General features: G+C 42.7%; 1 protein-coding gene across 2 annotated transcripts; it reads right to left on the reverse strand.

Annotated features, from left to right (window-relative positions):
* Positions 1 to 8,000: 8,000 nt before the first annotated feature.
* INTS9 (integrator complex subunit 9) lies at positions 8,001 to 83,249 on the reverse strand. Of its 2 annotated transcripts, XM_054383545.1 has the most exons (17): positions 83,241 to 83,249; positions 77,528 to 77,655; positions 71,832 to 71,892; positions 69,276 to 69,338; positions 65,568 to 65,707; positions 63,472 to 63,558; positions 56,760 to 56,880; positions 54,699 to 54,833; positions 50,806 to 50,917; positions 44,572 to 44,752; positions 40,883 to 40,943; positions 31,488 to 31,659; positions 27,524 to 27,648; positions 26,408 to 26,575; positions 12,173 to 12,271; positions 9,623 to 9,760; positions 8,001 to 8,177 (listed from the first exon to the last, which is right to left on the reverse strand). In XM_054383545.1, the coding sequence occupies exons 1-17, from the start codon at positions 83,247 to 83,249 to the stop codon at positions 8,001 to 8,003; spliced, it is 1,977 nt and encodes a 658-aa protein (XP_054239520.1). The 2 variants fall into 2 exon arrangements, with proteins under 2 accessions (XP_054239520.1, XP_054239521.1); XM_054383546.1 differs by lacking the exon at positions 69,276 to 69,338.
* Positions 83,250 to 142,080: the final 58,831 nt, after the last annotated feature.

A 142,080-nucleotide genomic window follows, 5' to 3' on the forward strand; every position in this document is an offset into this window, starting at 1 on the left:
GAAGGTTAAACCACCAAGAGCTTTTCTTCAAGTGAACGTGCAGATGTTTCTGGGATCCATTTCACAGGGCTGCTATTGGAGCTGGTTTCTTGCCCCTCAAAGCCAAACATGGTCATGTCCGTGCAATCGCCTGACCTCCATGCTCGACTCACTCTTCTGCTTCAATTCCAGCCTGTAACAGGAGAGAAGGACACAGGTGGCCTGTTCTTGTGTGACATTCTCCCTCAATGCATCCCAGATGTTTAAGGGCAGCCTGGAGAAGCTCTTGCTGGGCAGACAGAGAGATGAGACTTCTGTGATTCACCTCAGTGTCCCTGGCATTCATGGCCTGACACTGCAGCAGCTTGCAGCTCAGCATCCCAGCAACCTTCAGCAAGGATGTTACCACCTGGTTGTGTCTTTGGTGTGTCCCAAAAGGGGAGCAGGGATGGTCTGTCAGCAGCTTCTGGGCTTGCTTATAAAGTTAGCCTTGTTTGCACTCCTCTCCTGCAGCCTGCACCACTTGTTGGAGTGTTAAGTGGCCACGTTTCAGCCAGTTTTTCATGTCGCTTGTTAGGAAAGGGAGGGGAAGGAGAAGCCCATGCCCCACAGAGCCAATGGCTTGTGCCTTCGCCAGCACTGCAGGCCACAGTGAAACACGGATCAGGGTTATCTGCTCCTCTCTATGTGGTTTTTTTCCTTTCCACTCACTTTTTGTTTTAACATCGGGTGCTTGAGGTGAAGCATGGGAAGGATCACAGTCTCCTGAAAAATGCAACTGGAGGCTCCTGCAAGGCCCTGAAACACCTGGAAGGACATTCCCTGCCCCTGCTCAGAGTGGAAATGTGGCACTCAGAAGCAGCTGCACCAGCTTCAGCATCCCCAAGGGACTTGACAGTCCTCTGCCACTTGGTTTTAATTCTCCCCTCATTAGCAGCAATGCAGTGGCTCATTTACAGCACAGGGGCCTGGAGTCAGCCCAGGGTGGAGGCAGCTCTGCTTTCCTCACCCCTCTGCCTGCACAGCAGGAGGCAGAAAAGAGCAGGAAGGGATCAGGTGTGGATTGCACTTTGTGTAAGCAGAGACGCTGCTCAGCAGCTGATCTTTAACTGAAAGGGAAATTTTATTATTCTGGTGAGAGACTCACACAGGGAGCTTGGAAACCCCCCGGGGACATGATGTGAAGTATTTGCCTTGCTGTTTGTGTCAAGGAGGGCTTGGGGCTTGCTTGAGTTCTTGCTTTGCTGCAGTCAGAGCTGGCAGCATGCCCAAGGTTGTGGGTTTCTCCTTTTCTGTTGGTGTAATTTGGTCGAAGGCCAGTGGAGATAGAGAGATCAGCACTGGAAATCCAAATTGTCCTTCCAGGCTCTTAACATGCTCAACTCATGCCCAAAGGGATATTTTTTGGAGGATCCCTGTGGCTGCTGCATCCAGGGCTCAGGCTCAGAGTGTGATGGTTGATGGGATCAGTGCACACATCATGAGATGGCTTCATTCTTGATGAAATTCCCCAAAGGGGAGGATTTGGGTGCTGTGAGTCACTGGTGGCAGCTGCTCAGGGTGGTGGGGGTAATGCTGGGCAGCATCAATGTCAGGAGGAACAGGATGCCATGAGGAAACTGAATGCCAGCAAGAGCATCTTCTTCCCCACCCACAGGGCTGATGCTGTCCCTCGTGGGTCTCTGCTACTGTAGCTCATTCCCAAATAGGCACCAAAGCCCCTCTGTAGTAGACCTGTGATTCTGACCCCGATTTTCTGCTGCTGAGACATCCCAGGATCTGAGCTGTCTTTATGCTTCCCTCCACCATCAGGGAGGAGAGGGACATTCCTGGAGAGCGGTCTGGCCCCTGCTACTGTCCCAGACACACTCCCTAGCTACCCCTCGCTCTCCCATGACTTTCAGGAGGTCCCAGGGCAACTCCCAAGCTCAGGTTAGGTTGTATGATTCATCCCAGCTCCAGCACAGAGCAGCTTGGGGCACGCAGTCCCGCTACCCCAGCCCTGAGGAGATGGGAAGGTCTCTCAAAGGCTGCACCTTCCCATGGGAAAGGCCTTTTCCCCTTCCCAATGTTTCAGCTGCTTCAGCTAGGCCTGGAGGTTGTAGCCAGTGGGTGCTGGGTGTGGAGCAAGGCCTTTGTTCACTGTAAATAGCATCATCTGCAGGTATCACACAGCTCCTGCCCTCCCCTGCACCATGGTGGTGCCGACTGCTCCGTGAGCACCAGGTTTAAAAACAAAACAAAATCTGAGAGAAACTAAACACTCCTGCAACACGAGCACAATGTTGAGTTCTTTTGTAAAAGAATCCAATAAATGGAGAGTTTAACTTGAGAGTGTCTCAGTGCCTGCTTTAAGGGGGCTGGGAGAGTTGGGATTGCTACAATGAGGATGGTGAGACACTGGCCCAAGTTGCCCAAAGAGGTGGTAGATGCCTCATCCTTGGAAACATTCCAGGTCAGGTTGGACAGGGTTCCGAGTTCTCCCTCCAAGCATCCTTTTCTGCAGGCTAAACAATCCCAGTTCCCTCAGCTGCTCCTCACAAGACTTGTGCTGTAGACCCTTCAACAGCTTCATTGCTATTCCTTGGGCCTGCTCCAGCACCTCATTGTCCTTCTTGGAGTGAGGGGCCCAAAACTGAACCCACTATTTGAGGTGCACCCTCACCAGTGTCCAGTACAGGGGTACAATCCTTGCCCTAGTTCTGCTGGCCACACCATTGTTGATCCAAGCCAGGACGCTCTTGGCCTTCCTGGCCACGCACTGGTTCGTATTTAGCTGGCTGTTAGCCAACATCACCAAGTCCTTTTCTGCCAGGCAGCTTTCCAAGTACTCTGGCCCAAGCCTGGACTGTTCCAGGGGCTTGTTGTGACCCAAATGTAGGACCCTGCGCTTAGCTTTGTTGTACCTTACCCCAACTTGCCCCAGCCTGGCCAGATCCCTCTGCAGAGCCTTCCTACCCTCCCACCCAACTCCCACCTGCAGATTTACTGAGGGTGCCCTCAGTCCCCTCATCCACATCACTGCTAAAGATGACATGAAGCTGTAATGGTATTTGGGAGCTCTGGTGATGACTTCAAAGCCCTGAGTGAAGCAGGATTTTGCCCACAGTGCAACCAAATAGCCACAGAGAGGGTATGGAGGAAATGGGGAAGCAGAACAGGCAGGCAGCACCACCGGGGAGCACCACCTGCAGCCACCCAGCGAAGGGCAGCTGGGCCAGCAGCAGCACTCTGTGGTTTAGAGGCTCAAAGCAGTAAATATTAGAAGTCAGAGGGAAATGAGCAGTTATTAGCCAGGCAATTAACTAAAGACCTGCGCTGTGCTCAGTGCTGTGCCTGCAAGGGAGGGATAATTGTCACTACTCCTTTTAACCTACTAAGTAATTTAATGCAGGGAAATAAAGAAAACAACCCTCAATCAAATGCCACTAGTCCTTGTGACCCCTCCCTGGAGCCCAGTTCGGCCCTGGGCATGTAGCACAGGGGTAGAAACTCAGCAGGTTGGGTTTTTAACTTTACCCTCTTAAAAAAAAAAAAAAGTGAGCTGTAACATAACTTATTTAACATTGCCATCAAAAACCTGGATGAAAGAACAAGGTGAACCATCAGCAAGTTTGCTGATGACAGAAAAGCTTGGAGGAGTAGCTGACACGCTGTCAGGCTGTGCTGCTTTCATCAAGACCTGCACAGGCTGAGTGGAGGGGAACCTCTTGAAGTTCAACAAGGGCAAGTGTAGGGTCTTGCACCTGGGGAGAAAAAACTCCCTGCACAAGTATGGGTAAGGGCTGACCTGCTGGAAAGCAGCTTTGTAGAGAAGGACCTGGTAATGCCAGTGGACAACAAGTTCCTCATGAGCCAGCAATGTGCTCCTGTGGCCAAGCAGGCCAATAGTCTCCCAGGGTGCATTCAGAGGAGCACGGCCAGCACATCAGGGGAGTTTCTCCACCCTCTTGAAAGTGTCACAGAATCATAGAAAGACAGAATTATTTGTGGTTAATTGGGGGAGCTGCAGAGAGGCTGGCAAAGCACAGCAGGGACTGCCGGACTGCCATCTCACACACGGGCATGGGGACTGGGAATGGTCATGGCACAATGGGCATCATGTGGTGGCCAAGGGGATATTTCTTCTCCTTTCTGGAAGGAAAGGAGTGGAGCCAAGTACCTTTGCTGTGTCTGTCTAGTGAAGTCCACATCTCTGGCTAAAATGCATTTGCTGTCCATCGTATTCCACCCCCTCCATCCGCAGCTCTCCTGGGCTGCCATGGTTACCTCAGCAGGACTGACCCAGCCTCCACAAAAGCCATTTAGTTTTCTTCCTCGCTGCAGAATGAACAAATAGCTGGTTTTGCTGGTTTAATTAAGATTTTTTCATTAAAGAATCCCCCCCACACCCCTCACCTCTGCCTGCCACCAGTATGTTTATTTTTCCAGCAGGCACAGCCTTCCCCTGTGTAAGAAATGCATCGGTTTGCCGATGCTGGACCGGAGCAGCAAGGGGAAAACGTGAAAACTTTTAAACTGATTGGTTGGGTTTTAATCTCCATGGGCTTGGAAAAGCCTTTGGAAAGCCATCAGCTTGCAGATGATCTGATAAAACGTCAGCCAGGCTGGAAGGAGTCAGAGCTTTGCATCTTTGGTATGATAGCTCAATCAGAGAGTCATAGAATTGTTTTGGTTGGAAGAGACCTTTATCAAGTTAAACCAACCATTACCCCAGCACTGCCAGCTCACCATTAAACCATGGCCCTCAGCACCACATCTACACGGTTTTTCAATCCCTCCAGGGATGGTGGTTCCACCAGTTCCGTGGGCAGACTCTTCCAGAGTTTGACAACCATTTCAATGAGGAAATTGTGCCTCATGTCCAACCTAAATCTCTCCTAGCACAACCTGAGGCCCTTCACTCTTGTTCTGTCACTTATTCCTTGGGAGAAGAGACTGACACACACACACACACACACACACCCCCCACCTCACTCCAACCTCCTTTCAGGGAGCTGTAGAGAGCAAGAAGGTCTCCTTTCACCTTTCTTTCCTCCAGGCTAAATGATCCCAGTTCCCTCAGCCACTCCTCACAAGACTTGTGCTCTAGATCCTTCAACAGCTTTGTTGTCTCTTTCTGGCCATGCTCCAGCACCTCAATATCCTTCTTGGAGTGAGGGGCCCAACACTGAACCCAGGATTCTGGGTGCAGTTTCAGCAATGCCCAGTCCAGGAGGACAATAACCTGTCTAGTCCTGATGGCTACACTATTGCTGATCAAAGCCAGAATGCTGTTGGCCTGCTTGGCCACCTGGGCACACTGCTGGCTCATCTTCAGCCAGCTGTTGACCAACACCCCAGGAGCTTTTTCACTGGGAAGCTTTCCAGCCACTCTTGCCCAGACCTGGGGCATTTATGGGGTTGTTGCAACTTGGATACAGGACCCAGCATTTGGCTTTGTTGAACCCCAGCCCTTTGATCCAGCCTGCCCAGATCTCTGTTGAGCCTCTCTACCCTACAGCAGATCAACACTCCTGGCCAGTTAGGTCTGTTGTCTTGGTTGCTGCTCATGGCAATCATCCTGACTATAAGTAGGTATACATTTGCTTTTCCCTAGCCAAGGCCTCCTTGACTCTTTGCAGAGAGGCTTTAATGCTACTCACTTCTTGGGTCATGGGAGCTGAGCCCTCGAGAGCCCATTTAACAGCAGGGAATCCAGCTCTGCTCAGTTCTACTCATGGACCTCTAAGAGGGGAAGAGTCATAGGCTGGAGCCCATGCTGACACAAAAGCTTAATGGAGCCAATCTGGGAAGGTCAAGTGTGTTTCAGAAGCTCACCATCACACAGCTACAGTGAAATGCTAATTACTAACTTCCCCTTTTCCAAAAGGTACCAGAAAAAAAAAGAGTAGGGATTTAAGGTTTGTGCTGTGTTTTCACTGTGGAGCCCTGGACCAGACTGCTCAGAGAGGTTGTGGAGTCTCTCTTTCCAGACTTTCAAATCCCACCTGGACATGACTCTCTGCAGCCTCCTCTGAGTGGCCCTGCTTTAGCAGGGGGATTGGACTAGGTATTGCCAGAAGTCCCTTCCAACCCCCACCAGTCTATGATGCTATGAAAATAAGCTCTTTGTGCTGAATTGCTAGAACTGCCAATCACTTCCTGCAAGGTACCCTGTGGCTGCCTCCTGGCAGCACAGTAACTCAGATCTCCCAATGCTCAGCTGCTCAAGCACGTGGCAACTGCTGCCTTCATGGTCTGCCCACCAGCACACCACTCAGACACGATGTATGCACACCAGGCACTAATGCCTAGCCTCAGGTCTGGCTTCTTAAAGTGCAGTCCCTTACAATCATAAATGCAAATGAGTAAACTCACAGAAGGAAAGCTCTGGGGCACTGAAGGTGCTGGGGCTGGCCTAGGTAACAAGTAGAATGATGCTCTCAAGGACCCATGTATCACCAGGCCCACCTTTCCCTCTCCTGCTGGCCCCTCAGCTCAGCTGAGTGTATCACCTGGCCTCTGCCTGTTAAGAGTAATTGTCCTGGAGCTGTAATTCCAAGGTGAAATACATCCAATTCTTTTATTCTATTTTCAAGTGATGATAAAGAAGCTGAGCTACAGCAAATGCTGTGAACCCTTAGGAGGATTAATGCTCCTGCAGCAGGTTGTTTATCACATTAATGACACTGCTTCTCTCATGCCCACAACGTACACGAATCCAAGGTATGGCTGCTGGAGTCTGCACATCCAGTCCTAAGTGTATAGAAATGTGATGTAGGAAATGCAGAAGCAAACAGTTTTTATTGTAGAGCTCTTCTGCCACTGCCTTCATCTCCCCAAAGCTATAAACTGAAGGAGCAGTTGTATTTTACAGATGTGTGTAGACACACAGAGGCATGCAGATGCTCTTATAAACCACAGAAATGTGCTTCCTCCTCGGCAGCCTGACCATGCTTTTTATTTTGAATACCAAATAAATACAAACCAATCCAATAAAAAACAAACAGCAGTGAATCTGAGAAACTGGCCACTTCTAAAAGCAATACTCCTAAGTAAGTTTAGGCCCCTAATAGATGATTTGGGGAGTGAAAACCTCCCCAGGTCTGCAGTGCAGATGGGTTTATATAAATGAGCCAGTATTTCAACCAGGATTTGGGACTGTGTGGGGGCTGAAAGGACAGGCTTTTGGAAGGTAGAAACAAGAGGCACTTCAATTTCAAAGGGGTTTTCTTGACAACTAGGAGTTTTAACTGCTTTATATACTTTTGAAAGCATCTTCCTGAGACACTCCCTGCACTGATGATGAAGGAACCAGTGAAGAGCCTAGAGCTAGGTGGACAAATTGGTCACAACAGGTGAAGATGCACCATCAGTGAACACCTCACATCACTAAAGCACATAGGTTGTTTTTTCCAAATGCCTCTGCTTTTGCAGGGAATGGCCAGGCTCCTGTCCCTCTGAAGCTGTTCTATCTGCCCAGCAGAGTCTCCTTTTTCTGTTTTTGTTTTTACCATCTCCACCTTACCAGCTTTCTCCTTCCTCTTTGTGTCAGTGAAATATATACAATGTAGATGGAGGATGGAGAGAAAATTTGATCTGGTGACCAGGAAGAAGCAGTGATGAGAAAAATGAATCTCCTAATATCTAAGGCTGTTGTTTCAATAATTCCTACAGTTTTCTCAGGTGAAGGACTAGGGCATTCACTGCTGAGAGAGTCACACAGAGCAAGGGCTGTGTCTGCACACTGCCTGTGTAAATATACACTCTGCTTATTTACTCTGTGCTTCAGATCTCCTACAAGATTCCAATTCCCAACTGTATAAAACAGGAACTGCCGCCAAAGTATTCCAAAACTGCTTAACAATAAAATTTTAAAAATAGATAGATATAGAAAATACTTCCTTGCTTCTCCATGAAGGGGAAGGTGGTCTATGGTCTCTTTGAATCAAGAAATGTTCTCTCTCTCCGGGGTCTGGCAAGCTCTTAGCTCTGGTTGTCTGGGGCCTCTCCTTGCAGAGCAGCATGATGTCCACCAGCTAAAACTTCTGCAGGAATTTGAGAACCAGGTCACGCAGTTTCACCCTCAAAGGTTCATCGTTGTCACAGATAATGTGGGTGGAGTCCTCCTCGATCTGGATGAGGGTTTCTGCCTCCTGGAGGAGCACGATGTGGCCCTTGGCTGTGTCCTCCACCTTCACGTCACTGAAACCATGCTAGATGTAGTGTTGGGGAGGGAGTAAAAGAGAGAAATTACTACAGGTCGGGAAAACAGGCAGAGATGAAAGATAAGGGCACAGCAGGGAGGAAAGAGGAGAATGGCCACAAAATATAAATGCCATTGCAGATACACTAGATCTCTGGGGTTTGCAGAGGAAACATGCACAGGCTAAGCTGAAGATGACCCTCACTATATGAATGGATAGGGTATAGAACAAGGCAGCTAAAGCCAGCACTTTCCACTCCACCAGGTCACTGCAGCTGCAAAATCTTGAGAGACAAAGAGGACAAACGGCTCCTTTAACTACAGAAATGACCATCAGTGGATATTACTGAAAGAAGATGATAGTGGAGAGTTATTGAACCTCTGGGCAACCCCATAGACAATCCTGCCCTTTTTCCTTCTAATTTTATCCAAGGAGTCATGCAGGCAAGAACAGGGCTCCACAGCTGCCTGCAAGCTCAGCTACTAAGCCCCCTGTCTGCAGCTTCCCAGAAAGCTTCTCCATCAGTGGAGAAACTTGCAGGAAAACTTTTGAGACCTCTGGCCTGTTGTTCAAATCTATTGGAAATCAGCTGATGAATTTCTTGCTTACATCCAGTCTGAATCTCCTCTCTTCTAGTTTAAAAGCATCACCCCTTTTCATGTCACAACAGGGTCTGAATGAAGGTCTGTCCCCACCTTTCTGATAGAGCCCCTTTAAGTACTGAAAGGCCACAAGGAGGTCTCCCTGGAGCCTTCTCTTCCTGAGACTGAACAACCCCAACTCTCTCAGCCTGTTCTCACAGCAGAGGACTTCCAGCCCTTTGATCATTTCTGCGGCCTCCTCTAGACCTGCTCCAACAGGTACACATCTCTCCTGTGCTGAGGACCCCAGAGCTGCCCAGCACTGCAGGTGGGGTGGGAGCAGAGGGGAGTAGAGGGGCAGAATCTCCTCACTCAATCTTCTGGCCATGCTGCTTTGGGTGCAGCCTGGGATATGGTTGGCTTCTGGGCTGCAAGCTCATATCCAGCTTGTTGGCACATATCCAGCTTGTGATCCACCACTACCTCAAGTCCTTCCCTGCAGGGCTGCTCCCCATCCTATCATCTGCCCTATGCTGAAGATAAGCTTTGACCCAGGTGCAGGACCTTGCACTTGGCGACTGAGTCTATCGGACATCCGGAAGTTCCCCCTCGGCAGGCCTGGATAGCTTTGACCGGGCAGACCTGCACTTGGCCGACTGGAGTCATCGGACATGACTCCAGAGGAAAGTATTCCCTCCATACTCAGAGCAGGGACACACACTCCCACTGAAGTACTCTATGAGCTCATTAGCCCCTTTCCATTTCAAGCCACACTAAAATTATTTATTTCCTCTCTCTCTGCTGGCAAAGCAACACATTTCTGAGATGAGTACAAATCCACTTGAACCTCACTTGCCACCAAAGACTTATTACCTTCTCAAGAGTCTGCACAAACTGGTCCACAGGAATGGAGCCGCTCAGCAGTGGCTTCAGAGGTTTACACTCTGGAACATCATCACTCACTCGCTTTCTCTTCTTGCCAGCAGTGGGTTGTGGAGGTTTTGGAGGGAGCTAATGGATGAGAATGTGCACAGTAATGCAGTGAACCACATCAGCTGACCACAATTTAGTTGGAATATCAAATACACAAGCCAGGAAAAGAGTACTGTTTTCTGTGGCTGAAGGGGAACATTGCAGTGCTGAGGGGGAGAGGAAAAACCCAGCCTTGGGCTGCACTGCAGTTCTGCACACACACAAGCCACTGTTTAGAGAGATAAATTAGCAGCTTTAGCTCAAATCTCCGTCATCTTCAAATTTCTGTCAAATTCCCATCGTCTTGAAAGGCCTGTCTGACTCAACTCCAGACTGCAGCTTTCTATTTTAGCATTGAAGTGCTCTGTACTGTTTCCTAGGAATCATGCCTTGACAATCACACTCTGAAAGATGCCACATGTTGAGAAATGGGCAAATTCAAAGCGAGGAACTGCTCAGGGAATGAAAAAAAAATGAGTAATTCATTTCTCCCTGACCTCAGAAAAGTGAGTCTTTAGGAAGAACTTGAATAGACAGGGAGGTGTGAGAGAAGCTGCAGTGCCTGCAAAATCACTAGAGTGTGATCTGGGTGTAATTTTGCACTGCTTCAGAAAGTGATTTGCCTTAACTCGTCACCGAGAGCCTTCTCCACCAGCAGGGAACAGCAGTAGCTAACCAAGCACCATGAGCTGCTGTGTGTGCAGGCAAGGCGTGGGCTTAACTGAGCACTTCTGGAAGAATCATATACTCATAGAATCGTTAGGGTTGGAAGGGACCTCAAGGATCATTTAGTTCCAACCCCTCTGCCATGGGCAGGGACATCTTACACTAGATCAGGTTGCCCAGAGTCACATCCAGCCTGCCCTTAAAAAAAAAAATCCAGGCATGGGGCTTCTACCACCTCCCTGGGCAACCTGTTCCAGTGTCTCACCACCCTCATTGTGTAAAACTTCTTCCTAACATCCAATCTGAATCTACCCACTTCTAGCTTTGCTCCATTCCCCCCCTAGTCCTCATGGATGTGAAAACCAGGTTCCTATCAAAAGAGCAGAGAGGAAATCGCAGTGTAAAATGTGTCCTGTGCCAGGCTAGTTAGGTTGGGGAAGCATCAGCACTGGTCTTTCCCAGTGAACCAGGAACTTGGTCTCTGAGAAAAAGGTGCTGCAAAATGTCCCCAAACTTTTGGCAAGACCATTTGCCAGAGATGTGTCTGCACCACACACAGGGAATCTGCCTTGTAGTATCCTGTATACTCCAGGTGACAGACTGGGCTCTTCTCAGCTCTGTGTCTTTCCCACCATGTAGCACCATGTCTGAACCTGCTGATGGGATGTCCCTGTGTTTCCTTCCACAGTGTTTTTGATTGTTGAGCGGGAAATGCCACCTGCCCAGGCTCCAGTTCCACAAGCAGGGATGCACTTAAGGCACTTTTAAAATGCCATCATTTCCCCTTTAGCTGGTGGGCCTGTGTGCATGCACTGTGTTATTTGTGCATGAACCACTCACATGGGTCTGTGTTCATGGATTGAGGCTTTGGGGCTTGTCTACACAGAGCTTCTGTAACTCCCAGAGGTCCCAGGTTCAGCCAGTACTGGCAGATACTGTTGTGCTGTCCTACTTCCATCCATTTATGAGGGCTCTGGCATTTTAAGCCTAAGTCTAAGTTTATTTGGCATCAGGAATCAGAGTAGAGAGTAAATGAAAAACACAAAGGAGGAAGCAGCTTCAGACCAACTACACTGCAATATTTACATTTTTTCAGTGTTACCTAGTGATTCAAGGGAACTGACTTGGAAGGAGTCAGGGAGCCTGTCTGCTGTGATTCAGGTGATAGAAATCCTTAACCAATCTTCATGTGCCTGCATTAAAGACAATACTGTACTGGGCTGTCTTCTCAAGTGTAGTGAGCCCAGCTCAGTCTGCTGCCCAGCAGGGGAGGCAGCATCATGCCAAGTGTGCTTTCGCTGTGTTTCCTGCAGTGTCAGCCTGAAGGAGGTGGTCGGGAGACAGTGTACACTTTTACTTTGTACAGGGATTCACAATCCACTTCCTGGGGAAGAAGGCACTTAAAAGAAGACAGTCCCTTTACTTGCCTAATGTCTTAGGTCATCTCTCTCTTCTGACCCTCAGTTTTAAGTCCATGAGAGGCTGGCTGATGCTGATCCTGGTGTATGGTTTATGGAAGACAGCAGTATGATTTGTGGCCTCTCTTCAGGAATAATCTCACTTCCCCTTTTATCTTAGCCAGGCACACAGCCAAGAAAAAGAGAGTAGAGAGATATATTTGCATCCCACTCTCTGCTCTAAGTGTAATTCCTTGCCCACCCATAGCAGGACAAAGCATCTAACAAGGACTCTCTGCTCCAGTGGGGACAGAGTTGTTGGAGGGGTCTCCTCATGAGAACAGCTGGGGTCCCAGATGGCAGGAAACCTTTTCCCATTATACTGTACCTGCAGCACATGCTTGTTGTCTTTAGTATGCAACACAGCAGAAACTGTTGCTAAGGAAATACCAGGCTTAATCTCCAAGGGCACAAGAGAATCTGCAAGCTAAAGGAAAAGGATTTTATTCAGCAAGTGATAATCTCAACATTTGTATGAATCCAGCTGTGATTTAAATTGGCAGCATGGCATTTTTAAACATGGACCAATGAACTGTAAACACAAACCCACTGATACAGTGACACAGCACTCCTCTTACCTGCTTAGCCCTCCTTCCAGCTCTTAAAGCTACTGACTTTCTTATTGTTGTCAGAGCAGCACAAGGTTTACAGTAAGCAGGGCAAGTCTCACAATATATAATTAAAGATAAACCTAACTTTTAAAGACTTCAATAGTAATTTTTATTAGTAAAACTAATAATGTAGCTAGTCATTATTTATTACGTTTGTTATGTCAGTGGCTAACAAAAAAATTAAAGCTAGTTTCCTTTCAGTTCCTTGGTGCTGTGGCATTCTGGCTGCAGAATAGCTGGAAGAAAAGGGTTTGTGCTTAAAAACATTGACACTTTTCCTTACAAGCCTGCAGAGGAACCCTTCTACTGCCTTTTATACAGTTCTTCTCTAAAAGATATAAAATCTAGTCTTGGCTCCAACTTCTAATTCAATGGCAGCCTTCCAAGATCCTCAGCACTAAGGGTGTTGGCAGTGCATGTAGAGTGGGCAGTACTGCACCTGCTGAGACTTGTGGAAGTTGGGAAGCACCTCTTCCAGCCATGTTTCCAAAGGAATGCTGCAGAAAACACTGCTTGTGACCACAGGAAACTATTCCCTTTTTCACAGAATCACAGTCAGAAGCACTGAATTGTTTTGGTTGGAAGAGACCTTTAAGATCATCACATCCAACAACCCAGCCCTGCCAAGTCCACCACTAAACCATTTCCCTCAACATCACATCTACACAAATTTTAAATTCCTCCAGAGATGGTGACTGCACCACTTCCCTGGGCAGCCTGTTCTAGGGCTTGACAATGCTTTGGGGTAAAATCAAAGCAAGTTCTAGATGACAATACACTAGAGTCCTGTCCATGACTTCAGTCAGGATTTAGTCCTAGGTAAACAGGTACCTTCACAGTGCATGGGTGAGCAGCACAGGCAGTTTGTGTGTATCACTCCCATCCAAACACACTCCTGTCCTGTGGTCCTGAAGGGAAGGATATGTGAAGTCTGCACTCTGGCCGTGGTGAAACCTTGCAGGTGACTCAAACAGATAGGATGGGAGGACTTTTCAGTTGGATAGACAACACCTAAAATACAAGTAGCACCTTAGCAGGCTGCCCAAGGAAGTGGTGGAGTCACCATCCCTGTAGGGATTTAAAAGATGGCAGTGACAGGCTTGAGAGCAGCCCTGAAGAAATGGACTTAGGGGTGCTGGTGGATAAGCTCAACATGAGCAACCAGTGTGCACTTGCAACCCAGAAAGCCAATCACATCCTGGGCTGCATCAAGAAAAGCATAGCCAGCAGGGTGAGGGATGTGATTCTCCCCCTCTACTCCACCCTGGTGAGACCCCACCTAGAGCACAGCATCCAGTTCTGGAGCCCCTCTTACAGGAAGGATCTGGACATGCTGGAGTTTGTCAGAGAATAGGACCACGATGATTAGAGGGCTGGAGCTCCTCTGCTGTGAGGATAGAGAGAGTTAGGGGCTATTCAGTCTGGAGAAGAGAAGGCTCTGGGGAGACCTTATTGTGACCTTCCAGTATCTGAAGGGGGCCTACAAGAAAGCTGGGGAGGGACTTTTTAGGGTGTCAGGTTATGATAGGACTATTGGGAATGGAGCAAAACTAGAAATGGGTAGATTCAGATTGGATGTTAGGAAGAAATTCTTCACCATAAGGACAGTGAGACACTGAAACAGGTTGCCCAGGGAGGTGGTAGAAGCCCCATGCCTGCATTTTTTTAAGGCCAGGCTGGATGTGTCTCTGGGCAACCTGATCTAGTGTGACGTGTCCCTGGCATGGGGTTGGAAATAAATGATCCTTGAGGTCCTTCCAACCCTAACAATTCTATGATTATATGATTCTATGTGTAGATATAGTGCTGAGGGACACAGTTCAGTGGTGGACTCAGCAGTGCTGGCTTAAATGGTTGGACTCAATGACCTTAAAGGTATTTTCCAACCTAAATCTTTCTGTGATTCTCTGACCCAGACAAATAGCACCACAGTAGTCTCCTAAATCAAGAGGGATTAATTCCATCCTGAGAGCCAGTGATCTTCCCAAACTCCTGTTTCAACGATTCTGTGGCTGTTTTTCATTACAGTTGTACCAGCAATCCACCTCATGTAGAAAGAGCCTTTACAAGATTATCTTCATCTGAACTCCATTCCCCTTCACCTTCAAACACATGGCACCTGAAGTTGAAGCCATATATCAAGAAGAGCTCAATATCCAGATAAAGAAGTTCTCTTGAAATTTCAGCCATCTACTGTAGTGCTTCCATGGAGCAAAGCCAGCAAAGCCTGGCAATGCCAACTCTCTTCAGCTTGCCAGATGCTCCCGAGCATGAAAAGCAGGAAGAGAAACTGATTTTAGAAAAGCATTCCCATTTTACAGATGGTACACCTGAGTCAAAGAAACATTGAATTCCTTATCAAAGACCATCTAGTGAATTTTCAACAGGATCCAAACCAGGAGTGGGATGGAGCAGAACAACTCAATCCTGCTACTTCTCAAGAAATTTCAGGTACCAAAACTTTATTGTTGAGACTCTGATCAGCTGTAAATTGTGGTTATGTAGGTGATCACTCTACCACTGAAAAGCTCTAATCCTTGTGAACAGAGAAGCAACTGAACCTGACTTCAAAAAGCACTCACTGCTGGCCTAAACCTTTTGCCATCAAAGCACTGAGAAGGCTTTTCTGCTGGCTTCAATGGCAGCAAAGTTCAGCAACTTCTAATAACTTCTGACATACTTACCTACCACTACTAAAGCTGAAGGAGCATTTTGAGAGTACCTCCTTGAATTCAAACAGCTTGATAAATGATTGGGTTGGAAAACCATAGACATTTTAAGACTGCATTCAAACCCCCTATGATTTTACATGCTTTCAGATGTGAATCTTAGAACCCAAAATTTCATGGAGCAATTCAGATTGCTTTCTCTCTGGGAATAGTTAAAGATCTTTTAAGCACACAATTTGAATACAGCCTTGTGTTGAAGACTAAGATAATGAAAATACAGTGATAACCATTGCTTCAGGTCTCCCCTGGGACCTAAAAATAGTAACACCTGCAGGAGTGTGCTGTGCTGCACTTTGCAGTGGTCAAAGGCACCTTCCATTTCTACCACCTTTCAGAGCAGGATCGGTACCAAATGAGCTCTGATGAAGAATATACGGCAAAATGACAAACGCTGTCAAGACAAAGATCCTTAAAAACCAGAATGCTGCTTAGAATCAAAGTCCTCTTCTGCCACTGTAATACTTTGATGTTAATATTTATACAGGCTTTAACCACAAAGTTGGTAAATAGCAACATTTTAATTATTAACAGTTAAAAAGACAGTACAACAGACATTCATTTTTATCTTCTTTGAGATGCTGCTTCATCTCACAGCCCTCTCCATGTTGAGGCAAATCCTTTTCTTATACAAGTTCACTGACCCAAAGCAAAAAGGTCATTTAATCACATCCAGTAACTCACCCACCAAGACCAGACAGCACTGCTTTCAACTGACCTCCTGCACAAACAAATCACAGAACTCTTCCAAAGTGCTAGATTAAAGAAACCTTTTTCAGAGAAACAGCCAACCTTGCCTATACTCCAAGCAGTGGCAACTCCACCATTTTCTCTCACAAGCCATTCCACGCTTTCATTTTCCTTGCAGCTAGGAAATCATGTCTTATTTCAAGGCTAAATTTGCCCAGCTTTCAGTTGCTGGATCTTGTTATGCCTTTGTCTGCAAGACTGAAAAGCCCCCCACGATGCAAGAATAAATGCTTCTTCCTTCCAGTCATTATCACAAGTCTAATGCCTCATGCTGGCATCAGGAAAGTCACGAAAGCAGAGGCACACAGCACTGAGAACTAACCACATTAATCAGTCCTCTGCCTATGAATGAGTGCTTGGACTGCCTTAAGAGAAACTTGTGCGTGTTCCTGTGCTGCTCGTTTCTTTTTTTTCAAATTACATCTGTTAAGGAAAGCTTAAAACAGAAACCAACACAAAAGCATGACTCATTGACTTGCAGTAGTCTGAAACCCCAAGTGTTGGTGTGAACCTTGTAATGGCTGAGGAGACAAGAGTCACCTTGGGGTGTTCTGCTCCCATGAGCAGAGCTGTGTACCTTGCAGAATCACAGAACAGTGAGGGCTGGAAGGAACCTCTGGGGATCATCTAGTCCAACCTCTCTGCCAAAGCGAGGTGACACAGAGTAAGTTGCACAGGATCGTGTCCAGGCAGGATTTGAAAGTCTCCGGAGAAGGAGACTCCACAACCTCTCTGGGCAGCCTGGTCCAGTGCTCTGACACCCTCAAAGGAAAGAAGTTTTTCTTCATGTTCAGATACAACTTCCTGTCTTCTAGTTTCTGCACATTAGAGACATTTTTACCATAAACTGCAGTTGAATCTTTCATGTAGGATTGCATTTTCCACAACAAAATGAAATCTGACACATATTATGTGAGCCCAAACATCACTGTTAGCCAAAATACAGCTGTCTGTAAAGAATAACAAAGAACACAGGTTAGGTCAGTCTGAAATCTCTACTAAAGCTTTCATCAAGAACAACTCTCCCTAGGCTTAAGGTTGCATACTGTCTTCAGTCACCAACCAAAAAATCGTCTTACTGGCAACAAAGAGCTGAGCAATGACTGAGGATGGAATCTGAAACTCTTACAGTAAAGAAAAAAAAAAGGCTGGAGAACCAGTGAACAAAATCAGGAGAGGACCAGAATTGTAACACACATGGTCTTGGTCCTATGGAAGATTTTCCCAGGGACAGACATGCACAGTATTTTTTATTCAAGATACAGCTCTACTGACAGGGGCGACTACCAGTGATTTCTTCCCAGATTTTTGGGACATCTCTCCTTCTTCACCTCCAAGTTTTGTAAGACTTAACACTAGAGAGGGCACAGGAAGACTCTCCCAGCAAGGAAAGGCAAAGTCTGAGGTGAGCTGGCTCCAGGACTGGAGCAAAGGGGAGCAAGCAGGAACACAGATTAACAGTAACTAAAATCCTCTGAAACTGAGTGATGTGTACACTAAATTACAGTATGTATATTTAGAAAGGGACACAGCTGGTTTTTTACATCAACATTAAATGTGTGTCTTCCAGATCTGCAAACTATGCATAACTGAATGAACTCTGTGTTAGAGATAGGTGCCAGAGCTGCAACTCTGGATCAAACCAGAGATATCAAAGACATGAAATGGAACTGTGAAACCACTGGGTGGGACAGACCAGTTATGAACTCAACACACTGCAAGTCCTTAGAAAAAAAAAAGAAATAATAAAGTTGTAAGATAATCCTTGGGGCAGGGAACAGCTCTGTTCAGTGCTTGTGCAGTAAGTAGTGCTCAGAAATCCTACTAAGGAGTCCATTACTCATGGTGCTGTATTGCAGTAATAAAGCAAATGGAAGTGAAATGTTTTAAAAATCATCAAAAGTGGATCAGCTGTGACTAACCCAACAACCTTCTCTGATAAGACAACTGCTGAGGGAATTGGGGCAGCCACAGCCTGTGCTTCATGAAGCACTTGCAAGGTACCACACAGGAAATGGCAAACTATGGGTTTCTACAGCAGTCCTGAGGTGGGGAAAATGCTGGGTTAAACCAAAGATATTCCAAGACAACTACTGGGCTGTTGGGTCAGTCTTGAGCCTACTCCCGTCCTCAGTAAAGAAGGAAGAGAGTCTTCAGAAGGCCCTACTGAAGTTTATAGAGGCAGTCTCATTAGAAAGAAAGTTCAGGCTATCATCCAGGAAGAACTAGACGACCTCAACAGCTGGAGTGAGAAAAACAAGATGAAATTCACAAAAGCATGAAGTGCAAGGCCAGAGACTGGGCTAACACTGAGCGTTTCTGCTGAGAGCTGGCAGCTGCTGAAATGACAGAGGTGAAAGGTCCAGATTTATTAGTCCATCCCATAAGAACTGAGAGTCACAAATGGGACATGGCCACAAAAACGCTATATGCAACTAAGTCCTTAAAATATCAGGTAATTCCAGCAGAGATGAGCCGTTGCTATTATATTGGGCCTAGCAGAGCTCATCTGAATTAGTTGTAAATTGTGGGTAATTTAAGTTCAAGTAAGAAATTCTGAAGGGTCAGGGCTGAAGGAGCTGTCTTGTAAGAGGAAACTAAACATCTTGGCTTGTTTATATTCTACATAAACACCACAGGGAAAATACCAACAAAAGGGAAAATCTAGTTATGCTAAAACATGATGTTAAGACTAAGTATGTGCAGGCCAGCCATGAATATGTGTAGGCTGGAAATTAGGATGTTTCTAGCCAGCAGAGACAGTGGGGGTTTGCAGGGCATTCTAGCAGGAACAGCAGGGGCAAAAGTCTTCACAACTTGAAGCTGGTGCCTTACACGTTTAAATGAGGCATATTATAAACACTAACTGCAGCTGGGTTTTGCTCATGTAACCCATGAGGACACTTCCATTTCTAGGGGGAAATGATTGTTTACAGCCTTGGAGCTTGACTGCTACAAAGAGATTCCCACCCAGATCTTACTCTCTAAAAAAGGATGCAATTTCTATGCAACAGAAAAATATCCTCTTCCCATTATTAGAGAAACCCAAAGGTCTTAAGATTTGCCTGCCCTCAGAGTGACTCCACCAGGCCCTGCTGATCACAGTTTCACAGAGGTTTTTATATTAAATAGTCCTCAGGAAAATCTGAATGGAGAACAACCTGCACCATCTCCATCTCTCCATTCACCCAGCTCCTCAAACACATCAAATTCAGTTTCTGGACACAGAAAACCATCTTCCCAGTGTAGTTTTTAGCAGGAAAAGCGTGTCCAAATTTTCTACATGCTTAAGAGCTGTGAAACAGCCCTTTCACAGGCAGGGATGATCTGGAGCATTTCCCCTGTGAGGAAAGGCTGAGATACCTGAAGCTGTTAAACCTGGAGAAGAGCAGACTGGGAGGGGATCTCATCAATGATGATCAATATCTAATGGGTGAGTGTCAAGAGGATGGGACCAGACTCTTTTCAGTGACAGGGCAAGGGGCAATGGGCCCAGACTAGAACAAAGGAAGCCCCTCCTGAACATGAGCAAGAACTTCTTCCTTGTGAGGGTGCTGGAGCCCTAGAACAGGCTGCTCGGAGAGGTTGCGGCGTCTCCTTCTCTGGAGACTTTCAAAACCTGCCTGGGCACAATCCTGCTCTGGGTAGCCCTGCCTTAGCAGGGGGGTAGAGTAGATGATCTCCACAGGTCCTTTCCAACCCCCACCATTCTCTAATTGTGTGATTCTGTACAGTCAGTTTTGTAGACAGAAATAAAATCATGGGTTTCATCCTGTCACTTATATTTGGATGGCTATGTTTGGAAAGGAAGACAATTTATCTCACATTCCACCTCCCAGCCTCTTCTTAATCCTTCACTATTTAAGTACCAGAAGCTCTGTTGTTGAGCTTCCAATACAACACAGAAATGTCCCAGGAATTATAGTGTGGGCAGAGGTCTCAAACAGATTCAACCTTGGTTTTATACCACCTGCTAAATCAGGCAGAATCTGGGTGCAAGAAGTCTGCAAGTATCAGATCCTGCAGAGGAAACAAAAAGATAGGTGATCTAACACATGTTCCAAAGGGGAAAGGTCTAAAGATTACAATATGCCTGTGGAGTAAGCATTCATGACCAGCAAGTATATTAAAGGCACAAGTAGCTGCAGAACATTATGCAGTAGAATGGAAATTGAGGAATCTTTCTATTGAAGCTTTTTAAGAAGAAAATACTGATTGCATTGAACACTGATGACATAAATCAGGAAGACAGCAAACTACAGTGGGACTGGCTTTATCTAAGAAAGAGTTGGTAAAAGCTGAGACAAGAGTATCTTTGGTGCAATGAAAACAGGCAAAGTCAAACTCAGAGAGGGCCTGTGCTAGTTCAACAGAACGACTCCAGGCAATTTTATAGACAGTGGATTCAGTGAGCCTGGAGCTGAAGGAAGGAATGACAGAAGCAGAAGCAAGCAGGCTGGTTTTATTAATTTACTTTATGGTAAGTGAGACTGCAGCATCTTTACAAGGGGAACAGTCAGGGAAAAGCAACAGAGAGATCAAGAGATTGGATAATGAGGAGTCACCAAAAATAAGTTGAGGGTTAGAAGAAACAGAAATTAAAACTCTTTAGTCCCTGAAACACAGAAGGAAGTTGGAGAGGTAAGGCAAAAGACATGTTTTGCCTTTCTTTCTCTCAAAAAATGAACTGTCAAGATTCTATGTGGAAAGAAAAGTCAAGACAGGAAAAGGGGAGGGTGGAGATGAGATTTACATAACTATAATTGTCTGCCAAGGAGCTGTTTTCCTAATTCTTCTCCGCAATACTTCCTTGTAATTTCACTTCATGTCGGGCTGTGCATTGCACATTCACATCCTCCTATGCTGGCCTGTGTCCTGAAGAACTTGCAAATAGAGCATTTAAAACTGCAGAGCCCTCACTGAAGTCAGTCTGCTGCTGAAATCAAGTGATCCGCACCATTGTTCAGCTGTAATTAAACTTCAGGCACATTACTTACTCAAACACTGCTGTTTAATTTATCTGTTTGCTCCAGGAGGTGTTTTCCATTTCCCCATCATTCTTATGTGAATAGACAATGCCTAACCAATTTCCAGGAAGCAGTCTTATTTTTTTTTTTTAAATCATTGTTTAAAGTAAAAGGCAGATGCAGAGGAGAACAAGTTAGTTGAAGTGTAAAGGTTTCCACAACACCTCTGAGAGCCATTCCAGCTTGGTGCCTTGGGACTATTAAAATCTCTCTGTAAACAAAGGCTGCTCTAAGTGTAAATCTCATTAACATACAATAGTCCTGCTTGACCTGACTTTGCTCTTCAGTGAAGTGATTGAAATGTAGACAAACTCCAGCAGTACATTTACATTAGTCTGAAAGGCCAGAATCTGAGCCACTGAGACAGTTTTGGAAAGGAAATTTCATGCTACTCATATTGTCTGATGACTGAAACCACACTGAGCCAACTGTTTGGTTTTCAAAAGATTTAAGAATCCAGACTGAAGTTTGAGCACATGTCCATTTCTGAGAAAGGGTTGTGGATATCAGGAGAGGGCCCTGAGCAGGACATAACTGTAGCAGACATTCTCTTAGGAGACTCTTAACTATACTTTAGACACAAGTCCTAGCCCTGCAGCAGATTGAGCAATTACTATTTTTTTCCAGGGTGGATTTCATCATTCCATTTTTGGCTGGCATGGTTTTGACAAATAACAAACCTTCATAAGGTTTGCTGGCAGCTATACCCTTTCCAATGGCCACTTGAGCCTTCACAGAACCCCAGAGCTGGCACTAGCCTGTATGAAGCAAATGCACTTTCCCTGCAATATAGAAATTCCTACATATTCAGGCACCATTAAAGACTGTTCCTGGATGAAACTACTGAAAAGGGGACATGAAGCAGCAACTACTCCCCACCAGGGAGCTCATCTATCATATTTACAATCCTGTCTTGCAAAACCCACCCAGTAGAAGGGAAAGTTATGGACATTTTTTTGCCACCACTGCAAAAACCCTGCCTGAAACCAACAGGCCATCTGCATCAGCCTCTGCAAACCAACATCCTAATGACCTCCCTGCTCAATGGGACAGACAGGGCTCTTCTGCTGGGAGAGGGAAGGAAGCAACCCAGGCAGATGGCACATAAACATTATTAGGGAGGTAAGGTGCTTATTTAGTGAGTTAGCATGAAAGGAAATACAGGCACCAGAATGAGACAGTCTTTTCCTCCTTCTCTCATTTATTTGAAAACCAAACAATATCCTTTGGGATTGACTGTTATGAATGATTATACAGAGCTGGAGAGATCACACTGCTACACATCTCAGCAGTTATCAGTTTAGGCTGCTATTACTCAAAGACCAAAGTCAGAGAAGGTGGGAGACAATGCCTTATCACCACTTTGCAGGTCAAGATCTAAGCAAAAACTAGCCTCAAATGATGGTATTATAAAGACATACTGAAACAGAGATTGTCCAGCAGAGATGGTCTGTGATCATTACAAGTTGGCATTTTATTCCTTAAAAAGAATGAGCACCTAATTTTTGTATCCTTATTAAAAAATCTTTTCAAAAGCATTGTTATACACCAAGTAGCTTTTTGCAAGAAGCACAGCTTTGGAATCAGGGAGCATACCTGGATATGGAAAATCACAGGAGATGTTTCTTCTCCCTGAGAACAGATAGCTTTGAAGTTACAATTCCTGTGTGAATATAATTTGATGTCATTTCACAGAATCACAGAATTAACTAGGTTGGAAAAGACCTCTGAGATCATCGAGTCCAACCTTCAACTAAACCACGGCACTAAGTGCCACATCCAGTTTATTTTTAAACACTTCCAGGGACAGTGAAACCACCACCTCCCTGGGGGCACCCTTTACCAATGGCAAATCACTCTTTCTGCGAAGAATTTTTTCCTAATATCCAGCCTGAACTTCCCTTGCACAGCTTGAGACTCTGCCCTCTCATTCTGTCACTGGTTGCCTAGGAGAAGAGACCAACCCCCTCCTGGCTACAACCTCCTTTCAGGTAGTTGTAGGGAGCAATAAGGTGTCCCCTGAGCCTCCTCTTCTCCAGGCTAAACAACCCCAGCTCCTTCAGCAGCTCCCCACAGGGCTTGTGCTCCAGACCCCTCACCAGCCTTGTTGCCCTTCTCTGGATACGTTTGAGGAAAAAAAAAAGGAAAAGGCCATTTCTCTGCAATAGTCCTGTCTGTGCAGCTTTCTGCTCCAACTCTCCAAGTTAAAGTGAATGCAACAGAAACCAGCTCTCATTTTCTACATGCTTCTTTGATCCCCATTCCCAGGCTGGTGAATAAGTACCATACTGTCTACAGCACATCCTCCCTCCTGCATCCCTGCAGTTTTGGGAAGTGCTTCTACTTTTATGCACTGTTTTTACCTATTGGTGCAAGAAAAATCACTTCAGTGACAGCACCTAGAAACCACACAGGATTTGGATTTGAGAAAGGAAGAGCATTTTCACATTAGTGGTTGCCAATGAGACTGAATCCACAAGGCCTCTTGAGCCTCAAGTGTACAGGATCTTGCTGCCAACCACCAAGCTAACAAGAGAAACACTGACCTGTTTTTTTATGCAATGCCTTTGGACTGATAAGCTCTGCTAGTGAACTCTGCAGTCCTCAGTGTCCTTTCCCATGTGAGCTGCATTTTGTATTTTAGACTTGTGCTGATCACAGAATCATAGTCATTTAGGCTGGAAGACTTTTAAAACCATCAAGTCCAACCTGTAACTGACACTACCAAGTCTGCCACTAAACCATGTCCCTCAGCACCACATCTACATATCTGTATGTTCAGGGATGGTATCTTCACCACTTCCCTGGGCAGCCTGTTCCAGTGTCTGGCAACCCTTCTGGGGAAGACATTTTTCCTAATGTCCAACCTAAATCTCCTCTGGTGCAATCTCAGACACTTTCCTCTCATCCTGTCACATATACTACTTGGCAGAACAGACCAACACCAACCTCCTTTCAATGAGTTGTAGAGAACAAGGTCTCCCTTCATCCTCATTTTCTTCAGACTAAATAACCCCACTTCCCTCAGCTGCTCCTCACAAGACTTGTGCTCCTAGACCCTTCACCAGCTTTGCTGCTCTTCTTTGGACACACTTCAGTACCTCAATGTCCCTCTTGTAGTGGGAGGCCCAAAACTGAACCCAGTATTTGAGATGTGGCCTCACTGGTGGCCAGCACAGGGGGACAATCACCTCTCTAGCCCTTCTGGCCATATTATTTCTGCTACAGGCCAGGATGCCACTTGGGCACACAGAGGCTCATCTTCAGCCAGCTGCCATCATATAAAAAGGTTCAGCGAGATCAAAAAAACTGAACCTGTAACTCCTACAGACCAGCTGAGCTTTCAGACAACCCTCCCCCTTGATAGGAACTTCAAAATGTGTGAGGGTTAGTGAATATTCATCTGTAGCATCTGTGCTAATTTGCATTCTATTTGCAGGGAAAGCTGGTATCCACCCTCTTCACAGGGCTGACACAAAGGATAGGCTCACATACAAAGGCTTGCTTACGCCTCACAGTTTATAGAGGAAAATCCAAAGCTTCAGTGGAATCTAAATAATGGGTAAGCCATGTGCTGTCTTTCTGCACTCAGTGTTAAGATTTGGTTTGGTCGTGCTGGTGAATGGAAGCCAGGTTTTACTAGTATTTGGTTTAGCAGAATCGAATAAATATGCAAGTTTCCAAATCAATTAAATACACATGCCACAATGGAGCTGCACCAAGTCCATTTGCTAATTAAAAACTCTCTCCATATCTCTGGCAGTCCTCTAAGCAGTGAGTTGGGCAGGTTCCTGGCAGAGATGATGCACAAAGTAGACATACATGAAGTGGTAAGGATGAGTGTTGTGGACTGGCTGAGGGATTTTGTTACACAGCTACCAGTTCTGTACTTCATGTTTGGCTCAACTAAGGGTACTTCCTCCCTCTACTCTCTGATGAAAAGCAGACTCACATATTCCACAGTTCCTAAAGGGCAGTAATGCCTGCTTGTAAAAAGCCACTGGCACCTTTGAACCAATGACACATTTGTGCTGATTGGATTGTCAAAAAAGTATTTTAAGATCATCTCTGCTAGAATATGGGTCACCCTTTGTATTGTGGGTACATTTATATTTGATTTGTGGGGTTAATAAATTATTCATAGATCTGGGCATTAATAGATATTGTGGGCACAAGCAGTCTACATTATAGATGGCTACAAGCAGCCCATTAACCTGCTGGACTTTGGCAATCTGAAGGAATGAACTATTTAATGAAACTGATATAGCACAAATGAGCCTTTTCCCTACTACACCTTTGGTAATAGAGCAGATACAACACTCCCCCTCCTCAGGGAAAAGGGTGTCTCATGGCAGGTACAGCTGGGGAAGGAGAAAGATGACTCTTGGCTGGCGACCAGCTCTCAGATTCTTTGGATCCTTTCCATGGTTCTTGGCCACCAATTCAAACTGCATTCACAGAATCATAGAGTAGTAAGGGTTGGAAGGGACCTCTGAAGATCATCAGTGCCTCAGCTTACATTTAAACTGAAGATGACTGGCTTGCCTCACAGGTGGCTAGCAGAGATTGCCCTTTGGCCTCTGTTATGAGATGCAATATATCCTTGCAAAGGACAAATAACATGAACATATTTTGTTGCCCACAGTGCTTTTTTTTGACTCCCATCAGTTTATACAGTGCAATTCTCTCTCAGAAATGCTTCTTTCTTAGCCCTCCATTTGATAGAAAGTGTTTTCATAGAATCACAGAATGGCTTAGGTTGGAAGGGACCTCAGAGATCATCTACTCCAACCTCCCCACCACGGGCAGGGACGCCTCTCAACTAGACTCAGCTGCTCAAGGCCTCATCCAACCTGGCCTTCAACACTTCCAGGGAGGAGGCATCCACAACCTCCCTGGGCAGCCCATTCCAGAGTCTCACCACCTTCATACTGAAGCTTCTTCCTAAGATCCAGTCCAAAACTACTCTCCCTCAGCTTTAAACCATTCCCCCTTGTCCTATCACTAGACAGCCTTACAAAAAGTCCCGCTCCAGCCTTCCTGTACGATCTCTTAAGGTATTGGAAGGCAGCTATAAGTTTCCCCACCGGAGTCTTCTCTTCTCTACAACCCCAACTTCCTCAGCCTATGCTTATAGCAGAAGATCCAGCCCTTGGATCATCTTTATGGCCCTCCTCTGGACTTGCTCCATCAGCTGTGTGTCCTTCTTAGGATGGAGACACTGGAACTGGACACAGTATTTGAGGTAGGGTCTAACAAGAGCAGAGTAAAGGGGCAGAATCATCTCTCTTGACCTACTGGCCACACTCCTCTTGATATAGCCTACATGATCATAGCCAACAGTAAATCACGGTCACAAGGCATCTTTCAAGGTGCTACTGAAGCAGTAGCTTAGATTTGGTGCTGTGAGCAAGAGGCCACTGTCCTTCTCCCCACCTCTGTTACTCACTTCTGGCATGATTTCGATCTTCTCGTAGCGCCGCTTGTAGGGCAGAGTCAGCACCTCTGCTCTGCGGTAGGACATTGGAGGAGGCTGGCAGTCTATCATCAAATCTGTGCGATGAGACTGGGTGGGTGGTGGCTGAGTGTACTGCTCTGGGCAAACTACGTGGAGAGGCTGGAAAACAAGAGTGTGGTGACTTATTACAACGTGCAGTTGCTTCGGTGCGCTGCCCTACAACAGTAATCATTGCCATAAGGAGGCTTGCAGCAAGCTGATTTATTTGTATGGAGACAACATCTGAAACGCAATCCAGAAGATCCAGTCAGTAGTGCAACAAACTGCTCCAGGAGCAGGCAGTCTTTGCTTTGTATACAACAGTGCCTTGTGGAAAAAGGCCTAAACTGGTGTCTTCAATCACCACTTCAATATCAGCAGCCATCTGCGTGGCTTTTAAAGATCTTCAGGGGCTCTGCCGCTTTCTTGAGCAGACTCTTCCAGGACTCAACAACACTTCTGGGGAAGAAATTGTTCATAATGTCCGGCCTAAACCTTCCCTGGCACAACTTGAGGCCTTTTCCTCTCGTGCTATAGCTTGTTACTTGAGAGAAGATACTGATCCCCACCTCACTATAACCCCCTTTCAGGGAGTTGTAAGAGTGAGGAGGTCTCCTCTCAGCCTCCTATTCTCCAGACTAAACAACCCCAGTTCTCCCAGCTGCCCCTCACAAGACTTGTGCTCTAGACCCTTCACCACCTTTGCTGCTCCAGCAGCTCAGTATCCTTCTTGGAGTGAGGGGCCCAAATCTGAACTCAGTGTCCAAGGTGTGGCCTCACCAGTGCTCAGTACAGAGGGGTGATCACTGCCCTTGTCCTGCTGGCCACACTATTGATGATCTACACAAGCCAGGATGTTGCTGGCCTCCTTTATGTAGGAAGGAGTTTTACAAAGAGCAATGAAGACTCTAGGAGCAGTAAGTGTGTGGTTCAGTGAAGTTGTGTTGGTTTTAATATTTGTAGTTCAATAGCTTATTGGACTGCAGTTACACAAAAATGCAAATAACATCAGCAAAAATGACATTCTGTTTTTTACAGCATAAGAAAAAACAACAGCAAATTTGTTACCTGGACTTCTTTAAGTAATTTAGACACCTGAATAAAATTCAGTCTTGTGTCGATGGGACAGTAAACACATTTCATTGCTAAAGGTTGATAAGGAGCCAGAGCATCCAGATAAGAGAAATCAGGTTCTGAAAAGAGAAATGTTGAAATCACTGAATGCTTGTTAAGAACAAAGATAGTCCAGTTCCCCTTTGATGCCACATTCTAGTCTAGACAAGTTGTTGTTCAGCAATGTCAATTCTGTTACAGATTTCTCTTCCTTTCTTCCTTCCCCCACCTGTTATTTTCAGTTAATTTGATGAAAATTAGGCCCACAATTAGTCTTACCTTAATCAAGCAACACAGCAACATGACTTCATTTGAACACATTATTGCATGACTTTTATAACAAATTTAATCAAGACAAAAAACATCATCTCTTACTTTTAATCAGATCCTCTAAGAGAAGGCAAGATATATATCTATATCTGTATATATTTATATATCTATACATCTATATATATATATATATCTGGTATCATAAGGTAACCCACACATCACCTTGCTTTCCACTATGGCAAAAGTCCAGCACAAAGATTGTATCTTCATAAACATGTACCTATGTCCTCTGTTGCAGACACATCAGCTCCCTACTCCTCTTTTTCCTTACAGTATATGCACTTTTTAAAAAAAATCTAACTTCCAGGTTTAGGCTGGTAGAAAAACAAAGGTCTAGTAGGAGTGCCCCCCATGGCAGGGAGACTGGAACTAGATGATCTTTAAGGACCTTTTCAACTCAAACCATCCCATCATTCTATGACATACAGCAATAGCTGTTTTGAATGGACCAAAAAAACAGAAGTCACCTGCCTGGTGGAAAACAATGCTTGTCAAGGATAGATATTGACTTTTTCTGACAGAATTCCAGGTCTTTAGCTGTTCCCCCAAGATGCCTGATTTACTACTGTGTGACACTGAGTTATAAAATTTTCCACTGTATAGCACTAACGTGACATGCATGAGCTGTTTTTAAGATCTCCTAGGGAGCTAGTTTTTAAAGCATTGTTGTTACCAGAGACAGAGCAAGAAACAGACTTCTCTCTGCCTTGATTTCTTCTAGAATTTCTTTGTGGCTCAGTGGTATTCAATATTTTTAATCAATAATCTATTCAATACCTCTTCAGTGGTCACATTTTCAGATGACCCAAGCAAGCAGAGCAGCACTGCAGCTCACTTACAGCTGGTATCCTGTCCTTTGGTTAGAGTTGCTGTTCTAGTCTGTGTTCTCTTGTTGTTTATTACAGATTGGAAGGGTGGAGCAGTGTCATCATTAACAATACTGCATGGTTTAAAGGCCCTCATTACTAGAAACTAGGAGTCTTTCCCAGGAAAAGCTATAACACCATCCACCATCACAGGACCAAATGCAACGGGCCAAATTTCTTTCACAACTACAGGGAATTTTATCTTAAAACCAGAGAAGTTAAATAATTATACAATAAAAATCCCAGGCATTGATGGAAATACTTCAGATTTCCACTGGGTTTACTAAGAATTAAAATAATTCAATCTGCTAGGAATTTCTGTAGACAAAGGTGTCTTTGTTCCAGCTGAAACAGTTGTAAGGAAGTAGGGTCATCCTGCAGACAAAGTCCAAAAGCCATGGATAGATAAATTTAGGAAACCACCACAAGCACCTGGAATCACTGGGCACTCCAAGGTCATCACAACCAAAGCAGATCTCAACTGAAGTTTCATATGAAGAATAAACTGGGAATGAATTTCAAAGATCATGACCCAGTGTACCCACAGGTTGTTAACGACTGCCATTCAGATGCCTTAACAACCTGCCACGGCTGCATTCTAAAAAAGGAATCTGCTTTATTTTCTCACTTCACAGAAGGATCCCATTTTAATATCGAAAGGGCAATTACCTCTCCCTACAAGAAGACACAGAATAAGAGTTCTTTCCACTAAAGGCCAATTTCTGACCCCCTCGCTGATGGTGGGTAGCACATTCTGAACATGATTAATGCCACTGACTTCCTAGGGATTCATGAAATAGACAACCCAGCAAAGCATGTACATGCTCTGGTTTTAATTGAAGTCCCAACTGGAGCAGAATTCACTGTTTCCAAGACAATCCATATCTATATTGCAGTTTTACTGTAATTAGGGTGTATCTCCTGAAACTACCTCAAAGGTCAGGAGTGATGGGTACTGTAATAGCTATGACGTTAGTGCTATGGTACCATGCATCAATTCCCAGCATAAGCACAGCCTAGATTGAAGTTTCTTAGCAGGAAGCCCCTTGTATCTATCTTTCCTCCCCTTGAGGGTGGGCTAATTACACTCTTCTTTAAATCCTTCCAATATTGTCATATACTTTTTGGTGTCAACATTGTGAAAGAGTCAAAGGGATTTGCTCATCAAGTCTACAGTTAAAGAACAAAGATGGAAATAACCCTTTACCTAGTCCTCTTTGCTTTAGGTTATGTGCTTTCCTGCAGTTCCATTCACCAAAAAGAGGAGGAAAATGAGCTCAACACTGGGACTACATTACACCTTTTCTAATCACTTTGTCTTAGTCAAAATCCATACCTTTTTTATCTGGTTGAGTTCTATAGAACATAACTCCTAAGCATAGCAGAGCTCATTCTATATAACATCAGTAGAAAAGGCTTAAAGGGTGATTTCCCTTCTCACATCTGAAGAGTGCCCACTGTAGAGTTCTGTTTGGATAATGCATCAGGCATAAAGAGGAGGCACCTGGACAGAACATCAATCAATTGGAGGGAAAGCCTTGAAGTTTTTTAACAGATCACACTCTGAAAGATAGCCCACTCACTACATTTCACAAAAGCTTCAGGGTGAGGATCACAGAATTAGGGCATGTTACAGGTTAGAAGGAACCTCTCGAGATCATCTAGTCCAACCTTTCTGCTAAAGCAGCTTCATCTAGAAGAGGTTGCATAGGAACAAGTCCAGGCAGGTTTTGAAAGTCTCCAGAGAAGGAGACTCCACAAACTTTCTGTTGGAGAGAAAATGCACATGCAGGGTCTCAGGACATAGCACATCCTTAGGTGGATAGAACTTGATTACTTAAATCCATTAACACTGAAAGCAGACTGATAGAAGTGGAGGCATTTAAAAGACCTGTTGTGACCCTGTCATTCTGAATCATTGAGAAAGGTGATAGCTCTGCCTTCCAGCCCAGACCATTCTATGATTCTGTGATCTATACTTAGCAATATCTAAAGGCTGGGTGTTAAGAGGATAAGACCAGACTCTTTTCAGTGATGCCCAGTGATAAAACAAGGAGTAATGGGCACAAACTAGAACACAGGAAGTTCCACCTAAACATAAGGAAAATCTTCTTTCCTGTGAGGTGCTGGAGCACTGGGAGGTGGTGGAGTCTGGACGTAATTCTATACAACATGGAAGTTTACTTGTCTGGGTGACTGGTTTAGCAGAGGGGTTGGACTAGATGATCTCCAGAGGTCCCTTCCAAGCCCAACTACACTGTGATTCTTTGATTCTATGATTCTATGACAACAACATCTTTAGAAACATGATGAAAGGGCACAAGGGACGCGTAAAGGTTTGTAATTCTAACAGAATACAGAGAAGAAGCATTTTTCCTTTCTGACCAGTATCAGTTAGGTCTTGCCTGCATTTAACTTGCAGCCAGATCTGCTTTTAATCAAAAAATTAATTTCCTGTAGGCATTTTATTGCTGTGCATAACAAAGATTTTGCTTTGAAATGGCAGGAACGAACTCTGCATTGACAAAGGTTGACTCTGCAGGGCTAAAAAGAATGAAATGTCACAATAATTACTTTTGTCCTTCCAGGCAGTCTTGGGGTCTTAATTTAGATGAGCTTCTTACTGAAGTCAGAAACTTCTGCCCCAGAATAAATTAGTAAAGCCCATAGGATATGGCCACAATCTATTGTCAATTTGATAATTCTACCTGCATTTTCCTTACCTGTGAAGATAACAGTGTTCAGGCTAGATTTTCCCCATAACTCCATGAAATGAACCACATCCCCAAATCTAAGGGACGGATGTCCAGTGAACACGACACATGGCTGCTTGAAGTCATTGCTGAATTCTCCATGGATGCTAGGATAATGTTTCAACTTGTTTGTCTGAATGAGCTGAAATAAAAATAAAAATCCAGACATTACAAACTTTTCATACCTCTGTGCTTCAGTGCATTTATTTACAAGAGATTATAAATATTCTACAGTTTATTTCTATTTCATCAGAGTCCCTTCCTGCAAATCCCCTAGGTTTTCCAAGAGATTTAATCATGACTGTCCTAAATGTTTGTGAAAATGAAGCCAGAATATAGGGCCAGGTGCCTCCAAGTCCTTGCTCTCATTTCTTTGGTACCAGCTGTGTGGTAACTGAGAGGAAACTCTCCAAACACTCCCAACTTAGAGTTTCCTGGAGTGAACATAGTGCTCAGCTGTCAAATTAAAAACAAGCTACTTTTTCCTATTTGCCATGTCTAGAAAGAGCTCTGGGCTCTGGCGTTTAACCTGGTTTCCTTGCATCATAGTATTACCAGGCAATTTTGCCTTCAGCAGCATGTTGCTATGAGTTTCATTAGTATAATGAGTTCATCCAAGGTCAAGTTTTCTGAAACAACACAGGAAAGAGCAACCTGACTTGTCCTTCCTTAACTGTCACAGACATCAGCTATAACAATGAACTAAGAGCAGTAAGTTTTTGGCACTACAGCTGGCAACCAGAGTATCATCAACTATGCATGTGGAACAAATCTTCTTACTAAATGGGGTAGTTTATTTATCAAGGCTCTTTTTGAAGAGTAGTTTTGCTTTATTTCACCTGCCACTGTTTTCTAATCTGCAAAGCAAGGTTCAATTTAAAAAGCAATTTCATGGACTAGTCTGCTAAGCACTTCTGTGCAATATATTGCAAGTATTTTCTTGGCAGGTATATGCTTCCATCCCCAGCCTGAAAATATCTGTAAATACAGTTTTCTTATAAAGTATGCAATTTAACACAATGAAATCACACACTGAACAGCTAAGAACACACAAGGAAATAAAGAGTGTGAAACAGGGGAATGGTACTCCCTTTGTCAGCCTTACTTTGCTGTCTCCTGTCAGGCGTGGCAACACTGCTCAAGAAATAGAATTCCCATATGCAGGGTTCACATGGGAACTGTTGTGCTGTGGAACCCCAAAGGATATGACTAATTAGCAAACAGCATGCTCTTCACTACTTGTCATCCTATGATGTGTGCATCATGCTTTTCTAGCAGAAAACCCTGCCATGCAAGATGCTTTTCTTCACTGTAGCATATTTCATTTATTATCATTTGATTTTCAAAACAACAAAGAAAGAACACTGCAACAAGCAACAATTCTGGTCTCTCCAAGCAGTAATTCATCTTTCCAGATTCTCTTTTATTTCTTACTGTTTACCATGGCGGATCTAACTCAAGATAATGTGCCTACACGGAAATGAACAGAAAGCTCAGAATTCTGATGCTTCTTAAAGCCTCTTAGCAACTCATGCACAACAAAGCACTTCAGAATTCAGGGTTATTACACAATTAGGTTCTTAATTGAATTTAGCATCACTGAACAAAAGTATCAACCCTACTCAACTTCAAGCTGTCGGCACCTAAAGATATGCTTTGGAGCTAGAACAGACAACGTACAAACTTACCCTCAATACCCTTGCAATTACAGAAAGTTGGATACACAAAGGTGCCAATATTTATATCTTTCTCTTTTGCTTCCTCCAGTCTGGTCGCCTTCAAGTTCCTAACAGCAAATATTTACTGCTTCCCACACATTCTGTTTATAACTTCTGTGTAATGGAATCACAGAATGTTTTAATTTGGAAAGGACCTTTAATGGTCATCTAGTCCATATCCCTTACAGTAAGCAGGGACATCTTCAGCTTGATTGGGTTGTTCAGATCCCCATCCAAACTGACCTGGACAGAGCACCTACCATGTCTCTGGACAGCCTAGGACAGTGTTTCACCACTTCCACTGAAAAAAAAATATTTCTTCCTTGTATCTGGTATAAATCTCCCCTCTTTTTAGTTTAAAATCATCACCCTTTGCCCTGTCACAAACAGGGCCTGCTAAGAAGTCTGTCCCCATCTTTCCTACAGGTCCCTTTAAGTAGTGAAAGGCTGCAATAAGGTCCCTTCACAGCCTAAATGACTGGACTGCAATGGGACTGGGATCATTCCTTCCGGGGTTGACATACATGGGAAGCTGTAAGTGGACACAGTGTGTTATTTCCACATGGATCCTTAGATCATGGAGGAAGTAGCTAGGGAATTACACTTTGTGTAGCTTACTAGTAATACCATATTTCTATTTTGTCTTCAAGAGGGAAACTTGGAAATAACATCCTGTATCTGCTCTGGCAGTTAATATGCACTGAATCTTGAAAGCATTTCTGCAATTAAAACTGGTAAAGCTTTCTGATTAACACATCTGGAGTGCAATATTCAGAATCTAAACTTAGCTTCAGTAATAAAAACTGCAGTTTAGCAGACAATGGGCAAAACAAATTTGATCCCATAAAATAGCAGCATTTAAATGAATGGGTAAGAAATGGCCCCATGAAAGCTTTTCCTCTTTTTTCTGGGGGAAGCCAAAAACCTCAAAATTGAGGTTGCAAAAGCAGTTTCAATTGACTAAACTGGAAGAACAGGGCAATTTCTTCTTCAAATATTAAATGAGATACAGAATCATAGAATTGTTTAGGTTGGAAAAGCCATTTATGATCGAGTCCAAATATTAACCCAGCACTGCCAGATCACTACTAAACCATGTCCCTATGCTTGCAAGGACCTGCAGATAGCTAAATGAGATATTTCTACACCCAGCATTTATGTAACACGTGTTCTTCCAGCATCCCATTTCACGGGTTCCTTAGGATTATGTATATGCTTATACAGCATTCAAATCTCTGCTAAGATGTGAGCAGTACTCTATGTGCAAAAGCATTCTGAGCAGCCTCTTTCACTGCTATACCCATACAAATGTTCACTGTTTATGAACATAAAAGCTGTATTCTCTTCAAAGCATTATGGAAGATTCAAATCCCTTCTGATTACTTTGCAGTGAGACACAGGATCTCTAATCCAGTTTTCAGGACCTTGAGCTTTGTCTGTGCCATTCTGTTTATTTTATTTTCAGCAACAAAACATCTAGCATGACTCTGGGGTGCACTGATTCGAACTGGGATGCTAACTCATGAGGGAAAAGGGACATGCACTGAATCCTCAGCACCATGTCCTGAGGTGTGGCTGATTTTTTTTTTTTCCTCTTCTACCTTGGAAGACCTTTTCTGGTAACTAGAAGCAACACAGAGCATCTTTTCAACTGAAAGCTTAGGAAATAGAGGATGGTAAAGCACTGAACCGAGACAGAGGAGAGTGAGAGAGAGGTGTTTTTAAATCCCAAATGGTTATGCTGCCCTTTAAAGCAGTAGACTTGATTTACAGGGTCAGCAACTGCTGCTATAAACAGGATAAATCTCCAGAGCCTTTGTGTACCCTTTACTGAAGTGAGCCAAAATACACCTCTATTTACTTTGTGTGTGTGTGTGTGTGCGTTTTCTACATCTAGGATTTTGAGCAGATGTGGTTCTTATCAGTGAATTAGTGATGCATTTATTACTGCACCTTCCTCACTCCCTTCATAAGATCAACACTAATAAGAGTCTAATTCTATATATTGCTGTAACATAAAACACATTCACCTGGTTCTAGGTATTTATTGCTTTGAGTGTGTGACACAGGGACTAGTATATGGAGGAGGGTATCAAAGATGAAGAAGACAAATGCTGCTATTTAAGACCACAGAATCAATGTTGTTCCACCCCAGCTATTTGAGTCAGAAAAAGATGGTTTCGGTAGCCATTACTCTTAGATACTGCTAACAGAATCCTTAATAAGAGGACAGTAAATCTAAATTCTTCCTCTGTTAGCAAATACTGATCGGTATAAATTATCTCTCAAATTTTTCCGTGGCAGACATTTAGAGAAGTCTGGACTCACTTATCTTGCAGCTTCAAATTGTCTATCTAAAGATCAGGCAAAAAGGAAAGGGAGTGAAAGCTTCTCATTTTACCTTGCTATAACAATTCAACCATTCATTGTGGATACCTCCACAAAAGGGAGGTATCCATGGCTCTCTACTGAAATGGTTGGGGAAAGGGTTTATTCTTCAGTTGTGGTTCTGTTAGGAGGGACGTTTCCATATGGTCAAGGAATTTGGTGAAACAAGTTGGTTCTGGAATTAACTAAGCAAATTACTTATTTAAGCTCTGCAGCATTTCACCTAGGCATTGTGGAGTTTCAATCTAGGCCTCTTTAGACAGCTGATCCTAGAATACAACTGATGCAGTGCCTTGGAAGTGAAAGCGACCAACTCCCTCAGCCAGCCTGCTGTATTCACAAACAGCTCCAGTTTTTAACTTTGCAGAAGCTTCCAGTGTTATGTCACTTGCAGCTTTTCCTCTCTTTCCCATCACAGTAAATGCTGGCAAAAATTGAATCACCACTTTTGTTTAAGTTTTGGGAACACAGCCATTCACAGAAGGAACCATCCCTTTCCTAACTGTTTCTCCACTCCAATTTCCCAGTTTTCCTCCAGACAAATCACTGGCTGGAATGTAGAGTAGTCCATCTCCAGATCCTAACTCCCTCTAACAGAGTAACATCAACTCTTACCTCAGTGATCACAGAGAAATGGCTTTAAAAAGAAGCTCTTTTAGCTTGTGCACAGCTAAAAGGCTGTAGATAAGACTTCAAAAGCTTGTGCAAGAATCTGCATATTCACTTTAGTTGGAACTTATGTCCTAATCCATTCCTACAAGCCTGAAGCACTTTAGACCATATTTCTTATTTATAACAGAGGGAAAGTATATTCCCTCTTCACTGGGAGTGGCTGTTAGGAAACAAATTGCCACCCTAAAAAACTGTACAGAGTGATTGTGTGGGAGGAGATATGATGAACACCTACTACTATGGTAAAGCAGAAGTAATGAGGAGGGAGTATATTTGGGCTCTCTGCAGAGTTTAACAGTATATCTGGTTTTATTCAGTGCAGCAGAAAAAGGCACAAGTTCAAAACAGGTAACATAAATCATAAACGTGAAAAATTTCCATGGAAAGAAAATGAAAAAGGCTTCAAACAACTTAGTACAGAGGGAAGAGTAAGACAAAGTACAATTCATAACTGTAGAGAAGATGGAGATACTTTTATTTATCCTCTTTTAACAAGGGATATAATGAAGTGAAATGCAAAGTACAATCACAAGTGATTAAAGGAAGCAAATGCTCTTCTATACGATGCATCAGGCATTCCTGGAACTCATTGTGCTGCAAGAGACAACATCAACAACTTGGGGGAATTTTTACCTTTCTTGTTTTTAAATCTTGATGTTTCTACAGCTAAGAGCAGTATTGAATTTCAGGACCAGGCAGCGTGCTGGGCTGGACTTGCTCTGCAGATAATTAGGAGCTTATTTCCTGGCCTGTCCCTTTCTGATGTACCATGCCAGGCTTGAAATTAATGCTTGCTAAGAACTAAGAGCCAACTCTGAGTAATTCCCTATTTTCTTCTAACAACTGAGCAGCTAAGCTCATCTTTTCATGATGGGTAATTTCTGTACAGGTTACACTGCACAAGCCTACTATTACTTTGACAAAAGTAAAGCAATTCTCTGCAAACAACCTATCCAATAGAAATAATCATTCAGTGTCTGTTTCTCATGCTCATAAAAAACACCCTTAAGTGCTAGTAAGCAGAGTTCCTGATTGTAAGGCTGTGTAATCACCTATGTAGGAAAAGACTGTTCACCTAAGACAAAAAGGCTCTAACTTAGTAACTGGAAGCCTTGAGTAGAAGCCTTTGCTCTCCCTTAGACTGATGGTATGGCCATGGACAGGTTGTTCAGACTAAGTCTGCATTAAGGCCATTTTTCTTGGTAGAACTACACCAAAACGTCCTAGCAGCTGAGCCTACTGTGGATACTCTTTGCAAAGGCATAACAGAGCCAGGGAATAAATAACACATTTATTAGAGATTGTACTGTAGAGATTATATAGCTGTTTCACATATATGAGTTACATATATGGTGTCAGCTACAAGATTTTGTCTCTATACTGTTCACACTGTTCCAACTCTGTATTTCATAGAAGAAAAAGAAACCCAGATCCTCTCCCATGCCTGAAAAATGGTATGACATTAAACCATAACCAGCTGTAGGTGCCACTGAAACTGGAACACGGCCCAAGGCAGATGAGAATTACAGAAGTAAAAGGATAAAACCACGGAGTTGTTTATGGTTGAAACAGGCCTTTAAGATCATCTAGTCCACAGCAGCTGGAAATGACAATGCCTCAGAAGACAGCAACAAGGAACAAAAACACATGCTGAGCACTGGGTACCTGACATGGGCATCTCAGTGCTGTGTTGGCAAGCATGGGTGTCTTACATGTCAGTCGTCTGTATCAATCTCAACATGCTTTGATTGTTTAAAACCAAACGGAACCAAGCCATGCATCTCTTAGAACAACAAGGAGCAACCCGATCTGGCTTTCTCAAATGTGTCTAAACTTCAGTGATTTATGATCTTAGCAAAAGACTAAATGAAACAGCAGCCTCAGCCTTTCTTTGCCAGGGTGTTACTTTGTTTTGGCTTTGCTATTAAGCCAGGCTTTTGAAAGAGTGTTGCTATATGCCTAGGGCATCAGGACTTAGAGACATTCAGTCCATCATGGGGTGAGGGTAGTGCAGGTTACTCTGCTTCCTGGTGTTTACACAGCAGCTCTAGATGAACACCCACACCCACACTCTTACTTGTGTTACACCACTTGCTGTGAAATGTGTAGTGGCAGCTCAGTGCTGAAATGCCCAAAGGTTACAGCCATTTCACAGTCTGAGAGCCACCAGGATGTGCATACACAGCACACTGTGTCATTAGCACATTTAAGGCAATCCTTAGGCAAAATGGCTAAAATGGCTTCCTAGAAATTATACCCTTGGGTCTAGATAAGCTGTTTGTCCATCTCATGATAAAATGTTCCTAGATTTACATGTCATAAACTGTATGACTTGGCCCTGTCAACCAAAGTCTGTGCCTGTGCTACTCCCTCTAAGGAGTTCTAAGGCCACTGATCTGTTCTCCACTGCTGTGAGGTCTTTTGCTACATAATTTCCTTGATCTGCATACAAAGCACAGAAGAATGTCTCGAGAGTTAAACAACAATTTGGCAAAATCTCATTATCAACAAGCCTCTGGGGAATATAAAATGTCCTAAAAATTAAGAGGACACAGTTACTACTCTACGAACACAAAGATCCATCATATAAAATGGGTTAATTAATCCAGTCTTCGACAGCTGCTTGTTTGGCTTCTCATTTTTAGAAGGGCTTTCACTTAAAACTGTCAGCTCTGGTTCATGTTGTGAACTAAAATTTCCAAGCAATGTTTTTGGTAGAATATAGGCTGTCAGTGAAACCAATGACACTGTGGATCAACAAGAACACTCCAGAAATTAGGGATGCAGGGGAAATCAGCTGTATGGCTACAGGGTTTTGTACTCAGAGATCACACTTTTGGATTGATTTATCAGGGTGAATGAATTTTTTGGTTACAAAAAATATGGTGAATAGGTGTCCTGCCTGGCAGCCTACATTGTTCTTGGTAACCGATTATACACAATTCACTGCGTGTCTTGCTTGAAATCCATTCAAGCATCTGAGGGTTTCTGGTCAGATACTTCTTTCAGCAATGCCTTTGAAGTACCTACAGATGGGCAATGACAAATTCCAGCACAAGTCTCTGAATGAGATATCTCAGAGAATAAAACAACCCTCAGTACCCAAAAAAGCATTTAATCTCTGGACTTTTAAACCTGCAACGGCCACTCTACACATCTCATCAGATAGTTCTTGCCACAAGAACTAAAAAAGCCAGTTTTCTGAGACTGCATGGTTCACTGTCTCACAGGAACAGTGTTTAGCCAAAACTATTTCTCAGTTCCATTTCTTCCTTTCCCAGTCTGTCTCTCGTTTACATCAGTGGGAAAGCTACCTGTTCACAGTGGAGAGGGTATGAGATTTCCTTTCTTCATAGAACAATAGAATAGTTTGAGTTGGAAGGGACTTAAAGATCACCTTGTTCCAGTCCCCCTGCCACGGGCAGAGACACCTCCTGCTAGACCAGGTTGCTCAGGGTCCCATCCAACTGAGCTTTGAACACTCCCAGGCTTGGAACCTCCACAACTTCTCTGGGCAATCTGTTCCAGTGCCTCACTACCCTCATATGCTAATATCTAACACAAATTTAACTTCTTGTTTGCAGACATTACCCCTTCTCTTGTCACTACAAGCCTTTGCAAAAAGTCTCACTCCAGCTATCCTGAAGGTCCCCTTCAAATAATGGAAGGCTGCTATAAGGTCTCTCTGGAGCCTTCTCTTCTCCAGGCTGAACAACCCCAACGTCCTTAGCCTGTCTTCACAGAAGAGGTGCTCCAGCCCCCTGATCATCTTCATGGCCCTCTTCTGGACCTGCTCTGACAGGTCCATGTCCTTCTTGTGTTGGGGGCTCCAGAGACTTTCTTGACTAACTCTGTAAGCAGCTCTGAAGAAATTAGTTTACTTAATGTCTGGCTAGCTTAAAGTTCCCTTCAAATTATCATTTTGTCACAGGGAAGATTCCCATAACATATCCTGCAGGGATATCTCCCTCCCAAAGACAGGCACCTTACTCCCCTTTGCTTCATTAAGATGATAACTCAAGTAATTTCTTTTAAAATTGCCAATGACAACACTCAGTGCCACGAACTTTAACTTTTTCATATCAAAGCTCATTGTCAAGAAACCACTTCTTTTGCAGCAGACAACATCGTGTCTGTTTCATCTAGGGAGGTAGCAGTTGGGATGACTAAGCTATCTCTGTTAAACTCTTAGTTTTATAGACTTTCAAATAAACTGCTTGGACAAAGGGAATATTTGTGGTTGCAATCTGATAAGAGCAAACACTCAACCATGTGTATGCCAGATAGCCTTCTGCAGGGGAAGAAGTTAAACAAGCAAGCATATAAGATATATGTTGAAATAAACAGTGATTTTTTGAGTTCAGTGAAACCATCATTCATTCCTCCTCCACAACCCCACACAAATCACAGAAAGCAAAGGAAAAAAGCCACTTGTGTGAATGACACAAAACTATTAACTAGGTGTAGAAGAGTTTACCAGAAAAAAAACCAAAAAACAAAAAAACCACGAACAGCAACACAGGACTGTGATCTAGAAACCTACTTACTCTGTGATCTTAGCAAACAGCAAGACCATGGTTTACTTACCTCAGCATGGGGAAAGGGAGGTTCTGGAAGATAAACCTTTGTTTGTTTGTTGTGACACAACCTTTCAAAGAAAAGGAAAATAAGCTAGGTTAGAGAGGTGGAGAACATCCTCCAGTATCTGCTGCCATCTACTGTTAAACTTTCTCTGGAGAAAGCAATTTCATAGCTGTGGCATCAGGTGCAAAATAATCCATGTTTTACTTCCAGTTTCTCTGTTTAGAGGACCATCAACTGCAGAACACACAACTTAGTCACAGTGAGATCACTTACAGAAGGCACAAGAGAACTGGAAGTGATTTTGTACACGTTATGTAACAGAACTTTGCCACTGAGGACATTTGTAACTCAACATCCACAGCATTTCATTGTCCAGACCTTTCATAATCCAGACCTCAGCAGTTTTTGCAAAGCCAAATTACTTGCCAACAGAAAAATTCTAATTGCCTCATCCCACTCCTCAGCTATGACTTGGTCCTTTTATTTGTTACAGTCTAATTCCCCTGCGTGTTTTATCATTGCAGCTACAATGTCGGTAAACTGCATCTCCCCATGACACAATGCTCCCTGTTACCTTTATTTTACATCAACTGTTTTGTTTCGAAAACACAAATACTAAAAGCTGTTGATTAGCTCTAGCTGGTCTCCTGATTCATCCTATCACAGAAGTTAAAAAAAGAGATATTTGTCAGAGGTCTGTGTGACGTTACAGTTACCTGCAGTGACACTATCCTGGTAGATTTTTCTGGGAAATATTACCTGTCTTGCACTTTCTTCACTTTATTAAAAAGCAATTAAGACTGGGTATTATTAGATGTGATAAAATCTAAGAGAGACTAAGAGCAGGAAATTTCTTTTAGTAACTCCATGCACCAGTATAGGTTAGGAGAAAGGAGCTCTCTGGAGATAGACTGGGAGGGCTGGCAGACAACAGGGTCATTATAAGCCAGCAATGTGCCCCTGTGGACAGGAAGGCAAATCATCCACTGGGGTGCCTTGAGAAGAGTGCGGCCAGCTGGGTCAAAGGAAGTTTTCCTCCCCCTTTTACTCTGCTGTACTGAAGCCACATCTGGAGTATCGTGCTCAGTTCTGGGTTCCCCAGTTCAAGAGAGACAGGGAACTACTGGAGTGAGTACAATAGAGGCTATGAAGGTGTTGAGGGGACTGGAGCATCTCTTTGACTGGCTCAGAGAAAGGCTGAGAGTTCTGGGGCTATTTATCCTGGAGAAGACTTGAGAGGGCATCTTATCAATGCTTATCAAGCAGGTGATAAGAGGATGGGGCTGGACTCTTTTGTGGTCACCAGTGACAGGACAATGGGCAGTGGCCACAAACTGGAACACAGGAGGCTTCATCTGAAAATGAGGAAAAATTTCTGTCCTCTGAGGGTGCCAGAGCACTGGAACAGACTGCCCACAGAGGTTGTGGAGTCTCCTTCTCTGGAGAGATTCCAAACCCACCTGGATGTTGTGATCCTGGGTAATGTGCTGTGGGTGACCCTGCTTTAGCAGGAAGCTGGACCAGGTGATCTGCAGAGGTCCCTACCAGTGTCCACTATTCCATGATACTGTGATTCTGTGATTTATCTGACTAAATAGAAGAACTGAAAGGCTGGAATGCCTGAATTTCAATTCCAGTTCTGACCCCAAACTTCCATTGCACAGTAGTTTAACCTCTTCCTCCATTTGCACATAAGTAAAACACGTTTGGAGATTAGCTAATGTTGGGTTTGACTTTTGAATATAAGCCACTAGAGCAACACCGAATTAAAGAAATGGTGTCTGAACATTTGGGTGTCTCAATTGTGCCAGGCAGATACAGCAGATAAAATGACCCAACTGTCACACATAACATTTCTACTCCTTTGATACAGTATTATTGTTAGCAGCCATCACTTTTGGCTTCTACTGAAATGAAATCACTATGTAAATTCAAAACAAATAATCCTTTAACCATAAACTGTAAGAGTCAACACACCCTAGTGAGTACACAGAATTCTGGCCAGGACATCAAGGACTGGTTTTCCTACTTTTGCTGAAAGTAACATGGTTAAAATTCACCAAATTTCGATCCTCTTTACAATTCTCCTGAGTGATCAATTCACATAAGATTTCCAGGACCTCTCTTTTTTTCCTGAACTCCAGTCTGAGGGGAAGGAAGGAAGGAAAAGCTAAGTTGCTCTATTTAATAATCTAGAACATGTCTCCCATATGCAAGGATTTAGGAACAATTACAACTGGTGGAGTTCTCCTTTCCATGGCTCAGAATTACTGAATGATTGAAGCTGAAAGGGACCTCTTGAGATCACCTAGTCCAACCCTCTGCTCAAGCATTATCAGATAGAACAGGTCATCCAGGACTGTGCCCAGTTGGGTTTTGATGTCTCCACAACTTCTCTACCCAACCTGTTCCAGTGTTTGACCACCCTCACAGTAAAAAAGTGTATTCCTTTTGTTCAGACAGAATTTCATGTGGTTTAATTTCAGCCTCCTGTTCTGTCACTGGACCTTGCTGAGAAGGGTCTGTCTCCCTCATTCTCATTTCTTCCATTCAAGTGTTTCTACACGTTGACAAGACTCCCTCTAGCCTTTTGCTCTCCAGGCTGAAGAGTCCCAGGTCTCCCAGGCTCTTGTCTTTGTGGCCCAGTGCTGATCTCACTTCAGTAAGCCCATACCCTTCTTGTACTGAGGAGCCCAGAAGGAGATGCAGCACTCTCCACATAGCCACACCAGTGCTAAGCAGAGAAGGATAACCTTCCCTGACCTGCTGGCAGTGCTCTGCTTAATGCAGACTAGGATACTGTCAGTCTTTTCCTGTCACAAAAACATGTTGCTGGCTCAGCAAAATTAAGCCTGAACAATCTATTTTGATTACACAAGGAGACTGTGGTGTAGTTTTGGGGGCACTGGATAAGATGTGCAAACAAGCACAGATAAGAAGCACTCAAGTTAGGTACATCAATCATCAGTGCAAGTACCAAAAAGGACCGATCATACAACCGTTTTGGTTGGAAGAGACCTTTTAAGATCAAGTCCAACTGCTAATCCAGCACTGCCAGGTCTCCACTAAACCATGTTTCTCAGCACCACATTTACTCTTTTAAGTCCTTCAGTGATGGTGACTCCACCTCTTCCCTGGGCAGCCTGTTCCAGGGCTTTACAATCCTTTTGTGGAAAATGTTTTCCCTCGTGTTTAACCTACACCTCCCCTGGCACAACTTGAAGATATTTCCTCTTGTCCTATTGTTTGCTACTTGGGAGAAGAGACTGACCCTAACCATGCTACAACTTTTTTTCAGAGTGAGGAGGTCTCCCATCAGCCTCCTTTTCTCTAGATTAAACAACCCCAGTTCCCTCAGTTGTTCCTCACAAGACTTGTGCTCTACACCCTTCACCAGATTTGGACATACTCCAGTACCTCAGTGTACTTCTTGTAAAGAGGGCCCCAATACTGAATTCAAGTCGTGGCCTCACCAATGCTGAGTAGAGAGATAGAGATTATCTGACTTCCTATGTTCTACAGGAAATTATGCTTCCATAATTACAGGACATCTACTTACACACTCTCTTGTGCCTCAAGAAACATGCTTATAATTCTAATCAAGTATATACTAGAATATGTCAAGTAGAGAGAACCTGTATTATATCTATTTACTATAGGTGAAAGTAGGAACTGAGGTTGATGACACCTACCATTCAGCAAATATCTGGGAGAACTCAAGGGAGCTGTTGGCAACAGGTGAGATGAAATAAAAAGGGACATTGGAGAGCCCAGCAGAGTCAATATACTGATACAGGCACTCCAGCAGATCATAGATCACTCCAGAAGGGTAACAGGGAACCAGCACATTTCCTCCATTCCGGACAGTCATAGCTAAGGGAGAGAGAAAGTAATCAATTAACAAGGTTCATACTTAACATTTTAAATAGAATTTATTTAATCCAGATTTTATACTTAATAAATGAGGGTTGAAGCACCTCTTCTGGCTGAGAGAGTCAGGGTTGATCAGTCTTGAGGCCTAATAGCAGCCTTCCAGTATTTGAAGGGGGCCTACAGTATGGCTGTAGAGAGGCTTTTTGCAAAGGCATGTAGGGATACAATGAATGGTAATGGCTTCAAGCTGGAAGCAGCTAGATTTCTTCCCCATGAGAGTGGTGAGACACTGTAACAAGTTGCCCAGAGAAGTAGTGGAGGCTCCAAGCCTGGAAATGTTCAAAGCACAGTCGGATGGGGCCTTGAGTAACCTGGTCTAGTGAGAGGGATCCCTGCGTGTGGAAGAGAAGTTGGAACTAGATGATCTTTAAGGTCCTTTCAAGCCCAAACCACATGGTTCTATGATTCTACATAATGTATAGAAAGAAGCTATTGAGTGAATAGGCAGAACACATTCTGCATAAAATGGGGAGGAACCCTTCTGATCACTAAATATTTTTATTTCCTGCCTTCTTCAGGCTCAGTGGAGCAAATGATTACACAGCATTAGCTGAGGGGTACGTAAGAGCCTGAGCACATGCAAAACTGACACGAGAGGGCGATCTTGCACTGGCACAGGAGGGTAAAGGAGTGATGCAAACGACCTTGCAATCAAATCAGCCCTGCTCCATCTATCAGCTGTCCACCAGAGGGGAAGGACAACAGTTCGCGTGTCTGTCTCAAAGCACTACACATGGTAAACTGTTCTGTACTCAGTTTTCAGTGCTGTAGATGAACAGCCCTCAAAGCTGAAAGGGGGTAAGGGAGTGTTTCTCCTAAAAATCTCTAAATATTTCTGTCCTTTCAATATAGTAAGAACTATTTAAAACCTCAACAAACTGTAGGCAGCATTGGACCAGAGAAAAATGAGGAAAAGAAAACCAGATTTACTCTGTAATTGAGACAGATCCAATTACAACAGTAAAGGCAAGTACAGAGCACGCATTTTGTTCTGAGATTTTGGCAGAACAAATCACAAAAATGCTGTTCCTTATGGGAAAGTGGAAATACTTTGTCCAGGTCACTGAGTGATTGCTGCCTCACTAGGATTTCAGCTGTGGCCTGGTGTAAAACCATCTACTGATGTTAATTGCAGTGCAGCAGCAGTAACATTATGCATTGAGGCATTACACAAAAAGCTGTGAAAGAGCCTGAAAACACATATTACATCCTGCCATAATCACTTCCTTGACTTCAATTTATTGACAAGCCTCAATGGAGTATGGATTTAGCATATTAAGGGTCTTTTTGCCTCCATCTACATGTTCAAGGAAGATTTTTCTGGCTGAATGTTTCAAGGTTTTACCGAGTTTAGGGAAATGCACAACCTCTGTATTAGGATTTTTCACCTTGAAGAACATTTTCCTGCAGGAGGAAGAGCTTTCATCTGGTTAAAGAATTTCAGGCCATTAAACAAATGTGAGTTTCATTCCTAAGCCTTAGAGTTTGAATTCACAGCTCTCCTTTCTCCACAATCATTGGTTCACTATGGGAACCTCCAGCCTCTTCTGTTCAAAAGAACCAGAAATTCAAGATTCCTGGGGCCAGAGAGAACGTAATGGAGGGCAAGGTCTTGAAGCAGACATCAGCTTGAGTTTCTGTTCCCAGGAAAACTAAGGAGCTGGTTACCAATAGCTAATACAAAATCACAGTCCAGGCAGTGGAGCACTCTTCCAGCCAGCTACTCTACCCACAAGGCCAAGGATCCAGGGCTGCTGTCCCTTTGAATCTCTTAGTGGCACAGTGATGCACCTTTGTAACCAGACTGTGACTACTCCTAATTCCCAGGACAGGCACATGGCTATGACACCTCTGGCAAGGCTCTGAATGACAAATGTTTGGTTTAGTATACACTACTCAGTTCCTTGGTGCATATTTATTTGTATGTGCTGTGCTCAGGACAGTTGGGCTCAACTTCTTAAGAGTGCTCCTAAGTGGTTCCATAAAGGGACAAAAATTACCTCGCAGCTTCTGCAGAACAGGGATGAAAAGCTTTACAAGCATATTGCTTTCCAAGCAAGAAGCAAGTCCAATCTGGCTCACTGCACCACTACAGCAACTTTCCACAGTTGTCAGTATGAGGACACGTATATTTGAAAGCCATTTAAAGCCCAATTTATCTCTGTGACTGACGGATGCACTCTCTTGATAAAAGTTGTATAATAATGTTGGCATTTCAAATTTAGTCTCCTTCAGCAGCTCCATAACAAGTTGTTCAATTTACAACTCACAATGAGATACTTGCTTTTCCAGCAGCTGCTACCACAAGGTCAAGTTTGCACCTAAAAGTCGAGCTGTGCTTTTTTGTGCTTTATATAAACACAGGGACACACAGACACAGAGGCATGACTGCACACACACACAAAAAATATCACAAACTGTCCCTACAGACTGTCTGGCAATTTTGCTGATGATGCCCAAGGCAATGTAAAAATACAATTCCTTTTCTCAAGCTGCAGAGTGCTGGTGTTGTGGTGCTGAGCACAGGAAAAAGGAGTTCAGGCTGAACTGAGAAGAACTTGTAGAGGTGACAGAGCATGATTCCAGTGCTGCACACACAATGTGGGGAGGAAATCATGCACATGACTTGGTAATAATGGGAACCATCATCTACAACTCTACATGCTGGGATGAAAACAGAGATTGAGGTGAAATCTTCCTACTTCCATTGCTGTGCTTCACAACACTTACTCACAAACAGACCTTTACCTCATGATACACATTTTTGGTACATTTCCAGTGTCTGCTTTAGAGATTTTATCTAGTGTATTCTCAGCTTCTTGTGAAATCCCCTGAACATTTTGAAAATAGGAAAAATATATTAAAACTATTGTGTATGGCTTGCTTACTCTATTGCTTTTCCCAGTAACAAATTGCATTTTGGACTTTTTTTTACGCACTTGACAGGAAATTGATTCCCTGTTTTCTTCTCCTGATATTGTGGGAAGTGTGTAAACATTGCCGGTGTTCCGTAAGAGACAGCCCCAGCATGACATTACTCACATAATTATTTAATTTTTTTCAGGTCGCTGTGTGTTTTGGCACTGAAACCCCAGATTCTTACAATGGCATCATTTCAAGCATATATCTTCCTTTGGGCTTTTAATAATTTTCTAATTTCTCTGAGTTGGTCTCATTCAGAATAAAAGCTGGCTTGAAGTTCACCAGCAAAGCCCTCAAATCAGTTTAGAATGTTTCTGGAAGCCAGAACAACTTGTGCAGGCAAACACCCACCTGTACCTACGCATCTAACATATTTATTTATGCACATTCATCTTTTGCTTGGCCCAAGCTACATCTCTAAGACTTTGTTTAATTTTTAAATGCATTTTAATTAACTATAGTCTCACTCTTGTTTACTCATCGTACAGCTGTCTCAATTCAAGACACATGTGACCACCAAGGTTCTTGCTAGAGCACATTTTACAGTAGAGCTGGAAGCAAGGCAACATGTATCATGCTTTGGTTTCTCCAGTACAAAGTCTCACCTCGAATACTGTCTTCAGTGGCCTCAAGTTGTGCCAGAGGAGGTATAGGTTGGACATTAAGAAAAATTTCATCCCCTAAAAGGTTATCAAGCCCTGGAACAGAGCTTCCTTCTACCCAGGGAAGCAGTGGAGCCATAATCCCCAGAGGGATTTAAAAGTTGTGTAGATGTGTTGCTGGTGGATGACATGGCAGTACTGGGTTAATTGGTTGGACTCAATGATCTTAAAGGTCTCTTCCAGTCAAAACAATTCTGTGATCCTATGATTCTGTTTCAGCTCAGACTTGATTCCTTGGTGGTTTAAGGCAAGATAATTGGATGTGATCACACTACCATCTGTCAGGGGGACAGTAACCTCCATTAAGGTCCAGAAGGAACAGAGAAGGGAAGTACAGCTGGATCTAGCACAACAAGGTCACCAAAGCTTATCTGTGACAGCTCATAGGGTAATAAAATTAACAACACTTAAGAACAATGAAAACACAGACTGCAAGACACACACACAGACACACACACACCGCTTAGGAAAGGAGGTCACAGGTGTTAAGAACTAACACAGCTTCAGGCAGCAGTTGAACAAGTTCCTGGAAGAGACATCCACTGAACATTGCAAACTAGACAAAAGCCATATCTGATTCAGGAAATTCCTGAAATAAAAGTACTTGAAGGCTATGAGATTATACGGAGAAAGTATTATATAGTCTAGTCCTGTTCTTCTGCTCTTCTCTAGACATCTGCTGGAGCCAGTATGTTGGCAGAGAGGATCTTTGCTATAATCCAAGACTATAATTCTTATGAAATGCCAAAACACACTCTACTAAGAGGTAATACTACAAGGAGTCATCCTGACATCTTATTTTCATAAAATATAAACTAAACTCATAATTTTGCCTTTCACATCCCACAACAGCACCTATGGTTCCTGTTTGAACTGAAACTTGTCCTAAACAGGGATATCTGGTTTTGATGTAGAGACAGTATTTGATGGAGGAATCTACCACATCTCTTTTATTATTTGCCTTCCACTGTCTCATACTGGCACTGTGAGACAGTACAGAGATATTCAGCAGCTGTGAATATGCACAACAATTTTAAAATGGGGAAAAATACCCAAAGTATTACGTGCTTTTTTCTTCTCCATGCGTACATTCACATGGAATCATAGACTTATTTTGGTTGGAAGAGGCCTTTAAGATCATGAAGTCCAACCATTAACCCAGCACTGTCAGGTCACCACTAAACCATGTCTCTCAGCACCACATCTACACTGCTTTTAAATGCCTCCAGGAACAGTGATTCCACCATTTCCCTGGGCAGCCTGTTCCAGAACTTGATAACCCTTTTGGGGAACCTCATGTCCAACCTAAACCTCCTCTGGTGCAACTTGAGGCTACTTCTTGTTCTACTGCTTGTTACCTGCGAAAAGAAACTGATCCCCAACACGCTGTAGGGTGTAGCTGTAGCTGTAGAGAGTGAGAAAAGTAAAACAAAGAATTATCTGGTCCTCATTTCTGTTCTTGGAATTATTCTGCAACCTTGAATGAGCCACCTGAATACCACAACTCAAATTTCTCCCAGGTGTGCAATGGAGACCAGAATACTTGCTTATAGCAAGCATTCCCTGATTTAGACTTCCAGTGTCTTTTGATAACCTTTGTAACATTCCTCCTATCACAAACTTCGTAGTCTCATTTGTAAAAAGTAGTTAGTTTAAAACAAAGAGAAGATTTCTCATAAAAGAACAAGCAACATACAGGACAGACATGAGAAAGTTGTTTGGTGACATAAGGGTGAGTACACAGAGGAACTGAGGTGGGGGAAGGGGAAAAAAAGGAGAGAACAGCACTGGATGTGACATTCCAAAGTGGCTGGAAAATGCTGTCATTCACATTGATATCACAGCTTTGCAATTATCAGCTTTTCCAGCTGTGAAAGCGTCTGATTAGGTTTTATATTTCTGGGGTCTATAAATATATCTTGATTATTTATTTTTTTAAACAGATTGTGCTGTTTGCTTTTGATATATTTAAAAATCAGGTGTAAGAAGGGAAGCAGATGTGCTTGTTTTCAAAACTGAAAGTCATAAAAAAAAAGCATGTAAAGATTTTACACTGGCTGATACACAGGAAGGAAATGGTAATATTTCAACTGGGAACAATATCCAAACCCCAGGCAACACGTAGTCTGTTGGCAGCTGAGCAATGTACTTAGCAAACCAAGAGCAGCAGATGATTAAATCTCATTATACCTGTTCCATTCCAAAACGTTTTAGGTACAACTTGTGTCTCTCCAAGCACTTACTGTATTAATGACATCAGGAGCACATCATAAAATCTAAACAGCTAGTTTTATGCCAGAAGCTATAGCTGGACAACTTACTCAATTCCAGGAATCTCAAAAGTTATTTCCCACCCAAAGCAATGAATAAGATGATAAAACAGGCAGAAGGTTTCTTTCAAAGACCTACCCAAGTTGCTGCAGAACTCTCCTACCATGCCATCTGGGTTAGCTGTAGGGATTTGTGTAAGACCTGTCAGGATAAGAACGTCACTGTTTTTCAGAGAAGCTTGGTCCATGGGCTGAAACAGAGCACAGGGATATAAAATGAGTAAAGCAAGAGATTTAACACAAGTTCCTCTGTTCTCTACCAACAAGACTGCAAGAGCAAGAAGGAGAACACATGGAACACTTGAAATTTAACATTCCTCCATCTGTGGAACCTAACTGGAGCCAATAAAAGCACCTACAACTGTTTACCTGCATACTACAGCCCAAAACAAACACTGGAACTGTAAGCAGATCCATCTCAAAGTGGTCTCCTTGGACTAATCATTTCATGGCCTCGGGAGCTGATCACGAAAGGGCAGCAATTTGCTGAGGATGTAGCAGTACACTCAGGAAGGGTTTGACATTTGCATTCCTATCTCTGGCTGCACTAGTTTCCAACTCAGCTGCACTTTGCAAATCAAAGGTGTCAGCTTTGATTTCCAGGGCTCACTGTCTACAGAGGGCAGTACCATCCACCATTTTCCTCAACCATTCAGTGGATTTTCCTTGGAAGAGGTGAGATTTGGGACACCTTTTTAGCAGGACCTGTTGTGAAAGCACAAGTGGTGATGGTTTTAAACTAAAAGAGAGGAGATTCAGACTAGATAAAGGAAGACTGTTTTTACACTGAGGGTGGTGAGACACTGACCAGGTTGTCCAGCAAGGTGGTAGATGCCCCATCCATGGAAACATTCCAGGTCAGGTTGGATAGGGCTCTGAGCAATCTGCTCTAGTTGCAGATGCCACTGCTCACTGCAGGAGGGTTGGATGAGATGACCTTTAAAGGTCCCTTCCAACCCCAAACACTCCCATGATTCTATGATTTCTATGAATGTTGATAATTTTTTTTATTTATCTAAGACACAATCCCTTACACATATTAGTGGGGGTTTTATGTAGTTATAATAATATCAGGCCAAACAGCAAAATATTTACTTAAAAGCCAGTAGCTGAAAATATGTGAAAAATCATAGTTTCAACTGCACATAAACTTCCCATACCAAAAAGCAGTGCTCCCAATGCAAGACTAGAGATAAAGTACTAGAAAAAGAACAACTAGTTGCAGGGCCAATGTTCCTTAGTGAATCAGAGTAGCATTGTGCCCTCCTCCAATACCTTTCTTTGAAGACTGTGCTAGAGGCTAACCTGTGTCGAAGTGAAACAAATGTCTTCACAGGGCTATGACTTCTGATCATCTGGGTCTACAGTCTGTGCTGATGCCCTACAGTCAGAGGTGCAATCCTAAATGATGCAGTTAAAAGTTAAAAGATCACCCCTCAGTCTACTCCAAGCTAAAGAGACTCCACTCTTTCCTTGTAAGGGAGATGTTCCACTCTGCACAGTCTGTCCCTGTAGCTCACAGATGTAGCTGAGGGACTGACAATTAAAAGGTCCAATGAAATGGTGTGGCAACCTGGCCACTGGCAGGCAGTCAAATGTTAAAGCAAACGCTGTTCTGCCTCAGCTGTGCATAAAGGCTCTCACTTTTTTTCACTGAGGTCAATCATGTGACATGTTTTACACTGGCACTTTATTAAAGCAGAATGGAAATGCATCCCCACTTCTCTTCATTAGCAAACAGAGCAGATATTCTGAAATTATACTTAAATGTGACCTGATGCTAGATATATAGTCTTGATACTCAAAATTTAGCATAATTCAGTCTTGAAAAAAAGCAAAATCCACTTATCTTTCTGCAGATGCAGTACAGCTATGGTGAAAAGTTAACTTTTAGCCTTGCTCTGGCCTGGAATGCACTTCTCACAGCTGCAGTTCAAGCAAAGATGGGCAACTGTAGCCAGCTGCATGGTATTCTATGGTTATTTATTCTCAAGAGACCTTCTTCAGTCTTACCAACCAGGAAAGATTTGTACCAGATGACACCAATGAAGAGATTTCCTCTTCTGAACTTAGAAGATCACCGCACAGTTAATTCCCTTGCTCACAGTCCCTCAGTGCCAACCTGAAGTACTCAAGACCTTGCTCTGTTAAACATGCAGGGGAATTTCATCTCAACTTCCACAGAAGTTTACACTGTGCACCACCTTGTAGGACCAGACCTGTTACATGAGATTGATTGCAATCTTTGACTCTCCATAGCGTGTCTGTGAAAATGAAATGCCAATAGAGCAATAAAAAATAATATTGAATCTGCCTGTGATAATGTAGATAATGATTACACCATATTAGATACGCATAATTTCAGCTGCTGTTGCACTGAGAGGGCTTCCATTGATTTTTGTGGGTTAATGTAAAGAATATGTCTTGAAAGGCTTTTAGTGGCATGCCTGAACCTGTGCTGTCAACTCCTGTTCTCCACTTCAGTGACAGCGGTGTCAATTCTAGCCTCAGTAGACAGCAAGGCAAAATTTTCAATAGAAACTATCTGCTGGAAGGCAGAAGTAAAGGGAACAATTAGTGTTGCCAGACTGAACTCTCAAATAAACCCTTATTTTCAGCAGCTATGAATACAGAGCCTTGTTGAACCTTTCACTTATTCTTCCCACAGGCTTGCTGTGGATTTCACAAGACATTCCTGCTGCTGCCTCCAAGATCAGCCCAACAGCCAGCATTCACTGCACTGAGTTTCATCTAACCACAGAACCACAGAATCCCTTTGGTTGCAAGAGATGGTCAAGTGCTTCTCGTTTTTAGTAACTATGAAAGGGGTTCTAGAAGGGTATCGTGTGAAATACTGCTGCTGCTCCTTCACTAGAAGGTGACAAAAGGGCACAACCCTATTTCTCATCAGAGAAGAGAAATAGGGATTGAGAGACTGATAAACTGCATGTAGCTAAGTACAGCCATACTATTAAGGATGGTTTATTTATTGCATTTGTTCTGCTCCTGAGATCAAGCTTTTAAATGAAGGATGCTCAGAAGCAAAGCTCTTTAGAAGATACTCACCTTGGGGGAAATTACCTACTGATCATGAACCTGACACATTTTCTAAATGATTTTAAAATACCTCATGTGAATATTGCTTTTAACTATTTTGACAACTTCTGAAGCACACAGCACTGCAAACTTCAAGCCATTCTTCGCACTAAGAATTTATGGATCTAGAGAGAATTAATTTACTGGAAATTACATCTACAGCACTATAAAGACTTTGTCCTTAGCAGAGCAGGGTAGAAAAGTTGGCAGCCAGTTAGCTATCATTTCTCCCAAGGAAGGATGTTTCAGAAGTGATACAGAAGCAGTCAGTGAACTGTCTGTAAAGACCCTTCAATGAAATATGGATTAAAGAAAAAGTCTCTAATACTCTATTGTTTAGCTCACTTGAAAATTTCCTATTTCCCAGCTGGTGAGAAAGTTAGCATCAAATCATTAGTAACGAAGACTTTCAGTTATCTTTCCCTAGTAACGTCGATACTCATCCACTTACCAGGCTAGAATGTCTTCTCAATGCCCATTAAGTCTACCTAACTGCTAACACAGGTACCTTAGTACGGCTTCTATACTACAGCAGATCCCGGTTGGAATAAGGCTCCTCTATTATTTTTGAGCAAAGATACTTACCTCTATGAACACAGGAAGTGTGTTCACCCTCCTGTCTCCCTACAGCACAGGAAGTTCCACCTAAACATAAGGAAAACCTTCTTTACTTTGAAGGTGGCAGAGCAATGGAACAGGCTGCCCAGAGAGGTTGTGGACTCTCTTCTGGAGAATTTTCAAATCTGCCTGGAAGTGATACTGTGCAACCTGCTCTGGGTGACTGCTTTAGCAGAGGGGTTGGATTAGATGATCTCGAGAGGTCCCTTATGACCCCCACCATTATGAAATTCTGTGAAAGACTAACAGAGGCTATACCTGAGGGTGCGTTGTAAGTAGAGAAGATCCTGAAACATAGGAAACCTTTTCATAGTGGGACTGGATAATCCAATTGGAACTTCCAAGAGCATAGCCTGAGCTGAGAGGAGTGACCTGCACAGCACCAAATAGTTCCTGAAACAGACAGCATAAGACATTAAATTGAGTGAGCTCCCAAGAGAAGTCAGAACAGGTCATTTTATCATCAGTTATATCAATTTGTAAAGCAGTTCTGCTATTCAAAGCCCTTATGAAGCCAGTTTCCTGAGCCTTATGTCTGATAGTTGTATTTACCCACATCTAATGGGACACGTGCTCTGAGAAAAGCTTTTCTTGAGGTAGGGCCTTCACAAAATCTGTCTTCCATGTGAATTCTACAGCATCTAAGCTCACACTTAATCATAACTTTAAATAGGGGAATAAACTGGGGTCTTGATCAGTCTGCCTTTGCTGTACTGAAGAAGAGCTTTACACCCTAAAGACTTTCTGTTCCCTTAGTCAAATGGTATTAATAATAGCCAGTAGGAGAGAAGAAAGGATAAGCGGTTCTGTACTGATATAAAATCTATTTGGGTTACACATTTTGCTGTGGAAAACATAAGCCTAACTTCAAATTCACTCAGTTTGTAAATTATTTCCTTTTAAATGCTCTCTGCTGGTGGTTTAGAAAGAACACTCTATAAACTTAATCCAAATTTCAGTATCAGTTCTAAGCATAAGCAACTTGACAGTTGTCTCCTTTCCAGGTGTCATTAGAAGGTGGATTGCTTTATCTGTACACAGTAATGTGTTATACTTGTTTTAAGAAAGGAAAAGAATCCTCTGTGTATAACTCACTAATGTGATCTACTTTCTGGTTACTGAATAATAGAACAAGCATCTGACTCACGCGCTACTAATGATTTTTCTAGTATCTCAATACATATTTGGATGCCTTGCAAAACAAGGCAAAGTCTCCATCCCTCCAAGTGTGTAAACCAAGGATCTGATATGGAGACATGAAAAGTGGATCCGGTAAATTTTAAAGTCAGCTTTGGAAAGAGATAAAAAAAATCTCTATTCCTGGTAGTTATAAAAGACTGATAAGCTGTAATGCACAGATCTAAAATTAGGTGAGATGCACCCACACTGTGAGGAGAGTTGAAAAAGAGCAGTAACCACCAATGGACACCGAGGAACTCAAATTGCCCTCAACCTGTCCGGCTGCTACACAAAGCTGTAGCTATAAGCTGTTATTTATGTCAGCAGCCATGTTAGTGGTGGCTTAGGTTCTTTCTTCACCAGTTGTAATGCAGCAGCAGACAAACTCCAATTCACCAAATTTAGCACACAGCAGCACTGGTTACTGTTTCAAACTGTCTTACACAGAAAGAGCAGTCTCCAAACTTCAATGGCCCACTGCTTAAGAAAAGGAAGTAAATATTGGGTACACAACTTATTTTAACTCACTTTTTTTATTTCTTACAGCCCTGAGCAACAATAGTATCATGGCCCACATGCTGCCTACAAACCATAAAAGAACTCATCTGCAGACCACCGAATTGTTGGTTCAGCTTGTTCTAGAAATGACATAGTCTAGAAATTGTCTATATTCAGTAGCATTGTAGACAAAAAGCGTGAGCTGGGAACACTGGGAAAAGAGTTTTTGAAGTTCAGGTCAAACCATTAGGTCTTGTTTACAATCCCTAATTTGCAGTATTTGCTTTAGTGGAGGCTAAAGCACTCAAAAGATTCCCAGAAGCGAGGTACGGTAACTCAGGAGGGGATGTGGCTTACGAGAGAGGATACATTCATTTCGTACATCCTCCCAGCTCTCAGCAGGCCAGCCATCAACTCCCAATTTGAAGGTGCACTGCCCTAAAATTGGCCTCCCAGAGGAAGAGGAGGAATAAATGGATACTCCTTGAGCTCACCAAAGAAGAGCTCTTCTTGGGAAGCACACCGAGAGACTGTGCTAACTACAGAATCTAGAGGAAAAATGGAAAAGGAAGGGCATTTCCAGGGAAAAGATGGGAAACAGCAAGTTGACTATTGACCTGAGAACAACTTTACAGTACTCACAATCTTCTGAGAATATCCCACCAGCTGGATCTTGCTGAGTGCTGCATTCACTTCTGGCATGGTGTAACACTTCCTCCACATAGACACCTCCACTGCGTCCTTCAGAGGGGCTGGAAGTAATCTGCAAAGGCCAATAGAGTGTGGGTGTTTTCACAACTTCCTGACAGACCTTTTCCCATTTTATTCCCATTTATATTCTCCAGGTCTCAGATTTTTCTCCTTTTTTCCTTTCTATTTGAAATATGACTGGTGCTTCAAAGTTAGGAGAAAGAGCTGCTTTTTGAGAAGAACCACACTGCCCATTCTGCTTCATGCCAAAGTCTGTTCTGCTTCAGCTTCCTTTGTTGTTGTTCCTCTTCATCCCTTTCATCAAAGAAGTAGCTGTAATGAAGGTGTTATAGCAACTCTTGTGTTATTTTCACTACTGATAAAAGATGCTGGATGATCTGACACATCAACATGAAACGCACCACTAGAACTGGTAGAGCTGATTGGGGTCTTGGATCAGTGTCTATTTTGCATATCCTAAGAACGTGAAAGCAACCTACAAACTTGTGATTAAAATTCAGCACTGTGCAAAGGCTGGCTCTGCTCCCAATTTTGTCACCAGTCTCTTCCAAGAGCATGTGCCTCTGTACCTCAGCTTCTCTGCCCTCAACTCAGATACCCCCCTTGCCTTCTGAGTGTGCTGTCACGGATACATTAGCTGACACCGCAGAGCTCTTTGAAATCTCCTACACGGAAGTATTTAAGATGTTTTACACCAAAGTAAAATCCATCCATTCTACTCTTCACAGCATTACAAGTTAGCTGGACAGCGCTGTCGAGGGAAGAAGTGAATTGTAATGTCGTGGGCTGTAAGAGTGATGGCTAACTTCTGGGAAATAAATCTTCCTTAGCAACATGAACTGAGGCAAGAAGCAGCACAGCTGCCAAATGTGTAAGAAGAATAGGATTTTTTTTTTTTTGGTATATTAAACCAATGCTAAATCAAAGGCTAATTCAAACCAACTTCCAAAGATTTATGGAAATTGGTCAAGTTTCTTTGATCAATTTGTTTAAAGGAATTTAATTTATTGTTATATCTACTAGGTCAGTGAACTCCTCCATAATTTAAGGTACTGAAGAAGAGATTAAGGCCAGCTACTGCCAAGATGGCTGTACAGGTCTAGTGTGCTAACTGTAATTCCAGCACACCCTGGCTGAAAGCACAACGCTTAAGGAAACAGACAGAGTCTTCAAGGTCTTTTTTGGGAAGTCATAAACAACAAAATGCCAAACAACATGGATAGTTGTCCACCATTGCACTGAAGCAAATTGCCTGTAAAAGCCTTTAACCTACCATAAGAAGCATTTAGTGTTGCATGCTTTCAGGAGCTTCTCTTCTGGGAAGAGGAGAATTTATGTCCAGGTAATGGAGAAAAGTGGGGAATTGTCCTTGGTGACTGAATTAAGTTTCTATTAGCCTTGACTCCAGCTACACTGTAAGCATACTCCGATTCCTAACAGAGACTAGAGGCACCAGTGTCCAATGGTTTCATTCTTTGCTGAGTGGCACATGGAGACAATGAAGGCTGGTGGTTCCTTAGATGTGTCTCTGATGGCATTCAACCTGTTACCCACACTTTTAAAATATGTACAGAAAGTTACTAGAGGATGCCTTGAGCACAAGCCCTATGAGGAGAGGCTGAGGGAGCTGGGACTGTTTAGCCTGGAGAAGAGGAGGCTCAGGGGTGACCTCATTGCTGTCTACAACTCCCTGAAGGGAGGTTGTAGCCAGGAGGGGGTTGGTCTCTTCTCCAGGACAACCAGCACCAGAACAAGAGGACACAGTCTCAAGCTGCACCAGGGGAGGTTTCGGCTGGAGGTGAGGAGAAAGTTCTTCACAGAGAGAGTGGTTGGCCATTGGAATGGGCTGCCCAGGGAGGTGGTGGAGTCACCATCCCTGGAGGTGTTCAAGAGGGGATTGGATGTGGCACTTGGTGCCATGGTTTTAGATAGTCATGAGGTTTAGGGTGACAGGTTGGACTCGATGATCTTTGAGGTCTCTTCCAGCCTTCTTGATTCTATGATTCTATTCTATGATATTTTCTGGAATGAATCTACTAACACTATGGAAACATCCAATTATGGATCACCTCATAAGGCTGAGAGACCTGGGGCTGTTTAGCCTGTAGAAGACAGAGGGGATCTTCGCAATGCTTATCAGCAGCTAAAATGTGAAGGGAAAAAGGATGGGTACAGACTCTTTTCAGGACAGACTCTTTTCAGACAAAGAGCAATGGCACAAACTGGAACCCAGGAAGTTCCATATGAACATGAGCAAAAATTCTTTCCTGTGAGGGTGACAAGAGCCCTGGACCAGGCTGCCCGAAATCTCACCTTCTCTGGAGAGATTCAAAGTCATCTGCCTGCAATCACGGGCAACCTGTTCTGGGTGACCTTACAGTGGAGCTGGACAAGATGATCTCAAGAGGTCCCTTCCAACCCCCACTATTCTGTGATTCTGTGTAACAACCAGATGTGTGTGTAGGCAAATGCCAGGACAACCAAGCAATCATGAAGTAGCATGGTTCAGTGGTTACAATACAAAATGCATGTTTAAGAAACTCAGAGGTTTACATTCTTAACTGGGCATCTGCAAAAAGCCAGCCCCTCCTGTCCAATGCACAGGATAACATCTAGTAGATGACACAACATGTTCTTGTTTGAAGGGAGAGAACAGCAGTACCAAACTAGATCATAATGCCAGCTTCTCTTGTCCACTACTCTGTGTCTGGAAACAGCCCATTTCAGATGCTAGAGAAAGACAGAAGGAATCATCAAACAGGTAGCTGACAAAGTGTCTTCCATAAGGCAAACTTCCCCTTTAGCTCCTTGAATCCTAATCAGCATGAAAGATATTGTGCTGAGCATCTACAGAGCTTCCACAAGACTGCTCATCTAAAATAAAAACCAATTGTAATAAAATTTGCTAAGCAATTAGTTCAGACTGGATCTGACAATGGGAAAATGTAAGCCATTATAATGAACTTATTATAGTTTATACAGTATTTGAAGTTAAAATACTTCAGTGCTTTGAAGCACTGAATGAATGAAGATGATGATACTTTGTGTTTTAGCCTAACTCTTTAGAGTAGAACTAGCTGAACCATAAAGCAGTAATGGTGATTGATCAGTCTGAAAAAGTTAGGTTAGAGTCAGAAGTAATAAGTATTCTGTTCTAGCAACAGCCAGGCATTGAAAATAAATCGCCAAGGAGCACATTTTTTAAGCAAGGGATGTCAGCCCAGCCATGCATGTGCTATTAGCCAGCTGTTAATTTGTGGCTTACTAGATGTTTGCTCACATGCTCTAATAATCAGCTCCATTCACACTTTCCCAACACTTGTCACCAGGAATCTCAAAACACTTTGCAAACATTAATTAAGTTGCTGTATGCCCTCTGTATGTAGTGGATAGGAGCTCCACTTTACAGAAGCTGAGAGAGCTGAAGAGGGTAACTTAGAGTACAGGTGGGGCATAGTTGGAAGGGGAATTCAGACTTTGCCCTTTGTTCCAGTTCACAGACCACACGGGTTCATGCTAGCCTCAAGGCAGAGTTTATGACACATAGACTTGTTACAAGCAGCTGCAGGGCTACATCTGGCTATCCCTGCTAGCAGAGCATTGCTCTGCTCTGCCTGTATCTCATATAGGGGTAAAGTGTACATTCCATGAAAGCTGGGAGACCTGCAATCTGATGAAGGTTCCCAATGACATACAGCATTGTGGCAGTGCTCTGTGCTCCACAGAGGTCCTATAAGAGAATGACATGAGGTGCCAACAGGTCCAAAGAAGGGCAAGGAAGCTCTTAAAGGGTGTAAGGAACAAGTCTTAGGAGGAGCAGCTGAGGAAACTGGGGCTGTTTAGACTGGAGAAAACCAGGCTGAGGGGAGACCTTCCTGCTCTCTGCAACTATCTGAAAGGAGCTTGGAGTGAACTGGATGTTGGTCTGTTCTCCCAAGTAGCAAGTGATAGGAGAGTAAATGGTCTTAAGTTGCCTCAGGAGATGTTTAGGTTGGAGATGAGGAACAATTTCTTCCCCAAAAAGGGTTGTCAATCCTTTGAACAGGCTGTCTGGGTAAGTGGTTGAATCATCATCCCTGGAGGTATTTAAAGGACATATAGATGCGGTGCTTAGGGACATGGTTTAGCAGCAGACTTGGTTGTGTCAGGTTAATGGTTGTACTGTACGATCCATTTCAAACTACCTGAAGGGAGGTTGTAGCCAGGAGGGGGTTGGTCTCTTCTCCCAGGCAACCAGCACCAGAACAAGAGGACACGCTCTCAAGCTGTGCCAGGGGAGGTTTAGGCTGGAGGTGAGGAGAAAGTTCTTCATGGAGAGAGTGGTTAGCCAGTGGAATGGGCTGCCCAGGGAGGTGGTGGAGTCACCATCCCTGGAGGTGTTCAAGAGGGGATTGGATGTGGCACTTAGTGACATGGGTTAGTGGTCATGAGGTCTTAGGTGACAGGTTGGACTTTGATGATCCTTGAGGTCTTTTCCAACCTTATTGATTCTGTGAATTCCAGGATACCTTCTATCCCTAGGGGTTAGGCTCTTAGACCTTCCTCCTGCCTCCACTGGTGCTCCATTACAACACCTACATGACAGCACCTATCAATGTTAAGAGTCCTTCTGAAGAAGTATGAGACAGAAAAATTTGTTTTAAATACCACTCCAACAAAAATATTCCAACCTTCTACCACAGCTGAATAAGAAGAAAGATCATCTGTCTGTATTAGCCTCTGGAAGAGTCAACAGTACACAAAGTGCTAGACAGTGCTTTTTCTAAAATATGACCACCAGGAAAGTGACACTAAATGAGCTCCAAGATACATGATCCTCCTTTAAGCCATGCATACAAAACAGAAGCAGTTGTGCGCCCAGAATAATGGCACCAGTTCTCTCCATGTCAGTGTGAGCTTCCGGAATGGTTCTGGATGTGTCAGGAAACTCTAAAATTAAAAACCTCACTGTTGTGATCAGAGTATACATCACAATCACAGAATGGTGGGGTTGGAAGGGGCCTCCAGAGATCATCCAGTCCAGCCCCCTTACTAAAGCAGGTTCACCTAGATCAGGTTACACAGGAATAGACCCAGGCAAGTTTTGAAAATCTCCAGAGAAGACACAGAGCACAAAATCTTAATCAACTGTATTGTCTTTAGTTTTGATTTACATCTGTGTTCTCCTTGCCTTCTTCAGAAGAATGAGAGATCTAGCACCGCTCCTAAGCTAAGTGGAGTACAGTATATAGCTAAATGTATGTTAATTTGGATTAATAGATTGTGTCCTGTTCGGGACTCCCAAGGAGCTACTGGAGAGAGTCCAGGGAGGTCACAAAGATGCTGAGGGGACTGGAGCATCTCTGTAAGGATGCTCTGGAGAAGAGCAGACTGACAGGGGATCTTCTCAGGGCTGATCAGTATCTAAAGAGCAGGGGTCCAGAGGATGGGGCCAGATTCTTTTCAGTGCTGCCCAGTAACAGGACAAAGGGCAACAGATACAAAGTGGAACACAGGAAGTTTCACCTAAACATAAGAAAAATTGCTTTCCTTCGAAGTTAACAGAACACTGGACCAGGCTGCCCAGAGAGGACATGGAGGATCTTTCTCTGGAGAGATTCCAAACCCTCCTGGACACGATCCTGTGAAAGCTGCTCTGGGTGATTCTACTTTATCAGTGTAGGTGGACTAGGACTCCAGAGATCCCTTCCACCCCCCACCATTCTGTGATTCTATGTATTTTTTCTTTCTTTCCTTTGTGATATCGGAAAACATCAAGACTATTTTTATAATGTATGAAATAATTCATTTTTAGTAAAAGTTTAAATCAAGCCACTTAAGAATTAAGAATAGAAATTGGGAGATCAATTTAAAAATGCACAAAGCAGCTTTTAAAAATAACTTCCTAATCAACTGGCCTTATCTTTAAAATGCGCTAAAACCAAAAGTGTCTCCTCCACAAAATCTGTTGTGTACCTAAAACTGTTTTATTTCCAAGGAAAGCATTATCTGCAATTAATAAATGGTAGGGATGATTTTTAGGCTTTTAAAATTTTAGGTGTAAAAGACCTCAACTTTGAGTACCTTGTTTTTACATATAGATGGGAAAATAGACATGTAGACAAGGTTAGTTACCTTCTTTTAGTCATATTTAATTTTGCTTCTAAGCTTTGGAAAGCAAAGAAACCAAAATCTTTGCTGTTCAAGTGTAAAAGAGGCTGCATCTCTGGGAACAAAGGTAGCTCTGCTCTTTGATTGGCCACCAGTGATCTCCAACAGTCTTGACTTTCTTAGTGTTTCAGCCAACTCAATATATATATAAAATTTAAAATTATTACAATACAACATAGTTAGGCTTAAAAAGCTTGCTAATCTAAAGAACTTTTACGTTTTTCATACAAAAACCTGATGATTTTGGAACTTAACTATGTGAGAGGATGTCAGGGGAGATACCAAGTCTCCCTCCAGGAATCCAACTTGTATGGTTGTTTGGAAGATCAACAATATGCAAATCATTAAAGAAAAAAACAAGTCATAGCTGTAAACCTCTTGGGCTTTTTGTTTCCCCTGCTTAATGGTCATAGCAATCTCAAATGGCAGCAGCTGAACCACTTTGGTTAGTGTGTTGGGACAGTCACTCTTTTCCGGGTGGCTTGTTCCTTACCTCTGTACCTCCTTGTTCTTCCACATGGAGGCAGACTGAGCCTTTGGCACACGTTCAATAGAGTTCACCAATTCTTCCATGAGAAGTCTGAAAAAATACCACAATTAAATTAGTATTGCAGCCTTTCACACAAGAGAGAACTTTGTCCCAAATGCTTCCAAAATAGCACACAAATTCCAACACTATCAGGCTGTTTTAAAGACCGGTTCTTCCTGCAGAGGCATTTACCCCACATCAATACAATCCTTATGTCACTATTCTGTGCCTCAAGCTCAAGTTAATGCAAATCTGTCTGCCTGCCTGCAACAGCATAGGATCTGGCCCAGAAAATGGCAGGACAGGAGGAATTCCCAAATCTCTCTCCTGCTTCACATGATTTCCTTGGTACTGACTGCTTCTCTTAAGGAATGAGACACAATACAGGAAGATAACTCATTAACTGCTACTTGCTTACCACTTAGAGAAGCCAAGTACACTGTCAGAGTGAACTCTCCTCATTTACAAATGTACAATACAGCATTTGAGGCAGAAAAATGTCAGGCATGAAAAACTGAAAAATTCAGATTCCACTGCCCAAAACTAAACAGTGGTTGTAATTGCACACATGCTTTACCTAGGAAGTGACAGATCTAAATGCAGAAGAACGGCATATGGAATCACTTGCAGTGGAGAAAAGAACACCAAGATACTCTCCAACAAGGCTATGCCTGTTATCTTCAGCTACAGGCCAGCAGTAGCCTAGAGGTCTGCTACTAGTTCATATTTATACAATTCCTTTCTCCTACAAGGGCCTTCAGTTTCTGTTTGTTTTTACACAAAGGAAGAATTACCCTGGTGTGGGACGTTTGCATAGGACCTTTAACAGACAAAGATTCCTGCTCTAAAGTGCTCACAGAGTAGTTTAGATACCATGGCCTAATCTGGTTTCTAATTCTTGAATGTGGAAGCTGTTCTACGCCAGAGATGCACATAGCAAAAGCTCAGTTTGACCTCATCAAAGGCGAAACCTGCAGCCCTTGGTACCAGCTTAGGTAAATAAAGATTGCCAGATTTGATGACTAAGTATTATATGTTTGACTGCATTGTCAGGTCTTATGCTTCTTACTTCAGTCTCAAGTTTACGCTGTTTTTCTTAGTGTTTCTCTTTGGAGCTGAGACATTACGGCTGAGGGAACTGAGGTTGTTTAGCCTGGAGAAAAGCAGGCTCAGGGAAAACCTTGCCCGCCTCTACAATTTCCTGGAAGGAGATAGGAACAAGGTGAGCATTAGTCTCTCCTCCCAAAGAACAAGTGATAGGAAGAGAGGAAATGGCCTCAAGTGGCCCCTGGGGAGGTTTAGGTTGGAGATGGGAAACAATTTCTTCCCCAAAAGGGCTGGGGACCCTGGAACAGGCTGCCTGAAGAAGTGGTTAAATCATCATCTCTGAAGGTGTTTGAAGGACTCGTAGATGTGGTGCTTATGAAGACAAGTTTAGGAGTAGACTCGGTAGTGTTAGATCAGTGGTTGGACTCTTAAAGGTCTTTTCCAGCCTAAATGATTCTATGATTCTATCTTGACTGTCATTCAAGATGAAGCCAGCTTAGATTCCCTTCTAAGGAGGGAAGTGTGATTACATGACTTCCAAATGCTGAAAAACTATAAGACAATAAACTTAGAGTCACTTATTATTGAAAAGATTTGTGGTTTCTCTTTTGTTTAATCAGAGCAGAGAGGACTAGGAGAGAATTTTCATTTGTGGCTTTTGAAGGTTTGAACTTGGCTGTACAGTAATTAGAATCAGAACTGCTGAGGTTGAAAGAGACCTTTTAGATCAAGTCCAACCACTTGAGGTGTCTCTGTCCACTCAAGATCTGCTATCCCACATCTGCTGCCTGGACTACATACAAATGCCTGCTGTAAATGTTGAAGACAGATGGTTACAGAAGTTGGGAAACAGTGAGTTAACACATTTGCAGCACTGAGGACTTGGCTGTCATTCAACTACTGCTTAAGAGCCTCTTTGGAACATTAGATACCACTATTCTACCCATATCGTCCTTTACGCTTTTTCCTTAGCAGTGATGAAAGAGGAGCAGAGAATATTAAGATTTCTTTACCTGCCAATTTGAACAGTGGGCTCAGTGGCATACACTGTTCCAGTGAATCCTGTGTACTCTGTGATATAGGGTAATGCCATCATGCAGTGATAGTTGGAGATCAAGATTACATCTACTGTGGAGAGGTCAAGCAGCTCAGTCTGAAAACAGAGGAAAGAGATAAGCAACATGTAACCCTTTCATGCAGTTTAATCAATGGTTAAAAAAACTTCTTTTTTTAACTTTTTATTGCAGGAATGGAATTGACATTAAAAGAAAAAAAGAAAGAAAAGGAGAAGGGGGGCATGTCCAAGCTGTTCTTTTAAATTAAAAGGATTGATTTAAAAAGCTTCCTAAAATGATTCTGTTCTCAAATCTGCAAAGGAAACCATGCCCTGGGTTTGTCTGTCATGTGATGAAATAGCTGCCATTGAGAGAGGCACGATGAGCACACTTTTATCAAAGACCTTATGTGCGCTTCCTTAGGGAGGAATGCTGCTACTTCAGTAGGGATTTATTGGGGTGCCTCATTTTTCACACACACCCCAGGAGACTGAGGGATGAACGTAGATTGTATTTATTCATATGCTTAAAATAATTCTCATGTTTTCCCAAACTAAATGCTTGGCATCTTCCTCCTTCATGTTCTCTACAGCAGGAGCTTAAGCTCATTCATAGGATCCAACAAAACAGACACGCGGGTCCAGCTTGTTTTGATGTGACAGTTAAGGCAGCAGTTCAGAGAGTGAAAGGAGATTTCACACATTGTTAAAAGAATATTAATTAGAAATATTTACTGGTAATGCTATAACACAGATGCTGTCAAGTCAGAAATCTACAAGATATATGACCTCTAACTCAGTTATTATAGTGCAGCTAATGGAATTCAACACTCATCAAGCACACATTATCTGATTACAAGGCTTGGACCAGCAATTTGAATAAAAAAGGCAAGAAAGTAGGTCACTCGGCTTTTCAGAGGGCTGACACAGTGCTCTGGTGACAAGCTGCTTAACTCATAGCTAAGCATTCCTGGTTTCAGTCCATGGTCACAGCTGACGTGGGTGGCATGATCTCCAAGCTGAGTACAGGAGGTGAAACATCATCCTCAGATTCATGACAGGACCCTCTTATCTTACTAAGCTTGCCAGGCAGAAATATACTCACTACATGGTATCAAGGTTTGCTGATGCCTGCTTCTACTACTCTGGCCCTTCATGGCCTGATTTTCAGCTGTGTGCACACCAGACAGAATCAAATCATTCAGCCCAAGAAGCCATCAGGAGGATACAGACTACCACCACTTCCCAGGCTCAAGCATCCTAGAAGCATCTCCTAATAGGATGAAAAGCGTATCAAATCCAAAACAAAGTAAAATCTTCCCTTGGACTTGTGGCAATCTCACTAAAAGTGCTTATGCGCTGAAGAGGTTTAAAAATGTTTCTTGAATGTGAAGGGAAAGAGAGCAGAAGGTTGCCAAGCAAAGAGAGGGCTGCACCCTGCACTCTGACATGTGGAAGTGTACTCTGCTGCTGAGACAGCCTCTTATCACCTTGTGGCTTCTGGATTACATTCAAAACTTGGCTTTCTCTGGCAGTGGTGTTCCTGGAAGTGATACTGTGATTCTCAAACTAACTGCTTTTGCAGACAAGTTTCTTCAAAAGAAGTGGAATGGAAGGAGACAAAGGAAGACAAAGAGTCTGTCAAACAAGCTCCTTCTTACACTGTGCTGCCAAACACCAGCAACATTTTGACTCTGCTGATGGATTCAGCTGGCCATGACATCTGAACCCTCCTTCACACAGAGGAGCCTGTGAAGATAGAGATGAGAGCTTTGTGTCACTAAGCGATCTGTTTCTAAGGCTTGTGAAGAGACTTGGCACCTATTGGAAACTTTGGGAACCAAAGAATTTGTGATGCCATTTGTATCCCTACAATGATGACATACAGCTTGTTGCTATCTTCTAACTGCAACATGCACTGCTGGGAAAACAGTTCCATTCAGTGATGACACTGGTATATGAAGCAGCAGCTCCCCATCAGTTATACTTAGAGCTACACATGTGGCCCAACAAAGTAACCAAGACAGTCTGCTGAAGCACCCTAAGCCCCATCACAGCCTTGATTCCAAAGGAAATATGGGATGTAAACTCATCCTTCCCAAGATCCAGGCCAAACTGGCACTTTGTAGCAAAACAGATGCTTGCTACATCCCTCTCTTCCACAGCATAGTAACCAGAAAGCTCACAAGCCAGTTGTTAAGTTTTGGGGTTGTTTGTTATATCTGTTCTGGTTGTGGAAAACAAGCAGTTGCATACGGATCTGTTGATGTCACTTGCCAAAACCAGCTCCAGAGCTGCCAGCTTGCTTCAAAGAATCAAAGTGACAAGAGTCAGAAGCTACAAGAGGCAAGTTTCATGGAATCAACAGACAGAAATGCTATTGCCAAAACCCCAGTAACATGACAACCACCTTCCAGGAGTGTTTTGCTGCCCAACAGCAATTGTCTCTTTGAAACACAGAGAAAACATTCCAAAATGAACTGAAAGCGTAATGTTATCACAGCCTGAACGCAGTTGAGGAAAGAGGATGCTATTCCTGGATTACTCCTCACTGTTCACTTCCTGCTCTCTGCTCAACTTTTTACTTTTTCAGCTCTCCTACATACACCCTTCAACTGATCAGTCAGGTAGGCCCAGTTAATTCAAACATTTTTCAATAGTCTTGCTTTCGGCTTTTGTTTAGACTGCAGTATTCTTGGAAAGAAAAAAAAAATCCAGGTTGAGAAGCAGGCACTTGCTGTTGTGCCAGTGGATACAAAGCTACAGTTCTTACCTCAGAGAGGCAGAAGTGAACAGCTAAGAAGGCAGCAAAACTTTGCAACCTAGATTTGCTCCCAGCAGATCAACACATCTGACTGCAGCCCAGTGGAATCAAACAGCAGCTTAACCCCTCAGCCAGCTCCTTGGGGGAGCTCCACTAGGAAGGTCATGCATCTGTGGTTAGAAACAAGCAGCTTTCCTTGTCTTCATTCACTGCCCTTATCTAGATCAGCACAAGTATCCCATCATAACTGGGTTTGACTCAGTCATATTGTCTCTGAAAGCCCCAGAAAAAGGGACAGTTAAGTCTTGGTCTTCTGTGAGATACTGATCTGCTCAAGGACACCTTCCAGATCTCCTTAAATCATTGCCAAAAAGGGTTGTTTCCATTCTTTTTCCAGTGTCATAGATACTAGAGGCACCTTAACAACACAGAGGTTTTAGAATTATTATTTACAGAGTATTGGAGACCTTACAGCAACCTTCCATTATTTGAAGGGGGCCTACAGGATAGCTGAAGATGGGCTTTTGCAAAGACAGAAAGTGATAGGACAAGGGATAATGGCTTCAAACTGGAAGGAGATTTAGATTAGACATTAGGAAGAAATTTTTCACCATAAGGGTAGTGAACACAACAGTGTTCCCAGAGGACAGGTTGCCCAGAGAAGTTGTGTAGGCTCCAAGCCTGGGAAGTGTTCAAAGCCCAGTCAGATGGGCCCTTGGTCTGGTAGGAGGTGTTCCTGCCCATGGCAGGGATGTTGGACCTAGATGATCTTTAAGGTCCTTTCCAACCCATACCATTCTATGGTACCAGTAAACTGGCATGAATCCAATAGCAATAGTAGCAAGTTTCTCTCAGATGACTGAACGGAGTTGGATTTTACAGTAAGGCTTTGAACAAGCTCACCTCTGGTAAACAGAACTCAGGTACAGAGTCTACAAACACATGGCCAGAGCACTCCTTTAGTTCCTGTAAGAAAAGCACATCATAAGAGAAGACAAATTCAGCGCAATGTTACTCCAGTGCAGCAGACTTTACACTTTCAAATACTTTTCATCACAGGTAGTTTCCAGCCAGTTACTACATTATGTTTAACTCCTTTCTAGATATAATTTACTGTAAGCAGATCTGCTGAAATTACTCTCATGAGAGATCATGTGGTGTCTAGTGACAGGACAAGGGGCAATGGGTACAAACTGGAACACAGGAAGTTCCATTTGAATATAAGGAAAAGCTTCTCTCCTGACAGTGGTGGGAACACTGGAACAGGTTGCCTAAAGAGGTTGTGGAGTCTCCTTCTCTGGAGAAATTCCAAGCCTGCCTGGATAAAATCCTGTACAACCTGCTCTAGGTGAGGGGAGGTAGACTGGATGATCTCCAGAGGTCCCTTCCAACACACCACCATGCTGGGATTCTGTGATACTGCTGCTTGACACTTCAAGGGATCAGATCCTCATTCAGAGGAATAAACACAGCACACTGGTAGGTGCTGGTTCCTTGCCTGTCTGTCTTATAAATTAGGAATTTAGTTTTGGTTCCAAATAACATCAAACTTTTTCTGTCTTATTAGGAGCAGAATACAATTTTTAGCCCCTGTCTCAAGGCATTTGATGAAACACCTTTTGGGGGATCTAACCTCCACATGGCTGTTTCTGTTAGATTTATTTCTACTGGATCTCTACTCCTCTACTTCTTCCTCTTTCTTTGAGGTTGAAACCAGAAATCTTTGTCACAAGAAAAGTCAGATTCTTCAGGATTATGTATGAAACAAATATTCCCAGCTCTAGCCCTAACCTAACTCACCTATCACCCACTCTGCCTTCTCATGAGGATGATTCTCTTGCCTGTCCCAAAGTGAGTGGTCTCAGCTAACTTCAGACTGACAGAATTAAAGATTGAATCCAATTCTTAATAATTACAGTGCACCTGCCAACTAATAACGAATGAGCAATTACATCTAGTGGCAGAAGTCTCCTAACCTCATCTCAAGGGAGTTCAAAATGATTAAAACTAGATCACAGCAAATTTCAATGCCTCTCCAGGACTGAAGTTTTATAACTGTCACCCAGAGAGTGCTATAACAGGAATGTCCACTTGGCATGATAAAACATCCCCCTTTGACTCCTTCCTTTGCCTTTTTCCAGCATGGGTCAAAGAATTTACCATTCCAGGCAGTTACAATGGTCAAGGTGAAGGCAAGAGATGCTGCCTTTGAATTTTTAACACATTATTTCCATTGATGCTGTGTGAGTCTAAAGATTTCTCCTGAGCACACGCTGCAGCAGCAGTACCACAGAAATGTAAATACATCACATATAAAAATACACTGACAGTCTTGCCATTCTTTGGACAGAACAGAGCCCAGTGCTCTGAGACCAAGCCTGGGGTTCAGGAGAAACAAATAGCAGGGAATTCAAACTGGGCAATTCCAGTCCTGTCACTGAGCCTCTGCAGCTCTGCAATTGCTAGTTCACATGTTCTCTGAATAGATATGTTACTATTTTATTAACAGAAATGCTGCCTGTACAGTTTCTTTTGTCTCCAATGAGAAGAAGAATCAGGTCTTTAATCTATGATCCTCAGCTGCCTTGCCTGTAAAAATCAGATCAAACCACTTTGTCCACCTCTAAGTCCCCTACAAAAGCAACTATTATTACTGTTTGCCTTTAATGTTCCCACAGTCAGAGAACAGTCTAATAAAACAGTATTTTCTCTACTGATACCTATTTGAAATGGATCTGCCTCTTTTACTAACATCTGACATATTTTTGTGCTCATTGTTCCACTACAGCAGATCAAACTGAATGCTGCAGTGCCAAGTTTTGGTTGAAGCCCCAGATAAATTCTGCCAACAAAACTAACGCAATGAAAAGGGGGGAAAAAGAAAAATTCTGTGTCTCTCATGTAGATGAGTGAATCCTGTGTCTTAGAATTAGGATGCTGGGGAGAATATCCTCCCTGCTATGTCCAGCAGCAGAACACATGATAATTTCAGAGGCCAAAGACACACTTTTCCTCTCCAAGAGATATCCCATAGACAAACCATTCACTTTCCCATAGGTCTCCTGCATAAAAAAGGATCTATCAACCTCATTTATAGGCATGCCATGAATCTTTGGTGTCAGAAAAGTGAGATTGTTGAATAAAAGGCACTCTTAAGAAGGCAAAGTGCTATTATTTATGGAGCTGCATGAAATAAGACAATACCCATACTGATGATTTCTGCATTTTAAGAGTATTTTGTAAAAAGCTAAGCTAGCTCTGAAAACTGAAAAGCCTCAGAGCTGCTATTAGCATTTTGTTTCAAAATGTTCTGCTGTACGAGGACATCATGGCTGGTGAGGGTACACAAAGAAACCTTTGGAATGAGTCAGCATGGAAGTTTTGTTCCTGCAGTGCAAGCTCCTAACCTTTCAGGTAACTTTTTGCATGACAAGAAAATTCCAACCATCAGTATAGTACCTTGTCCAGAAATGTGCTTCCGTCTTTCAAAACCCATCCAGGAAGTTTGGACAGCCTGGGGCTGCAGAAAAAAAAAAGAAAAATTGCAATATGAACGGCATCATTATCAGTTGCTAAAATGATCATCTATCTGATATCACGCAGGACAAGAACACCATTTCTGTCTTGGGGAACTAACATTCTCAATAACGCAGACAGTTTCACTGCCTTCAAGTCATCACTGAAATCACTTTTACAAATCATGATTCTGACACTTATAAGTAAAAAGAATAAGAAGATGACACATGCAGGGAGTTTGCTTTTAGTCATTAATAGTGAGAATTTTGACGAGGCTCAGTGCTGCTTACGTTGCCCCATGGTGAAAGTGGTTGTGTGAGCAGAAGAAGTGTTAGAGCAGCAAAAAACTCAAAGCCTGAAACAACACAAAAGCACAGTGAAACTGTTCTGGGACTGCAGATGACAGACAAATATTCCCATTAGCAATGGCAGGAAAAGATCAATGGTCCAGACTAAGTCATTTTTAGACTCAGAGGCTGTGATTTTATATCCACATAAACCATGGTTTCGTGCTTTGGTCTCTCCCTGAAGACTCACACCAACAGCTGCACAGTTGGACAGACAAAGGGACAAGGTGGTTTTGCTGTGAACTGCATGTTTTAAACTGACAGGTCTGGTACCACTCAGCAATGGCAGGGTCCCCTTTTTCAATTGTTTCAAATGCTAATAAAAAAAAAAAAAAATCAAATTAGATATTGGAATCCTGAGTTTACAGCAGTAACTACTGCAGCATTTCTTGCTGCCATAACTAAAAGACTCATTCATACTTCACAGTGACATCCAATTTTTGTGTAAGCCCACAAACCCACTGTCTGCATAGATTCAAGCAAATCTACAGAAATCCAAAAAAGAACAAGTTCAGAAAACAAGAGAATTGAACTCATCTGGAACCAAGCCCTACAACAGCCTCAGACTTGGAGAGAAAACTTGAAAATCTGCTGCAATGAGATCTGCAAGTGTTGCACAGTAAGCTCCATAGAGGCATGCTTATAGGCTATCGGGGATTTCAAATGTAAAGTCTTGAAAACAGGAAATGATTCAAGGGCTCAGAGGAACGCTGCATTCAGATTAACATCCGTATAAAAGAACAAATCCTAACTGGCACCCCAGAAAGTCAGGAAGAAGGAAAAATGGAAAGTCTAAGACTTAAAAAGTAAAGGCAGAAGGTAAGAGGTGAGAGCAGAAGGCTATGTCATCAAGAAGCTATGCTTAGAGAAGCACAACCCCCTTTTAAGGATAAAAAGTAAGTCTGAAGAAGTCTGATGGCAGAAAGGATGGGTGGGCTAAAATGTACTCCCCACTGACACATGCCAAAGCACAATTTAAGAGCAGTATTTTGAGTATTTTGGAGACTGAGATGGGCTGAATAGAAGTGATGCAGAGAAGCTAAAAGAGCTATGGAAAAAAAAAATCAGGGGAAAGGCAAGAACAAACCACTCTGATATGAAACAGGTTTGACAGATAAAGAGAAGTGGACAGAAACCTTGGTTGGAAGGGACATCCAGATGTCTGTAGTTCAGTGTCTCAAAGACAGCACTAGACTAGGTCAGCCATGGCTTTGTCCATCTGTGTCTTGCAAATCCCTGGAACATGAGACTCCAGAACCTCTCTGGATATGGGTGAAAAGGTTGGAACCCCACTGATGTGAGGACAGGCTGAGAGAGTTCGGGTTGTTCAGCCTGGAGAAAAGAAGGCTCCTAAGAGACCTTATAGTGGCTTTTCAGTACTTAAAGGGGCCTGTAAGAAAGATGGGGACAATCTTTTTTAGCAGGGTCTGCTGTGACAGGACAAGGGGTGATGGTTTTAAACAAAAAAGAGGGAGATTCAGGGTAGAAAGAAGGAAGAAATTGTTTACACTGGAAGTGGTGAATACATTGCCCAGAGAGGTGGTAGATGCCTCATCCCTGGAACCATTGCAGATGAGGATGGACAGGCCTCTGAGCAACCTGCTCTAGCTGAAGATGTCCCTACTCACTGCAGGGTGTTGGGAGTAGATGACCTTTAAAGGTCCCTTCCAACTGAAACCATTATTTAATTCTATGATTCCATGAAACTCTTACGAAAAGCTTCATCACTGGGAGACTAATGTCCAATCTGAGCCTCCCAAGACAATTTGTGGCCACTAGCACCTTATACTGCCTGCCACTGTCAAGAAGAGCTTGGCTATGCTGCCTTTGTAAATTTCTTTGAAGCAGAGGTAGGCAGCAGTTAGCTCTCTGTCTAGCCTCCTCTTTACTAGACTGAACAAGTCCAGCTCCACCCCAATTTGGTGCAGTCCTGGAGTCTAGATCCTAACTATCTTGGAGCCTCCTAAATACCCTCCTCAGTTTCCCACAATCCCTCTTCAATTGGGAATCCAAAGCTTGTGGTGTCACCAGCACGACACAGAGCAGAATAAACTTTTCCTGGTATGCTTGCCATGCCCTCTCCTAATTTAGCCTAGTATGCAGTTTGCTTTATTCATGAAGAAAGAGCACTATTGACTTGTACTAAACCTGGCATCCACTGAAAGGCATACACAGGCTTGTCAAGAAAGGCAAAATTAGCAGAGAGGTCTTGTGTGGGGGTGAAAGTGGAATAAGTAACACAGGACAGAAAGGACTCTTTACCTTGAAGTAACACAGTTCCTGCCAACATAGTTTTGACATTGTAATAGAGTGATTGATTAATCCAAAATAGCTAGAACTGTCCCATAAATAATGTGAGCAAGTGTGTCATGGCTAGACAGGAAAGGTTAAGAGCTTCCCACATGTTCATTTCACCATTTTGCATTTGACTTTGGTACAGGGGAGAAAATACCAGTTGACAAACCTCCTCTAAAGTACATGAACTGGCATAAAGGACCTGGTAGGTACTTTGCCCATGCTCCTGGTGAGAACAAGGACTGCTATTTCCAGGACAAAGTGGAATCTAAGTATCTTTCGATGGGCTTTTTTTGAAGAGTAAAGAACTCTAAAAAAATGTACAGTCCCTTTAATGACACAAACGGTACAGCACTTTCTTCTCTTAGATTAAAGCACAGGCTCTCTAGATGTTTGTTCAAGGAGGGTCCCATGCCAGGTACGACAGGGTTTAGCTACACAGCAGAGATCTTCTGTAGTATCATAGCTTTATGCTTCACAGAAGTCAAAAATCGGGGCATCCTTGTAGACCACATACTGAGACTTCCTGAACTCAAGGGGTCTATGGATCTTACTTTGGGAAGCTCTGGTTTTAAGACAGCAGAGAAGGATAGCTCCTCATTCAGATTTCCCAAAGATCCGTCTCAGCCTAACTGCAAGAAGTAGCACATCTGGTTCTGAGGACATACAGCTGGAAATAACCTAAGATCTGACAGTTACACGTTCCAATTCTTGTGATGCTACATGCTTCACCTGGCTTCACCATGTAGCAGGTCCAGGGAAGAGCAATGAAGTTGGTGATGCTTCTAGAGCACAAGTTTTATGAGGAACGGCTGAGGGAACTTGGCTTGTTCATCCTGGAAAAAAGGAGGCTCGGGAGACACCTTTTTGCTGTCTACAACTACATGAAAGGAAGATGGAGCAAGGCAGGTGTTAAGTCTCTTCTCTCAGGTAGCAAGCAACAGAATGAGAGGAAACAGCCTCAAGTTGCACCAAGGTTTAGGTTGGACACAAGGAATATTTTCTTCATGGTAAGAGTTGTCAAGCCCTAAAACAGGCTGCCCAGGGAAGTGGTTGAATCATCATCCCCAGAGGTATTTAAAAGACTGTAGGTGTGGTGCTTAGGGACATGGTTTGTTAGATTGTTAGTGTTAGGTTAATAGTTTGATTCTATGATACTATGATCTATGATCTTAAAGGTCTTTTCCAGCCTAAACGATTCTATGATTCATGCATGACCTAGCCTCTCACCTGGACACTGATGATACACATCAGCTCTGTCACCTGCCTCTGTTATGTTGATAATAAACATGTGGATTTCAGAGATATTTAGACATCATGGTAATGGAGACCTGATATATAATGGCACAACTATGAATACTACAGAGAGATAAGAATGTTTCAGTGGCAGCCACATTACTCCTCCAGTTTCTAACTCATTTCCACAACTCCCTGCAGGACATCTGTTTTGTAGTGTACTCAAGAGATCAATTACTTGCCCAAGCTTAGAACAATTCTTGCTGTAAGGAGTGTTCAGTCACCTTTCCGACAAGATTGATTGGATTTAAATCCAAGTGTTTGCTCTGATTCCACTGGGCCATCAGGGGTCAAATCTGACATCCTTTCTTATTGAGTTTGAGTCATTTTAGTGCAGACATTCTGGAAGCACTTGGGGAATTCCAGGTTGTGACCTGCAATTTGGCTGTTCATTCCCAGGGCTTGCTATCAGCAGGCAAAGCTGCCATATCCCCAGGGAGTGTTGATGCCTGCAGTTCTAAAGAACCTCTTAAGCCTTTCTTCAATCACCTAATTTTGAAACTTGTTCCTCTCTCAATTTCCTTTTCCTTTGTAGGGTGGGACAAAGAAAATGCAAAGCAATTTTGTCTGTTCCTGGACTTCCCAAGGTTTCTGGATCACTTCAAAAATCTACTACTGCCCCAAAATGCTGTAGTTATCAATTGCATTATGGAATGGGACAAAAATTGACTATCACACTGATACGTCTAAAGGCATCTGTTTCCTAGGCTACAGCAGAACTTGAACATGGCAGTGCTCTGCCATGTTCTTGCAGAGCAAGGCACACATTATCCATTATTTTCCTCTCCAAATATTAACAAATCATAGGAAGTGCTGGACAAACTACTTTAACTTCACCAGATCACTCGGAAAGCTCCCTTTCCCAATCATATTCTACAACTCTCAAACAAGCCTCCTCTGAATCCAGAACGTTGCCCACTTGTTTCTTTGTGGATTAAAGGCACCAAATGGTTTTGGTGAAAACTCCTACTGCCTCCCATCAGCAAGAGTTACTCCTTACCTTTCCAACCCCTCATTTTTGTAATCTGTTTTATTTATGCGAGACCTCATTCACCTTAAATGAATGTCCCAATTCATCTAAAAACCTGATAAAATAGGACTTTGTAGTTAGTATGTGGAACAGGAATCTTGATCTTAGGATTTGCTTCTAGACTCTATTTTTGTTCCACTATTGCTCTACTCCTGTGCCCAGATGCACCGCCCTTTCATTTATTTAATTGTTAAAAGGGAACAATTATGCCATCAAGTCAACTGAGGAGGACAGCTAAGTGCTATTTCACTTCCCTTTAGCCCTTGCTCTGAAGAAAAGCCTGAGAAGATGATGGTTAAACAGGACTTGCTGGGCTCCACACACCCCACCTCAGTTACCCATTTATCTCATCTTGCATGAAGAAGCCAGAAAGATGACAGATATGTGACCTCACTTGTGCTGAGCAGATGCAGCAATACTTTACTGAAGTTTAGAATAAATTATCTAGAAAACCAAATCAATAAATCCATAAAACGTCTCCCATCTACTGAGCCAAAAGACGTTATTTTGATAAAGGGAATTTTTAAGTGAACAAAGTCTATTTATGATATCAGATGACGCTGTTCATTTGTACTCATCCCCTCTCTCCTTCCAGTACACCATTTCATGCACAGCACTCCAGCTGCAACCCAAGAAGACACAGACTAAGTGCTTACAACCACACAATATACCTTTGAACCAGTGGCAATGGGAGGAAATTGAGGGTGGACGTCATGTCCAGTCCACAATCCAGCATGATGGTGGTAGACTTGAACTTGAGTACGTTGCATGGTAAGGTTGGATGTCCTGACAGGCAGTACTGAAAGAAGAATATGAAGATGAGTTACTCATTACTTTTACCAACAGAGTGAACACACCCTGATAATTCCCTTTATCCTCTTATTTTTAAACATGTAGTTTCATGCACACTAGAATAAAACCTGATTTCCTGTGAATCTATGTCTCACAGCTAGTGTGTCCACTAAGATTTCCCTATTGAGAAGTACTATTTTCAGGGTATAATGGTGCAGATTTTCTTCAGACAAGGTTTTCTGATTGCAAGAGTTGAAAAGACGGCATAGCTCCTTTCTCCAGTTTAGGACACGTGTAGAATCTCTTTTCTAACAATCACTTATTTTCACAAACACCCCAGAAAATCAGTTTCTTTAAAAATTAGTCCAACTGGCAAAACTTGGCTGAAATTGGCTAGAAAATCTGAAAACTGCTTGGGGTAGAAACGGTGAAAGAGAATTCCTGCAGGAACACAAGTTTTACTTCCTTCAGAAACCAGCCTAAACAACCAAACAAGGTGCAAGCAGACATCTTCGGTGGCTACTTGGCAGGGATCACCAGAAGAAGCTCTAAGTGTGCACAGCAGCAGCTCTGGGACATGTTCTCACCTGCTTTTTGTCTTGCTAAACGCAGACAGTTCACACAAGGGAATGGACAACCACACCTGAATGAAAGCGTTTGTGTACTGAGAAATCCCAAATGTTTTGCAAGCTTAATGAGCCAGTAAGCAGGTTATGTACAGGGGCACTTTAGCATCATTGAGATGCAGTCACCTCTTGCAGGGAGAGTGGCAAACATTTAACAAGGCAGGGGAGCAGCTGAAGCTTAGAATATGAAAAGAAGTGAATAAAAATGCTCACTTCAAAATACAGGATTAGTAAAGTGAACGTCTGAGCAGAGCACAGCCACCTAAAGCATGAGGATTTGGGTGGTTCTTCAGGTACTGCAAGAATAGGAGATTCAACATCTCAAACAAGTCTTTCGTCTCTCCAAAGTCTGGGCATCTGGCAGCTCAAGGTGGTCAAATTTTAGCTTTTAAAGTGTTTTTTTTTTTTTTTCAGTAACCATGAAAAACATAATTTGTTTGACCATTCGGTGCTAGTTCTTTTTAACATCTTTACCAATGTCTTCGCAAGGGAAACTGAGCATGCCTTCAGTAAGTTCATAGATGACATCAGGTTGGGAGGGAGTGCTCTCTGCTTGAGGGTAGGGAAGCTCTACAGAGGGACCTGGACAGACTGGATCAAAGGGGTGAGGACAACAGGATGAAGTTCAACAAGGCCGAATGTCAGATCCTGCATCTGGGTCACAACAACTCCCTGCAATATTCTAGGCTTTGAGAAGAGTGGCTGGACATTACCGGGTGGAAAAAGACCTGTGTGTTGGTCAACAGCTGGCTGAAAATGCACCAGCAGTGTGTCCACGTGGCCCACTTGGCCAAGAAGGCAAACAGCATCCTGGCCTGTATGAGGAACAGTGTGACAAGCAGGACCAGGGAAGTGATTGTCCCCCTGTACTTGGCACTGGTGAGGTCACACCTTGAATATTGTATTCAGTTTTTTGCCTGTCATTCCAAGAAGGACAGTGAGGTGCTAGAGCAAGTCCAAAGAAGGACAACAAAGCTGGTGAAGGATCTGGACAATAGATTTTATGAGAAGTAGCTGAAAGAACTGCGGTTGTTTAATTTGGAGAAAAGGAAGCTTAAGTGAGACCTTCTCACTCTGCATCTGCCTGAAGCTGGGGGTCTATTACTTATCCCAAGTAACAAGCCATAAGGACAAAAGGAAATGGCCTCAAGTTGCACCAGGGGAGGTTTAGGTTGGTCATTAGGAAAAATTTCTTTATTGAAAGAGTCATCAGGCACTGGAATAGGCTCCCCAGGGAGTTGGTTGAGTCACCACCCTTGGAGGAGTTTAAAAATAGATGTGGTGCTAAGTGATTTGGTTTAGCACCAGACATGGCAGAGATGTAATGGCTGGACTCTCTGAACTTGGAGGTCTTTTTCAGCCTAAATGATTCTGTGATTCTAAGCACTGTGCTAAAACCAGTCTTAGTCATTTAATAAGTCATTTACATATTATGCTTGCTTTCTCTAGTTAACTCTACAAAGTGGAAAGAAGGCAGACTAATAATTTCATTTTCTACCTCTGCCCACAAAACATTAGCACAGGACTGCCACTGTCTGGATTAACAACTCCTTCTTGAATTTTTATTTAAATATCAAAAAGCTACTAAGGGCCAAATATTAAATGAAAAATATCACAAAGACTTTAGTTCTAATTTCACAAAGCTGTAATTATTAAGTCTCAATGCTACATTTTGCCTGATGCTAGCAAAGCTTTAAAAAGCCATGACAAGGTAAGCAGTTGAAGTGAGTAGATGAGCGAGGAGTTCAATTGTTTTATTTGCTTTACATTCTCACCACACCAGAACTTTGACAACGGAAGCTAAAAATCCAAGTAAATACAAAGAAATGAAAGAGAAAACAAGATCTGAACTGCTTTTGTAGCAGTTCAGTATCACCACTTTTAGCAGCAAAACACTTTCTTGCTTGTAAAAAAAAAAAAAAATCATTAATAGGATCATGATGCTGACACCTACAAGCTAACTGGAAAAATCTTCCTTTTTTCCTTCTTTAAAGGCATCTAAAATGATCTGTAGCTGTGGCTGTCATGCAGTGGTAAATGGATTCCTGGGAGTCGATGGACTCTTTCTACCAGATTCAAGTAAAGTGACTAAAAAACTGCCAAGCGCAGCTGCCACTTCTGGGCCTGTACCTCCGTTAGAATTTTAGACTAGAAATCTGAAACTTGGGGCTCTTTAGCCTGGAGAAGACCAGGAGGGAATCTTCTCAACGTTCAGCAAGAGCTAAAGGGCAGGTGGCAACAGGATGGGGCCAGACTCTTTTCAGTGGTGCCCAGTGACAGGACAATGGGCACAAACTGGAACACAGAAGGTTCTACCTAAATATAAGAAAATCTTTCCTGTCAGGATGAGAGAGCACTGGCACAGGTTGCCCATAGAGGTTGTGGAGTTTCCTTAGAAAGATTCCAAATCTACCTGGACACAATGATGGGCAACCTGCTGTAGGTGACCCTGCTTTAGCAGTAGTGCTGTACTAGATGGTCTCCAGAGGTCACTTCCAATCTGTGACTCTGTGGATCCAAGAATGTGAGTGCTTGCACTATACCTGTCTCTATCCATGCTATAAATGTGATTATTTCCACTTAACTTACATTTGTTACTGCTTAAAACAGATCCAGAGATCCCACTTACTGATATTCCTCTTTATTCGCTTATGACTAAAGGCTGGTGGAGCTAACATACTAGGTGCTTTATCTCTTAAATAAAAATGGACATGTAAAAAAGTCAGAAAACATATAAAAGACATAACTATGCCCACCTCAGCTCAAACCTTTCCTACCAGGCTTTGTAAACTGGATGATTGTGTCAGAGCTGGACAGAGACATTAAGGTGAGAGGCTAATTCCAGATACTAAGACTCTCGCTCTCAGAGAGGCAGGTTTCTCAGCAGATACCTGGTTCACACTGAGCATTTGCCAGGTTGGAGCATCTCTGGTGATCTCATGGATGGCAATGTGACAGAGAAAAGAGATGATGGCTCATGCTAGCAGCTCCAAAATATCAAAACCTTGCAGGTTAAAGCCAGTGCTTTTAATTCCAACTGAAGCTAACAAATACTGCAGTGCATTCTTCCAGGACTAATACCACATGCTGACTTAAAATCTAGGGGTAAATTAGCAACTGGATTTGCCTAGACCAAAACAATCAAATTTGTGGGAGTCAGATTTTCAGTGGATTCTACCTTCTTCTGCCAAATTCAGCCCAAGTATCTGAGACAAGAGGATGAAAAAGCATCCAACTCTTTTCCCCCACAATCTTCAGACACATCTCCAGACAAAAAAAAAAAGATGAAATAAAAGATGACTAATCTGGTCTTACAATATCCAGTCCCCAAATTTATACACAGGTCCAAAAATATCACAACATAGATTTCAGACAGCTTGTATTTCTTCCCTTCCAACCCTTTCCCTCTCTCTACCCCTATGCAAGACTCTGGACATTAGAGCCCTGCATTTCCACTATGGTTTTAATTTGAAGATTTCTCAGTTTACTTTTCCCCACTATGCATTCTATCAGCTTCTACCATCACAAATAGAAGTGCTTAGCTTTGCACAGTTTGTCCCACCAGTAGTATTCATCCATGCACACAGACTTAATCGCACATGTAAGATTATGCAGGATCAGGCTTCAACCACCTGCCTACTCAATTCATTTTACACAGTTATACCACAGACAGTGATTTATTGGAAATCTCAAAACAAATCCAGAATCCAAGTTCTACAAAGCTCCCTCAAGACAAACTGCTCAGGCTCAAAACAGAGGCAATCTTACATTTAACATCGCCATAACTTCAGGCTAAACAAATCAAATGTTACACTCAGGTATTTTGAAAGCTGCTTAGGTTTTCAACTCCAGAGAAAGAACTGCAGTACCTTATGTGAATATTTTTTTCTTGTTGAGGTTCATGAAATAAATTGGTGGCTGAATCACAGTATGGTTTGAATTTGAATGGATCTTAAAAGTTCATCTAGTCCAACCACCCCCCGCCCCAGAGTGCGGGGACATCTTCAACTACATAGGTTGCTCAGTGCCCCATCCATCGTGATCTTGAATGTTTCCGGGGATGAGGCATTTACCGTCTCTCTGAGGCAACCTGAGCCAGCGTCTCACCACACTGACGGCAAAAAAAAAGTTTCTTTCTTCTATCTAGTCTGAATCTCCTCTTAGTTTAAAACCATCACCTTTTGTCACAACATGCCTCGCTAAATACCTGTCTTCATCTTTCTTACAGGCCCCCTATACACACTGACAGGCTGCAATAAGGTCCTCCTGGATCTTTCTCCAGGCTGATCAACAAGGTATTTGGGAAACTTTAGTTGAAAAAGGAGCTCAAGAGGAGACCGATAACTTATTTTCTGATAGCTTTCCCTATAGACGATTGTAATACCGGAACCGAAATAGCAGTCAGAAGGATAGTGCACCCTTGACAAAGCTACTTCAGGCTGATTTTTTTTTACTTGCAATTACGTGCATCAACATCACACTGCCGAAGGACAACTACTTTATTATAATCCACGGGGCTAGAGTACAAGTCTCAAGTACGTGCAGCGGGCTAGCTCTACTACTGCTCCACAGAGAGACGCGCGTTTAAGGGTAGGAAAGCACAGAAACATCCACTCCTCCCGAATCCCACCCATGTTCCACGCGATCAAAACCTCCTAGCCGGGGGAGGCGGGGTCTCGGCGGAACAATGCTGCAGGAAAGCCGGCGGCCTGGCTCTGTGCCGTTTCCCACAGGCCGGTGCCCAGCCTCCACCCGCCGCGGTTTCCATCCCCTCAGCTAGATGCCTCGCGCCGCCCGTTTAACAGCCGCTCGCCTGCCAGGCCGCTAAGCGTTGGGCCCTCTCCCTCAGTGCCCTTCCCCACACTCAGTTCCTCAGTTTCCCCTCCCGTCCGGCGGGGCCAAAGCTACTGCAGCCCCGGGGCGACCCTACGGGCGGGCCGTAGACCCCCAACTCCCACACACTCACCAGCTTCATGATTCACCCGGCTCTATTTACTGGGACAATCCTGTCCCCACCTTCCTGCCTGGCCTCCAGTGCACTTGCCTCCCGCTTCTCAGAGCATCATGGGAACTGCAGTCCCGCCACCCTCTCACCAGGATGAGGTCATGGCCGAGCCCTCCCTAAGCATGCCGGAAGTTGTAGTCCGCCTAGCGCTGCGCCCCGCGATCCCATTGGCCCGCCGCGACTCCTCGGTATGTTGGGAATTGTAGTCCAGACGCGGCGGCGCTCCCCGTCACCCTAGGGAGGGGGAGACTACAAGTCCCAGGGTCTCACAGCTGCAGCAGGTGGGAGCTTGGATGTTGATATCAACATGGCGCTTGTCAGACAGACAAAGACAGTCAGTCTGGTGTGATTGAGCCAAGAGAAAAAAAAAAAAGAGGGAGCGAGCGAGGCGGAGGGAGTGCTAGAAGGAGAAGCAGGCGGGGAGGGGGGCCCTCATCCTCGGGGGGGCTGGGGAGGGAGGATCGGCGTCTGAGGGATTTCCTCCCCCCTATTGTTCTTCCCCCTCTGCGCCCCCGTTAATCTCTCCTCACGCTGGGGCGGGGGCGAGCGGGGGGACCCCCCCCACTTCTGCCATTACATGGTGAGGTGGAGACGCCGCCAGCACCCAGAGGTGAGTGTGGGAGGGGGGGGGGGGGGGGGGGGAGGGAGGAGAACGAGAGCGGCGCTTGTGAGGGGAGGGGGCGGGCGGGTGGGTGGGCTGGAGAGAAGGGGGAGCGGGAAGGGGGTCCCCCTTCAGCCGGCACCGCGGCTCCTGCGGGGCAGTTGAGCCGTGCCGGAGAGCTGGTTTCCTCGCAGCGCGGGATGTGCGTGAGGGGGAAAAGCCGGGGCGGGGGGTGGCGGGGGGCGGGCAGGGGCAGCCCCTCAGTCCTGACTCGACCGCTCGCCGGCAGAGTTTGATTCGAGGCTTAGGGTGGCTCTGCTTATTCTTGGCGGAGGAGGAAGGTTGTCCCCGCGAGGCTGCTGCGGGAGGGCAGGGCAGCCTCTGGGCTTTAAAGAAGAACCCTCCATCGTTGTTATTGCCATTTATTTATTTATTGTTATTTTCTCCACCCTTCTTACTGGTGCTTGCTGGAGGAGACCCCTCGTCCCGGGTGGGTGTCTTTTCAATTTTGTGGTGGTGTTTCGGTTTTGTTCGCCGCTGAGTTTGAGGCTGGGCTGGTGCTAGCCCCTGCGCGGCTGCGGAGGGCGTCGAGGGCCCCCCGCTCCCTGTCTCCAAGACCTCGGAGGGGCTGCCCCGGCACGACCCGGAGGTAGCTTGGACGGGAAGGCAAAGGAAGGAAAGAGGCTCAGACCCTGCGCGGATCGAGCCCGGTGCGCCGTGAGGCTCGCAGCCGGCATCGAGCCCGCTCGCCGGGGCACCGTCCGGGGAGCTCAGCCCAGCTGGGGTAGGGGTGTCTGAGAGGCCGCCGTGGGTGTGCGAGGGAGCCGGGGGCTGCTTTCTAGGGGTTCCCCGGGTGCTGTGTGCCTATGGAGGTGAGAGGAACGGGAGACCAAATCCCCGCTGATTCCCCGGACTGGGAGACAGCGCGACGAGGAGGACGAGATCCCTAGGCTTTTAGAGAGGGGTCTTAGGGAGGGCGAAGGCGTGAATCCAAGAGATGTCTTGTTACTGGAGAGTTTAACATGGGAATGGTGGGGGGAGGACAAGAACCTGCAGGGAAGTCGTTCCCAAAATGTGCGAGGAGAGCTTGGGTGGGGTGTAATCGGCTTGTTTATTTTGTACTTCTTGGGAAGAGCAGGGGAGGGGGAGTCAATGCTTTCATATCGGTGTCTGGGATCTTTTCTTCGGCAGAATAGTATTTGACTCCAGGACCGGTCGACGGAACTGGCGAGCACTGCCGCGGAACTGTTTTGCTCTGTTTCGGGGTTAAAACAAAACAGAGGGGAGTGTTTTTAGGTGCAGAATACACATGCGAGACAGAGCCGAGTTCTTCAACCTCAGTTTTGTCTGATGGTTTCTTTTTCAATTGTAAGAGCGTCTCCTGGTATGTTTGCAGAGTACTTATTCCGAAAGCATTTTTTTCCCTTTGCGACAGATCTGAAGAAGCCTTGGTCGTACCGTGCTGGTTTTCCCAGTTCCTTCGTGTTAGGGACGAAAATTGACTCTTTTTTTTTTTTTTTTTTTTTTTTTTTTTTTTTGAGGGTATGGGAAGAAGAAAAAGGAAATGAGGACTGGGCACGTTTGCTGTTTGTCTGTGGGGTCGGGTATATCTCTGTTCTCCTGCTCAAGTAACATTGAAAGTAGAGATAAGTGACTTTTAAGTACAACATGTATATGAACGAAAACTGGAAAGACTTGAACTTTATAGGGAGGAAAGTGTTCAACTGATGGCCAGGGCACACGTTTGAGAGCGTCGTTGGAGAGATCGAATAGACGCCAGCTGCGTGCCCCTGCTTCAAACTAGTGGGGATGGAGAGTAAAGAAGCTGGTGGGAAAAAACCCATACAATTTTCATGAATTATACCATATAAAATATATCGTATCGGAGAGAGGAATTGTGCTCTGCAGACGATTTATAGGCTGGCAAAACCCTGAAGTGCCTCCTTGCGTCCCGTGATATGACTAGCTCATTTCTGCAGGGCTCATCAGGTACAGGCTCTGCTTCCTTCCTGGGATGGTGCAGCTGGCATTCGATTTCCTCCATGGATAGGAGAGGAGGAGTCCTGTGCAGTTTTTTCCCCGAGATGATTGCATTTTCTTTGGCCTTGCTGTACCCTGCCTCATTAGCAGGAACTGCGTCTATATTTATTTACCATTATACCATGTCCCTTGGGATGTCGGGTGTAGTTTGGAGTAGGTATATATGGATTTATCACTCTTAAAATTTCTCTTTTTTCCCGTGATGCTAGGACCAAATCCGTCAACAGGAGAGAACAAACTTAATTTATTTCTGTGTTTTGCATCTCCCTTTTTGCCGTTTCTCTTCCAAATTGCTAAGAGAACGTCTCCAAGATGCGGATGGGGGAGGGAGGTAGGGGAGAAGTGAGAGATGGAATATGTTTTCTGTGCAGGGATGTATTTGTTATCTGCATGTTCTGGGAACAGCGGGCTGTGTGAAAGAGCAGGGTTTGATACAGCATCTGAAAACTGGGGTTTGGGAATGCTCTTTTCCCTTAAGTGAAGATTCTTCTTGAGCCCCACCACAGCCACAACTTTTTCTGTAGGGTTGACAGAATTGTCTGACGAGCCTGGGCATGAGACTAGGAACAAGGAACTTCTGGTTTACTCAGCCATGTCTGTTGTTCCTCCTGTCGTTCCTTTAGCACCAGTGCAAGCACCAGAACAGGCATCAGCATTTTTAATCCTGTGTCATCCAACTGTTCAGAGCAGGTCTAGACGACATTGTGGTATGCAGACTGCCAGCAGTGTTAGAACAATGCTACTGTAGGTGAAACTGCAATATTTTAAAAGAGTGGTAATGAAATCCTGAAGAAAAATCCTGTGTGAATGAGGCCTCCTTATCTCTAGAACTACTTTACCGAGGGGTTTTGAGGAATTATTTTCTATTTGTTGCTTCTAGAAAAGTGTCTCTCTAGCATTGTGATTCTGGTAATTCCACAGAATCAGTAGCCACTGTCAGCTGCAAAATATTTTATTGGTCTCTTTTAAAAGGGTATTAAAAATTAGTGGCTGTCTAGTGTTTTGAAAATTGAAGCATTTTTAAGTGTTTATAGTGATAAATCTCTGAAGTGTTTTGGTACATTTTTTTAACCAGTATCTGGAGCTGGGGAAACAGTGGGGTTTTGACATTTGCTTTTCAGACTAATTTTATCTGTAATACAATGAATTTTTAATAAGTGAGTATCAAGAGTTGTTCTGTCATTAACTTTTGGAACTGCTCTTTTTTTTTGTGTCAGTGATGCAGTGGTGAAATTTGAATCTTCAGTATATAACGTTTGGGTGGAGAATTGGAAGACTTAATGGACATGAAACAGAGAGGAAGAACACTCTACTGTCCCTTTTGTAAAGGGGCCTCCAAAGATGTTTGATTGTATATGTTATAAAATAAACCAATTTGTGTGAAAGCCAGCACATTATTATCTAAAATAAGCAACAAAATAAATAAAATAAGCTTCACAGTGATTTCGGTGCAGAGCTTGTAGGGACACTACTGAATTGCACATTACAGAGTTGGGATCTGTGGGAAATATTTTTCATCTACAAAATTTAGAATTTTAAGTTCAACACTTGAAGGGATGTTGTCAGTTTAGGATTCCTTCTGCACAAACCAAACAAAAACCAGAACAACCTGTGCCTCAATTTCTCCTATCTATAATTTCATGCAATTTTGACACCTCCTCTAAAGTCACTGAAGTTGATCTCACTTTATACTGATTTGAATGGAGCAGGCATTAGATTCTGGATGCATTTCCTTCTGGGGCTGGGCTTTAATTATATCTACACTGATTAATACTATCTTGTGGTTTATCAGTGAAGTGAGACCAATGTCCTGATTATAGTGGGATTTGTAGGAGATAGAGGAGAATTTGAATTTTTTTGGGTGGGTTTAAAATCTACCTCTAAAGATGGTAGGATTACATAGGATTAGTAATAAACTGTTTTTTAGCATTTTGGTAACTCCTGTGTTGATTATAGCTCCCTTCTGACATGTATTAAATCAGGATGGCTGGGTAAAAAGCGTAGGAAGAGTTCATATTTAAACAGTCAGTTGTGCGCATGGATTGTATGTTAGCTATGAATGCAATTTCCAGTGTTAATGCTAAAGATAAGTGTTTTGACAAATGCTTTTAATTTAGGGATCAATACAAGGAAGAATAACAGGATATGAAAAGAGTTATTTTTCATTTTGCAGATGGCAAACAAAGGTGTAGAGGGATTAACTTTCCCAGGTTCCTACATGGAGCCTGCAGCACAACTAGTCTGTGATCTCAAAGGTTTGTTAGGGCTTTAGTCAATTTTATTTCCTCCTGTCATTAATTGGATAATACAACATCTAGAGATTACTTTTTTCCCCTCCAGTTTCAAACTTCAGAGCCTGAAGTTTTTTTCTTTTCAGTCGAGCCTTGAAAACACAAGGTTGGACAGCTTGGTCTGAACAGCACCTCCCTGACATATGATACTATCTTGAAACAGTCTCTGACAAGTGAACCCTCTCATTGAAATCATGTGAGGAATTTTATTACTCAACTCTGAAGATCTTCTAGGGGAAAGGAGGTTGCAAACTATTAACTCTGGTCGTCATTGCAAGTTGGCACATAAAATGCTCTTATGTATTGAGGCAGTCATGTGGCCCACAGCAAAAAGTAGAGAATCTGCTTTGTAGTCACTGGCAAACTGGAAATTTTATCTTGTAACTGTGAGAAACACATTTATTTTTGTGTTGTGCCTGCTAAAAAGATATATTTGCTTAGAATATGGTGTTTCTTTAAACATCATATTGTTTTATTTCCTTCCCCTCTCCTCCCACTCATCTGGGTACTTGCAAAAGGTTAGGCTGTGACCACAAAATCACATGGAGAAGCTTTTATGATACATAACCTTAACAAGTAGGGTGTTTGGGATGCTCCTGTTCTTTGCTGTTGCAGTTGGGTTTGCCAAAAGCTCGTTGTTCCTGCATGCTTCCTGTGTAATACGCTGCTGAGCAAAGTGCTGGTTTCACAGTTATGAAAGTGCTTCTATGGCAATTACTGCCTCGTAAAGCCTAACCTCATCAAGAGTGATCGATTTATGACTGTCACTTCTGTGCTATCCTAGTGGAGTATGGCTCTGATGTTTTGCATTTGATGGCTGAGCTGCTGTCCTCCTGTGCTATTCTCTGATAAAATAATACTTTGCACCTTTATTTATGAATCTTAAAGTACTTCAGAGAGGTATCGATATACCACAGATAAACTGAGGGGTAAGGGCCAAGTAACTCACTTGAGGTTGCATATAGAGTCAGTGGCAGTTTGGGCCAGACTCTTTCCAGTGGTGCCCAGTGACAGGACAAGGAGCAGTGGACACAAAACGGAATACAGGAGTTTCCATTTGAACATGAGCTAAAAAATTCCTTCCTGTGAGGGTGCTGGACCATTGGACTAGGCTGCCCAAAGAGGTTGTGGGGGCTCCTTTTCTGAAGAGATTCCAAACCAGCTTGCATGCAATCCTGTGCAACTGCTCTGGGTGACCCTGCTTTAGCAGGGGGCTTGGACTAGATGATCCCCAGAGGTCCCTTTCAACCCCTACCATTCTGTGGTTGTGTGAACACAGCTGTCTCTGTTTACGATTTATTGCACTTCTCCATCTGTGATATATTAATATATATTAACCATGTAAGGAATTTATTGGCTGGTCATCAAATGTACTCGATAAGAATACATAAGTCAATGGTATTTTCTTATAGAGATGGGAGGATTTCCTGTGTTCCATTGACTTCTGTGGTTTGACACTTGTCATCCTTATTTATTCAATTAATTTAGGACAAGGGGCAACAGGCACAAACTGGAATCAGGAAGTTCCATCTAAACATGAAGAAAAAGTTCTTTCCTGTGAGGGTGCTGGAGCCATGGACCAGGCTGCCCAGAGAGGTTGTGGAGTCTCCTTCTCTGGAGACTTTCAAAACCTACCTGGATGTGATCCTGTGCAACCTGCTCTTTGTGACCCTACTTCAGCAGAGGCCTGATGATCCCAAGAGGACCCTTTCAATCCCTACCATTCTGTGATTCCGCTTTCATTTAATAGTTTTTTCAGTGTTAGATTTCAGATATATTTCAGGAATGCACAGGCCTGTTCCTCATTTTGATTTAGCACCATGTTAATGTAGACACCAAAAAGTTACTGTTTTGATGCATTTTTTTCTTTTTTTTAAGAATAAAAAAAAATCTAGAACTGGTTGTTCTACCCATCTGTGTGCACATTTCCCTTTCCCAGTTCTTAATCAAAGCTGCATGCAGAATCTGAAGTTAAAGACTGCTCTTAAAAGTGGGAACTGCTGTAGTGCAGTGTTTCTGACAAAGCATATTCTTGCTTTATCTTTTCAGTGCAGCCAACAAGGAGGTATGGAAGGTCGGTTAACTGTTTCTCGTACAGCGTTCCTCTATCAGTGTTCACTTTGTGTTGGTTTCAGTGCAATTACTAACCTGAAAGTCATTACCAAGCATAGCCCTTCACCAAGTTGTATGGCTGTGTACACCTAAATGTCTTCTGTCATACGGCTTGAGAAAGTCCTGATGGTGTGTGTCTCCATGGTATGCTGCTTCCAGCTGCTTTTTGCCCAGTGCATGAGTGTTGTTTCCAGATCTAGCAAAGAATTTCTTGCAGCCCAAGAAAACAAGTTTTAGTCCCTGCTTCATGCATAGAAATGCCATTCTTTCATTCTCCATCCATGCAAGATATAAGGCTGTATTAAATTATGTGAACCTCATTCATTGCTGTGGTAGTAAATAAGGTCTTGACATTGGCCTAAGGAAGTTAGCTACAAATACATTAATTATGTTTGGCTCTACCTCCAGCTCAATCTCACTATCCCTGAATTCCTGGGATCAGTTTTCTCCCCAGTTTTGAACATAATATTTAAGAAGTCTTATTTTCTTTCCACTTCCTTAAAATTACTGAATTTTAAGTTCAACAGTAAAACAACTCCTACTCGTGAAACAATACTGTAACTTACTCTTTCAGTGAGCCTTCAGAACAGCCGGGTTTCTTCTCCTGATAAGCCTATCCCTATCAATTGGGAAGTGTAGCATATAGTCATTTCCTGTATTTTGAGCTGCCATTTCTTAGGAGCTCTGAAGCAAGCACTGAATCTGCTTTTTGTTCTTCCAGTGGTACTGTAATACTAATGGAAGCAGAAAGCATTTAGTTAGTTCATAAAATACAAGCGCTGTTTCTACTCAGATATTTTTTCTGACCTTTATTTTAGACAGTTTCTTTGCCACGATCAGATTCTCTGATTACAATGTCAGCTTTCACTGATTTAACTGGCAGGGTTTTGGAGTTGGAGCAACTGGGTATGTCAGCAGCAGCTCTGACATGCAAGTGCTCAAATGCTGAAAAGGAAAGTTCTTCCTGGCGACGAGGTGGTGCTGGGCTTTTGTTTCCAGGCTCTGCCATAGGTCTTACTTCATGACGCAGGGCAGACTTCTTGACTTGCCTGTGTTCCAGTGTGTAATATGAAAATAATTTTTAAGAGTTGTTGAGATGCTTTCACGTTCAAGAAGTATTTGAAGATTCTTGGCTGGGTGATAGAGCATGCTGCTGCTCTCAGTAGTATAAACATGAATTTCGTAAGTGTATTTATACAGAATAAGAACTAGTTACTTAAGCTAGTGCTGGGGTTTTTTTTCATGCCACAGATGGGAGGGGTAAGTAGCTGATCACAGTTTCCTTAACTAAGTTGTACTAAACAAGATTTCCAGACACTGTAGTCATTCGTTCTCTGACTGCATTTCATAGGGGCTCCATCTGCTTGATGGAGCAGTGCTGTTTAGTGATAAGTACAGCAGCCTGCAAAAGAGGGAATTTACTGAACTTGCAACTTACTCCTCCCTCTTTAATTTCCTGGTCTGAAGAAGTAGAATGATGTTAACATATTGGAGATTGATAAAATTTAAGGTGAGAACAGACAATTAAATTTCCTTCTTTGATATGTTTTATATGCTTTGTATCACAAGCCTTTAAATGTTAATCATTTACTCTGAGACTGAGTAGCTGATGTTTGGCTAAAAACAATTTGAAAGTCTCCAGCCTTGAGTGTCCATCATTGGCAATTTCAGACTCATTGCTTCTCTTGGTAGTTTGTACCATCTCACTGTTAAAAATAAGTGGCTGATTTCTAATTTGAATTTGTCTAAGTTCTGCCACTGGTTCTTGTTACGAGTTTCCTGACAAGATTAGAGCCCTTTAGTATCCAGTACTTTTCTTGCCATGGAGGTACTTACACTCTCTAATCAAGTTACTCAATTGATAAGGAAACAGAGTTGAGCTTTTAAGTCTCACTCTAAGGCATTTTCTCCAGCACTCAGATCATCCGGTGATTCTTCATGGTCTCAGTTTATTTTTAACATTGTGGAGACTGAAAGTGGTGAACGTTCCAGCTTATGTCTGATCCACAGACAGAATACTGAGGTCCATTGGTCCTTTTTGCTCCTCAGCCATTTCAAAGGTTCACAGCAGCTCTTCTGCATAGGAAAATCTTATTTCTGAGCCTCACTGCTCTGACACTGAGGTTCTTTCTAGCAACGCCTGCCATTTAGTAGTTACAGTCTGCTTTTCTTAGATTAAAACTTTGCCTTTGGATTCAGAAGTGTTTTGCTTTCCTGAGCTAAGTTAAAGTTGGTATTCAGACCTCTCTCTTTTGCTGTCCTTTCCTCGTAACGATGTACCGTTCCAACAGTCTGGGTATCAGTCACAGATTTTTATCTGCAGTGATAAAAATGTTGAACTGCATCAGACCTTAAATTTAGTGACCAAAAAAAAAAAAAAAGGGGCATGATGCAATCCCAGGAAGTAGATTAAGAACTGGCTAACTGACAGCTCTCAGAAAGTACCAGTCGATACGGAGTAGCTGATGTGGGTTTCCACTAGAACCAAAGTACGCTCTGTGCACATAACTCTGCTGTTCCACTACATTAGTAATCTCAAGCAACAAAGTTAGTCCTTTATCAAGGCATTTATTTGTCATTAAAACACCTTGACTGGCATTGTCATTGTCCCTGTTCTTTCAATTTTTGCTGGGAAAATACATGTTGGGTTTTTTTTTATCTTGGTTAGCCTGGATTGATCCTTAGCTGACTGTCTTTTTGCTCCAGATTTGCTCCCTCCCCTTTCTGAATATTAGCATAGTATGAACATCCCCCTGGCCTGTGATTTTGCCCTAATTTTCTAGGAAGCCCCTCAAACGAAACAAAACCCAAACAAATAAAATACAGAAAAACAAACCCATAAATCCCCATGCTACAAGCCTGCAACCCCCTGCTTTGGTCCATATTGTTCAGGTTGATTTAAAATGGTTTCCTGTTAACGGTTTTACTGAAAATAAACTTTTAGTAAGAGTAAGTTATAAGGTACTTCATGTGATGAAAGCATGTTGCCCCAGTCTATAACAGAAAACTATTTACATTAATCTCAGTAGTTCGTCCTTCCACTAAAAAATTACTGAGTTTGTGATTTTATTACTTTATTTCTTTTCTTGTATCTTGTCTCTTGCACTTTGGTTAGTAAGAGGAACTTTCCGTAGGCCTTTTCTTCTTAAACATTTAAAATCAGTGTGTTTTGGGGCTGCCCTGGTGCATCTGCTGGCAGATTGTATGGCATTGTGGATGTGAAGACTTTTCCAACCTTTACAGGTAGCTACTTTTGAAGATACTTGTGAATTATCCTTCTGTTCATTTCCTGGGCATTATTCATATAAATATTGGTGTCACTTCTCTGTCACACTCAAATAAATTCCATTTTATTCATAGTGACGTGCCTTCTTGCTTTTTGTTCAAAATGCAGCTCCCTTCACTTGCTGGCTGTTCCTTGAATTTTCCTTTTCCTGTCCCAAACTGATTTAGCTTTTACTACTTGTTCCATGTTGCAGCCATAGTCAGCAGTGCACAGGAATGTCTTTAGAAGAAGTATTTTTGCCCTTACTTTTTAGGATACTGGATGGCACAGGATCTTGAACCCAAACTTAAATGCCACTTTCAATAGGGAGTGAAGTGTGTTGGGTTTTCTGTATTAGGAGATTTTTTTTTTCAGGGTAGGTCTTTGAAAGGATTTGCACTCTGTGAAAGTCCCTGTTTTGAAACCTGCAAATTCCAGGAAGATAAAATGCAAAGAGGTTAGGGGAGTATCTGAAGTTTGGGATGTCTGCTTCCTTTCTGGCTCTCCAGTGGGAAACCTGCCATAGCAATAGGCTTCGAGGAAAGACTTTGAAGGGGAAAGAAAGGCACAGGAAGCTGGGAAACATACCGTAAAAGAAGTTATGCTATTTCTACTTCTTGCAACCTGAGTGTGGCATTGTGGAAGGCTGAGGCCAAGTAATAAAGACTCAAAAATATGTAGTGTTTTGTTGGATATAAATATTTCTTAAGACTCCAACCTCTGAGCTCAGCCAGCGGCTTTCATGCCTCCTAGCTAAATCGGTATCTGATTTTTCTGTTCCTCTGCTCTCTTCTTGCAGGAGTTGTTTATTGACTGAAATTGTTTCCATATGGCTGCAATGTAGAGCTTGATTACATTAAACGTGGCACTTTCCTGTGGCATTGGAGCATTATGGCAAGATCATCCCTCTTCCTCTTTCCAAACTCCCCATCCTCCCTAAAACATTGGATTTGCAATGTGTAACTTGTGTTGTCTTCCTAGCTCTGAGGTGGGTAGAATGGTAAAACTGGGTTCCAGTTCTTTTGGAGTCTTTGATTGCTTAGGTGGGTTAAGTTTGCATATAAATGGCTGATAAAATACTTAACGTGAAGATTAGAGTGGTTGCAGTTTGAGAGCACTTAGTGGAGCCCAGCATGTTAAGCACTGACTAAGTATGCAGAGGAGAGAGAGTCTCTGCTTCCAAAAAGCTTATTGCCCATCAGGACAGACCATTTAGATTATACTTGTTTACACTGATGATCAATTTAAATACCACTCCAAGAAGGTGTTAAAATTCCTGTACTTTAGGATGCAAAGGGGTCAGATTCATCACTTATCTCCAGCCTGAAGCTATGCTTCGTTTGTGGAAAACAGATATGTTTAATAGCAAATGTATCTGATAAGAATAAAGGCTGATGCTTGGCTAGGGTAGCTAATAAAACCAGTAGCAAAGCACCTCCTCTCTTTTTTGTCTTTTCACACTATTTTATAAACTTGGTATTTTAACGTGGCTTTAAAAGTTGTTTTGGGTTTTTTTTTTTGCTAGGAATTTTTATTTTAAAAGTTTAACATGTGCAAAAACCTTTTCAGGTGGCCTGTGGCACCTGATACAGTGCCTACATTTTTTGCAGTATACTCGCAGTGTAAGGGAACCTAGGCAATGTACTTTCGCTGCCAGTATCTCAAATATAAGTCAGACCAGCAAAGTGATGGTAGTCACTCTTGACTGAGCACATGGATCCAGAATCTGATGAAGTACTAAAACACCTTTTGACAGAAGTTGCCTCTTAATGCATGTGCACAGGGAATATTTTCTTCGGTTCTGGATATTCACAGATAGTACAGATCACAGCCTATTTAATTCAAAACTCAGAAACCATTTGGGAGCTGTAAATGCAGAAATGCTTGTTTTCCTCACCTAACTGAAGGTGGAAAAAAAGAACAATGGGGAAAGAGATTGAATAATACTGAAATCTTTCAGTGGAGGACACAGCAAGGTTCAATTTACTTAATAAAGATAATTCATTTGTTTTCACTATTGTAAAATGCAGACCATGTTTCTAGGATGTATCACTCCAGAATAATGACTATAATACATAAAAGCTGGCATTTTAAAATGCTTTTATAAATATTCTGGCTAATAACCCAGGGTGGGAACTGAAGCACAGGTACACCATGCAGGCCTTTGCCTTGCTAGAGTGTGAGGCTGCCTCCAGTCTTCTTTAAATTGAACCTAAATTGAAAGCTTCAAGGGGATAAAGTTTTTCCAACCACTGCTGGGTGGTGCAGGGTACTCTGAGGTGTTTGGTACCTGTGAGTCAGGTTCAAGCTTCAAGTTATTTCACTGTCCCTCATCATTTAGAGGTGTTTGACTAGTGAGATGGCAGGTAAAAGGAACACTCTGACCATGAAGACATCATGGCCATCTTCTCTGATTGTCCTTTTCCTTAAAGGACTTTCTGCTGCTCAGTGCTTGTGGTAAAGGCTGTAGTCATCTTGCTTCAGCTGGGATATCAGGTCTTAAAACTGTGGTCCAGTGAAGCTGCCTCCCTTCAGCCCACACCAAGGCAAATCAGTTCAGCAGAAGGGTGGATTAAAAATCTCCTATTTTCCTTTGAGTTTCTGCTTTACATGGCTCCTTGGCCAGCGTGTTGGGGTTTGTGGATCCCTTGGTAGTAACTGGCTTGTATCTGTTGCAAGGAGAGACCTTCCCATGAAAAAGCTGTGGATCCTGCAGATGCTGCAGGATGCCTACAGGTCCTGATTTATCTTGAAAAGCTCTATACTTCTAATTTAGCAAAATGCTGTGGGAAAGGTGGGCTGGAGAAGCCTTAGTTTTTTTCTGTCACTCACAAAATGCACTCACTCCATGAGAGCACAGATTAAGAAGAGGACATTTAGTTTTCAGTGTTGTCATCCTCACAGAAAAGATGAAAAAAAGATTAATTGTGACTGTCCCAGACCTAGTCTACTTTTGCATGCCAGAGCTACGCTTTCCTTACTAGGTAGATGACCAGCTGAAACAGAAACAAAACCTCTTTAAATCCAAAACTGCCTTTAAGGAGCTACTTTACACTAATAAAGTTACTTTTCAGTGATTTCCAGGACTTCTGAAACAGAATGAGTTGGTCAAGCATCTTGTGTATTTTATATGACCTCAGATATTTGAATGGGCAATAGAAGTACTGAGTGTCTGCCATTGCCATTAATTTTCAATGCCTTTAAGGGATGAGTCCTTAAGATACAAATGTTAGAGGCAGCAGGAGTACTCTCTGGCTTCCGCAGGAACTGGAACTATATTGAGGATATTTTCTTTGTGATCTCCTGTTATTTAAAATAAAGTTCTAGATACTTTCATTCATAAGAATAGTTAATTCTCCATTGTTTTTGATTTTGACAGACTTCTACTATCAACCTTCCAGAGGACACATGTGCAGCCCTCCCCCCACCCTTCATGGTAGAAATCTGCCTCTGGTGTCCTCCTGGGTGCTGCTTTCCATCTCTTGCAGATAAAACTCTGAGCAGTGTTAGAACTGAAACGCTTTTGTTCTTTGCCCACTCTTTCAAGAGTCCACAGTGCTGACCTTCTAGTGAACAGCATGTATTAAATGCCCTGCAAATAACCAAATAAAGAGGCTGATCCTTCAGCTTTCTTGTAATGAGACTGTCTTCTGAGAAGAGACCGCAGGCTCAGGGCTGCTCTGTCATTGCACTGTGATCAGTACATTTTGTCTGCAAATGTGATTTCTTTCTTAACTGTTAAAGGGAGGGGTTATGACTTCTGAGGTATAACTGTGTGGAGACATGACTTAGGCAGACCTTCTAAACTCTCCTAAGTTAATTTGAATGTGCTGGGTGTGAGCTCTGCTCTTGCAGCCACTAAGGAGGGCCTTGGACCGTGTTCCCGGGACCCAGAGAAATTGTAAATAATGTCTGTTTCCTACCGCATGTCCAGTCTTTTGCCTATTTTCCCTGCCCCTGTTGACAGCCATTTTTTATGGTACCTGTTTCTATGCCATTTGCAGCCTTAGTTCCTAATTATAAACTTAGGTTAAAACTCATTTTAAGTAACTTTTCAGCTCTGACTTTAGTCAGCCACTGGGGAGAAGTAATTTAACAGTGTTCTCTTAGATTTCTGAAGCCACCATGCTAAGGAATATGGGCATGGTGTACCTTGCAGCTCTGAGACAGCTTGTCTTCTTAGGAAGATGTCTCTTTGTTGTCCATTTGTTACCCAGCACCAACCTGAAGCCTGCACATTTATTTTTAGAGCAAGTTGCCTATGCAGGGGGGGGTTAGACCTAACAATCTTGCAAGGTGCTCTCCAAACTCCACTGTGTTGTGGTATGCACAGACAGGAAATTAAGCAAATAGTTTTCATATAGATATATCCTTCTGCTTTTCATCCTATCTCTTCCTTTCTCTTTATTTTTTAAAGGTTGAGCCTTTTAAAGCCTTTTATAATAGTTCTTAATGACATGGTACTCTTCCTGGATTTAACACTGTGACTGGAACAAGAAAGGGTTAGAAGCCAGTTGTTTAATTGGTGTTTTGCATGGTAAACTGAAATTGTGAGTTCAGTGAGGTTCTTGCTTTGCTGCTCTCTTCAGAACATCAGTGGTGCAGGCACAGGACTTATAAAAACAAGGGCATATGTTGTGAAAGTATTGCTTGAAAGTAGGCTCTGATGTGCATTAACAGCAGAGCTGTGTTACTTTGTACCCCTGAATGGAGGCAGCTGTAAAATAAGATTTACTTAAGAGTAGCAAAACACTGTATAGGGGCTAAGTTCAGTTAAAACCAGGTTTAATAAATGAATGGCTGCAGTGGCCAGACCAGAAGTTTGCCTTATCTCTGGCACAAGGCTAGATAACTTAACAGTCCTGCTTGCTGAGGAAAGCCTCTGAGAACAGGGCAGTCATTTGATACCTCCCCTGCATATACTTGCAAATATCCTCACTGTGTGCTTCAGGCATCCGTATATCTTTTGTCTCTTCCACTTAAAGAGAGAGGTCTAGGCATGTTAAATCCTTAATGGCCCATTTGTCTAGACAAACTGCCATCTTGAGCTGTGTCCATGGCAGTGTTTGCCACTTACTTAGTGCCACGTACCTGGAGGCTGAGTGGCTTTTCTGAAGCTAGGTGCTTTTTCCATTCAGTCCACACCTGTTTTTTTCCCCTTTCTTTCTTTCTTTCTTTTTCTTTTCTTTCTTTTAATTGGCTTGTTTGTTTAATCCCTTTCTTTTTTTGCCATCCCTGTTTATCCAGTCCTGTGTTACTTAAGGCATAAACAGATAAAGTCTTTTACATTCTGTGCTGGATAGTAAGTAAACAATAATCCCTCCTCCCTGAATTTACCCTCATCATCAATCTGTTGACAGCTCTGTTTATTTCCTAACTCTCATTTGGTTCAGATGAAATCGTTTTGGGATAACGTGGACCTGTATGTAACATCATGCTTGATCTAGCCCAAATAGTTTTGCAGCTAGTGATTTGGGGAGTGCTGGCAAAAAGTTCTGTGCCAGCAGGACTCTTGTAAGTGCTTACTCTTGGCAGGGAGGTGACAGTAGAAGCAGGACATGCACAGGTTAGCTTTCCACTGACATACCTGCATCCAGAAAAGGACATCTGTGTCCAGAGGAGCACAAACCTTGCAGAACAAGGACAACAAATGATTTCTCTCAATTTCAGGTCATCTACAAACATCTATAGGACTATCAAGTTACTGTTTAACTCCAATTCTGTGTACTCTCTGTATGTAAGGACTAAGTCTGCTGTCATTTAGAAAATGAAGGGGTTTTTTTCTGACTTGTCAGTCTCTTTTTGGTGCCGTATGATTGCTATTTGGCTGTCATTTCTCTAACTTGTAAAGCTGTCTCCAGTGTATGCAGGATTATATCCCATTAGCTCTCTTTCTTGTGCTCATCACCTGGCCCTGCAATAATCTGTCCTCTTTTCTGCCCCCTAATACTGTTGAGTCTCTCTTTGCATACTGTTTTCTAAAAACCTTCCTATAAAACCCTACTGTGTGAGACTGCTTTCTTGGCTACACTGATCTTTGTGAGTCTTGAACAAGGAAATGCTCATTTCTAAGTTGTTTTTCCTAAAGATGAATTTGATAGCCTTAGCTTTTTAGAGCCTTACTGCTTCCTAGTTCACCTAAACCAGTTTATAATGTATATGTGAACATACTGTTTCAAATTCTGTACATCAATGCTAATTTAATTGAGAGGGGAAAGCAGTTGCAAATGAAGTTCCTGTGAATTGCATCATTGAAACCACAAGGGTTAATATTTTTCTCCCAGTGTTAATCTATTTTGTGCTTCTATTTTAATGTATGTATATAAAAATATTTTCTTTGTCCCTTTGCATTTGAACTATAAGCTGTAATCTATTTGTGTTGCATAGGAGAAAAGTATTTTTTAGTACTTTTGGGTTAACGACCTCTTTGTAGAAGAAGAAAAAAACAGATTGAGACATTCTGGTGAAATATGAAATGAGAGGATTGCAATATCTGAACTTAAGTGTTGTCTTCACTAATAGGAGCAAAGATGGCCAAATAAATTGAGGTCCCTTACTCTCTCCTTGTTTTGGAGAGAGCAAGGGAAAGTGGGAGACTGAAGAGAATGATCTGCAAATATATGGCTGTGACACTTGCGTTTCTCCTTACAGGAAGTTTGTAACAGTTCTAATAGGAATAGATTGGGAATGGGTTTTCTTAACCTGAAATGAGCAGTATGCTTGAATTTCAGTGCTGCTGCTGATTTCTATCCAAAGACCTCTGGTTTACAGCTGAAACTGAAAATTTGGGGGACAACTTGAGATCAGGGCAAATATATATTCTATTTATTATATAAAAATATTTTTTGTTTGCATCATAGAATCATATAATCAAGAAGGCTGGAAGAGACCTCAAAGATCATCGAGTCCAACCTGTCACCCTAAACCTCATGACATCCATAAGCTTCATGCAGCAATTCTTGTTCTAGCAAAGGCAAACAGCCTTTAGGTTGTACAGTTAGAACTGAAATGTGAAAAGTCAGGCTTATATCCCAGTGATTTAATGGTGGTCTGATTCTGTTGTCTTTCCTTGTCTCCGAAGTAAGTCTTATGAAAAGGAATATCTCTCTTGAGATGCTGTACTTACGTTTCCCCATTGAAATCTTCTGTACTGTGCTGCATACTGAGGTTTTGTCACACTTTTTTTGGTGTGTATTCTGCATAACCAAGGTTTCCTACTGGTGTACTGAAGGACTGCCTTGGATACCTTGGACTACCTTTCATTTCTTAAGGCCTGGAGCTAAAAAAAATTATGTAGATGTAATGGATTGTAGCTAAACTGTTAGGGGTGCATATTACAAGTGGTTTCCAGGAGAGCCACAGCCTGCTTTCCTTCCTTGTGTTTGTCACTGAGAACATAGCAGCCCTCCATCCAGATAATGGGCTCCTGATGTATGTGTATGTGTGTCTGTATATATAGATACATGTATGTCTTCATTCATAATTACTCTCAGAATATCATGTTTTCCTCTATTCCCACCTTACTGCATACAAAATCAAGATGTCATTGTAGTCTTATACCAAATTTTTAGGCTGTTCTAATGTGTCAGCCTTGAGACCAATGGATTACCAAACATTGGAATGGTCTGCCAAGGCAGTGGTGGAGTCACTGTCCCTGGAGGTGTTTAAGACGTGTGTGGACCGGGTGCTTATGGATGTGGTTTAGCATTGATTCTTCAGTGCTGGGTTGAAGGTTGGACTGGATGATCTTTGAGATCTCTTTCAACTAGGTATTTTCTGTGATTCTGTGGTATCAAACAAACAAATCTCAAACCTAGTGAAGTTCAGCAGGCATAGGGTCCTGCATCTGGCAAGGAATAAACCTCTGCAATGTTGTGGGTTATGGGTTGACCTGCTGGAAGGCAGCTCTGTGGAAAAGGACTTGGGGGTCCTGGTGGACAAAGAGTTAACTATGACTGATAATGTTCCCATGGGGTCAAGGCTGGTGGCCTCCTAGGGTGCATGAAGAAGAGTGTGGCCAGCAGGTTGAGGGAGGTTCTCCTTGCCCTTTCCTCTGCCCTAGTGAGCCCTCATCTAGAGTAGGGTCCAAGTTTAGGCTCCCCAGTTCAAGAGAGATAAGGAACTATTAGAGAGACTCCAGCAGAGACTACAGAGATGTTGAGGGACTGGAGCATCTCTTTGGCTGAGATACCTGGGGTAGTTTTGAAAGGAGAAGATCAGACTGAGAGGGGATGTTATCAATGCTTCTCAGTATCTACACAGTGGAGGACAACAGAATGGGGACAGCCTTTTTTCAGAGGTGCCCAGCAACAGGGACAGCAGGCACGAAGTGGAACTCACGAAGTTCCATCTGAACATGAGTAAAAATGTCTTTCCTGTGAGCCCTGTACTAGGCTACCCAGAGAGGTTATGGAGTCATCTCCTCTGGAAAGATTCCAAACCTGCCTGGATGTGATCCTGTGCAACCTGCTGTGGGTGACTGGTTTAGCAGAGGGGTTGGGTCTCCAGAGGTTTCTTCCAGCCTTCGCTATTCTGTGATCTCACTTTTTCAGTGAAAATTTTGATGGTTCCAGTTCAAGAAGACATCTGAAAAACCTATTATCACATGGTGCTGAAGGGCTGTGGTTGCTTGTATTCAGATTCATACTTTCCAGATCTTTCTGCTTTGTATTACACTTCTGTCCTGTCCCGTGTCCTCCAGCTAGTTGGTGGTTTCTGAGCTCTTACATGAACTGTTGCTTTTGCACGTAGTGGTGTTTGTGTATGTACGCATATACTTTAGCTCTTGGTGTACTGTTACTTTAAAATACTGATAAAAAGGCTGGTAAAATGAGGGAGGAAAGGTGACAATTGGAAAAGCTGCTGGATCTTAAACATTAATCAGCCTGGTTTAAATAGCAAGCAAAGCTTAGAGGCATTCCTTTCTACAGAGCATGTTTTCTTCCATTCTGCTCTTGCAAAGTTGGTTCTCCAGGGGAAGATTTCAAGCTCCTTAAGACTGTGTTCTTATATTAGTGTCAAGATACAGGCTAAGATTATTTGTGTGAATATGTAGAAACATTGCATTACCCAGGATTACTTTCATGCTTTCTCCCTCCGTGGAATTATGGCCTCATATTGTGCAATTGCTTATCTATTGCACTGTTTATACATATCTGTATTTACAAACTCATAGCAGGGAACTCTGGTATGAGCTTCCTTCCTAAGCAAAAGAGAAGGCAGTGTATATGATTCCTAGCCTATGTAGGCAATAAAACCCATCCTATTATAAATACTATGAAGAATATACAATAATATTCTCACACAAGGGGTACAGTCAGACCCAGGCTTACTAGAATTATTTAGTTGGCCATTGATGTTTGGGTTTTGTTTGTTTGTGTTCTCATGTGAAGAGTACATACCCCTTTGTAAATGGCTTTATGCACACTTAAAACACACAAAGAATTTTTTTCAGTTTTGCTGCAAGGCAAGAAGTGTGGTACAAACCACATGAAAGATGAGACCCTGCAACTGTCTGCCCGCTGACCTGTTTTCTCTCCTCTCCCCACTGTAAAACTATGATGGGGGCAGAAGGAGCATGGGAAATGGGTAGAAATTTATTCTTTTGCATTTTCTCCTCTTTGCCGGATTGATTACCAGTTGTGCTTATGAAGCACCATTTACAACATAGATCAAAACTCATGGAGGTCTTGTGTAAATCTGTATCAAACTGCAAGTTTCCATATCCATGTTAGTGACTTGCTGACTCTTGGTGGTCTATAAGGCACTAGAAGAGGGGCCTTGAAGTAGAATTAAATACTCTATACTCACAGGCATGTTCTCCAGTGCTGTGGTGGTAGTTCTTGTCTAAGAATCAGAAGCTGGGGGGATACAGGGCTTTTTTCAGTATTTTGTAAAATATTGTAATGTCTGTAGTAATAGTACAAGGGGTAACTATTTCAAACTGAAAGAGGGTGGATTTAGGTAAGATGTAAGGAAGATATTCTTGACTGTGAGGGTGGTGAGAACTGGCATAGGTTGCCCTGAGAGGTGATAGATTCCCCATCCCATGAAACTAAAAATAAAATGTAAAAAAAGAGAAGAGATTCAGCTTAGATAGAAGGAAGAAATCATTTACACTAACGGTTGTGAGACACTGGCCTGGGTTACTGCTGCAGGTCCTGGACAGGGCTCTGAGCAACCTGCTCTGGTTGAAGATGTCTTTTCTCATTGTAGGGGAGTTGGACTGGATGACCTTTAAAGGTCCCTTCCAACCCGACCCATTCTGTAATTCTATGATTTTTAATTAAGAAAAATGCTTTACTGAAAGGTTAGTGGTGTAGTGACCCTACTAGTTTCATGAATCTTTGTGTTGGTGGTATACAGGGTGGTCCATGGAGTGGTTTCAAAAAAGTTGGGCTGTTTTGGTGTGACCATTTTGGCCTCTTATATCTCACTCACACCATCAAAAGCAAGAGGGCAGGTGTGACTCAAGGAGAGCAGTAGATATTGCCTAGAGCAGATGGAAGCTGGGCAGTAATGTGAGTACACTGCGGGGGGACTGCGTGGTGTCCTTCATAGTTGTGGGCATTGGGTCCCAGGAGAGGGTACTACAGCAGCCTCAAACTGTGGCAGAGTGGAGCAGCTGAGGTGATAAGCAGTGGTTGGAGAGGTTGCATGGTGGTTGGGAGTATATTGAGAAGGATTTGATTCCTGAGGGAGGTTTAACTCCTGATCCTCCAAGGAGTGGTTATTAGATCACCTAACAAACAATTTTCTAACACCCACTGTCCTGTTGCTTCCCAAGTCATGACTTTGTGGGAACAGTTGTTTTTCATTTTGCTGAATCGTGGGCTCACAGATCCAGGCAGTTAAGGGAGAGTAAAGAGCATTGCTTTTATTTGAAACATCTTGGAAAAGAAACAGTCTTAAAGGCAACAATAAATGCTCTAGTATAATGCAGACTAAACCATACTTAAAACAAGTCTATATCCATCACTCTGATATACTGAAATCCCAATCTGCTGATTTGATGTCAGGATGATGAATTACGACCTTTTTTATTATTTATTTTAAAGCTTTAGCTGCAGACTTTATGAAAACATCAAGTGCGTCTGACTCTGGTTGTAAAGTTTACTGAAAGACTGGGAGAAGCTTTCAAATGTGGAACACAAATGGTGGTTTGTTTTCATATATTTTTATACACACAAATGCATTTTTATATATGTATGATTTAGGTTTGTCTACCTATGTAATTTACAGTGGGTAAAATTACAACCATGTATAAATCACATTTCATTTATGTGGGTGGTAGTGGGTAGAGGTCAATTCATGGGTGTCATCTCTCTACTTAGGAGAGCTCCTACATGTGGAAAGAAAAGTTTAAGCTGATAGGTGACCGGTTTAAGATGAAACAGCACAAAGTGCTCAACAGTGATTCTCAAATTGTGTAGAGTTATTGAAATTGCTCTGAGGTCTGGTTTAATCCTTTCGGTTTGCCTAGACAAGGCCATTGGAGAACATCCCTGATGTTCCCATGCTTGTGCATGGGTTCACATAGCACACATCCAGCTCTGCTGCAGTGCTCTTGGACCACTCTGCTCTGGGTGGTATGGATGGCTTCGTCCAAACTCCGTTGACTATGTTGATGTGTCTCTTGCAACACTTACAATAAGATGGTAGGATCTGCTGCTTCATATTTCATCAGGTGTGAATGGAAAGGATGTGCATTACTGGTCAAGTTCTGTGTGCTTGCAGCCCAGAAGTCAACTGTATCCTGGGCTATGTGCACAGCAGTGTGGCCAGAAGGTCCAGGGAGGAGATTGTACACTTCTGCTCTGGTGAGACCTCATCTGGAGTAATGTGTCCAGCCCTGAAGCCCTCAGTACCTGAAAGACATGGATGTATTGAAGCAGGTCCACAGACAGGCTGAGAGAGTTGGGGTTGTCCAGCCTGGAGGAGGGAAGATTCCAGGGAGACTTTATTATGGCTATTTAGTATTTCTAAGGGGGTTCTACAAGAAAAATGTGGACAGACTTTTTATCAGGGCCTGCTGTGACAGGACAGGGGGTGATGGTTTTAAACTGAAAGAGGAGAGATTCAGGCTAGAGAGAAGGGAGAATGTTTTACTGTGAAGCTGTTGAGACCCTGGCCCAGGTTGCCCAGAGAGGTGGTAGATGCCCTATCCCTGAAACAACTGCAGTTCAGGTTGGCCAGGGCTCTGAGCAGCCTGCTCTAATTGAACCTTTCATTGCAGGGTGTTGGACTAGATGACCTTCCAACCAAAGTCTCTTCCAACCTAAACTGTTCTATGATACATCCCGGAAGGTATCTTGCCTCCAATCAGTGCATCCTCTAGATCCCATGTTAACCCAAGGTTGGCTTCAGAGAGTGATTGTTTGTACCAGTGTGTCAATCATCAAAGTTAACACTGCACCATGTAGATCAATTTAAATCAAAGTAGTTTAAATAGCAGGCAGGAAACTTGGGTTTGAATAATTGATCTTCAGTTTTGTTTTGCACATGTATTTCTTAGGGGTTCTGCTGAGAATGTCATCATTTTCTAGCAAGTGTCAAGAAGTAACCTAATCAATTACATTACTTTCTATACATTTATTATATGCTGAATCACAGAATGGTGAGGATTGGAAGGGACCTCTACAGATCATCTAGTCCAATCCCCCTGCTAAAGTAGGGTTACCTAGAGAAGATTGCCCAGGATTGTGTCCAGGTGGGTTTTGAAAATCTCCAGGGAAGGAGACTTCATAACCTCTCTGGGCAGCCTGTACCAGTCCTCCAGCACCCTCAGAATGAAGAAGTTTTTACCTCATGTTTAGATGGAACCTCCTATGTTCCACTTTGTGCCCTTTGCCCCTTGTCCTGATTCTGGGCACCTCTAAAGAGACTGACCCCATCCTCTTGCACTCTGACCTTAAGAGACTGATAAGCATTGAGAAGATCCCTTCTCAGTCTTTAATTCTCCAGACTAAACAGCCCCTCAGCCTCTCCTCGTAAGAAAAGTGGGAATTAGAAAATGGTTAATTCTTTGCATACCTCCCAGCTGACTCTTACTTACAAGTCATGTCAAGCTCCATTGGGATGGAAAGTGGAATTACAAGTGCAGTTTTACTTGCTGTCTCACATGTGTGTCAAAATACAGTTTTTCCTTTAGAATGCCCTTATTTCATAGAGTAAATCTTATCTGGATAAGGTAAATTTCATTTAATTTCTGGTTACCTTGCCCTTCAAAACCATAAAGCTGGCAGAGCTCATCAGCTTACTTTTATTCCTCATTTAAAAGCAAGGAACTGTTTTTCCTGCTTTCAGAATTCCCAGCTGATTTCTCAACTTTGAAAGTAGTAGTCATTGAACGGAGCTAAATAAGCAAAGTAAAAAGAAAATGTTTGTTCTTTTGTACTTGCAGGCAAGGATACAGCTTGAAAGATGGGTTGGCACTTAATCAGATCCAAGTTCCCAGTGCTTACCAAGTGACTTCCACTAGTTCACTGACTTGATATTCTTTTTCCCTTGCAAAATTTGTGCAGAACACACATTCATTTGGCTAATTTAAATTATTTTAAATTGGAAAGTAATTTTAAAGCTTTTATTTTTAAACTACATGACTCTGCAGTGATGCAGATGCACCTTTCCTTGCAAATATTGCAGCTGTGTTTGTAAAATCGAGGGCATGTCTAATGGTAGACCCAGCCCCTGTAGCTGAATGCAGGACTAACAGGGCATGCTCCCACCATCTCTCCTCTGCCTGCTGGGTGTATCATGTACGTGCAGCCCAGTCATGAGGGGTCTGTTTTGCTTTGGGGCCTCGTATCCCAGGTTTGGGCACTCATCTGTGATCATCAGCTTTCCAGTAGAGCCAGGGACAAAGCAAGAAGCAATGCTGTCCTAGAACTGTGAAGGACAAATGTCTCCTGCTAGAGACTTATACTCAGAGTAAGGTCCAGTATGATCCCTAGCCTAGGGATTTTTCCCTGGGGGGCAGGGGAGAACACCCTGAGAGTGCATATTCATTGCCTGGACTTGGAAATGAAGTGACTATAAATAACCTGCGTAAGAGTGAGCTCTTCTCCTAAGACAAACACAGAATTTTGGGAATTGGAAGGGACCTCTGGAGATCATCTAGTCCAACTCCATTGCTTGCTAAAGCAGGGTCACCCACAGCAGGTTGCCCAGGATCATGTCCAGATATGTTTGGAATCTCCAGAAAAGGAAATTTTGCAACCTCTTTGGGCGGTGTAGTCCAGTACTCCATCATCCTCACAGGAAGGGTTTCCTTATGTTTAGGTGGGACTTCCTGGGTTCCACTTAGTGCCCATTGCCTCTTATCCTGTTGCTGAGCACCAATAAAAAGAGTCTGGCCCCATCCTCTTGAGCTCCACACCCTTTAGATATTGATAAGATCTCATGTCAGTCTTCTCCAGGCTAAATGGCCCCAGGCCTTTTCAGCCTGTCCTTCTCAGAGAGATGCTCCAGTTCCCTCATCATCTTAATAGCCTCAACTGGACTCTCTCCAGTAGTTCCTGTTTCTTCTGAATGCAAGTGCTCAACTGTTTAAGTGATAGGAGTTGGTTTGTCTTTTTTTTTTTGTTGTGCCTGCTTCTAAGTTTTTAGGAGGAGACTCTGCAAGAGACTCTAGGAAAGGAACTGCTGAAATTGCTTCTATTGAAGGATACACATTCACTGCAGGATGCTCACTGCCTAACAGGGCTCTCTGCTGGCTATTTTGAGCTTGTTTATCTTTTTAGATAATGCTTGCCCTGGCATCATTTGTAGTACTCTTTTAACTTTTAAAGGCTTTAAATGCAAGTTAAACATAGACCATCTACTTGTACTAAATCCTTCTTTCAAGCTTATGTGAGATATTAGAAGATGGCAGCAGCGTGTCCTGACAGAGCAGTTGAGCGGGTGGCAGAGCTTTCGTCTGTAAACGCTAAAATTGGAATTGGCTCACAGAAGAATAAGAAATGGCTTGAACTGAAGGCAAGATAGGGAAGTCGCCCTGCAGTCACCAGAGCTCAGTTTGCAAAAGGAGCATTCTCAACAGATGCAGATTCTGTGCAATAGTTAAAAATAAATTGTGAGGAGTTAAAGAGAAGGAAAAAAGTTGAGAAACAAATCTGGGTGTATTTTATGGCAGCTCTGGTTTTCTGCATGTACTGGGGAATGAATTTCTGAGGCAGGGAATTTCTATATGCAGCCATAATACCTTATTTTTCTTGATTTTTGTGATACTAACTTTTCACAGAATCCTAGAACGGTGGGGCTTTGAAGGGACCTCTGGAGATCATCTTGTCCAACTCCCCTGTTAAAGCAGGGTCACCCACAGCAGGTTGCCCAGGATTGTGTCCAGGCAGAACTGGAAAGTCTTCAGGGAAGGAGATTCCTTTTCCTTAAAGACTGGACTGTTTGGCCTCCTGAAATGAACTGAACTCCATCTTGTTTTTACAAATGAGGAAATTGGTGGTTTTCTGCATAACTGGGATTTCAAGTAGGGGGTTTTGTTGGTTTGTTGAGCTTGGGTATTTTAGAACTCAACATAAAATTTAGTAGTTATAAATTTTGTCTTTTTTTGTTCAGTCATGGAACAAATAAATGCCTTCAGTATGATCTGAGTTTTGTCATCTAAAATACTGTCTTTTCCTATTTGCATGTTTTATTTACTGGTTAGTGATAAATTTAGAGATTATAAATAGTTGTAGATAAAACTCCCTTTTGCTAAAATGTAGAGCATTTGCTTTTCATCCCTTCCCTCTTAGTTTGAAGTCAAAAGCATAAAGCTACTTAGGATCCATATCTTCCTGGTTTTCTTAAGAAAAGATTCATTTTTCCTTCCTTCCTTATTTTATTCTTATTTTTTATTTTCTTCTCCCCTACCCTGTGTGTTGGAGATACCATTTGAGCTCTACTCCTGAAAATGCCGAACTATGCTGGTAATCCAGCTGAGGCCACTTTGAATTCCCAAATAGAAAAGCTCACACAGTCCAGGCCATGTGCTTTCTAACCAAGAACTTTTTATCATGGTAGCTTTATATGAGAAAATTTTAGCACTGTTTAGTCTTTCAAGTACTGTAGTACTTTAAAATGTGTTGTAATTGTATCAAAATGGCACAGTCTTGTGCTGTTACCTTAAAATGCTTGCATTTAAAAAAGACTGCTTGGTACTCAAGACAGTTTTGCCTTTGTGTATACCAATAAAAAAGGTAAAAGCACTCAATTAGTTTTTGAGAGTTGTAGTTTGTGTAAAACGTGTATGCAAAGCATCCTCTAAAGTATTGGCAGCAGATTGCTGTGCTGTTCCAGTGTCTTGATAATTGTTTAATTTGTATGATCCTTACATCCTGAGTTTTCTTAGTGCACTCACCTCCTTCCCATTTCCCCAGCATTTTCTTTTCCAGATTGAACTAGAGACTGCAGGAAAGAATCATAGAGTGCTTTGTATTGGAAAGGACCTTCAAAGGTCATCTAGTCTAAACTCCCTGCAGTGAGCAGGGACATCATCAACTAGAGCAGGTTGCTCACAGCCCTGTCCAACCTGATCTGGAACAGTTCCGGGGATGGGGCTTGTACAACCTTTCTGGGCAACCTGGGCCAGTGTTTTGCCACCCTCAACTATAAAGATTCTTCCTTCTCTCCAGTGTGAGTCTCCCTTCTTTTAGTTTAAAACCATAACCCCTTTTCACAATAGGCATTGCTATAAAGTCTGTCCCCATATTTCTTGCACAATCCCGTTAAGTACTAAAAGGCCACAAGGTCTCCCTGCAGCCTTCTCTTCTCCATGCTGAACAACCCCAACTTGCAACCTGTCTTCACAGTAGACGTGTTCCAGCCTTTGGATCGCTTGTGGGGCCCTCCTCTGGACTTGCTTCAACAGGTTCATATAATTCTTGTGCTTGGGGCTCCAGAGCTGGACACAGTATTCCAGATGAGTTCTCACCAGAGTAGAGCATAAGGGCAGAATATGTTTCCTGGACCACCTGTCCACACTGCTTTGGATGGAGCCCAGGATACAGCTGGCCTTCTGGACCAAGTGTGCACATTGCTAGAATATGTCCAACTTGTCAGCTGTCACTACCCCCAAGTCCTTCTCTGCAGGACTGCTCTCAGTACCATTACCCCCCAGTCTGGATTGGTACCCAGGGATTGCCTGCACCCAGGTACAGGAGCTTGCATGTGACCTTGTTGAACTTCAGGAGGTTCACACAGGCCCACTTCTCACCAGTCCAGGTCCCTCTAGATGACATCCCGTCCCCCATGCATGTCAACCACATCACTCAGCTTGGTGTCATCTGCAAACTTGCTGAAGTTGCACTCATTTCGGCTATGTCATTCATGAAGATACTAAGGAAGGTAAACAAAAGGATTTGGACAGTCTGAGAATCACTCGAAAGCTCAGGTGAAGAATTTTAAATGTAGAGGGAACTAAGCAAAAATGTTTGTAACTGGGAAAGATCCTAGCATATCAGAAATAGGAAACCCCAAAGCAGACCAGGGAGAAAGGAAAGAATCCAGCTTTCACAAACACAGAGATTAAATTCCAGCTAAAGTTTTGTTACCTTTAGGAAAAGCAGTTTTCCTTTCCTGAAAGGATGCCTATGGTATGCTAATCCCTGCTTTGTTCTAATGATCAATGCAGGAAAACAGCATGCTGTGAAAATTTACCAATGTGGATCAATAGCCCCCAGCTACCCAACTGTATTAAAGATAATTGATGGGCTGAGGGGATCTTTTAAACACTTGTTTGTCCCATCAGCATGTTTGCTTGTTTGTTGATAGTAAGGACAGCTCCAGAGCTGCTGTCAGCTGTAATATATTTCTGGTTTTCCTCGGGATTACTGCAGAATGTGCATTCGTTTATCTTTTAAACCACTTTAGCATCCTGAATATGATTAGACATCAGTAATGGAAATGTATTGAGTTGATAGTGACTTTTATAAATTTTTAAATAAGAGCACAAAAGCCTTATTTATGCTGGGTAAGTTGAGATTTAGAGAAACACCCAGGTAACTTTGGCCCCTAGATGACATTTGAAGGGATAAACGATCAAGGTTATGCAAATGAGTGAATTGATCAAAACTGTGATTTAAATCACTTTGATTTATATCAGCAAGGGGGAAGCTTTGATTTAAATCATTGATTTTAATCTTGTTTGGGGATTGTACTTTTATTATTTTCCTAAGGAAAGGTTGATTTTTTTTTTTTTTTCCGTTGGCTAGTAACTGTTTGAAGTATGTTTATTTGCAAACACGTTTAGCTTCTAAGTTAATTTCTTAATTTCTGTCTTTGAGCTGGAAGAGGAATGCTTAATTGGCAGGGCAAATAGGGTGGGAATATGGCCTTAAGCAGGTAGATATTTTAACATCCTTATTTAGATTCTTTATCAATTTCATTTTTTAGAAATAGCAAATGAACTAGATGAGGATTGGAACTGAACATATCAAAACTCTCCATTTTGAGATTTGTATTAAATGTTGCCATGTTAAAAAGCCAGCATTTAAAAATTAAATAAATAAATAAATAAGACAAAAACATCTTGTAAATGTTTTACATTTTAAAATGGATTCATTAAACAAAGAAGGCATTATCTGCAGTTAATGAACTGAACTGTTTCTGGATACCATGTCCTTCAAGGTTTGAGAGCTGGCAGATCTTACTCTCTTACCTCTTATTATTCACAGATTAGAAGAGGAAAAACAAGCTTGATTATTTTATTTTTTTTTTAACTCCCACTTTGTTATTCAGCTTTTCAATGAATTTGCTTAGATGAATAAAGTAAAATGAGCAAAACTAAGATAAGTGAGGCTAGCAGATCAAGGGAGCTTCACCTCCCCCCTGTACTCTGCTCCAGTGAGGCCACTTATGGATTTTTGTGTCCAGTTCTGGACTCTCCAGTTCAAGAGAAACAAAGAGCTACTGGAGAGACTCCAGCAGAGGCTACAAAGATGATGAGTGACCTGGAGTGTCTCTCAAAAGTAGAGGCTGAGAGACCAGGAGCTGTTTAGCCTTGAGATGAGAGGACTGACTTGGGATCTTATCAATGTTCAGGGGTCACGAGGATGGAGCCAGTTGCTTTTCAGTGATGACCAGCAATGGGACAAGGGACAAACTGGAACAGAGGAAGTTCCATCTGAACACGAGGGAAATCATCCTTCCTTTGAGCTTTCCTGTGAGGGTGCCAGAGCCCTGGAGCAGGCTGCCCAGAGAGGTTGTGGAGTCCCTTTCTCTGGAAAGATTCCAAACCCACCTGGATGCGATTGTTAGCAGCCTGCTTTGGGTGACTCTGCTTTGCCTGGGGGGTTGGACTAGGTGTCCAGAAGTCCCTTCCATTCCCTATCATGCTGGGATTCTGTGAAAATATTCCTATATATGCAAAAGAGGGCAAAAGTGGTTTAGACCTTCAGACTCTTCCTTTCTCTGGTGAAAGGTGCTTATGCTGTACCAGTTCAGGAGTTGGATTTATTTCCCTTCCTTCCTAGCCTCCCCAGAAGACAGCAATAGCTAATGCTGCTAAATATTTTACATGTAATTTTAAATATCATTATAGTAAGCTTATGCTTTAGAATAGTTGGCCAAAATTTTAATGGGCCTTTTAAAAAGTCAGTTAAAAATGTAATTCAACAGTCTTGGGGTTTAATCGTCTCTTATGAAATCTAATATGAATGTAGATAATTGCCTAGCATATTTTTGGTGGTGAGTGCAGTCTAGATTTGGTAATCAAGTGAAAGAAATGCAGTAATCTATGTCTTGACATGGAATACATATTAAATTTCTCTCTTTTTTTTTCCTCTCTGAGGAACTTAAACAGCAGATTCTTTTATTTTTAACTTTTTTTTTTTTTTAAGCACAGTATGTTTGATTTGCAGAGAAGTTCAAGTGGTTTGGTCATTGTTTAAATTCACAAATCTTATGAGGCAGGCTAGCAGACACAGTTCTGCCTTCCTGTGATAAAACCCAAAAATCTTTCACACTGCTACATTTTTGTTCCTAGACCACAAGATGCTGTAGAACAATTACAATCAAGACTGTTAGTTAGGAGATACTGATCCATTTGGGTTTTCTCTTGAATTTTTTAAAATTATTATTCATTTTGATGATATGATAAGAATGTAGCACCTTAAATCCTTTGGCAATTAGCTATTTGCTTAATACTCTACATTCCCAGATACTGCATAAGTATTTACAGTTAGGAAGAAAGGCAGCAATTTTGGGGTGATGCTAATGGTATCTTCCCATCTTCTACAACAATATCAAATCTGCAGTTCTTACAGCATACTGTTTTGTACTCTGCTGAAAACTGTGGCTATACTGGGCTAGGAAATCGCAGGGTCACATAGAACGGTAGGAATTGGAAGGAACCACTGGAGATCATCTAGTCCAACCCCCTCACTAAAGCAGGGTCACTCAGAGCAGGTTGTCCAGGATCATGTCCAGCTAGGTTTAGAATCTCCAGAGAAGGAGACTCCACAACCTCGCTGGACAACTTGGCTCAGGGTTCTGGCACCCTCACAGCAAAGAAGTTTTTCCTCATGTTCAGATGGAATCTCCTGTGTTCCAGTTTGTGCCCATTGCCCTTTGTCCTTTTGCTGGGCACCACTGAAAAGGTTCTGGCCCCATCCTCTTGCGCTCCACCCTTTAGATACTGATAAGCTTTGAGGAGATCAAAAGGCTACAAGCCCTTTCTTTTTCCCAGAAATAACCCAAACATTTCATTCTTCAGAATGTACTTTTTACTACTGTACTACCATAAAACAAACACCTCACCGTGTTGATTTACCAGAACTCTGTTGTTGAATTTGCTATACTCTAAATCAGAGTGAAAAGTGAGGTCCTAATGTTTTGTCACTCTCAGTTTCACTTGGATTCTGTATTGTCAGGCCATTCATTTGCTGCCATTTGTGTTCCTCAGTGATGCTATGATAAATAGCTTTACCTGCCATCATTCAAGTGCTACTGGAAATGACAGAGCAATACATTTACCGGGTTCTTTCGGATTTTAAGCTCTGTTTAATAAGTTAGAAAATACTTTTTTTTCTGTTGGTGGGGGAGGGGAACCCCTTTATATGAATGCAAGATGCTGTTGCTGCTCTCATCTCTAAAGCTGGAAGGAGGAAGTAAGAGTACATTGTGACCTTACAATAAACTAGAAATGTCTGTTATTAGATCCTCGGGTGCTTATGTCCCAAGCCCTAGATTGGCTTTTTGTCTCAAAAAACCTTTTACATATGTCTAAATACAAAGCATAAGCTGGTGGCTGATGCAACATGAGCCAGTTTACATATATATATTAGAAAGTCTTTTAAGAAAACAAACAAGGTGAGTCAGGATAGAAATATCAAATGGTAAAGAGGAATTACATGGTCACTGCTTTTACTTGTAGTACTTGGGGTGGTGGATGTAAAATTAAATGGAAAGAGTATCCTTCACAATATGTACCAGCCTTGATAAAAATGAGGATTTCTTACCCTTTGCTTTGAAATATCTGATTCTTGATGCTCTTATGTATGTAGTTTCTCAAAAATGTGGACATGGGATCAGGGGTATAGATTTGTAATCTGATTACTGTTAATTAGTCCACATAGAGGCAGGTCCTGGGCTGCTGTAGCATGCGCTCAATTGGGCAGGCAAACAAAGATGGGATGGGAATGGGAGGCAGGAACAGGACTGTAAACAAGATGTGAAGTCAATGTAGAAGCTGGAAATGTGGCTATAAAAGGATGGAGAATTTAATACTGAGAGGATTCCTGCAGTGGAAAGAATCAGAATGGTTTGGGTTGGAAGAGACCTTAAAGATCTAGTTCCGTTTTCCCTGCCACAGACAAGGACATGTCCTGCTAGATGAGGTTGCTCAGGGCCACATCTAACCTAGCTTTGAACACTTCCAGGGGCTTGGAGCATCCACAGCTTCTCTGTGCAGCCTGTTCCACTGCCTCACCACCCTTACGGTGAAAGATTTTTTTTTTCCCCTAATGTCTAAATCTAGCTGCTTCCAGTTTGGAGCCTATTCCCCTTGTCCTGTCACACATGCCTTCATAAAAAGTCTCTCTCCATCTATCCTATAGGCCCCCTTCACATACTGGAAGGCTGCCATAAGGTCTTATCAGAGCCTTCTCTTCTCCAGGCTAGACAAACCCAACTCTCAGCCTGTCTTCACAGGAGAGGTGCTCAATCCTCTCCTATGGGGCAGAGACACTTAGGGGAAACCGTCAATAACCCACCTACTTGCCAAGAGTTCAAACCCAATATGAAAGTTTTCTGTAAGGAAATGAGGAATATGCTGTTTTCTGTCTGCAGAGTACAAGAAATAGCCAACCTGCTTTCAGCAAAAAGTTGATACTGGATAAACCCTCTGTTTTGGACTTCTAGAATAGCTCACTTAAGGAGTCTTAATATTCTGTTTGCACTTCCCTGAGTTGCTGTGGGCTTTTCCTGCCAGTAACTTCATCTCAATGCAACAACAGTTATCTGTAAAGTGATCCTGCAATAAAAGGGCCTTCTTAATCAAAGATGGTGAAGTCGGAGACAGTCAGTGCTTTCTGTATTGGCATCCTGTTCTGCTAAGGCAATCCCACGTAGGAGGAAGACAGACACAAAAAGTGATTTGGCTGTAGTGCAGCAAAACAAATTCTGGCCAAATTGTGGACTTGAAGTTAATGGGTACACAGTGTTACTCTGCAAGTCTCTGTCATGCTGACTGGAAATCATGGTGAGTCTTGTAGACAGTTAACTATGTAAGGCTGTTTTGTTATTTTAAGTTTGGCTTCAGTTGGTGAAATACAGGGCTGCTTCACATCTTGCATTTCAAAAATAAAACATTTTAAGAATATTAAAGGTCTTACTAGATTGCTTTAGAGAAACTGTGAGGCTGTGATCTAATCCATTTAGATGCATGTGTGTCATTCCTCCCTTCTCCCCCAGCCAAGTGGCTGTTGACTTATGGTGTCAGTATTCTCCTTGTAGATGGAGAGCAAGTCTTTTCTTGTGTTCCACGTTTTGCAATATATTCACACACTTTGGCTCATGGAATGACTGTACATAAATTGTGCCCAGGCCGTTTAAGAACATAATATCTCTGTAGGGTCAGACTGAAGGTCAGACTAGTCCAGTAGCCAGTCTCTGATTACAGTAACAACACTACTTAAAGAAAGTCAGCCTATACCTTGCAGCTGAAGTAGTAGAAACCACACTTGGGGCTTCAGCTTCATGTACAGACTGGGGTCAGAGTGGCTGGAGAGCAGCCAGGCAGAAAGGGACCTGGGGGTACTGGTTGACAGCCGCCTGAACATGAGCCAGCAGTGTGCCCAGGTGGCCAAGAGAGCCAATGGCATCCTGGCCTGCATCAGGAATAGTGTGGCCAGCAGGAGCAGGGAGGTCATTGTACCCCTGTACACAGCACTGGTTAGGCCACACCTTGAGTACTGTGTCTGGTTCTGGGCCCCTCAGTTTAGGAAAGATGTCGAATTGCTGGAGCATGTCCAGAGAAGGGCAACGAGGCTGGGGAGAGGCCTTGAGCACAAGCCCTATGAGGAGAGGCTGAGGGAGCTGGGACTGTTTAGCTTGGAGAAGAGGAGGCTCAGGGGTGACCTCATTGCTGTCTACAACTACCTGAAGGGAGGTTGTAGCCAGGAGGGGTTTGGTCTCTTCTCCCAGGCAACCAGCACCAGAACAAGAGGACACAGTCTCAAGCTGCGCCAGGGGAGGTTTAGGCTGGAGGTGAGGAGAAAGTTCTTCATAGAGAGAGTGGTTGGCCATTGGAATGGGCTGCCCAGGGAGGTGGTGGAGTAACCATCCCTGGAGGTGTTCAAGAGGTCATTGGACGTGGCACTTGGTGCCATGGTTTAGATAGTCATGAGGTTTAGGGTGACAGGTTGGACTCGATGATCTTTGAGGTCTCTTCCAGCCTTCTTGATTCTATTCTATTCTATTCTATTCTATTCTATTCTATTCTATTCTATTCTATTCTATTCTATTCTATTCTATTCTATTCTATTCTATTCTATTCTATTCTATTCTATTCTATTCTATTCTATTCTATTCTAATTCTATTCTAATTCTATTCTAACAGACAAACCTCGAGCATTACCAATTTTTCCTATAAGCCTACTTGACCTGCTTCTGCAGCTCATCTGCTGTGCAGTGCCTCCCAACAAGGCCTTTTACTGGTTCTTAGAATCATAGAATTGTTTAGACTGGAAAAGATCTCAAAGATAATTGAGTCCAACTGTTATTTTAACACTGCCAAGTCCGCCACAAATCCGTGTCCTTAGGCACTGCTTCTACATGCCTTTTAAACCCCTCCAGGGATAATGACTCCACCACTTCCCTGGGTAGCCTATTCCAGGGCTTGACAACCCTTTCAGTGAAGAAATTTTTCCTAATGCCCAACCTAAAGCTCATCCCAGGCACAGCGTGAGACACTGTAGTCATTAACAGTTTCCAGTGATCCAAGTAGTTCACTATATGCATCATATCTCTCTTACAGCTCCTTATGCGAAGTCCAAGCACTACAATAGCAGCAAGAGTAGACAAAGTAAAACCATCCTTTTCAGATTTCCAAAGTGTGTGAAATGCTTTCCTGTGGTGCTGTGTTGATGGAGGGGAAAGATGGAACAGTAATATTGCATAGATGACAGTGCGGACATGGTGAGGGATTGCTTACTTCAGTATACTTGTTTCCCCTCTTTCTGTAGGAAGAGCAATAAAAACATCTTTACATTACTGTAAAGAGGAGGAAATGATATCACTTGAAGTAATACAATATTGTAATTTCCTAGAGTGGAGATGCCTGGCTTTGAGGCTTAGGTAATGTTGGGTCATAACTTCTCCAACTCTGTTTGCTTACTATGAACCTGGAAAGATTTTGTGACCTTTCAGAGAGGGTGGCATCTTAGTCCTACTGCTGTCAAAGCATGCTCAGTCCATCATGATATTTACCGAGTACACTGGTGTAGTTTTCTTTCTTCCCAAGGTTTCACTTTTAAAACTTTTTTTTTTGATAACTGTTATTTTCTTATAACAGTCATTGTCCCTTCTAATGTGTCTAACTATGAAGAATGAGATTTTTTTTTAATATTAAAAAATCTGTTTATTTTGGCTACTAGATGAGAGGCAACTCTCAAACAGTGCATGCAGTAAACTTGCATTCACATCTTGAAAAAGTGGTTTAAATACTTGATGGAAACTGAAGGAGAAGTGTGGTTCGTGGTCTCCAAACACCCTCAAAGACTGCTGTCCTGTTTTAATTCTCTAGAGGACCCTGCAGCAGTCATTTCTGTAACTTTTGAATGTCTTCCAAGAGTTCTTTAAAATATATAACTAATCTCTAGGGAATTTAGCTGTATTTTCTGTGGTAAGTCATATTCAAATAGGAGTTAAACTGGCTTAACAAATAGCATCCTTGTGTGGATGGGGACAGATTTATGTAACATATAAGTGTGCCAATACATTATCAACTGGATGTAAAGAATCATAAAGATCCAAGTAATAAATGAAGTTGAAAGTACCCCTTTAATATAAGTCAGTATTTTGTATAATAATCTTAGAACTAACTAAAAAAGAAAAAAATAATAAAAATCCATCCTACTGTCTCCTGGACTTGGCAGCAGAATTGTTGGTCAGCAAGAATGTGCAGAACTTTGTAAAAAATTGTTTTTTAGATAATTGCCTGTTGCAGACTGTCTAGAGGAACTCACATTTTATTTTTGGCATATTGCATTAAACGGTAGCTTTTACATTTTAGGACTGATGTGTTGATTTATATATCCTCCAGTCCTCTGGTACAAGTCCAATTTCCAATCCTGGATACTTCTGTTGAGTAACTTGAGTCAAAGTTTTTAGTCCTCAGATGGGTGGAGAAACTTTCCAAGATGCTCCCTGTCCATCTCAAAGGAAAACGTAGCATGGGCAATAAGGCTAAATTAAAACAACAGCTTTTTGCTGGTATTGGCAGTTGTTAGTGTCACTGGCACACAGGAAAGACAGCATGGATTCCTGTTACAAGTGAGGTTCCCCTGGGCTCAGTGTAGAGGCCAGTTGTCTTTATTACCTTTCTCAATGAGTTGTGTGGAAGGCATCCTCGGTAAGTTTGCAGATGACATCAAGTTGGGTGGGAGTGCTGATCTGTTTGAGGGTAGGAAGGCTCTACAGAGGGATCTAGCCAGGCTGGCTGGCTGGGCTGAGACCAATTGGATGAAGTTCAGCAAGGTGAACTGGGTGCTGTGTCCAGCACTTGGGTCACACTGACACCTTGCCATGCTACATGCCTGAGGAAGAGTGGATGGAAAGCTGCCCAGCAGAAAAAGATCTGGGGGTGTTGGTTGACATCCAGATGAATTTGAGCCAGCAGTGTGCCCAGGTGGCCAAGAAAGCAAACAGTATCATGTCTTGGATCAGCAATAGTGTGGCCAGCAGGGCTAAGGCAGGGATTTTCCCCCTGTATCAGGCACTGGTGAGGCTGCACCTTGAATACTGGGTTCAGTTTTGGGCCCTTCACTCCAAAATGGACATTGAGGTGCTGGAGCAAGTCCAGAGAAGGGCAGCAAAGCTGTTGAAGGGTCTATAGCACAAGTCTTGTGATGAGCCACTGAAGGAACTGGGGTTGTTTAGCCTGGAAAAAATGAGGTTCAGGGGAAACCTTCTTGTTGTCTACAACTGCCTGAAGGGAGGCTAGAGTAAGGTGACTGTTGGTCTGTTCTCCCAAGCAGCAAGTCACAGGTGAAGAGGAAACAGCATCAAGTTGTGCCAGAGGAGGTTTATGTTGGGCATTAGAAAAATACCTTCCCCATAAGGGTTCTCAAGGCCTGGAACATGCTGCCTAGGGAAGCAGTGGAGTCATCATCCTTGGTAGTGTTAGGTTAATGGTTGGACTCAGTAATCTTTAAAGTCTTTTCCAACTTAATTCTATGATTCTATATCTTTTTAATGGCAATTGCTAGAAACTTTTTAGTAGTCTGTGTTGCAACAGGATGTTCAGGGAAAGTGTCGTTACCACCTCTGATGATACAACTGTGCTTCTTGAAGCATGTTTTGAGAGGATGCTGCCAGCTTGTCTGTGGCACCCACATGTAGAGGGGATAGAAGCATGGATCTGCATCCTAAAGTCTTACAACTTGTTTATTTAGGCTTAAAATAAAGTGTGTGTATAGGGAAAAATATATATCTATTAAAAAACATCTGGAAGTCTGAGTTGCAAATTATAAAGAATCTTCCCTGATCTTTGAAGACAGAAGGTGTAGCATGGTGGCAAAGTAACGGAAAGAGACATCTAGAAATGATGAAAGTCAGGGCTGGAATAATTCTTTAGATGGTTTCTGTTCATCATCTTATCACTGTACAACAGAGTGGTCTGCAGCTTTGAAGGCAAGGCAACCTTTTTCTGAGAAGATCTCTTTTGAACTGCTGTTTGAGCTGGTAGGTACCTGACCTGCTTGGACAGGAGTAGATACTTTAAGGACACTTGACTGCATGAAAGGTAGAGAGCTCATCTCAAGAAAACAGTTCCAAGAAACTGCTTGTGCAAAGAGGTTTTAGAAAATAAGCTGCATTGTAGCTTTTTGGGTGGGGGGAGTTTGTGCGGTTTTCAGAGTTTTCCGGAGATTGTTAGTCCAGCAAATAATACAGGTTGAGGAAAAAATCAGGTTTGCAGAAACCCTGGATGTGACAGGGATGTGACCCTAGTTTTGAGAGCAAGGGGAAATAGCTGAACAGCTCAGCACTCTGGAAAATGTGAAATGAATTTGAGGAATAAATGAATGTTGTTGTAGCTGTCATTTTGGACACTTCCCTGCTGCTGCTTCTAGTATCAGGCTGGAGCCTGTGTTAAAGCTAAGCACAAATATTGTTTGGTTCAAAACCAGCTATAGTGGATACTACATTTTCTGCTTGTTTCTGAATTTGAAAAGCTCCATGATCAATCAGCTACAAGAATGAATAGATGGCAACTCTGCTTGACTTCAGTACAGATTACGTGTTCTAATTCTTTCAATCCCTTTGCCTTCTGTCTCTTAGAGTTAGCAAGATTCCTGCAGAAATTGTCTGCATTCAGTTACACTATATTTGGGGAAAAAAAAAAAAAAGATTTTCAGAGAAGTTAGCAAGTGAAAATGAAGTATGTAATGGTAGCCTTGACTGTAGCCTTTGCTGCCAGTGACAGCTATAATTATATATGGGGCACATACATTCCAGCAGATGCTTCCCATTTAAACCACACTGGTTTCAGCACAGACCAAATTTAGGATCTAAGCATGGTGGCCATAGCACTCGCTAAATCTTTAATTCCATCTTCTGCCATTTACTGTCGGTATCAAATGCTCTGTGAGACTTTTTTTCCTAGTTGTTCTATGGAACAGCTTTGATTTTTCTCACTTTGTGGTTATTTTAAGCTTCAGAAAACAATAAGAATGTACTTCTCTCCTTTTTTTTTTTTTTTCCCTGCACCTCTTTCCTCTGTGCTTTTATGAAAGCAGAATCTGTGTAGATAAAGCACAGTTGATCTGTTAGGGATTACTGTTTCTCAGTTATTCTTTTGCTCTTGCATATCATGCCTTTATGTAGAAGAATATTTAAAGGTGCCATGTAGAACAGCGAGATGAAAGATTCTTTGTGCATTGAAGAATGGTGTCACAGGAGTCCACCTGTTCTCCCCTAACTTTTTTTTTTTTTAAACTGAAGTTTATTTAAAGTGATTTTTAGTGCTCATAAAAGCTGCTGGGTTTTGACAGCCTTCAAGATTGAAAGGCTGTCCCCACAGGTGGTGGCAGCAGCACTGTGGCCTGGTATTCAGGGCACAGGAGTAGGAATCAGAAGATCTGCATTCTGTTCTCATCTTTATCACAGGTGACCTTGAGCCAAGTAGCATGTTGCTGACGTTCAGTTCTCTGTGGAGAATTTTACCCCAGCTCATGAGGACATTGTAAAGATTTGCTATTCTCTTAGGAGAGAAAGACAAGGATAAAAACTTCTTGCATCGTCATCAAGCAACAGACCTCATCTCCAGTCTACCGGCGGCACAAATAAGTGGCAGTTTTCAGGAGCAGATATTACCAACAGTCTATTGAAAGTCTCAGAATAAGTGGAAGTGCTTTTCTCTGTGCAAAATTGTCAAAGAGGAACTAACCAAACCAAACTATTTTTGTGCAGGTCCAGAAATACTGTTTCAGTCAGTGTGGGGAGTCAAGCTGGATCACAGAATCATAGAAGCCCAGCATGGTGGGGGTTGGAAGGGACCTCTGGAGATAATCTAGTCCAACCCCATTGCTAAAGCAGGTTGTACAGTATCATACCTAAGCAGTTTTGGAGTCTCTGCAGAGGAGGAGACTCCACAATCTCTCTGGACTGCTTGGTCCAGGGCTCTAATACCTCACAGGAAAGAAGTTTTTCCTGGTGTTAGGACAGAACCTCCTGTGTTCCAGTTTGCACCCATTGCCCTTTGTCTTCTCGCTGGACACCACTGCAAAGAGTCTGGCCCCATCCTCTTGACCCATGCCCTTTAGCTATTGATCAGCATTGAGAAGATCTCATCCCAGCCTTCTCTTCTCCAGACTAAAGGGTATATGTTGGTCTACAGAGGTCTGTTTGATGCAGCATTGTCTGTCAAGTTGTGGTCAGTATCAGGCAATTAATGCACCTATCCAACTTGGAAAGTTATTCCTCTGATTAAGTACAAGAGCAGTTTATTTTTTGACCCTTTCAGGCTATCAGCTTAATTCCCAGAAGCTTCAGATTTGATTACCCATATCATTACCACAACATGCATAGCTGTAGATTTTATTAATGACCATAAAGTTAACGAATCCCCTTTGAAATTAATGCAGATTCCCAGCCAGAAGCTCCTTTTACACATCAGCTCTAGTACAGCTGACTCCCACAGGTTGGTGCGGCACTTTTTGTGTCCTTTTGTCAAATGCCAAGCTTAGCTCATCCATCTTTTTGCACCTGATTTCCTGCTATTTTGCCAACCACAAGTAATAGCCTTCTGCAGTTCTGTCACCAAATTGGAGTATTTTTGCCTCTGAAATGGTAGGATAGCTGAGCTGAAGTTTTACCCTTCTGGGACCCCATTTTTATGTGTTTAGCAGCAGACTGACCTTTACTCCTCTCTGTTTCAGTCTCCTTCCGCTTGCTGCATTGCTTTTGTTCCTATCCCTAAAATGTTCTTTAATCCATTTCAATTCCTTTTCCCTGCATGATGCTTTATGACTTTGTAAATCAGTCTGAGTGGTACAAAATCAAATGCTTTCCTGAGATCCTGATAACTTACGTCCACTGTTTCACTCTTGTCTAACCTAACGATTTGGTCGTATAATAAAAAGGATTTCAGCAGATTTGTCAGGCATGACCTTCCTTTTATGAATCTGTACTGGATGTCCTCTACTAAATTATGCATTTCCAAATGTTCTGCAATTTTGGCTTTTATCAACACTTCCAATACATTCCCACAGCTGAAGCTGGATTTCCTGTTCTAAGAGAATTCAGCAGAACTCTGCCATAGCTCAGTGAAATTAATCTTTTTTTTTTTTTTTTAATCTCTATAATAAAACTTACTTGTTTTCTACTTCTTATCTTTATTTTACTGGATTCTTGTCCCTGAAGTTGGTATTCTGCTTTCTAAAGCTTTGAGAGAAGTGTGGGTTCAGGAAATCACTGGGTTACCTTTTGCAGTTCAGCACGTGTGTCACATGTGGAATGAGCTGCTGTGTCTCAGCTCAGTCACAGGTGAGAGGATGTGTGTTGGTAGCTCAGAGTCTCGGTTGGGTTCCAAGCTTCCAAAATAATTTTATTTGAAACTGGAGGTCACTTCACCTCTCTCTGCATCTGTTTATTTTTCTGGCCTTCTTCCTAAAGAGTATTACCCACTGCAGACTTGCTTTGCACTTTTATTTGAGAATGTATGTGCGAGGGGGGGCAGGGAAACTCCAAATCCTTCAAGTGTTCTTGCTTAAAGCTCTTGTGCTTATACCTCCTTGGAATGTATAGTTTGCCACTCGGGCTGTGCTTCCAAATATGGATTTCTCTTGAAGGTATGTTCTGACCCACCTACTTTGCACTGCAGATATATTTAGCAAAGCTTTGCCGTAATAGTCCTACAGTGCTGTCCCAAAGCTGTCATCTACTCTTTTGCCTACCTCCTTTCCAGTTACCTTCCACGAGTCAAAAGCCACTTGCCAGAGTTTCTGTATCTCTGGTCAAGGCTTTTTGCCATTGATGCTGCTCTGTTTTGGCAGTGGGTGGAGAGAGCGCAGAGGTTCAACACCTTTGTCCTTCCTATGTGCTGTTGGCTCGGAAATTCAGTTCTCCTATACTTGGGTTAATTCCTCTGTCTGCAGCAAAGACGATGTGTTCTGGGAGAAACTCACAAAATTATTAATGAGACCAGCAGAAATGGAGACTTCCATAATCAAAGCCTCAAAGTAAGAAGGGGAGATTAGTGGGTGTTTTTAAGCAAAATGCATAAATAAGTGTCTACTTCTTGTCCCCAAGCCTGGTCTCGTACAAGGCAAAGGCGCTGCTCTGCCTGGTTAGATTGAGAGCAACACAGGACAGTCCTACAGTTGGATCATGATGCTGGAGCAAACTGTGTTGGAATGGAGTATGTCTTAAGACTATGAAAATAGCTCTTCTTTGGCCTGAACCCATCTTAGAGCAAAAGTGGCAGTAGAATACAGGTTGGGTATGTATCTCCCTTGTATCTGCAGGAGGAAATTGCCAAGCTAAAGAGATCGTGAAGTTACGGCAGCATTATGGGAGACACTGCATTTAATGGGCTGGCTTTTCTGTAGAAAGCCAGATTCTGCCTCCTTCCTTCAACCTTCCTGGTAGATGTCACTCAAGATGGATTTCAAGCGCTGAAAAAATTAAATAAATAAAGCAAGCAAACCTGCACCAAGTGACTCATTCCTACTAAATTTAAACCACTTATTATGGGGAGGGAGTTAAAAAAAGAAGAAAACTTGGATTACAGGTTTAGCAAGCGTGAGCACATATTTCAGCATGTAGTGCTGCATTTGTAATTGCCAAACTACTGATTTCTTGGAACTCTGCTATTAGCATTGTTAAGCAGTGTTCCAGACAGTCACTCCTATAAATCCCTGTTAATGTGTGAAGCAGGAGAAGGCCTTTGCAAGAATATTCAGCCAGCAAGTGGTTTCCATTTGGGCTGCTGTCTAGGCTGAAGGGGGAAGTAACTCAGCACAGGAGAGACATGGATCTGTTTGAGCAGGTCCAGAGGAAGCTGAAAAAATGATCAGAGGTTGGAACCCCTCTGCTATGAGGAAAAGCTGAGACTTGGAGTTGTTCAGCCTGGAGAAAAAAATGCTCTGGGGAGACATTGTTGTGATCTTTAAATTTAAAGGGGGTCTGTAAGAAAGATGTGGACAGACCTGCTGAAACTATTAAACTGAAGAGGGGAGATTCAGACTGGATAGAAGGAAGAAGTTGTTTGTGCTAAGGGTGGTAAAATGCTGGCACAGGTTGCAAAGAGAGGTGGTAGGTTCCCCCATCCCTGGAAACATTCCAGATGAGGTTGGACAGCACCCTGAGCAACCTGACCTACTTGCAGACGTCCCTGCTTACTGCCGTGGGGAAGTTGGACTAGATGACCTCTGAAAGCCTCGACCCCAATGGTTTTAAGATTCTACCTATGCTTGCTGTTAGGATGCCCTGCTTGAGCATCCAACTGATGTTTACTTGAATGTTATTGTCACTTCTAATAGATGCTTAGGAATATTTTATTTATTTGGACAGAAGTGTAAGGTTTCTGTGCGGGGCATACTTAGAGCAATAAGACATATATGGGACTGATCTCTTATTCCCCTTCATATGCTATTCAGTGAGTAAATAATGACATGAAAAATACCTCAGACAAACAAACAAATGTCCTTTTTATGGACAGGTGTTACGCTTTTCCAAGCATGCTGTTCTGTAGGAAGTGCCTCAAACCCTGAAATTATGACAATGCATTGCTAAATACTCCCTTTTAATTTAATTTCATAATACCAGTATAACCAGAACATTTTCATCAGTACCAGTCTGCTGACCCAAGCCATCTCTGTGTCTTCTAAACTAGTCAATGGGTAGAAATGAGATGCAAGATGTTGAGAAAAAATCTGCCAGAGTACAGCTTTACCTTGGAGAAAAAAGATTGTCCTCTTTCACTTGCATCTGCTGAACCTTGTACCTCTGCAGGGGTGAAAGATCCCCACAGACTTTCTGGCAAGACATATGAAAAGGATCAGGCTGTTTGCTTGACATGGATAATACCTTTAGAGGTGGACCTGATGAAGGTCTGGGTCACCAGAGAGGAAGAAGAGGGGAAAGCAGAGGAGAGTAGAGCCACAGATCAATATTTTAAGTACAGCCCATTGACAAGAGCATGGTGATGGAGAGAGACAAGGAGACTTGGTTGATCTGCTGCTGCAGCGAGGACACATCTGTCAAATCCCAAACCCAGTTCCAGCATCACTGGCCAATGTGCAGATTCGCTGATAACTAATGGTATTCTGAAGTGAACAACAGATGGATGCCCTGCGTGCCCTGTGACTGTCCATCAAACCTACCTTCAGTCGTAAGGCAGAGGGCAGATTTCACTGAGATTGCTATGCTCGTAGTCTCCTTTTAGGGCACAGTTTCATGCATACTTATATAGGGATAAAAAAGAGTTGCATGTGTATTTTATTACAAGCAACTGAGAGCACATAGAGTGCTCAGAACACCATTTAGTGTTTTGTAGAGTTCCTAAGAAGTTTATTGTTTGTACAGGATGTTATGAGATTACTGCTTGGGAAAAGGGGAAGATGATCTTAAATCCAAAACCTATTTAAAAACAAATAATACTTAAATTTTATGCAGTCTATTTGCTATTGCCCAGTGATACCACATTCCTCATGGCACTTCTTTTGTACCATACAGCAGTGCAAAAATAAAAGATTGTAAGGCATTACTTATTCCTCTTTGTGCTTATTCCTGGTACTAGTGATGGCAGACATACTTCTGGTTCCTTTTCTTGGATCAGCAATTCGGCATAGGTTCTTCACTGAGCATCTTCATATTCATATAGAGTTGTATCATAGCAGTTTTCTCTGCCTGCCAAGGGTTTGCAGTGTCCTCGTCTTGCAATTAATCTCTCCCCATCATGTGACCTAATACCAAGAAAGATTTCTGCAATACTGCTAAAGAAGGAACATAGGGGACCCCTGTGGACTGAGGGAAGGTCTCTGCCTGTCCAGTTGAGTGAACACTGTTTTCTTGAGGTTGCTGTACATTTTGCAGTGCCTCTTGTATCTGCACTCCTGAACTTGTATCACTGGCCATGACCTACATGGCAGCTGAGCAGTCTTTGTGGTGGGCAGTTGTATCCTCTTTGGGACAAGCAATCCGCAATTCTTGAGCGGAATGAACAGCTAAAGAGGAAAGTCTGCTTTTAAAACATGGTATTTATATTAAGTCCAACATGTAAACCTGCACCACTGCAAGATCAAAAGCCAAACTCTGTAAGCACTAATTCTAGTAGCCTTGGTTAGTTTACCTCTAGACATTGGGAAAATGAATGTGTTTTCTCATCTTTGTGTGCTCTGTTAATAGCAGACTGAGATGAATTTATCAAAGTCTTGTTTGCTAGATGGATGTTCTGAAGATAACCGCTGACTATCTCAGACCTGCAGGGTGCTCTGCTGCTCTTCCTGGTTTTCCTTCAGTGGAATACCTCTTGCCATGTGTGGTGTGTAGGGTAACTCTGTCAGGTTGCTCTCTAACATGAGTCAGCTCCCCACTGAGACCTGGAAGCCATGACAGCAATAGTTCCTCTCTGGTACCTAGCGTGTACTGTTTGACATAGTGTGCTTGGTCTGCATTCTTTTACACTCAGATTGCAATCAGGGTAAGTCATTCACAGAGTCACGGACTATATGGGGTTGGAAGTGACCTCTGGAGATCATCAGTCTGCTCTTCTCCAGACTAAACAGCCCCAGGTCCCTCAGCCTTTCCTCTTCAGATCGATGCTCCAGTCCCCTCAGCATCTTTGTAGCCTCTGCTGGACTCTCTCCAATAGTTCTTTGTCTCTCTTGAACTGGAACTGGACTGGGTACTCCAGATGTGACCTCATTATGGCAGAATATAGGGAGGGAAGAACCATCCTCCACCTGCTGGCCCAACTCTTCTGAATGTACCCCAGGATACCATTGGCCTTCTTGGCCACAAGGGCACAGTGCTGACTCATGGGGAACTTACTGTCCACTAGAACTCTCAGGTCCTTCCTCTCCAGCAGGTTATCCTCTAACCTTTACTGGTACATAGGGTTATTCTTCGTGAGATGCAGAACTGTACGCTTACCCTTTTTGAACATCATGAGGTTCCCTTCTGTCCGACTCTCCAGCACGTCCAGGTCCTGCTGCATGGTAATACAGCCTAGTGGTGTCAGCCACTCCTCCCAGAAAGCAGACTTCCTGCGGGTCCACTCTGTTCCCTCATCCACATCATTGATGAAGATATTTAACAAGACTGGACCCAGTCCTGACCCCTGGGGAACACCGTGAGCTCCAACTAGATTCTATGCAGCTGATCGCAACCCTTTTGAGCTTTCTTGTTCGGTCAGTTCTCAATCCACCTCATTGTGCGCTCACATACCCCAAACTTCCTTAAGCTCATTCCTCCATGCCCAAACCAGTACTTGGTGCTAGGTAGACTAGAGAGATAGCAAACTTGTTGCAGTGCAAGAAGTCAAGTTCTCCCACAGCAAACTGCCTAGTAATTCATTTGAGCACTTCCAGTTGGTGAGACTTTTAACTGCAGTGTTTTTGCAGTCAGAACTGCACAGGTATGGTGTGAGGATGAGCCTGCCTTAAATAGACTCAGTAAGCAGAGGTGTTCACATCTAACAGTGTTCTACTGTGGAGGGATACTCATCTTGTGCATACATTTTATTTGGCAATATAGAATCTCCTTTCAATTGGCAAATCCAATGTTGTTATGTCACTTTATTCCTAGCAGAAAAGTGTCAAGGTAATTAGTGTTAATTAGGATCTTTCTTTGAATGAGACTCTCATTTATTGTATATTTGGCCCATGCTTGGACTCAAGAACTTGGCAAGCTCCCATTTGTGGTTTTGTCCAGATGAGCATATATACTTTCGGCGTACAGATCCACCAAGGTTCAAGGTGTAATCCCTACTGTTGGCATGTAAGTGCTTTGCATCTTGATTCTACTTGAGGGTGTGCCTTGCCCATTAAAATCATAGGATTGTAAAATCATTTTGGTTGGGAAAAACCTCTACGACTGAGTCCAACCATTATATAAGTTTAGTGCTAAAGCAAGTCCTCTGCTAAACAGTGCCTCTTAGCACCACATCTTTGGGATTTTACATGCCTCCAGGGATGGTGATTCAACCACCTCCCTGCGAAGCCTATTCCACTGTTTAATAACCCTTTCAGTGAAGAGGTTTCTCCTAATATCCAATTTAAACTTTCCCTCCTACAACTTGAGGCCATTTCCTCTCATCCTGTCACTTATTACCTGGGAAAAGAGACCAATACTCACCTTGTTCTAGGCAGTTGTAGAGAGGAGGGTCTTCCTTTAACCTCCTTTTCTCCAAGCTAAACAACCCCAGTTCTCTCAGCTGCTTCTAAGAAATTCAGTTCTCCAGACCCTTCACCAGCTTCGTTGTCCTTTTCTGGACCTTCACATGGCTCTGTAGGAGTTAGCTGGCACTGGACTGCCTGTTGTCTTTTGACATGCAGTTATTAATTTCACGACACCTTTTCCTCTGTTGCAACACAGCATCAAACATTTGCAACTGAACCACTCAACTGAGAGTCACTATCTCCTTAAATTCCCTGCTGATGGAATTGGTTGAATCATCATCCCTGAAGGTATTTGAGAGACATGTAGACATTGTGCTGAGGGACGTGGTTTAGTAGTTGACTTGGTGGTGTTAGGCGAATGGTTTGACTTGATGATCTTAAAGGTCTTTTCCAGCCCAAATGATTCTATGATTCTGAATTCTCTGTTGTGTAAATGAGACTGTGTCTTCCTTAGCCATTTTGGTGCTCAAAATGATCTAAATGGATGAAGACAACCTATTGGTCATTAAGGAGTGGTCTTTGTGGGAACCAGTAGCTATCACTGTTAGCCCTGAGTTCATGTGCCTTGCTGTCAGTCTTTTGCTGTTGAGATTCACTTGTAATTTTAGCCAGAAATGCCAATTCAAGTCTGACCTTTGGTTCCAGGCAAGTTTTTAGACATGATTGGAGGGATCACTGAAATTCAGGAGATACAGCAGCCAAGCTGCTTTGTGCATTAAGGCTGGAAGCTCATTTGTAGGCAATAATGAAAATACAACCCAGGATTCTCTGCTCAGATGTGTCTGCAGATGTATCTTGATGACAGCATTTCATTTTCCAGCTGCCATTAAGGACAAAGCAATACTAAATTATGTCCTCTTATGGGAACTGCATTGCCTTTTTGTATCTCTGTGACTTGTGGAGTAACTTGGGATCCTTCCTAGTGAAATACAGATAAAGTTTTCTGGCTTTCTGGAAGCCTTGAGTGAGTTTGGGAAACTTCATGACTTTGTGGCCCTTCTTTCTATAGAGAGAATCTGTTGCTACTCTGCTTCAAAATGGAACCTGACCTTTGGGCTCACACTTAATATAATTCCACTAAATTTGGGTGAGGTGATTTCTTCTCCTTGGGGTTGGAGAGGGAGAAGAAGAGAGAAACAATTTTGACTTTAGTCCCTGACTAATTGTTCTGTTGAGATTTACTGCAGGGTGTGTTGTAGAAACAATTATTTACTCGTTTTTTGAAGGAAGCCAACTGTGGCTGTATCATAAGATTGAGACATGCTTTATAAAGAGGAAAAGGCTTCTTTTGGTGCTTTTCTTTCAGGTAGGGAGTTCTGAGGAAGTAGAGAATCCTATCAAAAGTTACTTTGCAGTAAGCCTGGCAAGAAGCAGCTGTATTCTCTCATTATAATCCGAAGATACGACTTTATGCCAGGTTGTACTGTAAAAGGTTTGTTAAACCAACACAGTCACAATCAGACTGAAAACAACATTGATTTGAGCCAGCTTCTGAGCAATTTATTCAAGAATTGTGTTCATAAAAAGTGTTCCTTGCTCTCTTTTTCACCCGTGCTGGTTTCCTGGAGAAGGGATGAGGTCTCAAACCTTGGAGATACATAAAAACCATCAAGCCATAGACAACTGACTTGGGGTGGCTCTGCATAAGCAGGGTGGTTGGACAAAAGGACCTCAAAGTCTCTTCTGTCCTCAGCCCATCTGTGATTAGATCTCAACGTGTACCTTAGGATCTCTGCCATAGCAATTCATGCCTTGTTACCTTGCAGGTGAATCAACATGCTCCTTGTAAACATTGATACAAGGTAATCGCAGAATCACAGTATGGTAAAGGTAGGAAGGGACCTCTGGAAATCATCTAGTCCAATCCCCTGGTAAAGCATGTTCACCTAGAGCAGGTTACCCAGAATTGTTCCAGGAGAGTTTTGAAAGTCTCAAGAGGAGGAGACTCCACAACCTCACTGGGTGGCCTGTTCCAGTGCTCTGGCACCCTTACAGGAAAGAAGTTTTTCCTCATGTTCAGATGGACCTACCTCTGTTCCAGTTTGTGTCCACTGCCCCTTGTCCTTTCACCGGGCGACACTGAAAAGAACCTGACCCCATGCTCTTGACATGCACATCTTTTAGATATTGATAAGCATTGAGAAGATCCCCTCTCAGACTTCTCTTCTCCAAGCTCAGCAGCCCCAGATGTCTCAGGCTTTCCTCATCAGAGAGATGCTCCAGTCTCCTTATCATCTAACAGAAAGTAGTGACATTTACATAACTTGGGGCCTGAAGACTTCTCAGAAGCATTTCTTCTCTTCATGTTGTGTCACAACGTCTGTGTGAAACTGGATGCTGCACATCACCAGGCCACAGTGTGTGCTCAGGAGGTGGCAGTTCTTAGTGAAGGTTCTTAACCTTGCTTTCCAGGGCACAGATGTAACACATCCTCAAGTCATATGGCAGAGCATTTTTTATTTTTTTTTTCTAATAGGTCTATTTTGGGAAAATGGGCTAGAGAGTCCTAGATTAGCTTTAGTATTTTGGACACTAGTCCTACTTTTGTGCGTGCACCCAGATGAATTTATCAAGTTTTGATGCAAATGCTGTACTTGGAGTTTTAGAAGCACTGGGTAAACAACAGCCTATCTGAACATCTCAAGAACAAAGGACTCCAAGCTGGCAAGGGAAGCCTTAAAGGGAGCTGTGGGCTGGCATATGAAGCCAGATGCATTCTAAGAAGAAATCAAGTAATGGAGAGGATGGTGAACCACTGGACTGAACTAGAATGGATGGATTCTTGGTCTCTTGCTGATTTGGAGGCAAGATGTCTTCTGGACATATGTTAAGTCAGGTAGCAGGCTTGTTTTACTTTGCTCTGTCCTCTGTGTAGTGAAGGTGAAGCAGATGAAATGTAGCAGCCTCTGTTTATAGACACGTGCACAGGGTCCACCTGGCAATACATACAGACCCTTAACTGTACATGAAGGAAAAGACTTACATTTTGAAGTTTTCTATTACTTCTAGCAGAGAATTGGTTTGTAATTATGCCAGGGGTTGAGAATCTGCCTTTATTGTGAATTCAGCAGTGGCAGAACTTCATTCTTGAACTGAATTTCATCACCATCCAGTGCACCAGGTTTATCAGCAAACTGAAACTTGGTTCCTCTGCATTTCAATAGCTGGTATGGTAAGAGTTCTGTTGTAGTAGTGGGTCCTCAGGCAGATACCATATTCAGCCACTGATCCTATCCTGTGTGGCTTTAAGCCAAGAATTTAGCCCCTCTCTTGACGTTTTACTTTTGACAACATGGTGACGTTCCTCTTCCCCAAGGACAAAACCTTTTAATATGTTCTTTGTAAAGCCCTTTTTAAGACCTTACCAAGGAAGGTGTTAGTGAAATACAAAGCGATGTCATTAGTTTTTTACTCACTCAGAAATTAAAAGGGAAAATTAATTTCTCTTCCAAATAAGTGATACCAGCCTCCTCTTTACCAAGGGACTTCCTTCTTGCTTCTGCAGGGCATTGTGAATCAGGGTGAGCTATACTTCAAAACATTTAATTGCATACAGTGAGAAATGAAGAAAACTGAAGTGGATCCCAAGAATGTATTAAAAGTCTGAACTAAAATGAGACTGATTTCATGTCAAGTGAGACAAATGCAGAGTTGATACTCCAGTGCTTCACACTTCCACTTGTCCTTGGCACCAAGAAAATGAGATTTTTAATATCTTGAAAACAGATTGCTGTGAAGACTCATCCATTGTAAATTTAAGCTGCCTTTACAGCAACTTAAGCTGGGAACAAGATTGTTCATTACATCTGATTCTACAACTGTGGCCATGATTTCCATTTTAATATTGAATTTTTTTGTATTGTCTGTACCAGAAATAGGAAGGGGAGCTGACAGTGTTTTCCCTGTGTTAGCAGATAATTTATTTAATGAATAATGTGAAAAGGGCAAAGGTTTGTGAGTTCGTACTTGCGTCTCAGTTGCAGATAGTGGTGACACCTGCCTTTGCTGCTGTGATCAAACTTGGTTTGGTGCTTTGGTTTATGCTGAAAGGAGGCTGAGGGAAAGAGGGATATTGATCCATGATTTCAGAATCATGATTAGTAACTGACTGAGGTTACACTATATTTTTAATTTTTTTTAGTACAATGATAGGCAAGTGGTTGGTTGTTGCCCATCTGATGTGATGTTACACTGTAATAAAAAAAAATATTTAAGCAACCTTTATATGTGTATAGGGGCAGGGAAAGTATTTCTGTGCCTCTGAACTTTACACCAACTTTGAGTAAAAGACTGTAACCCTTTTCAATAGCAGCTGTTCTGTTCTGGCTTCAGATGTAGGAAGCACAAGCTTCCTCCGCTTTCTGTGTACCTGCATTTGCTTTCCCCAGTCCATCTACCAAGGCAAATTGAGGATTCCCTGACCTGTGTTACTGCTTGATTCTGTCTGTGCCAGCCTGAAATTACATTCAGACTGTAATGCTGCCACCTCAACCTTTAACACAGCAAAAATGGAGAGTTCCTCTTATTTTCTCATAAACTCTCTCCTGTTTGTTTCTGCTGAAATACTATCATCCTCTGTCTACACTCACAGATCTGGAGCCTCCTGGAAAAGTTCACATCCTGAATTTGGGCTAGATCCTAATGGCTCTTCATTTATAACATCTGAGGCCTGTACCATGTTTTTTTCTCTTCCATTAGTATCACTAATATCATTGTCCTTCTTTTGACAGCTCACACCTGAGTTACTGCACCATTTTCTTTGTCTCTCGCTCATCTCTTTGTGTTCCAGTTTTAATGCTGCATTTCACAATAATGGAAGGTGATCTTTTCTTTCTTTTGTGAGTTTTTGTCTTTGCTTCTTCACATTCCTCCACCTGGAAGCAGATCTTTCTCTGAGGAATCTGTTCTCTATCATTAACCTCTCTGACCTTCAGAAAGTTTGTATGTATTTAAGTCTAATTTGTTCCTCTTTGGAAAACAAAACAGCTCTCAGTATTAAACTCTAAATTTGGCATTAGTCAACAACATGATCTCATTTTTTTGTGTTTATGACTGCTTCAGGGAATACGTTTTAAATGCAGTTGAGAGTTGAGAGTGTTTTGGGGTAGAACCATTGCTAAAATGTTTGAGCTGGCTGACTGCTAAGGATCTCTCTAGTTTGTCTTGTCCATCCACCAGTATTTCGGTGTCACAGTTTCTCTCCCAGGCCACAGTATATGACTGTGACAGTCTGCTGGGACCACTCGTCTTGTCTGTGGCCTTACTCTTGGCCACTTCCTTTCCTGGAAGAAAAGCAAATCAAGATCTAGATGTGGGCCAAATGAGTTGTTTTGGAAGTGGCAGCAGCCAGCTCTCAACAGCTCCCTCCCCCAAAACACCCAGCACATTCCTTTGACACATCTGGGTGGGGGCAGGCTTAAAACCCGTAAGCAAGCAGCTGACTGCTACTGCTTCTGGAAAAAATTCATTCAGGTTAGCCTTTTGCCCTGAGACTTCCCAAGTTGTTTTTTTTTTTCATGGAGGAAAAAAAAGCCACATACACAATGCTATAGTCTCTGTGTGCACAGTGGACTCCATCTGGGGTAAGTGCAGTTCCTTCCCAGCGTCTCTAGCTGGAGTGATAGAGGAAGCGTAGCGTCCAGACCACTCTTAACCACTGAGAAAAGCCAAGATGTGTCTGCCCACAGGGCTGGGTTGCTAATGTTGCTGACATCTCTTTATGGAGTAGAGTAAATCATCCCATGCAAATCCCTCTGCTCTCTACCCACTCGTTTACTACTCCAGCTCACACATGCCCATAGCTTGAAGTGTAAATACTCTTTCTAGTTCTTTCTGTACCTGCCTGGATGTAATACCCTGCCTTTCTCTTTCCCATTGGTTAAGAGTTTAGCTTTTTGAAGCATTTTCAGGCCATGTCAGTTTGTGGAGAAAGACATCAGCAGGGATAGCTAAAGAAAATTCTATTAGGTCATTCCTTTATAGAATGTAGTACCTGTCTTCTAAGATCTGCAGATGTTAGCCAAATAATCCTTTTAATAGCTTTTGCAAGTTAAAAGGGTTGGTAACTGTCATAAGGCTAAATGATTGCATGGATTAATTTACTTGTGGCTAAAAGAAATCAATTGTAATTTAAATTTTTGTCTCTGGACTGATTACACAACCAGACATCAACTTTCTCCTTAGGAATCTACCACGTGCATTATGTCACAGAATCACAGGATCACAGAGTGCTGAGAGCTGGAAGGGACCTATGGAGATCATCTAGTCCAATCCTCCAGCTAAAGCAAGGTCACCCACAGTGGGTTGCCCAAGATTGCATCCAGGCTGGTTTTGAAAGTCTCCAGAGAAAGAGACTCTACATCCTCCCTGTGCAGCCTGGTCCAGTGTTCTGGTGCCCTCAAAAGAAATAAATTTTTCCTCTTCTTTGGATGGAACTTTTGTGTTCTTGTTTGTTCCTGTTTCATGTTGTCCTTGTTATTAGATACCACTGACAAGAGTCTGGCCCCATCCTCTTGCCCCCACCTTGCCCATTAAATACTGATCAACACTGATGAGATCCCCTCTCAGTGTGCTCTTCTTCAAGCTAAACAGCCCCAAGTCTCTCAGCCTTTCCTCTTCAGAGAGATGCTCCAGTCCCCTCAGCATCTTTGTAACCTCAGCTGGACTCTGTCTGGTAGTTCCCTGTCTCTCTCGAGCTAGGGATCCAAGAAGACCCAGTATTTCAGATGTGGTCTCACTAGGTCAGAGTAGAGGGGGAGGAGAACCTCCCTTGACCTGTTGTTCACACTTCTGAATGAACAGTGTATTGTTGGCCTTGGCCACAAGGGCACATTGCTGGCTCATGGGGAACTTGTCTGCCAGGACTCCCAGGTCCTTCTTTGCAGAGCTGGTTTTCAAGTATCCATCTATGACTTGGGCTATTATAATTTAGAGGCTTTTGGATGTAAAAGATTATTTAACAGGTGTTAAGTCCATGGGCTCGTTGCAAACCATCAAAGCTCATGCTGAAGGCAGAAGGAAGAAAGAGGGTGAGGCTTTAATGAACTGTTTGAAAAATAAGACTGAAAGACAACATAAGACAATTCAGTGGTTCCAGAGAGCATTTTAACCATGGTTGTATTTAGTGATTGGTATATGTTCTACTGCCTTTTAGCAAGGGGATAGATTGGGTACTTGGGGAGGATCCTGCAGGTGCATGTCTTGGAGGTTTTTTGGTGACACTGCAAATGAAACTGCTCTAAGGTTGCCCTCTCCCAGCTGGCTGTGTAATTGTATGTCAGATAACAAGAAGTCCGAATGTATTTGCCTTTCATAAAAACCTCTGATATTTTTGTATCTTGTCATTGTGTCTTACAGAATGGTGAATAACACTGAAGACCCTCAAGAGGCTTTATAACGTCCCATCTCCATGTAAAGTATGCTCAGAACTTTTCCAGTAGTGTAAGTACAAGCTAAAAAAAAACCCAGAAAAGTTGCAAGTTGTTTGATGTTCTTTTAATCTGTCTAAAAAGAGCAGAGAAGTGTTTACAATGATTGTCAGCAGGTGGCTGAGTTGGAGAGTTTCACTGGTTTGGTATTTGTGAGACGTTTAAACCAAGGAACGGTAGCATTTAATTCCTCGCTTGGTCTGGCTGATACGTTGTTTCTACTCTTCTGTCACTGAGAGAGAGGGAAAATCATGCTGTTATTAGAAATTCAGCCTTGATCAGGGAAAAAGTTTTAAAAGACAGATAGAATCATAGAATCAAGATGGTTGGAAAACATCTTTAAGATCATCAAGTCTCCAACCATTACCTAACCACTAATTCTAGTACATCTTTTAACCCCACATCTTTGTCTCTTTTAAACTCCTCCAGGAATGGTGATTCAATTGCCTCCCTGGGGAGCCTATTCCAGTGTTCCTTTCCACAGAGAAGTTTCTTCTAAAATCCAATCCAGTTCTCCCCTGATGCAACTTGAGGCCATTTCCTCTTGTAGTACCACTAGTTATTTTGGAGAAGAGACCTGCACACACTTTGCCCCAGCCTCCTCTCAGGAAGTTGTGGAGAGTGAGAAGGTTTCACCTGAGCCTCCTTTTCTCCAGGCTAAACAACCCCAGTTCCCTCAGTCACATCTCATAAGGTCTGTTTTCCAGACCGCTTACCAGCTCTAGCACCTCACTGCCTTGTTGTGAGGGCCTCAAAAATCAACACAGTACTCAAGGTGTCACCACAGCAGTGCTGAGTATAGGGGGAGATCTCCATACATCTACTGAACATATATCATATCCCTATACCGATCTGTGGAAGAGACTTCAGCGCCAGTACAGACTTAGTGAAAGGAGATGAGTACACCACATAGCAAAGACAAAAGATAGAGGGCACCTAACGTTAGAATTGGCTTTGTTGATCCAATCAACTGCCGCTGTATCTTGAATCCTGGTATGAACTGAAGTTGTCTGAATCTCATCTTTGCATTGGAGGCTATTAGTTTGTTCTTCTAAATTACTTCTGTGAATCTTCAATGTCAGGATCTGTGCTTGCTTCTTCAATAAATAAGCAAATTAAATTGAAGTTTGAAAATTGTCATGCTGAAAGGAAAGGCTTGACCTGTGCTGTGCTTTCATCCATCTGGCCAGTCCTATGTCCCTGTTCCCCGTAGCTCTTTTGAAGGCACAACCAACTGTTTGTTCACTTTCAGTCAGATTCTTGAGATACTTTGACCTCTTGACTTCTGATTGTACCTCCTGTCAGACTGAGTTGGAAAAAGCAATCCTGTCTACAGAACAGGTAGAAAAAAACTGGGCTGCTTTGAACAGTCAGATTTTTCCAGATGGATTTTTCCAGAGTGAAGATTAGTCCTCTAGCACATGGACATTCACAGGGCAAGTAACAGTGCAGTCACAGACTTCTGTCAAGGGAGTTGCAGCAAAGCGTGATAGCTGCCAGAGAGTTTTGTTTGGAAACTAATCTACCAATGTATTTCAAAAAGGCTTCTTGATCTAACCATTGGTTATTTTCTACTGCTCATGGTTTAGTCTTCTATTCAAAACGAGTGGTTTCCTACTTCATTGCCAGTCCCCTGAGCCACCTCCTCTTCTTTCTTTTAGCTGGAAACATGTTGGATTTCAGTATTAAAATCACCACTTGAAATTGTAAAGATCTATTTCACAGCAGGAAAGGAAGCCTGGAGGTAAGGCCACACTGCCCTGTGCATCTTTATTATACTGGTAATTCAGAATTTGCAGACTGATCTTAGAGCTCCTCTGTGCTTTGTGTGAACACAAGGACAGTCTGTCAGCTTTAACTTTGAATGGGACTTTTAAGATACATTTCCAAACTGACTTACATAGTTACAATTCCTGTTCTTTAGCTATATTTCATTCCTGTTGTCCCCTTGTGCAGTTATGGTTGGATGTCACATTGTTCTGTGGCTTTCTGGAATTGTTGTGGAACACTGATGTGTGCTGTTAATGAGCTGCCATCCTCCATCAGAGAAGTAGCAGCTTTTTCGATTTATTCCCATAATGTAAGTGTATTCCAGCAATATAAGTATAGAGGAATAATTTTTACCTGAGTGAAAGCTGAGGTGAACTTATTTGGAGGGGATTAGAGAGTATTAAATTAGAGGAAATGGGCCAAGATGACCCATTTAGGTATAAAGTTTCCAAATTAAACCATAGATCCATTTTAAAAAGGATAAGTGAGCATTGTGGTTTCAAAAGGGGGAAGAAGAAAACAGAATTCTGAAGAAAAAAAAAGATAAATACTGAATAAAATTAAAATTGAACATTTTAGAACTATCTATTTAGAGAGTAGTTTGGTTACTCCTACCCTGGGGCAGGATTCTGTCAGAAGAGCAAAGGAGGCAGCCAGCTGCAGTTACAATTTCACCTAACTAATTTTAGCTATAATTGGATGAGAGTCAGTACTTGAGAGGAACTTGAGGCATGGTGTGAACAGAAAACTCTTGATTTTAGTGTCACAAGAATTAGTCATGTATCTAAAACTAAGTCCTGTAGCCATTGCAAGTGTATTGGGTTCTCCATAAGTAGACTGAATTACTTGTACTTCATAGGCTCATGGCAGTATTGATTAATTAACATGTTAATAATGAGCTATGACCATCGGTATTTGTTTTGCATGTTTCAAAACATGATTTCTGATAGAACTAGACAGTTTCAACATTGTCACTTGAAGTTTACCTGAATTATCAGGCTGATGCTTATGAATCTAACTGCCAGCAATGACAGGGCTGTCTTGGAAGTGAGTAAAAGCCTGCTGAGTGGAGAGAAAATCAGCATAATGCAGATGAAAAAGGACTCGACTGAAGCCTTGTCATCATTTAGGAAAAACAACACAAAGAAAGGAAGGAGTATGTGAATGATACGGAAGTCAGCACACCTTGAAGAACAGACAGTGAAGCTACAGTGGCTTAGAAAGTCACCACATGGCTGATCTGTGTTAACTGTCCAGCTGCCTTGAAATGTGACACAAAACACGTTAATTAAACCTGGCTGAAAGAGGACTCGGCTAATCTGCTTTGTTTGTCTTCAGTGACAAGGTATCATGTAAATAGCTGGTGGCTGTAGGAATGTTCAGTTGGCATTTTAAGCTTCCTTAACTGGAACAATGGCCTATCTGAGCCCTTAGTTAATTGATGATCTCACAGGCAGCTAAGCCAGTCTGAAAGGCATATGTACCTCTCTTCAGCTTCTGGCCAAACTGGCTTGTCCCCATCTGTTGGGGAGGTAAGAGCAATCGTCATAACCTTCTCTAAGCTAAGTCAGCTCACTGACCCAGGCAGAAACTAGCTGTGGGTGGGTTGATTGATTGATTGATGGTTTGATTTGCCTTCTGGGTTAGTTAACTGAACTGATGTGTGGAGATTTCCACCAAGTCCTGGAGCTATGCAGAAGGGCAGAGAAGCAATTCCTAGGTTGGTTCACCCTCTTTTATGCATCTTTTTTATGCCTTAGGACTTAACATCCTAGGTATCCTGCTCTGAGCAGGACACAGAAAGGTTTGGATTTTTCCTGACAATATAGACTGGTTCTTCTCTATGTCATGCAAGAGGAAATTTCCCTAGTTTGGGTCTAGACTGTGCAAAGAGATGCTTGGTGCCTTAAGAGTGTTCATTAGGACATGTTTTCTTTTTGAAATGCCTTAAAATAAAACTAATGTGGAAGCTACTGTGGCCAAAATCCCATCACTTCGCCATTATGATTTATATTCTTCAAGGAGCTGCTATTCTCCTAAGTTGTTTTCCAAATATAATCTCTGTCTTCACTGAGACTGTGTGCCAGTAAAACTACATTTGGAAACATCTTCTAGTGCAAAAAATTTGGTTTGTAGTTAATCACAAAATTAGGGGTAGGTAACTTTCAGTTATGTACTGGGTTTGGATTTTAGTTCTTTGAAGTAAAAAATTTCTCTTTTAAATGTGTTGATTGTTCCTGCTGGTGCTGGATCTTGAGGGAGAAAGAAGGTGCTTGAAATACTTCAGAATATCTCTTTTTTTTTACGTGTGGAAGAGAGGTGGTGGAAATCCCAGTGATGGCATTCCTTGAAACTTGTCCTACACCTTGTCACATCTGATGCTGTACAGGTACCCTGTAGGATGGCTGTGTGTGTGGTGAGAACACACTCCAACATTTGGCCAGGCACTCGGTCTGCCTTCTTGCAGAATGCCTGTGTGACTATGAACAAGTCATTTTGACTTGTCTGAAGGCCAGCACTCCTTTCTGTGAGCTCCTGGTCTCAAAAGTCAACGTAGTTTCACTTCCCTCCTTCACAGGGATAATCTGTAGAATGATGTTTCAAGTATTTAGATATTTCAGCTAGAAGAATTAAAGAGAAGAAGTCTGAGATTCTGTCTGGATTTTAATAAAGGATGGCTCAAATTCTGAAGTGAACTGGAGGAGGCAGAACACAGAAGTACCTATCCCTGTAAT

Source organism: Indicator indicator, chromosome 9 (assembly GCF_027791375.1).
Source record: "Indicator indicator isolate 239-I01 chromosome 9, UM_Iind_1.1, whole genome shotgun sequence".
Lineage (NCBI taxonomy): Eukaryota > Metazoa > Chordata > Aves > Piciformes > Indicatoridae > Indicator > Indicator indicator.

Excerpts from the sequence above, each read along its gene's own strand:
- INTS9 (XM_054383545.1), bottom strand. Across the intron at positions 50,918-54,698 it reads TACTTACAACGCACCCTCAG|CCCATGGACCAAGCTTCTCT; the intron begins GTATAGCCTCTG and ends GCTCTGTTTCAG. Across the intron at positions 27,649-31,487 it reads GAACACTGTTATCTTCACAG|AACCTGATTTCTCTTATCTG; the intron begins GTAAGGAAAATG and ends TTCTCTTTTCAG.